General features: G+C 38.8%; 3 protein-coding genes and 1 long non-coding RNA gene across 8 annotated transcripts; 1 reads left to right on the top strand and 3 right to left on the bottom strand.

The window, feature by feature from the left end:
• The first annotated feature begins 874 nt into the window (after positions 1 to 874).
• On the top strand, positions 875 to 46035 carry prpf40a (PRP40 pre-mRNA processing factor 40 homolog A). Of its 4 annotated transcripts, XM_052148627.1 has the most exons (27): positions 875 to 915; positions 6615 to 6695; positions 6803 to 6943; positions 13612 to 13695; positions 21037 to 21064; positions 21150 to 21172; positions 21294 to 21338; positions 21752 to 21862; positions 23945 to 24065; positions 24158 to 24182; positions 25072 to 25287; positions 28624 to 28729; positions 29983 to 30047; positions 30437 to 30601; positions 32047 to 32155; positions 35171 to 35321; positions 35482 to 35615; positions 36399 to 36513; positions 38248 to 38339; positions 38414 to 38530; positions 38938 to 39075; positions 39357 to 39452; positions 42557 to 42643; positions 42723 to 42816; positions 42948 to 43009; positions 44664 to 44801; positions 45485 to 46035. In XM_052148627.1, exons 1-27 carry the CDS (start codon positions 913 to 915, stop codon positions 45572 to 45574), a joined length of 2637 nt encoding a protein of 878 aa, XP_052004587.1. In that variant the 5' UTR covers positions 875 to 912; the 3' UTR covers positions 45575 to 46035. The 4 variants fall into 4 exon arrangements, with proteins under 4 accessions (XP_052004587.1, XP_052004588.1, XP_052004589.1 ...); XM_052148628.1 differs by lacking the exon at positions 21294 to 21338; XM_052148629.1 differs by lacking the exon at positions 6615 to 6695 and having other exon boundaries at positions 876 to 915.
• LOC127659020 (uncharacterized) lies at positions 14985 to 17340 on the bottom strand. Its single transcript, XR_007972484.1, has 3 exons — positions 17218 to 17340; positions 15527 to 15756; positions 14985 to 15403 (listed from the first exon to the last, which is right to left on the bottom strand). It is a non-coding gene; the product is annotated as an uncharacterized LOC127659020 (long non-coding RNA).
• A 13302-nt stretch (positions 46036 to 59337) lies between the features above and the next one.
• On the bottom strand, positions 59338 to 70284 carry cytip (cytohesin 1 interacting protein). Its single transcript, XM_052147826.1, has 8 exons — positions 70082 to 70284; positions 67998 to 68047; positions 67835 to 67889; positions 67462 to 67564; positions 64841 to 64934; positions 64117 to 64183; positions 63379 to 63445; positions 59338 to 61187 (listed from the first exon to the last, which is right to left on the bottom strand). The coding sequence occupies exons 1-8, from the start codon at positions 70253 to 70255 to the stop codon at positions 60766 to 60768; spliced, it is 1032 nt and encodes a 343-aa protein (XP_052003786.1). The 5' UTR covers positions 70256 to 70284; the 3' UTR covers positions 59338 to 60765.
• A 9048-nt stretch (positions 70285 to 79332) lies between these two features.
• LOC127658514 (TGF-beta receptor type-1) lies at positions 79333 to 135918 on the bottom strand. 2 transcript variants are annotated; one of them, XM_052147823.1, is made up of 9 exons: positions 135706 to 135918; positions 112247 to 112477; positions 102267 to 102509; positions 91092 to 91322; positions 89202 to 89369; positions 88209 to 88365; positions 87058 to 87182; positions 83399 to 83529; positions 79333 to 82231 (listed from the first exon to the last, which is right to left on the bottom strand). In XM_052147823.1, the coding sequence occupies exons 1-9, from the start codon at positions 135767 to 135769 to the stop codon at positions 82106 to 82108; spliced, it is 1476 nt and encodes a 491-aa protein (XP_052003783.1). In that variant the 5' UTR covers positions 135770 to 135918; the 3' UTR covers positions 79333 to 82105. The 2 variants fall into 2 exon arrangements, with proteins under 2 accessions (XP_052003783.1, XP_052003784.1); XM_052147824.1 differs by lacking the exon at positions 112247 to 112477.
• Between the last annotated feature and the right edge of the window lie 5580 nt (positions 135919 to 141498).

Consider the following 141498-nt stretch of genomic DNA (forward strand, 5'->3'; position numbering starts at 1 on the left):
TATATATATATATATATATATATATATTAAAGGATGTTAGAGAAATCTTATAATCATATTGGTTGTCATGTACTCTGAAGCAGAACTAAAATATTTTCTTAAATTTCTTGTGATGCCCTATATCCCGTTGAGAACTTACAATTCTTATAGGTAACTGTTAGAAAATATTCTATTGTTGTATGTTATGTTGAAAATAATTTTCCAATAGAAACGCATTTATAAAATAAATAAATTTAATGTTTATTTACTTTATCATTCCTATGTCATTATCACATAATCAAATGTATAGCATTTAGGTTTACAAAGACTAAGGTAATAAAATGGAAAGAAAAAAATAAAGTAATGCTGTAAACAATCATTTTATAAAAAGTACTTTTATTCATTTTGTACTTTAGTTTGTAATCATAGATTTAAAATGACAATACATCTGTGCTGAAACTGTAAAAATCGCAATTAAAACAACTGCAATATGTTCTTCATTTCATATTTTCATATAAAATTATTTATTTATGCTTATTCAAAATATATAGATATGTAACCCTCTCTGTTTTTTTGTTGTTGTTTTGCCCTTTTTCTTTTTATAATCTCTATTGCATTGTGAAGCATGTGATATGTTACTCTGTTGTAATTTGTAAGTCACTCTTGTACATGACATTTGTTGATAATAAAGCATAAAAAACAAAAAACATTCAAAACTAAAAAAAATAATTCTGTGCTGAAACACAGGCCTTCAGTCTGCGCATTTCTTGCGCAGTGCAATGAACCTTTACCTGCGCTTATGACTTTGTTCTGCGTATTTCTTCCGGGCGTGGGTTCGCTAAAACATATCTGCTGTAGTTTGAAACCGGCGCGCAGCAGCCAATCAGAGCGCACGTTTTTGTCTCGCGCAGAGCCGCTGCATGTTCAGTCAACATGGTGAGTTCAACTAAACAGAGTATTTATTCTTATGAACAATGCTGTTTCATAATAACTAATATAGACTACACGTTTACGATATGACAGTTGTTTTCGCTCTGGTTATTGGCAGTCGTAGTGAAGCAATCTATGTATTATGAATGACAGAAAGGCGGGTTAGCGCACGAGCTAGTGTGAATAAGTGACTGATGCTAATGCTAAAGCTAATGTGCGGCAGAAAGAGTTTTATTCTGATTTGATTCTCTTTTTGTCTATGAATACACGTGTGTCACATTTCTGCTTTTTGTTATAAATTTGTGTTTGTAACCTGTTATGACTATCGGTTACGTTTAGCTAAGATTGAAAAAAAAAGTCACCACTCAATCAACCTGATCAACGGTTGATATTTAATTGATCCCGCACGATTTGAGAGAAACTCTTGATCGATTAACTGGTAACTTTTGATGTATTATTAACTGATTGTGAATGGGGCCAGTCTGTAAACGTTATAATACTCACGTTTCAAATGAAACAAGGCGTCAATATCAGACTATTCTAATACGTCAATGATAGGCTAGACTTATGAAATGGTATTTTAACGTTTACGTTTCACTTTGCCTTTACCATAATTATACTAACTAAAATCATGATTAAAAAAAAAAAAAAAAGTCCACAGGCACATTATATATCGTCTCAGCTACACATATATTTAGAGTCTTGTCCATTTAACTATCTGCTTATTTATTTAAACCATAAATATCACCAATAAAGTGACAGATCTACCTGCATTATTGCTTGAAATAGTCAAGATAATAGCCCGATAGTTTCAGTGAAGGACTTAAAGGAATATTTCACCCAAAAATAAAATTCTTTCATCATTTACTCACCCTCATGCCATTCCAGATGTGTATGACTTTCTTTCTTCAGCTGAACACATGAATATTTCAGCTCTGTAGGTCCTTAAAATGCAAGTGAATGGGTGGCAAATGTTTAAAGCTTCAAGAAATTACAGTGGCTACATTAATGTATTTTAAAGCAAAACACTAGGTGTGTGTAAGAAAAAGATCAATATTTAAAACTTTGTTTTACTAAAAACTCACGAGGGTCGAGGTCAAGCCCTCGTAGTCATCAAATCATGTTTATTTATATAGCAAATTTTAAAACAACCATGGTTGACCAAAGTGCTGTTCAGTGGTATCACAGGCAAGACAGTATAACAGAAATAAAACATGGGTAATAGGGCAATTTCACAGCGTAACCATGATTTAAGGTAAAATAAAAGCTAATAAAAATAAGAAAGGTTTAAGCAATGATTTAAAAACAGATAGAGAGGGTGTGGTCTTAAGGTAATACGGTAAGCTGTTCAACAGTTTGGAGCCAGTGATACAAAAAGCACGATCTTATGCTTCATCCTGGATCTAGGAACAGACAGATGTCCACGATCCCCGGATCTGAGTGATTTGGTTGGGTTATGCGGAGGAACCAAATCACAGAGATAATGGGTTGCCTGATTACTTAAGGATTTATTGACAAATGTTAAAATCTAAAAAATAAATAAAAATCTGGTAGGCAGCCAGTGCAAGGAGATCAGGATGGGAGTGATGTGTTCATGTTATAAGTCGTGCCGCAGCATTCTGGACCATCTGCAGGCAGGATTGAGCTGATTTGTGCAGGCCAGAGTACAGAGAATTACAGTAAATGAAGAAATAAAAGCATGGATCACAATTTCAAAAGTTTTCCTGTATAGAAAATGTTTTGTTGCAACGTAGTTGGAAAACACTTTGTTCATTAGTTTTTTTAACTTTAGGCTACTATCAAAGAAAAAGCCTAGGTTCTTGGCGTGATCCAAGCTTCTCACAATAAGCTTCTGGAATTTTGGCCAATTTTCCAGACAAAAATTGTGTCACTGAGTCAGATTTGTTGGCCTCTTTGCTCGCACGTGATTTTTCAGTTCTGCCCAAATATTTTCTATCAGATTGAGGTCAGGGCTTTGTGATGGCCACTCCAATACCTTGACTTTGTTGTACTTAAGCAATTTTGCCACAACATTGGAGGTATGCTTGGGGTCATTGTCCATTTGGAAGACCCATTTGTGACCAAGCTTTAACTTCCTGGCTGATGTCTTGAGATGTTGCTTCAATATACCCACATAATTTCACTTCCTCATGACGCCATCTATTCTGTGAAGTGCACCAGTCCCTCCTTCAGCAAAGCACCCCCACAACATGATGCTGCAACCCCCACGCTTCACGGTTGGTTCTTCGGCTTGCAAGCCTCATGCTTTATCCTCCAAACATAACGATGGTCATTATGGCCAAACAGTTCAATTTTTGTTTCATTAGACCAGAGGACATTTCTCCAAAAATATTTTTGTCCCCATGTGCACTTGCAAACTGTAGTCTGTCTTTTTTATGGCAGTTTTGGAGCAATGGCTTCTTCCTCGCTGAGCAGCCTTTCAGGTTATGTTGATATAGGACTCATTTTACTGTAGATATAGATACTCATCTACCTGTTTCCTCCAGCATTTTCACAAGGTCGTTTGCTGTTGTTCTGGGATTGATTTTTCTCTTTCCGCACCAAACTACGTTCATCTCAAGGATGCAGAATGCGTCTCCTTCCTGAGCGGTGTGATGGCTGAGTTGTCCCAAGTTTGTACAGATGAACGTGGTGCCTTCAGCACCCAATACTGATATACAAACGTAGATGTTCTGCATTTCTAAAGCATAAAAATTGATTAAACTAGTCTTAATCAACTCCTTTTTTCCAGAAAACTTGTTCCAGCTCATCACAACTTCACATATAAACTGCATGCACAATAATCAATTATATAATTACTTAACATCTCTCGACGGAAATGTTTCAGCCTCTCATTCAAGCCCTTGTTTCACTCATACTCATCAGCTGCTCACTGATCAGCAGTTCTCAGTATTATGTCCAAAAGAGGCGATTCTCAGTTCAGTGTACTGGTGACTTGCGAACTGCTGTGATCGACTCAGTGTACTGTTGACACCCTTTTACCCGGTATAAAATTTCACACCGGTTTTGTTCCTTTGTACCGAGTAAAACCGAACACCGTGACAACCCTACTGGCCGGAAGTGAACATGTGTAGTAAAAAAAAACGATTTAAATATTGAGCTATTTCTTACACACCTAACGTTTTGATTCAGATGACATTAAAGGGTTCGTTCACCCAAAAATGAAAATTATCCCATAATTTAATCGCCCTCAAGCCATACTATTTGTATATGATTTTCTTCTGTCAGCCAAACACAATTGGAGTTAAATAAAAAAATATATACTGGCTCTTTATCACTTTATAAACTATAATCACTGGCTTCTGGTAACTGCCATCTGTGCGTTCACTGGTTTCGTCAGTACTTATTCAATAATAATGTGATATTTCAGCTTTTTCTTTTGAATACATTTGCTAAGTATTCAGACCCTTAACTCATTACTTAGTTGAAGCACCTTTGGCAGGGTCTTTTTGAGTATGATGGGTACAAGCTTTGCACTCCTGGATTTGGGGATTCGTAATTTTTCTCTGCAGATCCTCTCCACTTCTGTCAGGTATGATGGGGACCGTCGGTGGACAGCAATTTTCAGGTCTCTCCAGAGATGTTCGATCGGGATCAAGTCCGGGCTCTGGCTTGGCCACTAAAGGACGTTCACAGAGTTGTCTTTAAGTCACACTTGCATTGTTGTGGCTGTGTGCTTGGGGTAGGGCTGCAACGGTACACACAATTCACGGTTCGGTACGTATCTCTGTTTTGGGGTCATGTTTCGGTACAGCAGGGAAAACAAAGAATCTTTAAATTATTTATTGTGAAAAAACAGTGGATGATGGGCAACAATTCTTATTGTGAAGGATCATTTATAAATGACTGCACTATGCATATTTCTTCAACGAAATTACAATACTTAAGAGCCTCTAATATGCTTAATTGTATACAAACATAAATAATAATATAAGGGAAAAGTGCATTTCTAATAATTGTAAAAAAAAAAAATAAGACATTATCAGTGCAGATTTGTGTTTTTTACCTTTCAGCTCACCACTTGAATTTATCACAATTTTTACGTTTTTGTGATAATGAATGAAGTGAGTCATCATGGTAGATGTGCTTTCTGAGCAGGGCTGCCGATAAGGGGGGACAACTGGACCTTTTGGCCCTGACAAAGTGTGTTCAGTGGGAGATGCGGATATAAACATGGAGGCAGCGCTCTTAAGACACCGGGGCATCAAGCGCGTTGATGAAAGAACTGTCTGCATAAACTTCACATGCATTTATCTGATCCGCAGTTTTTAGTGTACCATCTGCCGCTCTGTTCTTTTAAGTTTTTAACATAGGTTTTTAAGTTGCAATCTTTTTTTCAATGTTTATTTTAATATTGATTTTACGCATGCTAAGATATGTAATCATTTGTGAGACTGTGTGTACTATACCGAAGGCCCTGTATCCGTTTGTTACGCCGTGCATTCATGTACCATTGCAGCCCTAGCTTAGGGTCATTGTCCTTTTGGAAGGTGAACCTTTGGCCCAGTCTGAGGTCTTGAGCTCTCTTGACCAGGTTTTCATTAAGAATATCTGTATTTTGCTGCATTCAGCTTTCCTTCAACACTGACAGTTAACTCAGTCCCTGCCACTGAAAAACACCCCCACACCATCACACAAGCTTCTCCATTGGGCTGGTATTGCGCAGGTGATGAGCATGCCTAGTTTCCTCCAGACATGACTCTTGGAATTGAGGCCTTCAATATTTGGTTCATCAGACCAGAGAATCGTGTTTCTCACAGTCTGAGAATCCTTTGTTTTTGAAGGCTTTAATGTGTCTTGTACTGAGGAGAGGATTCCGTCTGGCCACTTTGCCATAAAACCCAGATCGGTGGAGTAGTGCAATGGTGGTTGTCCTTCTGCAAGTTTCTTCAATCTCCACACATGATCTCAGGAGCTCAACCAGAGTGTCCAACGGGTTCTTGGCCACCTCTCTTACCAAGGCCCTTTACCCCCATTTGCTCAGTTTGGCCAGGTGGCCAGCTTTAGGAAGAGTCCTGGTTTTTCCAGACTTCCATTTAAGAATTTTGGAGGCCACTGTGCTCTTAGGAACCTTCAATGCAGCCAAAAAATTTGAGTCTTCCCCAGATCTGTGCCTCGACACAATCCTCTCTCTGAGTTCTGTAGGCAGTTCCTTTGACCTCATGGCTTGGTGTTTGCTCTTATATGCATTTTCAGTAGTGAGACCTTATATAGACAGGTTTGTGCCTTTCCAAATCATGTCCAATCAATTGATTTTGCCACAGGTGTACTCCAATCAAAGTGCAGAAACATCTCATAGATGATCCAGAGAGATGGGATGCACCTGAGCTATATTTCAAGTGTCATAGCAAAGGGTCTGAATACTTATGTCAATGTGATATTTCAGTTTATTTTTATTTGAAAAGTTTTATAAGTTTGCTTTGCCATTATGAGGTATGGAGTGTAGATTGATGTGAAAAAAATAAAATAATTTAAAACATTTTAGCATAAGGCTACATCATAACATGAGAAAAAAATTTAGGGATCTGAATACTTTATGAATGCATTGTATATAAGCTGGGATGTGTTGGGTGGGTCAATGTTATTAGAGTAGACCGAGTAAAGATCACGCTATGGATGAGTGATGTGTAGCATCTTCATCAGATCTGTAGTAGTAACTGTATTGGACTTTTTGTTCGTAACAGTCCTCGACTGATGCTAATAGTGGCTCCAGTCAAGCTGCAACTTTTCCTGGTGTTCCACCTTCAGGAATCCCCCCGCCCTTTGTAAGTTGGTGATAGAAAACCTTTCCCGTCAAGCCATCATCTCTCTTTGTGGCTGCTTTGCTCTGCTCACATCCCTCACATCTGGAATTTATGTTTGTTTTCCAAAGATGGGACCACCAGGAATCCCGCCTCACTTCCCTCCAATGGGAATGCCACCCATGGGCCAGAGGCCGCCGAGTATGGCTCCTATGCCTCCAGGAATCATGCCCCCCATGATGCCCCCAATGGGAGCGCCACCTATGGGACAGGTAAGAGCTATTAGCAATTATAACAGTGAGAGTTTATGGCAGCCAGATTTCATGTTAAGTAAATTCCATTTTCTTTATTAGCAGCATTAGACTCCATTATTCACTAATGTTCTTCATAATGGCCATAAAGCCTTCCATCAGGATTGCATTAGAATATAATGTGAAGATGTAGGGTAAGAAATGTCCAGGGTCATATTTCACCCCAAAATCAAAAGAAAGTAAAAGATGAAGTTATCATTTACAGTCAAACGCTCAGCTCCGGCACTTCAGAGGTCTTTGGGCACTGCTGTCAATGGGTGCTTTGCATAAATTAAGCTGAAAGTGCACCAAAAGTGCTGTTGTGGGGTTGAAACCGCCCGTTTCTGAAATTATTATTGGAGAGTTTTGGGCCTCTTTCAATTTCCATCAGGATGGATGGATCAGGACAAACTCAGCATTTGACATAAATTGTTATCTCACAGCTCAGCCAAATTGTTATCACGTCTGCTCTAACACCTACTTGCCCCGCAGTTGCTGTAGATTTGCACACAAATTCCCAACGCAAACTAAAGCGATGATCTAACATTTATCTAATGCCACAATGTAAGATCTAACAAGATGAACCAGACACAATCTCCACCATTGCATCGCATAGACCAGTGGTCCCCAACCTGGGGTCCACCTCCTGCGCTTTGAGGCGGTCAAAGATGCATAAAATGTGCTATAGCGAGAAGACCTATCATGTCAGCATGTTCGTGTCCTCATCTACGAGATATAATCATAAGCTCAACATAAACATTAAAAAACTGTCCAGAGACCTTGACACCATGGAAACTGTAGCAAAACTTCATTAAGTGTCACTCTACCATCCAGGGTTGCGTTTCCCAAAAGCATTGCAAGCTTAAGTTGATTGTAGAGACTATTGGTGCCAATAGCTTCTACGATCAACATAGGATTAAGATGGTTGGTAGATTGACACTTAATTAAGTTTTGCTACAGTTTCCATGGTGTCAAGGTCTCTGGACAGTTTTTTAATGTTTATGTTGAGCTTTTGCTTTTATCTTGTCAAGTTAGATGAGGACACTGACATCATGACTTATCACTATAGTGCATTTTATGTATCTTTGACCTCATTAAATTGCATGTGGTGGTTACCAGGTTGGGAACCACTGGTCTACTAAGTGCTCGTAAGTTTCTTTTTCTTGGATCTTAAAAATGCTCAAATTTCTACAACTACTTGACCACTGTAGGGGAATACGGCTGTGCCCTGTAAAGTCCATTATGAACATGAACAATGATGACCAGGAGTCAAAGTTGAGTTTCAATCAGTTGAGAGAGTTTACTGAAGACAATGTTCTACACATTTCCAAATGCAAAAGACAGAAAGTGAAAATTATGTTAAGGATCTAGAGACGGAGGTAAACCCGCCCACTTCAGCACGCACTGCAAAAGCTTTTAAAACTGAAAACTTTTTTGACATGCTTTATAATGAGACCATCAAAGAGCTGCATGGGTCTGTGTCGATAATCGCCAAAATTGTAGTTCGATAAGGATCAACTGCTAGAAATTTTCAAGAATCGTTTCTGTTGTGGTTATGCAAAATCCTGCCGCATTGCAGAGAATGCTAGTTCTAAAAATAATGATTATTATCATATTTTTGTTTGAGTCGTTATACATATTTTGCATTTCTCACGAGAAGACCTATGAGCCCCGCCGTCTGCTGCTGATGCCGTCAAACTCTCTTATTGTCATAGTTTTGCCACAAAGCAGGTAGAGATAAACGATCAGGTGGATCCGTCCATCCATCTATATGTACATACAAACTGTATATACTGTACATGCATGCATGCATACATACATATACATCGATGAGCCACAACATTAAAATCACCTGCCTAATATTGTGTAGGTGCCTCTCGTGTCACCAAAACAGCACCAACCCACATCTCAGTATAGCATTCTGAGTTACCATAGACTTTGTCAGTACGAACCAGTCTGGCCATTCTCTGATGACCTCTCTCATCAATAAGACATTTCCGTCCACAGAAATGCTGCTCACTATATGTTTTTTTATTTTTGGCACCTTGCTGAATTAATTCTAGAGACTGTTGTGTGTGAAAATGGGCTAGTTTAAGTATTTCTGGTTTGAGTATTTCTGTAGCTGCTGATCTCCTGGGATTTTCACACACAACTATCTCTTGAATTTACTCAGAATGGTGCCAAAAACAACCAGTGAAGGACAGTTCCATAAATCTTGATAGCTGCAGTCTCTTTGGTGTGATGTTGATTTTAGGTATGTACAAAATGACATGTCAAAATAGAGTAGATGGTGGGTTATGTTAATGGTTAGTAGACTAGTCCAGGAGTCCGCAACCTTGTTGATATGGAGTGCCATTTTTTTTATTTTCCAAGTCAATGGCTGTGCCTGCGATTTTCTGAAGTTCAAGTTCACTTATGACATTTTTCTATTTTGCATTTTTCTATATTAATTTATTTTTCATTAAAAAAGATATGATCAGCATATCAGTTTGAGTGAAATTTCTTTGCATAACCTGAATGTGAAAAATCTTGCATGTGAATTTTCACAGAGCATCTTGAGTGCTTTAAGAAAAACTGTCCTTTTGATCAAAATGAGTTAATGCGGTTAATGTCACAAATTTGCTTTAATTAATTGATCATGAAATTGTGTGGAATCTTAAATATTTCTTATGTCATACATTTTTCAAAATCAAAGAGAGGGGTAATCACTAGCACGCAATCAACAACGAGAGAGGAGCAGTCTGTTATTTATATTAAGTTTTTCGCACCTGCATTCCAATCTACATCTTGATGTAATCCTTCCTCATGATCACGCAGCATGTTTCATCAGCTAAATGGGAGTTCGACAAGACTCGTGCTACACATACATGCCATTCGCGCATCACAAGCCAACTATTTTCATTGAATCGCACCTGCAAAATTCAAAAATTGTATTTCCAGGTTTAAATAATTTTTTAGTGGGTGGCTGTGGCTCAGTTGGTAGAGTGGGTCGGCTACCAATTGCAGGGTTGGTGGTTCGAATCCCGGCCCACACGGCTCCACACGCCGAAGTGTCCTTGGGCAAGACACTGAACCCAGAGTTGCTCCCAATGGCAGGCTAGCGCCTTGCATGTGTGATGTGTGTATGTGAGTGTGGATGGGTGATTGGGACACAGTGTAAAGCGCTTTGGTAACCTATAAGGTTAATAAAAAAGCGCTATATAAGTGCAGACCATTTACCCATTTACCATTTAAATGGATTTTTATCAGATTATGTTTTCTCTTTTAATGTACTTTGGAGTTTGACTATGGTTTAAGGATGGTGTGCCTGTATGCTGGGATGGAAATATCAAGGATTAATAGTGCTGTTTCCTTAATACAACACGTGTTGTTCTGAAAACAAAAAGAAAGAAATGAAACACGTAATGTAGGCTGTCATCCTCGAAGCCTGACCGTACTATTAACCAAAAGTAAAGCGTTGCCGGCTTGTGATGCACGAATGGTTGCATGTGCTGCACGAGTCTGTTGGGGTACTGCAGTCTCGTCACATTTGAACCTTTTGTTTAGCCTCCCATTCAGCTCATGAAAACACGCTGCGTGAGGAAGGATGTATGTAAATAAAATAGTCTACTCCTCTCTCGCTGTTGCTGGCATGCCAGTGATTACCCCTCTGCATCCCAATGCTGGCATGTGTACCATAGGTTGCCAACCCCTGGACTAGTCGGTCAATAAAGCCCTGTATAATTGAATGGATTCACACGATAGGCAAGGAGGAGGCAGGAACTGGCTGAGCAGTCAACTTAAACTTTTAATAAACAAATGAACAAAATGCAACATAAATCTGCTTTCCAGCAAAACACACACACGACTGCTGCGTGCGTCTCTCTCTCTCGAACAGGCGTCCCAGGCCCCCCTCTATCCCTCTCCCAGCTGATTGAGCTGATTCAGCACCGGACGTCTATTGTTATGGCCTGGTTACACACTCATCCTCATCACATACCCCCAAAGGCTGTCCTTTCAGCCGGACGGTCTTCCCCGCCTCCTGGGAATCTGAGTAGGACGAGGGGAGGGAGAGGGAAAGGGTGAACGGGAGATGCAGAGAGAGAGAGAAAAAACTGTCTCGCAGCTACCCAAACATGCCGTTGACTGGCCCCCAGCCAGCTGTACAGCTGTCCTCCGCGACGCTGGGTGATGGCACCGGACCTCGCCTCCAGCCAGACAGCAGTGCTCCTTTGCCCTCTGGCGGCCAACAGCGTTTGCTCTCCAGCAGCGCATCTCTCCTTCCCAGGTTTTGGCACCAATGTAACGGATTCACACAATGGGCAAGGAGGAGGTGGGAACCGGCTGAGCAGTCAACGTTAACTTTTAATAAACAATACAAACACAACATAATACTGCTTTCCAGCGTAACACATCACACACACAAGACTGCTAAGTGCATCTCTCTCTCTCAAACTGGCATCCTCGGCTCCTCTTTATCCCTCTCCCGGCTGATTGGGCTGATTCAGTGCTGGCATCAATTGTTACGTCCTGGACATGCCTCGTCACAATAATTAGGATGGAGTCATTTCCACGAGATACCTATCTGACACATTTTTTCTTTTTTTGGCCCTTTATAATTTTTTTAATGACAGAGTTAGTGGAGAGGTGACAGGAAATGACAAGGGAGAGGGAATGAGATCGAGAAAGGACCTCATGAGCCAGGACTCAAACTCAGGTCACCCGTGATGCATCCGCACCACATGTCATAAGCACAGCCTGTTAGGCCACTGCTCTGAGATAGTCAGAGTGACTATCACGTGACCCGCTGTGCGTGACACCGCTGAGTCTCGCAGCACATGGAGGCTCATGCTATTCTCTGCAATCCACGCACAATTTACCACACGCCCCATTGAGAGTGAGAACCACTAATCGCGATCACGAGGAGGTTACCCCACGTGACTCTACCCTCCCTAGTAACTGGGCCAATTTGGTTGCTTAGGAGACCAGGCTGGAGTCACTCAGCATGCCCTGGATTCGAACTCGTGACTTCAAGAGTGGTATTTGGCGTCAGTTCTTGCTGAGCTACGCAGACCCATGACGCGTTTCTTAATAATAGTCTGTAGACGCTTGGCACACCGCTTCAAACAGATATAAAAAAAATAAAAAAGCTTAACTAAAACATTTGTTCACAAAAATGTCAAAGTCATCAAAATAGATACTTGTGGATTTTGTTTTAAACAACAGGATCATTGCTCCCAGTCAAAGTCTGATAGTAAAATATAGTTGTGCTGTTTTGTTTGCTGTAGTGTTTATCACCTTAAATACATGTTTTGCCAACACCTTTTGTTATTTATGTATTCATTACATAAGTAAAATAAAGTAATAAATAAAGTAAAAACAATTTAACTAATAATAAAACACAGAATCCCTAAAACGGCGTGTATCACTGCTCAGTGATAGCGTTCGGGTGTATAAACTGAGCACAAAACAATGCCAGCTTGTAATATGCTGCGAGACGGCTGTTATGTTATTCATGAGAGAGAAAAAAGGTTTTGCCCCAAAAAACAACAACCCGCAAACAGAAAAAAATAGTCCACAGATATAAAATGGCTTAATCATTAATTCATCAACATTTTTATTCAGAATCAAAAGCTACATGTTTAAGGTGGAGACACGAGGGATCCTGTTGACACCTGACGCAGAAAACACACTCGGCTGGGACAGATGTGGAAGGGACCACAATTGGAGAGGGTTCTGGTCTGGGTCTATGCAGTGATCTTTGTCATATTCTTCCAGCTGTAGGTTGACTAAGATTATTTGAGGAGTATTCCTTGCCCAGTACCTCCGCTCCCTATAACAGACTACGCAGTCTGGGGAGGCCACCATCTTACCCTAGGAGGGCACCAGCAAGTCCACCGGCTTCCCTTACTTGCACGTTATACGTTATTCAAGGACCCGAAAGCAGTTGCAGAGCACAGATGAGCTCATATCACGCGACATTTCTATTTGTGATTAGAAAATATTTTAACTACAATAATTCCAATATTAACAACCAAGTCAACGTTTTCTATTGTTTAGAAATTACTAGTCGACATCAGTTGTTGAGCGACTAGTCGACCGTTCTTGCACATCCCTAGTTGATTTGAAGCTTGATTACACATCCTCGCGCTGATGTCAACATACACAAACAATTCCACTTTTTTTTCTTTTTGTTGGGGATATTGTGGGGAAATTGACTTGAATGTGTGGTTTCATGGCAAACCAAATACAATTTTTTTTAATTGAGGTTAAATTGTGTATAATGAAAATCACATGTTTCTGGTGCTGAGTTCTTTCTTTTGATCTTGGGGAAACATTTGACCTGGACATTTCTTCAGGGGATATATGAACATTAATATAAACACATAAGAGCATTGGTATGATTGCAATAGTGCTGTATTATTGGTCCTGATGCTGCTTTGTGTGTGTGTGTGTGTGTGTGTGTGTGTGTGTGTGTGTGTGATGAGGTGAGTAGGTGTTTGACTGTCAGGATCAGACAGTAATAATTAGGGACTGTACACTACTGAGCACACATACTGTGCTTTCACAGCCCTCTCTCAGCTCTCAGTGTGTATAAATATCACAGCCCTCCCCCTGTGCAGTGCAGGAGGGAAATTAGCATGAATCTTTCATGAATCTCATTTGTTTAGATGCCAGCCATGATACCACCAATGATGCCAGGGATGATGATGCCCCCCCGTATGCCCGCTGCATCCATTCAACCTACAGGACCGGTAAACCAGCCTGTATATGACTCGCTGTTCCTGCGGTGGTGGTTAAATATAAACCCTCACACTGTCAGCTGTGTCGGAATAAGCAGACTGAACACGCTGCACAGTGGGAAAATGTACCAATTTAGAATCAAAACCATTTTCTTATAGCACTTGTGTCACGAGCAGTAGTAGCAAGAAAGGTTGTCTTGATCTACTTGAATTTCAGTGTGCAAAACACTTTCCCTTCTTAACTATGCAAAAATCTTTGAAAAGTCATTATATAGTCTGTGCAAATGCCTTTTGCAAGAATTATTTTAAATTAATTTCTTATTTGTTATATCTGCACTGTTAAACCTGAAATTATCTCATCAAATGTAACAGTCTACAGAGGGCATTAAATGCAATAAAAACGGCATTTATTTCCAAAAATGTCTTTCTTGAAAGTACAAATCATTAATGAAAACATTTAGGAATCAAATCTTTAAGAGAAATCAAAACTGGAATTGCTAAATTTAATTCACATCCCTAGTAGGGCTGGGACAAAGTCGACGCAAAATATGCGCGTCGAGTCGTCGGACCCAAAACAAAGATGGCGGCGCCGGCGAATAGTAGTAACACGAGTGGCTCCCACTGATCTATATATATAACTGGATTGCTCATAGAATTCTAAACTGCCAGCAGTAGGTGAAGCTACCGGAAGTGCTCTGGCGGCCATCTTACTATTCCCTACCGACAGAGGGCATCGCGGCATGTGCAGCGTTTAACCGCGAAACAACACTCACTTAAGGATGAGGCTAAAGAGCCCACAGGTTGTAATTTATGACTATGTACATATTAAACACACATTAGTCGTTATCCCCATGTAGAGTGGGCATAACGATCATAATCTTTAATAATCAACAGTAAAAATACAACACCAAAGTGTATTAATACCCCTTTTAAAGCAAAGTTATCCATCTGCAGATTGTTACAGGATGCAATGTTTCTCTGCCTTCATAGTTTAAATCTGTTGATGCTCCTTGTTCATAATGTTGACAAATTATACATCTGCATAATTTGCCAACATTATTAATCATTTTTGACTAGATTATATAGTAAATGTGAACTAATTTTGGGGGGGGGGGGGGTGCATGCACATCAACACATTTTAAAGTTGTTAATAAAAACGACTAGCTTTGTGTTATATTGTAACTAGACAGTACCTCTTCAGAATAAATATAAACCAAATATAAATATGTAGTATAGTATATACACACACACAAGTTAATATACAGTGTGTGTGTGTGTGTGCATATATATACACACACACACATAAATTAATTTACTTTTACTTAATGGAATTATCCATTTGCATTCATTTCTGGAATATGTACATACCAGCTTGTGAGCATTTAATTATTTCAACAATCCCCTGATCTTTTAAATCATAATTAGAAATAAGTTTATTGACATATGCACACTCAAGGAAATCATACATATTTATTTGTTCAATAACAAAACTTCCAAGTACATACAAAAATGGACTTAAACTGAACAATACAATAAAAATTTGCAGATATGTGGGAACAAATCTGCTAATGGATTTAACAACAATCCCACATTATTCAGCTTTCAAAAGAATGGTAGCAAGACATGCCATCAGAGCTAGTGGCAACAGTTCTCCACCGGATATCACAGTGACACTGGAGGCAACATCTTCTGATATGCATTTCAGGCAGTGACGTTCAGCCTGAAACAGAAGACACAGAGAAAAACATCACTGTATTTCTTCCCAGCGTCCATGTTCAAAGAGGCTGTGGTGGGGTACATAGCATACAGTTAAAACAACTATGAAGATGATTCTGTGCACTACCTGTTTATCAGCACTCAGTGTCGAGAGCTCTTCCCAAGATGAACACACTGATCGACATGAAGTCCTGAGGTGGATTTATAAGACCGTCAGACAGCGTCCTGAAAGTCTGCAAGACAGCTGAGAGATTTCTTCAACAGCACACACTCACAAGGCCCATCTCTGTCCCCACAAAGGTTCTGGATCTCCATGGTGGTTCTGCATTCAAGGAACTTGAGGCAAATGTGTTCAACCTAGAACCATACAACAATCACATCTTCATACTCAAAGTGCATTGCAGAAAGCTGCACAAACATCAGCCTCCACTTCATTGCCAAGGAAACATGTGCTGCGTCACACTCCAAACGGCTCAAGAAAACTCTGGGCAAGCTTGTACTGCAAAATAGAAGAAAAATTAAAAGTTTGATATAACGATCAGGGGCCGGTTGCACCAGCTATACAAAAGTTTAAACTTAGCCTAGTTGTGGCGTAAATGAGCACGAAGTCACAATTTACGCACTACTAAATATTAAACTTCAGTACAATGTAACCCTACGTATAAACTAAATATTTAGGGAAGACTCCGAGCAGGTGTAACTGATGGAATAAAAAAAGCAGACTGATATTTTATGACATCAATAAGCTCATGTTTTGCATAATAGGCATCAATCAAATAATTGTGATTTTGACAATTAATTGACTGTTTTAGGTGTTTCATAAATATGATGAATAATTACCATACAAACTCACTAATTCATTTATACAGATTTTTACAAGCTTGAGTCATACAATAAAATAAGGGTATGATTTCCTTTTCAGGCTTCAAAATCATATGAATGACAGTCAAATATAAAAGTATAAAATGTTAAATAATTAAAATAATATCTTAATTATCAAAATATGTTTCTCAAGAGAGCTGCTCTTGTGACGTCCGCAGTGAAGGTTTGTACATCAACCGTAACAAAATCAAATTGAAGTTCATGGATTTTTAATACTTCTGTGTACAAATATGAACGCTGCTTAATAGATCAATGCAGGTAAACGTCATAGTATGCGACTACTCATCACTTTATGGAGAGTTTACGACTTACTAGTTAAGACTTGCCTTAAGAACAGGTGGAGCAACCAAATTAAACACAGACTTAGTTGCAAACTAACTAGTAGTTACGAAGCCTTGAACTTTATACCCCAACTTAAGACCTTACGCACAGCTATTTACTCAACCTCATGTCCTTCCAAACCTGTATGACTTTTTCTGTGAAACACAAAAGATGACATTTAAAAAAAAATTTTGTCCATATAATGAATGCCATTGGTGACCAAAACAAGCTATTTTGCTCACAATTTACTTTCCTTATATGGAATACAAAATACATTTTTGGGGGTTCTGCAAAAGAAAGTCACATGGATTTGGAAGGACATGAAGTTGAGTATATGATGACAGAATTTACATATTTGGGTCAACTTTTCTATTAATATTAAATGTTATATATGTTATACTATCTGAAACACAGTAATTTTATGAGACTTATACTGCATGTTGCAAAAGTATCTTCATTGCAAATAAAAATATTTTTTACTCTGTTAAAACAGCTCTTCAGTGAAGCCAGGCTGACAACTGTCTCCTCATACAGCTTTTCCTCCTGTTGCAAACCAATTCCAGTTTTATCTAACATTCAGTGGGATGTTTATTGAAATCCAAACGGCAAACTTACCTTGTTTAACTTCAACAATATCCATGTGCTCCTTGTCAGGGCTGGACTGGAAAGAGAAATCGGCCCGGGATTTTACATAACTGGCCCAAAAGTTGTTGGGGGAGAGTATTCGCTAACGTGGCGGCTCTTTTAGCTTATCGCGGCCGACACTGCGGCCCGCTCGGTTCTCCCGATGGCCAGTCCACACTGATCGGCCCCTAAGTGCGTCGGTCCACCGGAAAAATGTCCGGTAGGCCAGATTACCAGTCCAGCCCTGCTCCTCGTCTATTCCAATTGATCACTTTATAAATGATGCCCGTGAGCTGGACCGTATTCAGGCCTGCACTGCAAAAAGTACAAATCACACACAGAGAATTAATGAAAGCCCACATTATATTTATCATATGTAACCGATGTTGATCTGCAATTAGATATTCAACTTGACCAAAAAAGCTAACTTGGTGAGTTATACTGTTATTCATTGTGGTTATTTTCCTAAGTTAACGTTAGCTGCATAGCTAATATTCATTTATCCTAAGAAAATAACCACAATGCACGTTCAACGTAAACAAAAGCTACAAAACATAATTATGTATTCAGAATAAACACTTTAAAGCCTGCTAAAAATATGTTTGAAAATGTCTACTGATATCTTACCTCAGTTTCTTAAACTTGTTTCTATTGAAGTAACGTGCGCCGCTGAACGTAATGCTGCTGCAATAAAGAGTAACATAACACGCTCACATTTAGAATAAGCAGGGGGAAAAATTAAAGTCAAAATAAATAATGAATTACATATTTAGGAAGATTGCATTGTGATGCAGTGTATGCAGACATAAAACATTGTTTTTAATGTGACTGGATAGGTAAAAATTACTCACCAAAACAGACGATTTCCCATTGAGACCCATAGGAATACAGAACATTAGGGAATACCAAGATGGCGGCGCAGTAGCTTCACTGTTGTGACGTCATGAACTATCCAGGTATATATATATAGATCAGTGGTGGCTCCTCAGACTATCAGAAGTGCAAGGCGGCATGCACTCGTTCCTCTAAAGTATGGGAATTCTTTAATTTAAAAGGAAACAATTCCGTGATATGTCGTCTTTGCAAAATGGAGATGGCCTTCCATTCTAGCACCACGGCAATGCACCAGCATCTGAAGAGGCGCCACCCGGTTGCAGCTGCAGATGACAGAGCACCGTAATTTTTTTTTTCAACTCCCCACTTTGCACTCGATGTTGGAGTAGGCTATAATAAGTTGTCGACACCTAAAGTTTTCGCTTATAGCTATTAATAATGCGCTTATAGCGATGAATGTCGTGAAAAATACATAGAGGACACTGACAACGCGCTGACAGACAGGACCAAGCAGGTAACATTTAATAAAGTCTCAACTTTCAAATTTGGACATTCAAAGAAAATTAAACCATAAATAGGCCTACTATTTTGTGGCTCTTTAATGTGTCGTGACAGATTGCCTCAGTTAAAGCTGCTCGTGAACCGATTATCTTTTCCTTGGTTAATTTATAGCATCAAATAGGCTAAACATGAATGTAGCCTACATCAGAAGGACTGTTGTTTTAACCGCGGAAAGATGTCAGTACAGTAGCCTACAATCCATTATTCAAATTCAAATCCACCGACGTTAATCTACTCTCTCCTGACTACTTTGTCGGACAAAAATGGCGTATTATGATTGATTGATCAGATCGCCAGTCAATCAAACTCCCGGCAAATGTTTTTTTTTTTTTTACATTTTATACGCCCCCACCCCCTATGAAACCGGTATTCCCGGTGTTGTCACAAGTCGATTAATCGAAATCGAATCGGACTGAAAAAAATTAATCGTTAGATTAATCGATGCATCGAAAAAATAAATCGCTAGATTAATAGTTTAAAAAATAATCGTTTATCCCAGCCCTAATCCCTAGACTCAAAAACTAAATTGCTGCGCTTATGTTTGATTTTCAACAAAGAAGTCTCCAAATAACCGTTTTACGGCGGATAAACTACGCAATGTAATCCGAGTATTTGTTCTGTATGTATGTAACGATTATCAGCCTAGATCGTTCACCATGTTTTACACACCTGTCTTGCAAGCATTTGATAAACTTTTATTATTATTGGAACTTTGATTTTATTGGTGCATTTTTGTATATTTTTTTTACATTTATTTACTTATTGATGTATTGCTTATAATTGATTGTTTATCACTATTAACTGTGTACAAACCACTTTCTGAGTTGAAATAAATGACTCGTTCAGAAATCATCAGTTATGAGGTAAATGTTGTCAGACATATCAGTAATGCACTAGATTTGCCCTGATGAAACATGATGTGAACTACGCTTATCATAACTGCAGTCTTAACAGAGATCATTTGCATATTAATGTTGTAAGGGGACAGTAGCAAATTCCGATTGATATTGATGCAAGAAACCCTTGATCAACGTTATAAGTGGTTTTCACAGGAAAATATTTAATGTTTAAAGTGTATAATATGGCCACTTTAATGAATGGTGCACCCTAAAAGGAAATTTCTCTCATTTACTCCCCCTCATGCCATCCCAGATGTGTATGACTGACTGACTTCTGCTGAACACACAGACTTTTAGAAGAATATTTCAGCTCTGTTGCTCCATACAATGCAAGTGAATGGTGACCAAAACTTTGAAGCACCAAAAGCATATACAGGCAGCGTACAATTGTTCCATTATGACTCCAGTAGTTTAATCCATGTCTTCTGAAGCAATATGATGAGTGTGGTTGAGAAACAGACCAATATTTAAGTCCTTCTTTACCATCAGTCTCCACTTTCACATTCTTTATGCATACTGCAACTTACTGGGCAGGAAGGAGAATTTATAGTGAAGAAGAATTTAAATATTGATCTGTTTCTCACCCACACTTATCACTTCTTAAGATATGGATTTTAAACACTGTAATCATATGGATTACTTAAATGCTGCCTTTATGTGCTTTTTGGAGCTTTAAATTCCTGGTCTCCATTCACTTGCATTGTGAGGACCAACAGAGCTGAAATATTCTTCTAAAAATCTGTGTTCTGCTGAAGAAAGGCATATACATCTTAGATGGCATGAGGGTGAGTAAATTATGAGATTTGTTTGGGGTGAACTGTTCCTTTAATGTCTGGTTTGATTTGAATACCGTTTATAGCAAAAGTCTATGTGGGAGCTTACGATCACATCTGATCAATAGAACACTTGTAGGCTTCAGTTAATGTGGCTGAACTCATTTGCTTTTCAAAGAGTCACATTGCATCTCAGTTGAATGTGAATGGAAGAACACATATGGCTGTTTATGTTCAATATAGAGAAAACAAACCAAATGTGTGCTGTGGAAGACACCTCCACGGTCGGTGATGAATAAAATCTGCTTTCATTTAATCTGCTGTTTTGAGCATCAAACAGCCTGCCGTTAGTTAACCGTATTAAATATTGATAGCATCTGTAATAATTAGCATCGGCTTTGAGCTGCAGATGAAACGTCTGATCAGATGCAGAAAGCAGCTGACACTACCAGAGCTGTCAATCAAACTGCCCCATCTGTCACAATGTCATTTCCTCTTCCGGTACTTGGGGAAAGGGGGCTTTCATATCATCTGCTAATGAAGTTAACACTGATATCTTTAGATGTACATATGGACTAATTTAATCCTCCGCCATCTGGATTGAGGCGAATCACTACGCCACCACGAGGACTTAGAGCGCATTGTGAATTCCAAATTGGGGAGAAAATTGATGTCAAATGTAAATCAGCATGTCTAAGTTGCATTGTTTTGTAATGAAACTCTCTTGTCTTTGTCCGTCTCAGCCTGGCGTGGGTCCAATAGAATCTGCTGGTGAGTTGAAAGATGAATGATATTGACTCATTCATGTTGTGGATTATTCTTTCTAAATATAATCAGTGTATTTGTTTCATTTCAGCACCAGCTGCTCCTGGATCTGCAGTAAGCACATATAACCACACACATTAATATTATTGCACAGCTTATTTCAATGAGGCTCTTGTCTCATTAAGCTGTATTTAATGATTACATGTATGTCAGTACATTCTCTTGTCCCTCCCAGAGCACCACATCGACTGAGTTGTCAACTGATGAACAGACAAAAAAGGCGAGAATCAACTTGAATTTTGTTTGTTGCCCACACATGGAAATAATCACAACATGGATAATGGGCACATGCAAGGAAAACGATTAGAAACTGACATTTTATGTTTAGATACTTTTTTGGGGGCCATTGTATTAATATTTACCCATATCACCTGCAATCATGCAGTAAATGCAGTAAAATAGTGTAAACCATGTCTTTATCAGTTAGAAATTCAAACCTTGGAAATGTGAGCTGTCAAATTGTACATTACGTTGTAGGGGACCGTTGCTGGATTGAAGAATGAAAATAATTCACTGGTGTCTTGTTTTTATTTACGGGTTATATGCAACCGCATATAATGCAGGATGTGCCTGATGAAAGCAGCATGACTAGTAATGATGTGATGAGTGAAGTGTTGTTAATGTGTTCTGCAGAAGTCAATGTGGACCGAGCACAAATCACTGGATGGAAAAACGTACTACTACAACACAGAGACCAAACAATCCACCTGGGAGAAACCCGATGAGCTCAAATCTCCAGCTGAGGTAAAGCCAGGTCAACACATCCATAACACACACACACACACACACACACCTGCTTTTAACACACACACACACACACACACACACACACCTGCTTTTAAAAGTCTAATGCTATACAACTAACACCTGTAGATCATAGATACATTTAAAAAAACAGCATACATGACCAGGTTTATTGTAGTTTTTCTTTCCTGAATCTATTTTTCTTTAATTTTCAGTTTAGTGATACTTTCAGTAATTCCCATGAACATATTTCCGTTTCAACTTTCAACTTTATTTTAGTTTAGTTTGAGTTATTATAAAAGAATCGAATGAGCAACATAAGACATTTAAGATTTAGATGATGCAGGTGGGTTGTCTTGTGTCATGTGAAGGTAGCTTGACGGTTACGTAAACATTTGCATAAATTTTGCATGACAGTTTATTTCAGTTTACAGTACAATTATAACTAATGTAGAGGTAGACTGACATATCAGTTTTACCAATATTTGCTTTTAGGTCAAAAAAAATTTTTTTTTTTTCTTTGGCCGGAATTGGAAGACCCTACAATTAGAGTGGTTTGGTTCTATGGTATAATAGTGACCTCTAGAAGTGAAATAAATACAATCACTGTGACTTCATGCAGATTTGCTATATCTAAATCTTTCATCAATGATTTGTGCTGTGATTTAATCGATTATCCTCACTTCAGTGGATATTTGTATTGTTTAATTAGATAATCAAGTGTTCTAATTTGAAACGAGTGCTTCCAAAGAAAAAAAATTATATAGTACATAGTAAATGGCCTTTTTTAACCTTAGCGGTTCAAAAGTGCTTTACACTGCGACTCATTCACACTCGCACACCAATGACGGCAGAGATGCCATGCAAGGCGCTAGCCTGCCATTGGGAGCAACTTGGTGTTCAGTGTCTTGCCCAAGGACACTTCGGCATGTGGAGTCATGTGGACCGGGATTCGAACCGCCAACCCTGTGATTAGTTGCCGACCCGCTCAACCGCCTGAGCCACAGCCACCTATAAAGCATTTGCTTTATTTTGGTGACTATAAAGGCTATTAAAAGCTTAATTTGCTTAATAGTTCATATTCAGCATTGTGTGGGGCCAAGTTTCTATCATTTCAAAATAAGGGTTTGCATAATAAGACTGTGTATTTCAGGCTTGTTTATTGTTAAAAGTCCTACGTTATGCACCATTTTTTTTCCTTCTGGTTATTATTGGGATTTGTGGTAGAATAATGCACTTCACGAGGGATTTTATTCATTTTGAACTTTTGTAGCCTCTGTCTGTTCCTGGCATACTAAGGCAGTGGTTCTTAACTTGGGGGTCACGGAAAAACGTTTATTTTGAACGAGTGTAAAAAATACTTGCATCGTGGCACCACCTAATGGCGACTTGATTTAAACGAATTACTGCTTATTGCAAGACCTGACCTGGGTCTAGTAATTCATATATTTGTAGTCATCTTAGTCATGGAGTGATTTCTAATTGTTGCTGATATTAAAAAGTGTCCGAAAGAAAGCCCAAAGCAGGAAACATGACAAAGTACTTGAATATGGCTTCACTCAGTCTATGGAGATCCATGACCATAGTGTGTGATTTGTGGCGACATATCAGCAACCGAGAGCCTTTAACCGTCCAAGATGCTTAGGCACTTAAAAACTAAACATTAATCATCATAACAAACAAAGCCACTGGAGTTTTTCCAATGAAAACTACAAGAGATCCTTCAGAGAACTCCTTCGGAAAGCTGTTACGGTGAATGAGAGGGCTATTCGCACCTCGTTTATTATCTCTTGGTGAGATCTTTTTATTTTTTATTTTTTTAATATTGTCATTCTTAAAAGGGAGTTGAACTTACCAAAAGGGAAAGAGCCACTGTACTAAGGGAACATTAAGATTTTTTTTTAACAATCTCGATTTAAAAAACCCTCTGCCGATTTATCATTTATCTACCTTTACCACCACTTTAGTTATCGTATCGCAATATGCACTATCGGTCTGTCTAATTATATCTCTGATTCGAGTTTGATACAGAGTTTTCACTCATGCAGTTTGAAACAAAGTTGATGTCTTTTTTTTTTGCAGCAAATGTTGTCCAAGTGCCCTTGGAAGGAGTATAAGTCAGACACCGGGAAACCCTATTACTACAACTCACAGAGCAAAGAGTCTCGCTGGACTAAACCCAAAGAACTGGAGGATCTGGAGGGTCAGTGCATACATGCGTTATACAAGAAGAGAACATTCACCAACATAAATCTCACCAATGGTTATTAACTTCCTTTTTTTGTTTTTCTTCAGCAATGATAAAGGCAGAGGAAAATGGGTGAGTGTCACATTTATTAAGATTTGAATAAATGAGATATTATTATAGTGTTTATTTTCATGACAACAGGTCAAAGAATGAGAATTTCTTTCTGTAAAAAGCAAGTCCCAAAATTCTTTTGAAATCCTCTCAGCTCTCTTTAACACGATTTGTGCACATAAAACTGTTTAAAAGAAATAACATGCATTAACTTTGAGTTTTATTTAAATCAGTATTATTAAATACATTCAGATTACCTTATTAAAATAGTGTTTTGGCAAATCCATTGCAAACAACTGGTGAGTCTATTGCTGGGCGATATATCGGAGATTCATGATATTCAATTTATTCCAAAATTAAATATTTGAAAATCTATAATTTTGCTGGTGATTTATAAAATTAACGAAAATCGTGAATATTGTGATTTCAATGCACTTTTTTTTTGGCCTGTAAGTTTACTCAAGCTCATCAATTGAACGATTTCGCAATATTTGTAGGGGTGCACAATAATCAAAATACAGTCCATTAAATATATAATAATACATATACATGCACTTCAGACTGAACCGATGACTCTTTGATCTTATGTAAAAACAAAAAAAATCTCAGGTTCTTTTTTGCAAATATTAATAGCAACACAGGTTCAGAGAAACATTGCAACTTCTTTGTTTTCAAATGAAGTAATGGCTTCAGGAGAAAGTGAATATGACACAAACCAAAAGTTACTGAATGCACCTTTAATTAATGACAATTAATGGCAAGTTAGTTGCAGAAAAAGTCTTTGTAAAGATTGTCATAGTCTTGTGTGTTAGTTATTTGAAATGCAAAACATTTGAGTTTCTTGTACATGAAACATTACATACACCTTTTTTAAAATGTCTAACCCATGATCTTTGTGTTCATGTTCAAGGACGGCTGATGTCGTGGCTCCGGGCACCACTCCTGTCCTTATGGCTCAGAGCGAGGCTTCTGTTGCCATGGCTGCAGTTGCTGAGACAGAGGCTACCATGGTGACAGTCACCACAGAGGAGCAGCCATCTCACGTGCCCGCTCAGGTTGCTGAGGTCAGCAGTGATGTGACTGTGAACTCCACTGAGGAAACGCCCAGAGTTGAGACACAACCCAGGTAATGAACACGCACAGAACAGTATGTACACAAAAACAGCATAACCTACAATCAACACACTCTAACTTGCCCAAATGTCCCATGTGTGTCTGTGCGAGCTAGATTTCAAACTAGGTTTCAAGTTTTCCTGAAAAGTGTAAACATGGTGGCGCTTTGGTGTTATTAAAACATTTATTTGGGCAGCCTGACACCGCAACGTTGGGTCAAATTGGGGCAGGACAAGAGTGTTTGGAAACCATTGTTATTTTTTTTATTTTGTGTGTAGTATCTAGTGACACAAAGATTCATGTTTCTGGTCTTATTTTGCATTTATTCTAAGGTAAAATATAGCTGCAAGCCGCAATTATCAGGGCCAAGCAAATATAAAGCAAGGGATATGTTTCAGTAAGAACAATCTGAAGACACTAAGGTCTTCTAAACTTTCACTCCAGTCTAGGTGGGACTCGAACACCCGACTGTGGAGTGTGCAGTGTTAGCACGCTGCTTTACACATTATGACACTCAACTGACATAGCTAAAAAAATGCAGAATGTCCAAAAGAGATTAATAAAATTCCTGGGGATCAACAGCACTTCACATTTTGTATGTTGCCCTTATTAACACACCTGATTCAAATCATCAGCTTGTTAGCAGAGAGATCCATGAACTGAACTCTGTTGTGGTCCTCAGGACCAAAATTGAGAACCACTGATTTAGAGTATTCTTTTGTTGACCATGTAGACCATGAGATCAGCCTTTATTGTGCTCAGCAAGATGCAAAGTCAAGAGCAACATAAGCATTTGTGATCTTGTTCAAGACTTGATTCTAACCCATGCTCTAATAAATGATCTGATTACAAGTCAGTGCTACGACACTCAGAGCCACACCAAACACACTGGTCTCCTATAGCGAAACAGGCATACAAATATGTGAGGCAGCACACAAAAGTATTGCTAAGATAATGCTGTTGCAAGCTTGAGTGAAAATACAGCATACATTAAATTTGTCTGGCATGATTTGAGCCAAATGTAGTGAGAATTGACCAAAGCATTGCTAAGATAAAGTTTCACTTTTGATGGACATCTTCATGGTCAACAGGATAAAGGTTTGAAATATGCTAAATCTTTTGATAACTTTTTGCCAGTTTGGTCTCAAGATTATCTGACCAAAATTTGTGAAAGATTTACTGAAAGCTGTCGGACAAGCTCGAAATGATGTGACAAACGTAGCCATTTTCTATATGTCTTGACCCATAGGTGGCACTGTGACACCTTGGCATGTATCCTCAGATCATGGTGCTTATGAAGCATACCAAGTTTCGTTTCAATAGGACAAAGCGTTGGTCTCACTTCCTGTTTGGTGTCCTCTTCACTGAATTCGATGATGTGTTATAAGGAAACTGTTAGTCTATGCGAGCAGTCAAATAAGATATATATACACTGAGCAAAAACATTGACCACCTGCCTAATATGCTGTTGGTCCTCCATGTGCCATCAAAACAGCACCGATCCACCAATACATGGACTCTACAAGACCCCTGAAGATGTCCTGTGATATTTGGCACCAAAACATTAGCAGCAGATCTTTCAAGTCATGTAAGTTGCGAGGTGGAGCCACTGTTGGTCCAACACATTCCACAGATGATCAATTGGATTGAGTTCTGCAGAATTTGGAGGCCAGGGCAACACCTTGAACTCTTCATCATGTTCCTCAAACCATTCCTGAACAAGGTGTGCAGTGTCAGGGCACATTATCCTGCTGAAATGGGCCACTGCCACCAGGGAACACCATTGCCATGAAGGGGTGCATCTGATCTGCAGCAATGTTTAGGTAGGTGGCACGTGTCAAATTGACATCCACATGAATGGCTGGACCCAGTGTTTCCCAGTTGAAGAATGCCCAGAGCATCACACTCCCTCCACTGGCTTGTCGTATTCCCACAGTGCATCCTGGTGCCATCTCTTCCCCAGGTAAACAGTTCACATGTACACGGCCATCCACGAGATGTACAAGAAAATGGGACTCATCAGACCAGGCAACCTTCTTCCACTGCTCCAAGATCCAATTCTGACGCTTGTGTGCCCATTGTAGGCGCTTTTGGCGGTTCATCATGGGCACGCTGAGATTTCTGCGAATAGGGTTAGGCCCCATAAGGAGCAGGGTGCAATGTACTGCTTGTTGTGACACATTCCTGCAGTAAGCATCGTTAACATTTTCTGTGACTTGTTCAAAAGCAGACCTTCTGTCGGTTCGGACCAGACAGGATAGCCTTCATTGCCCTTGCACATAGATGAGCCTTGGGCACCAAACACACGTTTGTGGTTTGTCCCTCCTCGGACCAACGGTCAGTAGGTACTCACCACTGCTGACCAGGAGCACCCCACAAGCCTTGCCGTTTCAGAAATGCTCTGATCCAGTCATGTGGCCATAACAATTTGACCCTTGTCGAAGTCGCTCAGGTCTTTACTCCTGCCCATTTCTCCTGCATTCAACATGCTGACTATGAGAACTAATTGTTCGCTTACCATCTAATCTACCCAGACCATGACATGTGGCTTTAAGAGATGATCGATGTTATTCACTTCATGGTTATAATGTTTTGGTTCATCAGTGTATGATTTATGTGTGTTGGCCAAACTTTCAATGGTTCAAAAGTAGTGGTGTAACTTGGATCTTACAGGCCCAGTGCAAAGCACCTGTATGGCCTCTTTTTGCCTTAAGGGTGGTGGCTCCCCCTTGGTGTTTTTCACTTCCCGTCAGGCCCAAAGCTGTTTTCATCATTCGCTTTTGGCTGGCCCTCACAGGCCCCCTCTCACCCTGGGCCCTAGGGCAGCTGCCCACTCTGCCCTCGTTGTAGTTACACCACTGTTCAAAAGTTATTCACTGTGAAAAAGTCCACTTTTGAACTTGTGGTGCTATAGAGTCCTAGAGACCCCAAATTGTTGGGTGCTATTCATACCTACCCCTGTCAGTGTGCCAAATTTTAGAATTTTCCTGTGTATGGTTCTATAATCTGCCTTAGACTCCCAGCCATAAGAATGATAATAACACAAATGTAAACAATTGGGACTTGGCCGCTAACAAAAAGTACTGATTTACTTTTTTTTTTTTTTTTTCGGTGGGGGAAAATGCTAACCAAAAGTATTACAGCCTAACATGTTTCCAGCCAATCACATCCTGATGGAAGAAATCAATTCTACATTATTTCCAGCTGAATATTCTTTTTTTACTCCGTCACATTACGATAGTTAAAATCATTGCAAATGTTGTTTTCAAGATGAAACTCTCATGAATTTCTATCAAGTGATGTATTGATATACAGAAGTTGTTTCATCATTTATTTTCTGTTTTGGCAGTAATGATGTATCTAAGGAGGAGAGACCAGAGCTTGTGAAGAAAGTTTACAAATGGAACACAAAAGAGGAGGCGAAGCAGGCATTTAAAGAACTGCTGAAAGAAAAGGTAAATCTCTCTCTCTCCTCTCCCCAGTGACCGAGGGAGGTGTTGATATTCCGTCTGGGCCTTTCTAAATTTAGTGTGTTTTAATTTGGCACACAAAGTGCTCCTGTGAGTGCGGCCGCTGTTTAATTGCCATGTGTGTGATTAGACTGGAGTGAGTGAAACAGAAGACAGTGAAATCTTACGCTTCACAGACCCCTGACAGAAACAGCTTTTCACAGAAACACACTCGCACTTATCTGCACGTTTCAATGGAGACCGCATTGAGCCATTCAACAATCTCTTGAGAAATCAATCTAATTATCTATTCACTCAAATTAAAACCTCTGCTATATATTCAACTTGATGGAAAATATCCTCATTAAAATGTCTTGATTATATAGATTTGCTAATGAATAGAATTATTAAAAGTTGTGATACTTTGAAGTTCATACTTTCAAAGTTTGTAAGTCATAATTACGATATGATGCGTGTTAGAAATAAGCTGGAAGCTTTTTTTTTCACTTCCTGGCAAAGACAGGAAACCTTTTTAGCAGAAATTCATTAAAAGTGTTAATAATGTACAGGAAGGTCTTCATTCTTGGAATTTTCATAGATTTGTAAATTCTCAGTAATTTGTGTCTAAAATGGTCCTTAACGAAAACATTTCTCTGGATTCACAAATGCTTCGTTCACCCCAGTCTTTTGTGAATTGAATAGTCCAAGAGGTCAATAAAAATGGTTTGACATGAAGCTTAAAGGTGCAGTATATAATATTCAGTAACCCTTGTTATTAATGACACCTTTTGCTTGTGCTCGCGCACACACTCCATAGGGACGAGAGCGAGCCTCGACCAAAACCGTGCTGGTGGAATGGTTTTCATATGCAGTGACTCATGATTGTCAAATTCGACAAGGTTTTCTAAGTAACTGCCATGTTTGTTAATATTTGGGTGAAGTTAATTAGAGTATCTTCATGATTCTTTGATGTTATAGTACATTATTTTTATCAGCGAGGTTTATTATGCTAACTAGCACATAGCACAACTCGTATAATGAATTCATATGTCAGTCATATAATATTTAGTCAATAAATGTCCTTTTTTGCTAGTCTAGGAGCATTTTTGATGTAATATTAAAAGTTAAGGATCCAAACAGTGCTTTACCAATTAGGACATATTTCTGAAGTTGTATTTTTTTAAGTCAGTGTGTTCAGGGGAATCTCTTGTACTCTGATTGATAAATAACCTTCCTCATTTTCCTCCATGTGACTGAAGGGTGTTTCTTCCAATGCATCTTGGGAGCAGGCGATGAAGCTGATCATTAACGACCCTCGATACAGGTATACATGTTAATACTACATTGTGGGGACCAAATGTCCCTACAAGCATAGTAAAACTTGAGATCGCCTACCTTATGGGGCCCAGCCAGCGGTCCCCACAATGGAAAAGGCTTATTAAACATACTTACCTTTTTTTTTTTTTTTTTATGCAAAAAGGTTTCTGTGAGGGTTAGGGGATAGAAATTATCGTTAGATCTGTATAAAATGCATGGAAGTCTATGAAGAGTCCCCACAATGATATAAAACAAGTTTGTTTATTTGAACACGGCACTATATTATTATTTAATAGCAGTTACAGCCTGTGCACAGATAAATGTGTCCCTGCTGATGTTCACCACTGCTGTCCATTCTAAATCTTATTGTGTGTCTGTGTGTGTGTGCGCATGCAGCGCCCTGCCCAAGCTGAGTGAAAAGAAACAGGCGTTCAATGCTTATAAAGTCCAGACAGAGAAAGAGGAGAAGGAAGAAGCCAGAATCAAGTACAAGGAATCTAAAGAGACGTTCCAGCGCTTCCTGGAGAACCATGAGAAGATGACTTCAACCACCAGATACAAGTGAGTCAACGCTGCAGTTTTCCACATTGCTCACGTGCAGAGTCAAACTGAGCATGCTCAAAATTTTCACCTCTCAGTGCTCGACAATAAGGACTGCCCGAGCAGGCCAGTTCTGCACTTATAATGCTACTGCAAGCAGACGACAAGCGAGAGAGCACAAAAATGACACAGTTTTGTGAATGAGCATGATTATATTGAGCATGCGTATAATATACTGGATGTGACGAGGCACAGTTGTGTGAGCACACGATTGTACACTGAGTGCGCTCTCCAAGAACTGTCCTTGCTCTGTTCCAGCATTTATTACTAATGTGTTGAAAATTGCTGGATGAAAATAAACTTTCAGATTGGGATTGCACTTCTTAAAGCCTTTGCACATTCTCCGCTGCATCCACGCATAATTCACTATGCACCCCACCGAGACCGAGAAACACATTATAGTGACCATGAGGAGGTTAACACATGACTCTTCCCACCCTAGCAACCGGGCCAATTTAATTTCTTAGGAGACCTTGCTGGCGCACTGGATTCAAACTTGTGACTCCAGGTGTGGCTGTTAAGAGTCTTTACTCACTGAGCTACCCAAGCCCTCTTTTATTGCGGCATCTTTGCCAAATATTAATAACAAAGCTGTGACTTGCAGTGCACTTTTTGTCTTTGTATCAGAATGCCTTTTTGTACCTAAAATGTGGTGGTGTCTTCACAAAATTGTTAATCTGTGCAATTGTTAATAATCATTAACAGCTGTGCTGTTGTTGGCAAGTGTTAAATCATCTAATAATAGGTTAGAGTAAAGAGGGGAGCTCTAAGCATACAAATTGCTTGTCGATTAGCGCCACCTATTCTAAAGGCATGAATGTGCTAACGGCGTTCATAAACGTCACGTTCTATGTGCAAGTCCATTTGTCGACAATTCGCCTCACAATCATGCCTTCACTGAAAAAAATTTTTTTTCTTCCTCCATATAGAAAAAGCTGTTTTATGCTACATATGGGTGGTCCCCCCTCATCGTGGTCACATGACCAGATGAATAGTACTTAATTTCATCCTTTGCTTTACTTTTTTAATCTGTTATTGAATCAGAGCATTTGTATTTCACAGCCCCACTTATTTATATTATTAGAATCACATCAGTGTTGTCATGGTGACATGGAGCAAGGTTTTGAATTAAATAGTGTTGATATTAGTGTAAATCACACCTGTTATCAGACAAGGTCTCTGTGATGCATTGTCTTATTATTTAATGGTTACATGATGGTAATGTGGCGTAACATAAGTGCCCTCTTCTGATGAAATGCAGCAGTGCTTTTACAGTAATGCTGGCTATTTGAAGTTGTTTCCAGCACATCTCAGATATCCCCATTCACTGTCCTCTTATAAAGGCTTTGAAGAGTGCGATACAGTGTAATAATGAAAGGTTTTCTGTGTATTTGTCTGTTCTACAGGAAAGCAGAGCAGATGTTTGGTGATCAGGAGGTTTGGTCATGTGTTCCAGAGAGGGACAGACTGGAGATCTATGAGGACGTGCTCTTTTATCTGGCAAAGAAAGAGAAGGTTTGACATCAGATTGACCGTGTTTATCAGAGCTCTTGCATACAAACCTACATTGACTATACCCGACAGGTGTTGCTTAAACAGCTCAACCTGCTAATTACTTTTGCACTTTAAAGTATATAAATGTATTATATAAATAATTGTATAATATAATTTATTATAGAGCTTTTAAGGGTGTTTTTTTTAACTCTGGGTTCAATTTCAACTTTTTCAATTCAGTTTTAATGTGACATTCATATAATAAAAAGTTAAAATATGTTCATTTTAATAATAAAACATGAAAGTGCCCGATGTTAAAGAAACAAAAGGTGAATTTTTGAAGAACATATACATATACATATTTTTCCATATACAACGTGCCAAGACGGAAGTCTTCTGAAGCAGTGTTGGGAGTAATTTGATTAAAACAATTGGTTACAGTAATGTAATAACCTATAAGTCAAAGAGTATTGTATTAAATTACATTTCTAATTCTTGTAATCAGATTACAATTACAGACTTTCAGTTATGTTAATTACAAAGTACAACCTCAATTCCAAAAAATTTGGGATTGTATGAAAAATGCTAACAAAAAGATTGATTTGTAAATGATTTTCACCATTTGCTATATTATATACAACTACACATTATATGATGTTTTACCTTGTGAATTTATTGATTTATTTTATTTTGTTAATGTACAGTAATTTCAAATCAGATGATTGCAAAACACCAAATTAGTTTAGACAGTCAATTGTTTACCACTTTGAAACCACCATTTCTTCTAATAACACTTATTTAGAATTTGGGAACTGAAGACACAAGTTTAAGTTTAAAAAGTGGAATTTTCCCCTCTTCATCTATTATGCAGGTTTTCAGCTGCACTATTGTACGGGGTCTTTGTTGCCGTATTGTGCGCTTCATAATGCACCACACCTTCTCAATTGGAGACAGGTCAGGACTGCAGGAAGTCCAATCTAGCACCCGCACTCTCTGCTTTTTTTGCAGTATGTGGTTTGAAGTTGTCCTGCTGAAAATGTCGGGACATCCCTGGATAAGATGGTGCTGGATGGCAGTATATGCTGCTCCAAAATTTTTACATATCTGTCTGCATTCATGGTGCCCTCACAGATGTGAGTTACCCATGCCATGGGCACTGACTCACCCCTGGCCCATACAGACACAGGCTTTTGGACCTGATGCTGATAACAGCTTGGAACTATTTGAAATGTGGACTCATCGGACCAAAATACAAGGTTCCACTGTTCTACTTTCCATCTAAGATGAGACTGAGCCCAGAGAAGTCGGAATGCTTCTGGACAGTGTTGATGTACGGCTTCTGCTTTGCATAGTAAAGTCTTAACTTGCATCTGTGGATGCTGCGGTGAATGGCGTTGACTAACAAAGGTTTACTAATGTAATCCCAAACCCATGTTCATGATATCCATTACAGATGAATTATGTTTTTTAAGACAGTGACGTCTGAGGGATTTGACCAGATTCCTTGAAGCTTTTAATGATATTGTGCACTGCAGAGGGTAAAATGGCCAAAATCCTTCAAATTTTTCTTTGGGGACATTGTTCTCAAAGTGCTGGATTATTTGCTGAAGCATCTGTTGGCAAATTGACAAGTCTCGAATGATCCTTGCTCGTGAAGATCTTGGCTGTTTTGGCGGCTCCTTCTATAATATGACATGATTGCCTCACCTGTTTAACATCCGTTTAATCTCCTGTTTCACATCGCCTTGTTATTTTAACTCGTCAAATTGTTATTAGTCTTAAATTGCCCTATTTCAACTTTTTTGGAATGCGTTGCAATCATCTGATTTTAAATAAAATAAAAAATCTGGGAAATTCACAAAGGTGAAACATATAATGTGTAGTTGTGGTGTTTTCAATACAACAAATGGTGAATATAATTTACAAATTATTGTTTTTTTGGAATTGGGGTTGTTTATTACTTGGAATACACATTTCTGAAATAATAGCAATACAGCAAGAGTATAGTGGGATGTATAACAAATACAGTGAGCACCCAAGCAATTAATTGTAAGGGGAAAACGAGTCCATAACTTGCATGCGACAATGAACAAGGAAATATATATTTTTTTGTGTTTGTTGAGCAGAAAAACAAGTGTTTTAAAAGTAACTTGAGAGTAATTATTAATGTGATTACTTTTTCAGTAAGTAATCTGATTACAGTTTTTGTAGAGTCATTAGTAATTTGTTGGAGATTACTTTTAAATAATTTGCCCAACACTGTTCTAAAGCTGTGCATTTTCTTTGTGTGAGAAACAGACCCAAAGTTAAGTTTTTATTAATTAATCTGAACTACAAAAGTCAAATGGACTACAAAAATGCAGCATTTGACATAATTTGTTCAGACATCTTGGGGTTCATTGCATGTCTTGTGAACAAACGTCAACACTCACACAAAACCAGTCTTTAAGCTCCTCACACACATATTCATGTTTCAGACGAGAAGCATAGTTAGCGCTTATAAAATGGTAAAAGCCGCCGAAAAAATTTAATTGCAGGAAAAAACCCCTGTTCTCACAAAAGCAGAGGATTTAACAGTGGATGTAATACTTTTATAATGTACAAACTGGCATGGCAACCATCTCTCTTCACTGAGAATCTCTACTGACTCAACAGTCTATCTTAAATATCAATCAGTTGGATTGGAAGCATGCTTCAAAATGTTATGCTTAATAATATAGCTATTTTCTCTATGGACTTCACCGCCAATCCCACCGTCTCCCTGCAGTGCCCTATGAAGCATGCCTCGCAATTTGGGAACCACTGGTGTAGGGGTAGATTTTCAGTGAATAATGACTTGAATAAAAAGACTAATTGTGTGCACAAGTTTTCTTTTTTAATTATTATTATTTTTGTGCTTTGTCACCACAGTACCCATTCACTTTCTTTATATGAAAAGAGCTGCCAAGATATTCTTAAAAAATTCTAAGGAAAAGGGTTTATGAGAGGGAATTTGCATTAAATGTTCTATATACAATTTGCATATTAATGTGTCAGGAACAAGCAAAGCAGCTGAGGAAGAGGAACTGGGAGGCACTGAAGAACATACTGGACAATATGGCCAATGTGACATACAGAACCACCTGGTCTGAAGCTCAGCAGTACCTGCTGGACAACCCCACCTTCGCTGAGGACGAGGAGCTGCAGAGTACAAACACACACACACACACACACACACACACACACACACACACACACACACACACACACTGAACTGCTCTGACCTCATGGTTTTGCTCTGAACCTGTATAATGAGTGAGTGTGTTTGATGTAGAAGAAGCTTTCATCTTCCTCTTTCTGTGTGTTAGACATGGATAAGGAGGATGCCCTGATCTGTTTTGAGGAACACATCCGTGCGCTTGAGAAAGAGGAGGAGGACGAGAAGCAGAAAACTCTGCTGCGAGAGAGACGCAGGCAGCGCAAAAACAGAGAGTCCTTCCAGGTGACACACACATGCCCGTGTCCATTTAACCATTGTTACCACTCATTTGAAAAGCTCTCATCATGATGATTTGGAACTTGATTCTGGAGATCAGCTGATAAGTGTGATGACAGATACTTGACCGAGAGATATTTGACTGAGTTTATTCTGCCACGGTTCATTGAGTAGAGAGAAACCTGATGTAAGGGGTCATATATTCTTTTTCATCTCATTGAGTACAATATATGTAGGTAAACATTCATGTCTATTACTATGAATGGTTGTATTGGTGCATATAAATGAAAATAAATAGTTTTGAAAAATGTCTTTTTTTTTTCACAGTAAAAACTAGATTTTTCATTTCATGTTTTAGTACATTTGAGCCCCCTCAAAACAGATACATAAATATCATTCTATTACCAAGTAAATAAATAGAAGCAGGTGAATTGATTTGAGTGTAAATTATTTATAAGGAGAGAGAACACAAGGAGTGATACACAACACAGACATGTATCTATAGACAGACAGTGATGCAGACATGAATCTAGCAAAGCAACGTAATTTATACAGTTAATTGGTCATTAGATACAAATATCTGACAGTAGAATTATGTGATTGAACAATCAGTCCAAACAAGTTTTCCAGAGAGCGGTATAGTTACTGATAACTGGTGAATAAAGCACTGGTCTGCCATATTAACAAAGCACACTGATAAACAGAGAAGTTTACCATGGTGTGTGTGTGTGTGTGTGTGTGTGTGTGTGTGTGTGTGTGTGTGTGTGTGTGTGTGTGTGTGTGTTTCAGAAATTCCTGGATGAGCTTCATGATCACGGGCAGCTGCACTCAATGTCTGCCTGGATGGAGATGTATCCGACTGTCAGTGCTGATATCCGCTTCAACAATATGCTGGGCCAGCCAGGTATCTCTCTTACACACACACACACCGAGAGAGACAGCTCAGCAGGCATTGCTAATGAATAATTCATGTAAAAGGGTCCTGTCCTTATTTGTGTGTGTGTTCTCTCCATTTCATCAGTACAGTCTGTGAACACTACATAACTCCTATCATCAGCAATTATAAAACAATATTTAAATCTCCTGCGCTCCTCATTATTGGACCCCTCTAAAAGTAAATTAGCCATGTTTAAATGTGATGCAATGCAATGATCAGTAGTACCCTTACAGCGCCTGAATTCATCTGCACGATATACTGATTCACGACATAGGGAGCTGATTGAGGCACAGGGTAATTGAAGTAACCATCGTTTTTGGCAGAAATCATGGTTTTACTGTAGTGATATTGTAGTAATCATGACTGTAGTGGGCTAACAATGTTGTTGTCTTTGTTGTTTGTTTGATTTTGGTGGAAACATGGTGTTACTTTAGTAATATTGTTGGCTGTAGTAACCTTTAGATTTTTGGCAGAAACTATGCTTTTACTTTAGTAAAACTGTACTAATGGTAATTGTAGTAACCATCGTTTTGTGGTCCGTTCTGCATAACACGGCGGCCAATTCAGCGCATTTCGCGGCTGACCCACCGGCCCCGTCGGTTCTCCAGATGGCCAGTCCGTCCCTGATTGGCCCAAAGTGCATCAGCCCACTGGGATAATGCCCAGTATGCCAGATTAATTTGTAAAAATCTGATTGATATGTAAAAGCATCAAGGCGGTACTTAAAGCATTCATTGCTCCAATGTTAGGAGAATTCCTTTTTATGGAATTAATCCATTTGTAATTATTAAAAATACTGGTATGTTTTTCATCTTCTCAGTCCAAGAAAAACTGTTTTTTTCTGTTCCCATGCTGTCAAGCATTGTATATAATTATTACATTTATTCAAATTTGTTGATATTTGCTTATAATGGAAATGAGAATTGTCAATGGAACATTTCTCTGCCTGAGCAGCAGAGTAATAGTAGTTTGAACATCAGAAATATCATTTATTTTAAGAATTGTAGGGGGTATGGGTAGCTCAGTGAGTTTTGAAGCCGACTACCACACCTGGAGTCACAAGTTCGAATCCAGGGTGTGCTGAGTGACTCCAGCCAGGTCTCCTGAGCAACCAATTGGCCCGGTTGCTAGGGTGGGTAGAGTCACGTTGGGTTAACCTCCTCGTGGTCGCTATAATGTGGATCTCGGTGGGGTGCTTGGTGAGTTTTGTGTGGATGCCGTGGAGAATAGCTTGAAGCCTCCACAAACGCTATGTCTCAGCAGTAACTCGCTCAACAAGCCACGTAATGAGATGAGGTCTCGGACGCGGAGGTAACGGAGATCCGTCCTCCGTCACCCGGATTGAGGCGAGTCACTACGCCACCACGAGGACTTGGACCGCATTGGGAATTGGGCATTCCACATTGGGGAGAGAATTTATTTATTTATTAATTTTTTTTTTTTATCAAGATCTTGAGAATCACTGTATTAGTTAGCATTACCAAACAGGTTATTATTTGAGAATTTTGAGTTCAGAACCAGTCAATCCAGTATATATTCTGTACATTTTAAGTTAATGGACTGCTAGCTAACTTATCCAACCTTTTCTCCAAAAATGGATGACGTGGCACACCATTAAATATTCATACCATCACATATTATTCCAAAATCCACTTGAAGCTTACAAATGTTTAAATATGGTGTTATGCTGGTTTTTTTTAGGGTCCACTCCTCTGGACTTATTAAAGTTTTATGTGGAGGATCTGAAAGCTCGTTACCATGATGAGAAGAGGATCATTAAAGACATCCTGAAGGTGAGTGTGCGGTTCAGACTGTGATATGATTAGTGCTGATCAGATCTGAAAATGTTCATGTACTGTTTGTGCAGGATAAAGGCTTCCTGGTGGAGATCAACACGTGCTTTGAGGACTTCGGTTCCGTGATCAGCTCTGATAAACGTGCAACCACTCTGGATGCAGGAAACATCAAACTGGCCTTTAACAGCGTAAGACAAATTTAAATGCCTGAAAATAAATACCTGTTACTTTAACTCAATATCTCGATATTAGCTCTGTTCCTAAGCCCTAATGAGCACTATTTAGAAATTAAATCGATTTAAATCCAAGTTTGTGTGTACCGTGTGTTTTGTGCTTGTTAGAGATGTGCATCATGCTAACAGCAATTGGGATATATTGTGCATTAAGTCTTGTGTGCTTCGCAGGAGAAACACTATTTGTATGATCAGTCACTGAGAATCCATTTGGATGCTGCCTTACAAGATAGGTGCTTAGATGCAAAGGATGCTCACTAGAGTTTTTAACAGAGCTCTAGGGTTTCTTGTTCATAGTTGCAGATACATTTTGAGAAAACATGAAATATTTTCTCTTTCATCTCTTTCCGCTGACATGCCAGTTGTTAGAGAAGGCAGAAGCGCGTGAAAGAGAGAGGGAGAAAGAAGAGGCGAGGAAGATGAAGAGGAAGGAGGCGGCATTTAAGAGCATGCTGAAACAGGCCACGCCCCCTCTGGAACCTGAGACCACATGGGAGGGAGTACGACAGTTAAAATAATATTAATAATAAATGATAAAGTAATATCAATGATAATAATTAAAATATACAGTAATGGTATAAAAAATGGTTGTAATGCATATATAATACATAGTTGCATATCTATAAATATATAGTACTGTATATAATTACTAATACATTTATAAGAGTTTGAGAAATAAATTAATAAATATTTATAAAACTGTGGCCTCATGACAGATTAGTTATTAGTTCTTCTCCACTGATCCTTTACATTGTGAATTGCATTTGTCACACTCATTTAGGTGCGTGAGCGGTTCCTGAAAGAGACGGCGTTTGAGGATGTCACACTGGAGTCGGAGAGGAAGAGGATATTCAAAGACTTTATGCATGTTCTAGAGGTATGAAAGTGTTCTGTGGGAGAGATTTATGAAGGGTTTACACTAGGGCTGGTCGATACCTAATATTCACTGAATAATCACATTGATTTTGCTGATGATATAAAATTAAGCCCAATCGTGGATTATCACGATTTTAATGTTTTGTACAGTCATCAAGTTTCTTAAAGAGCCCATCAGTAGACTAATTTCACCATCCTTCAGGGCTGCACAATTAATTAGAATTACAACAAAATGTCATATGTGATTATTAAACTGCAAAAGTTTGCGATTAAAGACAGTTGAACATGGTCTCCGTGCTTGGGGGACACGCTGTTCTGTGCACATGCGGGGCTCATTGTTACACCCCTAAAAATTAGGGGTGTAACAATTTACTCTGACAATGATCCGATTACGACTCTTTACCTAATGATTATGATGCATCCTGAAATCTGGTCATGATTCATTTCAATCCGATTCTATTATTTGATGCCGTTGTAGTAATGCATTGATACATGATTAATCATATAGCCGACATCATCCAGGGAAAGAGTCACAGGTGAGCTGAAACTGCACACACTAAAGCGCTTGGGGTGTTCATTTGGGATTTCCACGTATTATTAAAATACTTGAGCCGCATTATCACAACATCCCTTCTCATGTGCATTTTAATAGCAAGGTTGAAATCTTGGAAATCTGAAATTTGGTCATAATTCGATTATTTTGGATCAGTTCATAGTTGTTTTCAGAAATATGCTGAAAAAAAGATTTAAAGTTTTACTGAACATTCCTATTTTAGACAGCACAGATGCTCCAGAGTCACAGATGCATTTAGGATCAAGGAGGTTTGGTTTACGGTATATGTGGCTGCATATATTAACATAAAAATGCATTACATGATATGCATTAAAAATGAGTGTTACATATAGACATGTGTTAAATATAGATACTATGTTGCATGCATAATATATGTATATATATGTATATATATATATATATATATATATATATATATATATATATATGTATATGTGATAGGAATAAATTATAATGTCTGATGCAACATTGACTTGATGCAAACACGGACAAACAGATGGTAAACTGCAAAATAAGCACAATAGTTTTGCATATCATGTAACGTTAACATTTATTGCACCAATAATTACAATGAAATGTCATGTGCAGGCAGATAAGATCCATCTAGCAAGGTCTGTGAAATGGTCTCTTGCTTAACTTGGATGAAGCGGGTGCCAAATAAGCAATCCAACGTAATTCTTTATTTCACACACTATTCAGTGCAACACACCCAACTATTGCTTTTCAGCAGCACACAAGAACTCTGCTGCGTGCGTCTCTCTCTCCTCCGTCAGTTTGGGTTGCACTTTTATCCCTCCTAGGTCTCACTGCAAGCACAAACAGCTGTTACAGATAATTTTTCCACAGATGTCAATCCTTACTGTGTGTGTATGTATGTGTATATATATATATATATATATATTTTTTATTTTTTTTTGCGGCTTGATGTGTATCATTGACCAATCAGCTGGTTGATTCCCTTCAGAACAGTCTGAAGACACACCATATTCCCTGTGACATTCACTATAAAGAGAATGAATGAACAAGTGAGGGTTTTTGTTTACAGCCAGATTTCTGCCTACCAATCACATTTATTTAAGCTATTAAATTAAGACTTCTCTTTGTGGTTGAACTGTTTTATGGAGAAATAATAAATTTTTTGGAGATACAAAAGCAACTTTAACATTATATATCGTAATCTAGGAAGAAGACAGCCATATTACACTTATTTTGGTCAGATGGGTGCAAACCGTTTTGAATAATGACACAAAGCCGCAGCATCCATTCATCAATTTTATCTTATGTAGCTTCACAAGGTAAACGTATTTATAATGAAGGAATTTTACACTTGCAGGACTTTTCTGGCAGTACACTCAAAGTACTTTTTACATTGACAACATTTCCTCAACCTCCACCAGTTACCAGTATATTTTAATGATTATTCACGTGTTTTATCTACTATTAATGTTTTTATTACACTACATTTATCAATTTAAGAGGTGAAACTCGTAATATGACTGATACGAGTTCAGTGGAAGACTTTATTATTGTTCTATTATATTGTACAGCCTCAGTTGATAATGCAAGTAAAACCGTATTACTATAATAGCATGTCTATGCAATGCACACAATAACACTGTAAATAAAAACATAAAATGAGGATTCAGTAATGAAGGGGATTAAATATACTTTATTAAACATAACATTTATATGCCGGAATCTGAAATTAACGACTTGTACTTTTTATATTGCATAAGTCATACATATTAATAAACATGTTACAGTAACTTCCCCGACAATGTAGATACATCGGGATCAGTTAACACACGTGTATTGTTCGATTTTATATGAGTATGACAAGCAATATAAGCTTCGGCAACCCTACCAGAAAACATAATCAAGCATTATAGCAAGCAAAGAACTTCACCAAACATTTAACAGATGAACATCTATCAGACTGCAGCGAATGCGGTCCTGAACTGAGTTGAACAGTGTAGTTTCCCCAGTTGGAACACGTGACAGCCGGTGGTACCTGACATAATGTAATGACACAAGGATTAACGACGTAAACCAGCGAGTTTGTGCCAAATCCGACTTGACTTGAAAATACAAATAATTTGAATAGGTTTACCAAAGTGAAGCGTGCTAAGGTAAGGGCATTGTTGTGAACCATGATTATGTTCTCAATCAATTATGGCAATTTGTTCATTTTTTTACTAAAACATCTTAATTTCTAGCTTTTCTCTGTTCTAAAATGTTACATGAGCTAGATATTGCTCTCTTGTAGATGAAAACTTGCTTTCAAGCCATAGTTGTGTCTGATTTGTCAGTGAATCATTCACTTGAGTCCATACTTGTTAATGAATTAGCGATAACGGTTCACAAATCGGTCTGAATGATTCACTCACTCTTCTGATATGACACGTCCACCTTTCACCATCCAACCATTTCCTGATGGATAAAATCAAGATTCACAATCAAAAAATGCTGCTTCACGTTTAATTTCAAGGCAGATTCATATGATGGTTATAATGTTTGTATTATGTTCACAGCACGAGTGTCAGCATCATCACTCCAAAACTAAAAAACACTCAAAGAAATCCAAGAAACACCACAGAAAACGTTCCAGGTCTCGATCTGTAAGTATTGCCAGTAACTGACTTGATTTACTTTCTCGCACACACTCCGCTAACCTGTGTCCTGTGTGTGTTCCGAAAGGGTTCAGAGTCTGAGGACGATGACTATCACTCGAAGAAGAAGAAATGTTCGACATCTAAATCTGCATCCGAGCACTCGTCTTCCGGAGAATCCGGTCAGTGTTGTTTCTGATCAATATCAATGCACCGCTCATCAATACTAATGATGTCATGCTGTTAAACACCAATCAGAGCCCTGCTCCACTTAATGATGACTGATTGTGTGATCTCAAATTGATCTTTGCAGAGAGAAGTTACAAGAAATCAAAGAAGCACAAGAAGAAGGGGAAGAAGAGGAGACACAAATCAGTGAGTGAAGTAACAGCAGTGTCTGCAGTTGACGCCACATGATTAAATAGTGAACAAAAATATACCTTTTGTTTGTTTTTGTTTTTTGGGGGGGCTCTGTGATGTGATTATCCACCCTAAATCATTTTGAATCTAAGTTGTATTGTAAGAAATATAGACAATTTTTCAAACATTTCTTTTTCGGGAATCCAAAATATTCATACCTTTTGTCTTAAGTTAGAAATTAAGAAGAAATGGTAGTTAAGAAGAAATTTCTTAAGAACGTTTTGTGAATCCCTGATTATCACACAAATGAGTTGGTTCTATTGAATCTTCAGCATGAAACATACAATGCAAGCAGTGTTAATTTATTCTCTAACAAATTACTGTTATGAAAATGTTCTTTTGAAACTACAGCACAAAACGTACAGCACGACCAGTGTACACTGATTCTCAAGCAAATGACTCTTATGAATCTGGTCTTTTGAATCTACAGCAGAAATCTGCTCCTGTTGAAATCTGAAATGATCTCATCATTTGGCAACAGACTGAAGAGGGCAGTAAATACAATGAATATTGTATTATATCCAAATATTTCATAGTCAAAAGTAAGAATCGTTCATAGAACTGTTAAGGAATTGGGAACAGTCATTACATTTAAGGTTCTCAACACTACTGTACTTTTAGTCTCTACACATTTATGTAAATTATTTTATCCATGTAGGTCTTTTTTTAAGATCTGAACGGCATATAAAAGCAATACAAACTGATGGTGTTACATGTCAGATAGATGGCTCTTTCTTAGTGTGCTGTTCTTGACCAGAAAAGCTGCAGTGTTAACTAGAACCATTGCCTCTTAAGCTGAAATTGGTTAGTTTGCAATAAAAAGCCTGGTTACACAAGACCATAAACTCACATACTGTTGACAAGTTTACATAGTCCTTATCCAAATACATTTAAACGCAGTTTTTCACAAGTCCTGACGTTTAATCGTAGAAAACTTTCCCTGTCTTAGGTAAGTTAGGATCACTACTTTATTTTAAGTATGTGAAATATCAGAATAACAGTAGAGTATGTCAGAATAGTATTTCTTTCATCACATTCCCAATGGGTCAGATGTTTAGTTTGTTAGTATTTGTTAGCATTGCCTTGAAATTGTTTAACTTGGGTCAAATGTTTTGGGTAGCTGTCCACAAGCTTCTCACAATAAGTTGCTGGAATTTTGGTCCATTCCTCCAGACAGAACTTGTGTAACTGAGTCAGGTTTGTAGGCCTCCTTGCTCACACACACTTTTTCAGTTCTGCCCACAAATTTTCTAGAAGACGGAGGTCAGGGCTTTGTGATGGCCACTCCAATATCTTGACTTTGTTGTCCTTAACCATTTGGCTACAACTTTGGAGGTATTCTTGGGGTCATTGTCCATTTGGAAGACCATTTGAGTACACATGTACAAGACCGGTCTGGTAATTTTAGGGGATGGACATCACAAAAAATTTTCAATATCTCTGGAAACAAACCAGCATAATGTTTGTTTTGATGGAACAAAGCAGCACAAATAAATTCTTTTTTAAGACTTCTTCTAGAGGTGATTTCAGTTTCATCATTGAGCACTTTATTAATACAAATAAAGGTCATCTGTGTGTGTGATATGACAGACATCTGTTCATCCTGCAGGCCTCTCCTGAGTCTGACGGAGAGAAAGATCGGAAGGGAAGAGAGAAAGAGAAGGAAATAGAGAATGACAAATCTAGAGGGAAAACACGTGGAGAATCCAAACAGAAATCCCCCAAAAGAAAGAGTGCTAAAGAAGAGGTGAGCGACGTTGGGTGTAATTTAGGACCGTCACGATGACTCTGTTTAATTTGATTCCTCAGTTATTAAGCTCTGTATTTGTATTCCTTTCTATGTAAAGTGCCTTGAGAAGCCTCTTTATTGGTACTATATATAATAAAGTTTATTAATTTTATTTAAAAAAATCCTCGATTACAAAGTTTCCGAATCAAGCAATCAGATATAAGAAAGGATGTGACGCAGTTCTTGGACGAGGGCTCTAACACACAATGAGAAGAGCTGTCAGCTGTGTGAAAACTTCACTTTAATTAGAAAAACACATTTTGATTTTGTCAACAAAAGCATCTTTAAGACATAAATGATGCATCCTGATGATAATCAAATGCCTTTCATTAAAGCGTACTTTGACGATAATATGACGTGAAAATAAATAATATTCTGCTGAAATTGCTGAACACCTGTACAATGAACTTTACTAGCAGGTTAATTTGCTCATTCTAACACATATATATGTGACATTGCACATTATTGTTGACTAAAATTAATGCCATTTTATTTAGAGTAACATGTTAATATGAATTAGTTAATAAATTTAGCATGAAATATTGACTTAAGGACATTCTCCTCAAAAGACAAAAATTGACAACTTTGTTTAATCTCTCTCTCTCTCTCTCTCTCTCTCTCTCTCTCTCTCCTTCTCTCAGGGTGGATGGGATACGTCTGGTAGTGAACTGAGTGAAGGAGAGTTGGAGAAGAGGAGACGCACTCTTTTAGAACAGCTTGACGCACCGTAAATCAATCTCTTCAGTCTGTCCATCTCTCTCTAACATGCATTCCTGTATTGTGTTTTCATCCCTTTGGAATGTGCTCACGAACAGTTAGTTTTGGATTTGTGGCTCTGTATTCCTTCATATTAAAGCTCTCTTTTGAGACCGTATTGTCTCAACAGCAGCTCCTTTTGGCTTAGCGGCATGTTTGTACGATTATTTTCAGAGGTTAGTCTTCTTGCAAGTGTTTTGTTTGCCTTGCAGTGCAGAATCTTCCAAACCTTTTTTTAGGTTGGCATATCTGTTATTGCAAATAGTTTCTTAAAACTTTGCTTATGAAATGGAAAAATGCACACATACCTGCATAAACCGTAATTGTTCAACCTCACATCTGTAAGATTGCCTGTAAAACCCATTTTTGGAAAGTAATGTTATCATTGTGAAGAAAAAAATGTCTGCAAGCCTGTTTTAAACTTTCATTTTGACAAATAAACTTAAAAAAATATTTTATTGTGATTTTTGTTTGTTTTACTCCTATATTTCCCTAATAAAGAACTGCAGAGTTATACAACCATTTACTCAACATTAGCAAGTATTAGCATACACTCTTTTTTAACAAAGTAACTCTGCTGACAACATCTCTAAAATAACAACATGCCATTGTTAAATGCACAAAATTAATGTGAACTAATGGCAATGTACATAATCCTATGAAGACCAAATTTCAAGGATCCCTTCTAGAGAATGAATGTTAACTGCCATGATCTCAATTTCAGATATTATCTTTCAGCAGATGTGTTCTATACAAAGGTTTTACATTTAGCTGTTTTTGCTTGTAAATTTATTTTCCTGGTTTGTTGCTCATTTTTAAACCATTGTCGAATGTACTTGGTTCTAAATTGTACAACACTGTTAAAGGGACAGTTCACCAAAAAATGGAAATTCTCTCATGTACTCGCCCTCGTGTCATCTCAGATGTGAATGACTTTCTTCTGCTGAACACGGTGATTCAACATTAACAACAATTAACATACACTCTTTTTTTAACAAAAAAAGTTATCACCTCTTGGGCAGGGAGGATAATTTATAGTCAATCAAGTCATTTTTATTTGTGTAGCACTTTTTACAACACACATTGTTTCAAAGCAGCTTTACAGAAAATCATGCTTCAACAGACAATGAAACTGTAATATCTATAATGTCTTTTCTGTAAAGTGGGAATTGGTATAAAATATAACACAAGTTTGAAGGCAGCACTAAGATCTAAAAGCACTAGATGGGAAATGCAGCCATGATCAGATGATAAAAGCAAGTAATTTGTAACTGATAAGTGCAGTCTCGGTACTGTGATGGGACCTAAATCGTTCAACCGAAATTGTTCATATATACAATTTCACTGTAGAAATTAACATAGTGAAATATTAGAAAAGGTAGTGTCCTCACAACTATCAAGAGTGCTAGAGAAGACTGTATTTATATTTTCTCTTATTACATCAAGTTCTTGTAGACTTTTTGGCTTACTGAGGTTACGAGATAAATCTGTAAGATTATTAGTGAAGCTATCTTTAGTGGTCAAAAGAATGGTTCTATTTGAACTAAAGCGTGGTGTTGAGTAACATTGAGTTGAGAATATCTATAAATGCTAATGTTCGACCCTTCAGATGAGGCTCATGTTTATAACAATAACCTGGGGGAGTAAACTCATTAAAACTAAAATATTAATCTGGTTTAAGCCAGGTTTCAATCAAACAGTGTGCATCCAAACTATGATCTGTAATAATTTCATTAACGATTAGTGCTCTGGTTGAAAGAGATGTAATTAGACGTACCTTTGTATGATGTTTATCATCATTTTGTTTTTGTTTTTTAAATAGTTTTACCTTATCAATTTTTTCTAAATGATTTTGAGAGGGGTTTGTGTTTGGGGAACAGACACAATCTCTATGTAATCTCTCTTTGTGTTGTAGTTTATGTTACCTATGTGACTTCTCAAGGCAGCTTGCAGATGTTTGGATTAGCCAGTGTGTCTGCTTCCTGACCACTTAGTCAAATACTATAACTATTAAGACTATGAGCCAAATTACTAGAGAGGAGAGTGGCACCTTCCCTGGAGGGATGAAGTCTGTCTCTCTTTAGCAGGTCAGGTCTACCCAAAAAAGTCTCAATAACTAAATAAACTAACTTAAGGAATTAATGACTAATTCCTTAAATGTATCACATGTGAATTCCTCACTGCTGATGGAAGAAGCTATAGTAAACATGTCTCATGCAATGCACAAAGTGATAATATGAGTGGATGCCATGATTTACCACAATTGTTTGTTGTTGTGGTGGTGGTTCCTTGAGATTGATTCAATAATCTGTGTAAACACGGAGGAGAAAATGAATGCACGCAGTTGAAATGCAAGGTGAGTAACATGCCATAACAACAACAATAACAGAGCAAAAATTGTCTTCTAAAAAATCTTCATTTGTCTTCAACAGAAGAAAGTCCAACACATCTGGGATGATATGAGTGTGCGTAAATGATGAGAGAATTCGAATATTTGGGTGAACTAATCCCTTCAATGATATCAACATAAATAACATCAGATCATTGCTTCATGTCATCTATCCTATCAGGTGAGGCACTGTCAATAAACATGTCATCATGACTAAGCTAAGAACAAACTGTACAAACGTAGAAAACAAGCATCCGTGATAAATCGTGGAACACTTCCATGTTCAGAAATATGTTATTCTTGCATAGCGATCAATATTAATGAAAAGGTTAAAAGATATGTTGGAATCTTTGTGAGAGATTGTTATTTCTAAGTGCAATTTTCATACCAGCAAAAATCACAAGTGGTTATAGGTGAGAGTGTTTAGGTCATTAAGCCATAAATGAGAGCTATCTGTTTGTGTATTATCTGTTAATGAAGTGGGGCAAAGCGCAATTTGTTATTTTCCAGATAAATAGGTCATTACGCCAAGACGTTTGAGAAGCAAGTCTTATTCAGTTCATTCATTTGCAGTATTGAGATTCCACCAGCAGGTGGTAATACAGTTAATTTTAAACTTTGTTAATACAGTGGAACATCAAATGATGTCCCTGACAATCACTGTTAATACTAGACATGATTTGTGTGTCTGTAGAACAATACACTGTAAAAATAAATGCTGTTAAATTGTGGTTGCCAGAAATTCACTGTGAAAAATACGGTAACCACGCTACAGGCTTTACGGGATGTAATTTTGATGCCTGTATATTTTATGGTACATTGTGATTTATATTATTAAATTATATAAACGTAATACTTTAACCTTCTGAAACTGTATAATGTATTGTTACTCACTGTAGTATTTACAGAAAGGCACATGATGACATGAAATTCACCAATAGTGGCTCTTCCAAAAGCAATGACCAATTAACACGTAGAGACGGTGCTCAGTGTCACTCACACAAACACAAAACACCATCAGAGTAACACATGTGAAATTAAAATAATGCAATACAACTAATATAACTAAACTATATCAAATATTACACAGACATTACACATGTAGTTAAGTGTTATTAAAAATATGAAGAAACAACTATTCCCATAAAACATAATGAGATGATAAAGTGATGGGTAACTCAGGGAATTCTGGGAACGCCCCATTGTTATATTTTTTAACCGTAATTTTAACAATAATTTACTGTAAAAAGTACATTTCCTCTCTTGTTAAACATAATATAAATTTTACCGTTAATTATACAGTAAATATAATTTTTACAACATTGTACTCTAAAATTACACGTATTGTCTTTTTAAATATATTATAATGTTTTACCGTATATTTTAAGGTAACAACCTGTTTACCAATTAATGTTTTTTACTGTAGTATTTTTACAGTATTTTACTGTTAAAATTCCGGACATGTTTTACAGTGTACGATGATTATACCACATGGCTGTTGAAAGCTTGATCCTGATTGGCTTACAGATGTTCTGAGGTGTGCAATTATTTTCAAGTGAACGCACAGCTATGAAGTAGTTCCAGGTCTTGACCATATAATGGTTCAATATCACTTTGCCAAAGTATTTGAGTTATTTCAGAGCCCTACAGGCTGCAATAGCAAACTAACCAAATAAAACAAAGACATTGGTTAAGTACATCAGATAAGAATGACAAACAATATCTATATATCCTTAATTTATTAAAATTTCTATTGAAAAGCATTCTTGCGCTCCCTCTTTCAATCTTTTTCGCTCTCGTCTCACCCACACTCACACAGAGGTGTATAGTAACGAAGTAAAATACTATCAATATTTGTACTGAAGTATATGTATTTCTTTGGACTTTTACTTCACTACATTTTGAAGAGAAAATTGATACTTGAAAGCTATTTGGTTTGTTACATTTGCTGCGACTGCAATAACTAGCTGTACATGGAAAAATGCATGCAGACCGGTGATAGTGATGTCTGATTCATGAAATCATCTTAGTTGAATTTTTTTACATTTGATTCCTTTGAACTGATCAAAAAGATTCAGTATCACGAATCAGAATCACAACTGAAGCGTGCGCCAGATAACGTGTGATCTGTCAGCTGTCAGCACAAGAAACTGCTCTTGTAAGTTTACATTTGTTTTTCTGACAAATTCATTTGACAAGTTTAGACCTTAAACTTTTAACATTATGAAAGCTGTGCAATAATGATGAAGTTATGTGTTATCAGTCTCCCGCCTTTCCAGGAAACCTGTTTATATGAAAGTCAATCAATTGCGTTTACCTTTTACATTTAACCAAGCGCTCATGATATGTCAACAAAATATATTTCATAGACTAGGGTGTTCTGGGTGGTTGCTTAAGTGTTCTCTTCGCTCTTTAGCACATTGATTCTACAGTATGTGGAGTCTTTTGTATTTTATGCTGTCTTTATGTCTGGCCATCATTCACTTACATTGAAAGGACCTACAGAACAGATATTCTTCTAAAAAAAAATGTGCATATATATCTGGGATGGGATTAGGGATGATGAGAGGATTTAAATTTTTGAGTGAACTATCCCTTTAATGAAGCATTCAAGTCATGCCAGAATGATCATATTTACGAGATTAGTGTACATGGACAGCAAAGTCGTAAATCCAGTGAGTCTTGGAGTGCTGATTTTCTGAGATGGGGCATGTCAATTTAAGAGGCATGGCAAGAATCAAGCAAATTGCTGACTGTGCAGTTTAGATTGAATGTATTTTTTGTCCTATTAATGAAGAATAAAGCTTGCCAGAAAGTAAGACTCATTTATCTAGTTTATAAGAGGTGACAGGCTAACAGAATAACATGTCCCATCAGTATATGTGGCCACACAAGAATTATCAAATAAAACACACCTAATATGAAGTGTGTATGTGAGTACATATAAATGTCATTGCATCGATGCTGAAAAAGATGACAAATTGCGAAGCGGGCCAACTCTGTCTAACTAAAATCACTTGAACGCTCATTACGAAATGAGATGTTTAAACCACAACCTAACTGTAAACACATAGTGATGTATATGTGTGTTAAACATATGTGGATTAGACAAATGATTGAAAAACGAAACAGTCTATAACTTATTGTAACATTGAAGGAGGTGTTTTTAGTGTCCAGAACAGACTGAACTCTTTTCATTTGGGCCATTAAGAAACCACACAGAATACCTGGCAACTGCACAGCAACGCACTAAAAACACAGTTAAAACAACTTACAAACAACATAGCAACAACCTGACATCCACCTAGACACCCAAGCAACTGCCCCCCCACCCCTTCAAAAACACTTGAAGACTCAACAAACATATATTAGCGTTGTGTTGATTTAGAATGAAAAATGTAAAAGATTGAAAAAACTGAATGATTAGGATGATCATATGTAATAATGAATGCTGATATGTAATCATGTAATCTATAAAAAGTAACTGTAATCCAATTATGAGTATTTTAAAATGTAGTTTAATAACTGTAATCTAATTATGAGTATTTTAAAATGTTATTTAATTCAATTAAATCTAAGTACTTTTTTTTTGTACTATGATTAAGTAATCCAGATTACATGTAATCGTTACTACCGGCACTGGTTTTTGATTGAGAACAGACCAAAATATTACTCCTTTTTCATTGTACATCTTGACTGCAGTCTCCTTGGCGATCATGATTTCAAGCTCGATTACACTTCCTACAGCCCCATCTAGCACTCTGCGCATACATCAAACACTAGGAAGTGTAATCGAGCTTGAAATCATGATCGTGCCTGAAGACTACAATGGCAAGATGTATAGTGAAAAGGGGGTTATTATTTTGGTCTGTTCTAACCCTTAATCAACTGGATCTCTTCAGAAGACATTGATTAAACTAATGGAGTCTTATGGATTACTTTAATGTTGCCTTTATATCCTTTTTGGAGCTTCAAAGTTCTGATCATCATTCACTTGCAGTGTATGGACCTACAGAGCTGAGATATTCATCTAAAAATCTTTGTTTGTGCTCAACAGAAGAAACAATTATAGTGAGTAAATGATGAGCACCACCAATCAAATAAGTCGCCATGAGTTTAATTAGCTGCTCTGTAATTTATACAATTTACGTGTACTTTTGATATTTAAGTACATTTAAAACTTTAACTTTAATACTTTTACTGAAGTATTTTTCTCTTGGGCTTCTTTAACTTTTACTTGAGTCATGAAGGTATCTTTACTTTAACTTAAGTAAATGACGAATGGATACTTTAAATACTGACACGCATACATAAATATGAACGCACACACACTGACACAAACTTAAAAGCATACATGCATATGAACATGGACACAAAAAAACACACATGCACACACTCACATGGTGAGCCGCCTCTGTCTCTCTCTCTCAATTTGATTGATTACCCTGTTTCAAACAAAAAAAGGCTGGGCATAGAAATGCATCAATTCTTGGACTACAAACTCATCAGCCATGTTTTGTAAGTTCTGTTCTCTGGTTTGTGTTCAACTGTGTTGTGTTCTGTTGTCACTATTGCTGTGACAGACCTGATTTTAGATAAACAAAACTAGTTATTGCTTGAACGCCCCGTCCCGTGACAGATACTGGTCTTCTGCTGTCTCACGAACCCGCACATGAGATCAACGGTCGGTCAAAAGTTTCACTAAATAATACATTCGATTTTGGTTTGTTTCTCACCAAACCTTAACAAATGCATTCAGAACAATCATGAGTCTCATGAAATAATTTATTAGACTTTTGATATACACTTGTGCGTCCTAGTGAAGCTTGAAGAGGTGGTCACCATAAACTGCCATTGAATGATAACACAAACTTTTTCTACAATTTTTCTTCCCTTTTTGTTAAGAAAAAGAAAGAAAATCACTTTGGGTTATAACAACACAGGGATGAGTAAACAATGACTGAATTTAAATGAATTTAAGTGAAATGAAAAGTGAATACCAGATTCATGACTGTCTGACACATAGCTTACAATATAAGATTTGTTCTGGACCTTTTGGACGATTTTAATCTGATAGAGGAATTGATTGTGGTTGATTTATTTTTTTTTTTTACTTTCATGAACTTTTTTCTTGAGGTTTTTTATAACAATTAAACACCAGTTTGTAATTAATGCATTGAAAACCTTTGGTTTGTGATAAATGTTTCTTTATAATTGAAATGTTTCACAGTTCTATAAATGTATACCCAAATACTAAAATGAGATGCCTTGTTCATAGAGAGGTACGTCAACGCCCATCTCCTTTTTTCTTCTTCTTATATTTCCACATTTCAGTCTTAGTGTCTTCATTTGACCAGTTGAAGTATTACTGTGTTTAGAATGACCAGATTAGCATAACTCTGCTAGCTGATGACACTGAACTTTTATTGAAAGATAAGAATGAATGAATTACCTGCAGCAATTCAGTTATACCTACATGATCTGAGGCATCTGGATTCAAGCTTAATTTGTCTAAATGTTAAACAATGTGTCTTTATGAATACGAAGAAGCTGCTTTATGGAATATTCCTGTTAAAATGAAGGTTAAATATTTGGGAATATCAATTACTAAAAATCTCTTTGAAAAACAGAATCTCAAATTTCCCCTAAATTAAGGAAAGCTCAATTCATTTTTAAAAATTGGTTGCAAAGGGATTTGACTATTATAACCAGAGTCCTCTTAAATAAAGCAGAAGGTTTGTCTAGATATGTTTATCCTGCATTGGCACTTTAAGTTCAAGAAAAATATGATTCATTTGTTAGATTTGTATAGCGGAAAAGCACCTTCATTCAAGAAAGGAAACCCTTTTACTCAAAAGTTTTTTTTGAACTTTTAGACTTTTTTTATTTGAACTACTTTTTATAAGTTATAAGACTTAAGAATTGTTTGCTTAAATCTGACACTATTTTTAATCCAAACCAAATTTTTTATACCATACCATATTTTTTAAAAGGTTGGAGGTTTGGTGTCATCTTGTTACGGTTTGGGTACTCAATTCACATTTTTATCAACAAGCCCTCATGTTTTCCCTGCATATACATATATGTACAGATTTTCCTGTTTTAGAAGGAAATTGGTACTTTAATTCACACATAGTGGAATTCTGCTGATCATAAATTATATTCAGGACATTACTGATGTAAAAAAACAGCACCATCACTATTTGAAAAAGTTTTTAATTTTTTCAAATTTCAAAAATTCTATTAAAAAGTTATTTCCAGCAGCCATCACTCCAACACCTTATCCTTGAGTAATCATGCTAAATTGGTCATTTGATACTAGAAAATCACTTGCCATTATATCAAACACAGTTTAAAGATATTTGGTTCATTAAATGAAGGTTAATGTTGTCTTTGTGTTTATTTTGGAGTTGCCACAGAATGCAAAAGTCTTAAGGTCAATATTAGGTCAAAAATGGCAAAAAATACACATTTCAATCATTTTTTTGAGGAATGAAGACAGAAATTTCCAATAAACTTCATACAAAGGTGTACACTACTTCAAAGACAAAGAACAACTGACTCTAACAAGGACAGAAAGAGATGTGGAAGGCCAGATGTACAACTAAACAAAAGGATAAGTACATCAGAGTCTCTAGTTTGAGAAATAGATGCCTCACATGTCCTCAGCTGACAGCTTCATTGAATTCTACCCGCTAAACACCAGTTTCATGTACAACAGTAAAGAGAAGACTCAGGAGGCCTTATGGGAAGAATTGCAAAGAAAAAGACACTTTTGAAACACAAAAACAAAAATAAAAGGTTAGAGTGGGAAAAGAAACAGACATTGTACAACAGATAATTGGAAAAGAGTGTTATGGATCTTAACCCCATTGAGCTTTTGTGGGATCAGATTGACTGTAAGATGCGTGAGAAGTGCCCGACAAGACAGTCACATCTATGGCAAGTGCTACAGGAAGTGTGGGGTGAAATGTCACCTGAGTATCTGGACAAACTGGCAGCTAGAATGTCAAGGATCTGCAAAGCTGGCATTACAGCATTTGGAGGATTTTTTGATGAGAATTCTTTGAAGTAGTTCTGAAATTTTTTTCAAATTGTAACAGTTATTTTTCACATTATTAATGTCCTGACTATACATTGTGATCAGTTGAATGTAACTTTGGTGAATAAAAGCACCAATTTATTCCATAAGAGCAAAATCTGTAAAGTATTCCAAACTTTTGGCCACCAGTGTGTGTGTATATATATATATACACTCCCCTAAAGGATTATTAGGAACACCTGTTCAATTTGTGGTCCTGGTCAAGACAATCTCCTGAACTCCAAACTGAATGTCAGAATGGGAAAGAAAGGTGATTCAAGCAATTTTGAGCGTGGCATGGTTGTTGGTGCCAGACGGGCCGGTCTGAGTATTTCACAATCTGCTCAGTTACTGGGATTTTCACACCCAACCATTTCTAGGGTTTACAAAGAATGGTGTGAAAAGGGAAAAACATCCAGTATGCGGCAGTCCTGTGGGCGAAAATGCCTTGTTGATGCTAGAGGTCAGAGGAGAATGGGCCGACTGATTCAAGCTGATAGAAGAGCAACTTTGACTGAAATAACCACTCGTTACAACCGAGGTATGCAGCAAAGCATTTGTGAAGCCACAACACGCACAACCTTGAGGCGGATGGGCTACAACAGAAGACCCCACCGGGTACCACTCATCTCCACTACAAATAGGAAAAAGAGGCTACAATTTGCAAGAGCTCACCAAAATTGGACAGTTGAAGACTGGAAAAATGTTGCCTGGTCTGAGGAGTCTCGATTTCTGTTGAGACATTCAGATGGTAGAGTCAGAATTTGGCGTAAACAGAATGAGAACATGGATCCATCATGCCTTGTTACCACTGTGCAGGCTGGTGGTGGTGATGTAATGGTGTGGGGGATGTTTTCTTGGCACACTTAAGGCCCCTTAGTGCCAACTGGGCATCGTTTAAATGCCACGGCCTACCTGAGCATTGTTTCTGACCATGTCCATCCCTTTATGGCCACCATGTACCCATCCTCTGATGGCTACTTACAGCAGGATAATGCACCATGTCACAAAGCTCGAATCATTTCAAATTGGTTTCTTGAACATGACAATGAGTTCACTGTACTAAAATGGCCCCCACAGTTACCAGATCTCAACCCAATAGAGCATCTTTGGGATGTGGTGGAACGGGAGCTTCGTGCCCTGGATGTGCATCCCACAAATCTCCATCAACTGCAAGATGCTATCCTATCAATATGGGCCAACATTTCTAAAGAATGCTTTCAGCACCTTGTTGAATCAATGCCACGTAGAATTAAGGCAGTTCTGAAGGCGAAAGGGGGTCAAACACAGTATTAGTATGGTGTTCCTAATAATCATTTAGGTGAGTGTAGAGTACTGTGGAAAATCCTAGGCACATAAGATGTTTCACAAAAGCATTTGTCTTAAGATAATTATTTATATCTTCAGTTTTAGTGTGTCAATAGGAAATATAAATGTTAGACTTCCAAACATTACTTTTGCAAATAGAAAAGATTAGAAAAGAAGAACAGGGAGACCTGCAACAGATGTCATGGCCACCACAATGTCCCCCACTGAACATCATGTCTGTCTGAGATTACATAAAGAGACAGAAGCAATTCTGTCAGAAGCAGCTGAAATAGACAGAAGAACTGTGGTGAATTCTCCAAGAAGCTTGAAACATCCTATCTGCCTACAACCAAGAAAAACTGTGTCCAGGTATACTTAGTAGAATTGGTGTTGTTTTAAAGGCAAAGGTGGTCACATCAAATATTGATTTAGCTTTTTGTTATGTTTACTGGACTCTTTACTGTATGATGTTAAGTGATAAATGAAAAAAATGTATGTCATTATTTTATAAGACATCCTCACTATGCAACATTTTTCACAAGTGCCTAAAACTTTTGCACAGTACTGTATGTGTGTGTGTGTGTATATATATATATATATATATATATATATATAGTCATGCAATTTCTTAATGTCTGTAAAGCTGAACCTCTACTTTTCATAAATGGTTTGAATGCAAGTAGGAACAGTTGCACAAATAAACATATTACAGTACATCTTCACAGTAAAAGTACTATGAAATGCTTTATTATAATTGTTTATTGTAATAATTCAAAATGTTAAATATTGTTATTATAGCCTCTAAGTTGGTTGGGAAGGAGGGTTAGCCTGACCTTGCAGTTCGATCATCCTCTGTCTGTGCACTAGAGGGTGATGTTCACTATGTTTTCAAAATAAACTCTTTCATACACGGTATGCTGTTATATGCACTTTATCTTGCTGCTGCTATGTCCTTAGAAAAACCTTCGTCAGAATGCAGTAAAGACAATAAATGCTTTAAGACAAGTGCATATCTGTTTCAAATGACATTGGTTTTGAAGGGAAATATAAAGTGTGTGCCTATGTATGACTTCACCAATCTTTAAACGAAACTTTATTTATGTAGTACTTTATACACACAAATTTCCAGCATACATGGGAACTCCATCAATACGTTTAAAAAGCATCACAAGTTGCTTAAGAGAATACCTAGAATGTGCAGAACTGCAATATAGACAGAGTGGCTACTCTGAAGAAGCTAAAATATAAGATGTTTTGTTGTTGTTGTTTTGGTCACTACACAGTCCCCACACAGTTCCACAACTTACCCGTATACACCTTATTCACACTAGCGCCATCTTTGATTTTTAATAGAAATGACAACGAGGCTGTGAGGGATAGGCTGTGTCTCCTTTCGAAGGCTGCGTGCTAGGTAGGACACATCCTTTGAAGGCTGCAGTATACTGAGTGCCCTCTTTTAAACAAGCCTCGTTTAAACGAAACAGCCTTTGTAGGACAGACGGAAACGGAACATAACACGGTTGCTATGACAGCATGCTACTCTTTAACATATGCGAGGGAACAATGTCCCTCTGGAAGGGAATGTATGAGGTACATTTTAGGAGAGTTATAATGATATAAAGAGAAAAGAAAATTGATTTTACAGGTGTTCTTTTAGTCTAATACTTTATTTTAATTATATATTAATATAATTATGCATATTATATACTCTGCACCCATCTACTGAGGTACTTCAACTTGGGAATTAACATTATTTGTGTTTGATCATCATATTTATAGGCAAATGGGCGTTATTCTTTTAGACATTTCCATTGAAGCAAAGACTTGTAGGTTGTGAGTGGCGAAGGTCGCATTCGACGTGTGCTACTCCCTTTTCTGAAACGAGACAGCCTCTATGATGTATGTGGCCGACAAATGCGACCTCCAGAGGACACAGCCTTACAAATGAGACACTTGACCTACAGTCTCTTCAATGGGCTATACTGGATTTTAAAGTGTTTTTGAATCGTTCCGTGGACAAAACATGGATAAAATATCTGTTCAAGAACATTCAGTGTACAAAGCACTCCAGACAACATGAGTTGTGGAAAATCAAATGTTATCTAGGAGCTTTATACAGTTGCAATTGAAGAGACTGTACATCTATACCTCACAGTCTCGTTTTCATTCCCATTAAAAATCAAAGATGGCACTAGTGTGAATAAGGTCTGTACTGTAGGAATGGAAGATACCTTAATGCTAAATATAGCAGCTGTAGTCCTAAATTAGGCATTGCCTGTTTGTTTACCTGAGAATTTGCTTGGAATAACCAGAAAATGTGTAGACAAGAAGAGGACAATTTGGACATGAGGCGTCCCTTATGGGATGTTGTCATTTTCAGCCATAATACCAGATGTTCTGCCTAATAAGATGCCAGTGGGCAACCCCACATATGATACCATATTGTTGTCAGATGTTGGTTAACATGACCAACCATTTTGGATATTTCTGTCTTGGGATGGAAGCTGTACTGACAGGACTGAAAGTAACTGCCCAAAGGCATTACAAATATGGCTGCCGAGTGACCTGACCTGCCTTAAAAGCACTTTAATATAGGTCAGTCATGATACTTGTCACTGAAACGCTTAAGAGGCCTTCCATTTACATTTGTATTGGAACATTTGCTCCATCATTCAGCGTTATTTGAAACATAAGTTGAATACATCTGAAGATACCAGTAAATGGCAGGTGGTGTGAGATATAAGTGGAGGGTTTAATCCTCTGATGGGTGTTTCCTCTATGAATTCTGTTGAGGTTGAAGGGTGTCTGTAAGGAGTTCTTGGGTGGGTTTTTGCTGGACATTGAAAAGATAATACCAGATGGCTCCGTTACATATATATATATATATATATATATATATATATATATATATATATATATATATATGCTGTATTTAATTGTGTCATGGATATGTTTGCTGTAGAGTGGGGTTTATTGAGTTGCCTATTATCCAGTGTGGATTTTATAGGGTCCAATCCATCTGTTACAAATGAAACATAAAGAGGAGGGAACCAGGAGCAGAGTCTTTCTTTGTAAACACATGCACTGTATTATGTGCAGGTGATTTGCAGCGACAGCAGGAAGACAAATCACATCTCAATGGTTTTTCTGAGAAAATCTCTCTCTTTGCATGATCATTTTTATATGCATCTATATCAACACAAATAAACAAAACCATGTATGACATCCCCGAACACGTTTTTCACATTTAAGTTGTACAGTTGCATGTATTATTTACATTCAGGTTTAAGTGAAACTATCCGTTAAAGAGATCATTCAAGAAAGCAAAAAATAGTTGGTAAAGTAGCACCTCTATCTCACCACATCCTGTTATGAAGTTTTCTGCTCTACTTCTGCGGTTTGGAGCTCTGACACACTCTCAGCTCTGACTGATCTCGGTCCTCTCATGACAACATCAGCACAACTTTCACACCACTCACTACAGTTATTTTATCAGTCCTGTTTTATAGTCAACGGTTAAACAGGTTTGATCGAAAGTAATGTGAAATCAACAGGGTTAAAGAGTTGAAATAAGAAGGTAAATTGTGTAAAGTGCCTCTGTTCTATACATGATATTATATTGCACAGCACATGATGTTTCGCTTGATGGCTGGGTCTAAGAAGGGGCTGAGGGAGCTTGAGCATTTTGGGCACTTCAATACAACGTTTCAAAGTTAGACCCCCCTGAATAATTTAGCCGCTAAAATATGGAGGCAATAAATGTCCTAATTTAAGCCAAAATACGGGATGTCCCAGCTAATAGGGGACAGTTGACAGCCCTAGGGTTTGGGGCTTTAACAGTATTGTTATCAACCTATTAATTGCCTCTGAAGTTTGCTGTCTTGCTCAAAAGCACAATGCTGATTGGACACAGCCATTCTAGGATTGCCCATACAAGGGATTAAACCTGACACTTTTGTACCCTTACAATTATGCTACAGCCACTGAAACAGCTCACCTCATTTACATGCCAGACCATGATAAGTTACATCAGAACTCGAGTGGGAACTAGAACATTTAAAAGTGTGCAGGACCGAAATGTAAACCACTGAATTAGGGCAGCGGATGCATTTTGTGTGGTTTCTTTTTGGCATACATATTCCTAAGGTTGTTAATGCATGTTGTTGATTACAGTGCTGAATCTTTCTGAAACGATAATGCTACTGGTTCAGAGAAATGTACACAAACGACTGTCTGTAATGCTCTCGTGAGTCTCTACAATCTACCGCAGGAAAGTCAAGAATGTCCCCGAGACTGTGCACCGTGCAAGTTGGCATGAACCTTGTGCTGCCCAATGTCCTTACTAAGGAATCAGTCAAACAACAGTTATTGGTGGTGTAAATTATGTTTCAACTGGCCTCCTCTTCCTCTACGGAGTGCTTCAGTCCAGGTATGAACTTCAGAAGGTGCTTGCGTACGCTTCCTTTCCTGCCTCGCCTAGGAAGCGTCCCAAACATGGATGATGATGATGATGAGATGTCCCAGCTTGGGGACAATGAACTATTACTGCTGGTAAGGCTGATGCTGCGTGTTCGGGTCAGGGTTCTTGATGGCCCTCCCTCCAGCTGGAAGAAGCCTACATTTTCTGTGGGGCTGAATGGACTCGAGTCATCGAACATAGATGACGTGAAGGCTCCGTCCTCACTGTCGTCTGTCATGATGCTGTGGTAGCTGCTGTCACTGGAGAAGCGCTGGCCAAAGCGACCCGTGGGAGATGAGAGAGATATCATAGAGTCCACAGATGATTGCAGATCCCTCTCATTCAAATTACCTGCAAGACAGAGATACCTGTAAACCTAAAGCCTCAGAGTCATTCAACATCAGCTTGTGCAATATCAGGCATTTACATTCATCAAAAATAAAAAGACATTGCTTTAATGTGTCAATTACTTCTCTTAGACAGCAATGAGATGAAATGCAGAGCAAATGGAGACTTTTCCTGAAGTCTCCTGCTTCTCAGATTAGAAAACCCCCCAAAGTAATCTCACATGTGAGAGTTTCCGAAGAGATCTCAACAGAGTCTCAGACAGGTTACAGCTCAGATTTACAAAGTCTGCAATCAAAGGTATGTCAACATTTGTCTCACTTGTTTTTGTTTCTCCTTGGAATTTTAGTAGAAACATTTGAGACAATGTTAAAACTTAAACTCAAGTCAAACACTGTTGGCTTGATTAAGTCTTGTCTGATAGTTAAAACTAGTTTTGAATGTTTGAAGTTTGATGATTATACAGATATTTCAGTAAGTCAGACTGCCAGCTAGCTGGCTAACAGAGTTTGGTGGATGTATCAAAGCTGTAGGAGGAGACAAAACAACATAGGGCCTTTTTAAGGCGCAGTGCTATGCCACAAGTCATAAGTGCAAAGTCTAGGTGCAAGAGGGTTTGTTGAAATCACGTGTGCAACGTGCTGATGAGCTGGGTCAAGAGCAATTTAATTTGGAGGTTTTTCTCCAGTTATTGCAGCATCTTTGTGCTATTATACTATATACCACAGCTGGTTCCGGTTCTTGAATCTGATTGGACGAGAGACATTCCATGAGCACTGGACACCATCAGCAATTGGACGCTTCACTGTGTGTGTATCACTCCACTTGTGTTCAAAGCTAGGAAATAGCTTTGAACAGCTTTTAACGGACAACTTCAGGATTAAGTCTCATCACAGCTGAGAGATACAACAGACTGATTTATTACAGAACTCAAGGTTTTTAGTGAATGACTCTAGTGCACCGGGAGAAATACCCCCACTTGGACGTATATTATCCACTGAGAAAGCTGACTGTCAGAAAACTGACAACATCTTTGCTTGGGTTTGCCAACAGGTGGTCACACACGCTCTCTCTCTCTCTCTCTCTCTCACACACACACACAGACAAACACACACAGACAAACACACACATCCATGATTATCCAATAACTTGTTAGAAACAGCACAAGCCATGATACTATTTCTGAAGTGACATTTTTGAATAACTAATGAAGGCTTGGACACATCATTTGTTTTGAACCTGCAACGGCAGATTCCGATACCTCACGTAAGAAAGTAGTTCCATGCACAAGTACTCGGTTTTTCCAAAATTTTTTAAATTGACTTGTTCATTGAAGAATTGGGATCTCCATCAAGTCTCCTCAACTATTAAAGAGCAACCTCTGAGAAATAACATTTTTATCTAGGAAGGTATACCTTTATCTTCATTTGCGTGTTGCCTGGGAATCAAACCCACGATCTTGGTTTGCTAGCGTCATGCTCAGCCAATTGAGATAAAGGAGCTCAAACAAGGAAATATGAGACGATCAGATCCACATTAAATGGAGAGTAGAGGCTTTGAGCATGTGTCTGAAGTCATCTGTGCACAGTTCAAGTCTTTTCAGGTTCTGTACATTTGCTTTTGAATCAGTAAAGCAACAGATCTAAGAACTGCAAGGAAAGCACGTGCCGTTTCTTTTCTCCCCAATGATAAATAGGTATTAAACAGTGTTGGGGAGTAGTGACACTACTAACTTCACTATAGTTTTCAACAGCATGACAGTAGTTATTTTCATAATAGTGTAGCTTTTCCATTAACAAGCTTGGGAAAGCTACCTTGGAAATGTTAGTCTGAATCGTTGATGTAAAATGATTTGTTCAGATGTTCGCTCATGGGTACTTGCATGGTTCACACCCAAAAAGCATAGTAGGTACTAGTACCATGGAGCATTTGACTCATTTTCTGTCAGTGTGATCTCCTTTATTCAGTGGACACATTTATGAGATCCTCCACAGTAAATTAATAAAGCTGATTTGCATTGTTAAGATCGACCAAACTGAGATAAAACACACACCTATCTCATAAAAAGTTTTTTACTGGAACTCTTTCAGATAGCGATATATATTTGATGCTTTGTGACAACTCTCAGCTCTAACTGTATAGCGTTCATTTAGGGTGGGATGTTTATGGTTTTTCTGTTTTTTTGTTTTAACCTCACCTCGTGTAAGACGCTTCTCTTGCAGTGTGAGAGATTGCAGTTCCACCCATTTCTCACGAAGAGTTTGCTGTGTGAGAGAATTGCATAATTGACATGAGTCATTCTGATACATTTCTATGGATGTTCATCAGCATTAATTAATTGTGTTGCCTCAGCACTGATGCTAACACATACTGTTCAGTACAATACAGTAGGGAATTGCCCTGTGCAACTTTCTGAGTAAGAGTGAGTTAACTTTAAGGGTTTTTCCACCATCAGGCCAAATGTTTTTGAGCACGATGAGGAACGGTTCCAGCAGAATTTTCATTTGACACAATTCGGCATGGTACAATTACACACACCAGTCTCTGCATGAAGTTAGCTAACCGTGCTCAACTGTGCTGTGGAATGGTTTTAGTAGGTGGCGATTCAGAATTGTCAGTAGCGCACTCACTCCAATGTTTACCTCTCACGCCATCCATCACCATTTTGCTATGTGCATTCCTGAATTCACAGCACCACAGTGGAAAAAGAAACCGTAACCGTGCCAACAGACCTGAATTGGCACACATCGTCACGGTTTCACAGCAAGAACCGTTTGGCCCAATGGTTTAAAAGAGGCTTATGTTTGTGCATGTACTGTCAACTATGTATAATAAATATTATTCTAACTATCCTTCACAGATGCAAAAATATACACAGTAACACATAGCAACTGCATAGACATACGGCCACAGATTAATATGTACAAATACACACCTTAAGGTAGCGCATCTTTTTCTCTAATTCTATTCTTTTCACTACACTCCCACAGACGGTCTCCAACCTACACATACACAGAGAGAGAGAGAGAGAGCGAGAGAGAGAGGTTGAATATCATACAGTACATGAAGGTCCAAATTCTGTAGAATGGATTTATATATTGTTGAATGTGGTAAACGGCACAAGAGGAGGCTAATACACATTTATTTGTATCTAGAAGCATTTTCATATCGATTTTTACATTATCTAAATAAAATGTGAGTGGTTCTTGCCAGTGAAGGTTCAATAGAAGTCTATGCAAGTCTATTATTGCATGAATATATGAAAACTTCCTTCATATTTTTACATTTGTGATAATTTTTCTGAATTTGTGGACACTGTAATTAGTTCTGAATTTGTTGAGCACCACTCAAACGATTAAACCATGCAGAATTAAGTTAAAAGTAATCCAAAAGTAATCAGATTAGATTACCCCCCAAAAATGTGAGGGGTTCTGGCCAATGAAGGTTCAATAGAAGTCTATGCAAGTCAATTATTGCTTATTTTATCGTCTTCAAGAAATGTCGATGAGACGAGTAATTGAGAGATGTGTATTTTTTCTTTTGAGTACGGAAATTCTGTGGTCATTTCATTGTACTTCAGTTATATCCTTCTCGTTTTGTCTTTTCATTGTTCAGGATGTTATTCATCTACCTATCCGGTGTCTGATTCTCATACTTACTTTAGTATGTTAGTTGATTCTTGAATCAACTCAATAATGTGCTGATGTGTAGATCCCTCAATACTGACTCCATTTACTGACAAAATAATGTCACCTGTGTGAGAGAGAGATAAATTAGACCTGTTCTCATAGAATCACGTTACTATACCAACCAACCTTTTTGTACAATGTTTTTTACATGGCTCCTTATACGTATCCAGATACACTTACAATGTTGTGTGTTGCACTTGCGTTGTAAAGGACCAGAGTATGAGTCCAGAAGAGCACATGAGTCAACATGTGAGCCGAAAGTGTCATAGAAGCACAACACCACACATTGCATTTTTCATTTCACATTTGCTTTAATGACACTTTCAGTTAGGTTTAGAGAAAAGGAGGTCTGATTTGTTGATTTATGCTAAATAGATCATTAACCTTAAAAACCTCATCTGTTTGCAGTACTGGGTTGTAATGGATTACATGTAGTATGGATTATGTAATCCGATTACAAAAATGAAGTACTTGTAATTGTATTGAATTACATTTTTAAAATGTAATCAGACTACAGTTACTTTTTTATAAATTTCATGATTACATTTTAAAAATGCAACAGCAGTAAATTGTTAATAATTTATTAATCATCCTAATCATTGTATTTTTTCAATCTTTTACATTTTTCATTCTAAATCAGCACACCTATGATATACGTTCAGTAACTCTTAGAGAGTTCTTGGAAGAGAAGGGGAGGGGGAGGGTTGTGTGTATTGCACTCAGAACTGACACTAACCAGCCAGGTGAAGTTGGAGCGGTCTACCTCAGCGTTTAACCAAGAATCAATAGAGATAATTTCATTTTTAAGAAGACACGTGGTACAAACATGCAATAAAATCTCTGCTTTCCAAAAGTTAATATCCATGTTTCATGCAAAGGATTCTGTCAAATCTATGTTTGGAATGTTTGCATGTTTTTTTTTTTTTGTATCTTTACATCACAAATCTCAACTAAAAACACATTTTGTTTTTCAATTATTATTTGAATAATCACCCTGTGCGTAATATAACCATATGTTGCAATGTATTTGGAAGGATTTTGTCCATCAAACACATCAAAATGCACAAATACACGTCATTTCATATTCAATTGGATTTGCGAAGTACGTTTTCATTAGGTTTCTTAAATTGCTTTTGTAGTTGGCTTCAAAAATGTATATGAATGCACTTTTGGTGTAGTGATAACTTTGAGATGTTTTTGTGATGCGTTTGTAAAGTGGCGAAATCGCACGACAATATTTGTGTTAACATGCCCGGGAACCAGTCCATCATTTTAGACTTTCATATTTTTACATTTGGGATATTTTTCTGAATTTGTGGACACCGCATTATGTTCTGAATTTGTTGAGTACCACTCAAACTAATAAACTGTGCAGAATTTAGTTGATCATAGTCCCAAAGTAATCCAAAAGTAATCAGATTAGTTTACCCCAAAAAGATTACATTACTGATTGCATTTCTTGTCATGTAATTTGTAATCAGTAACTGATTACAAGTAATCCACCTAGTACTGTCTTTTTGGGAGAAACTCGCTTTTAGTCCAACACAGTGGACATTTCACCTTGGAACTGCCGCGATACATGTAAATAACCATGTAATATTTAGAAAAACCTTCACCACAGTCATGTCATTTTCATTGGATCATGCTCAATAATATTCTTTACACATGTGCATATACATCATTTTATTTAGTTTATCCTTCTTAGTAGTTTAACCATTGTTACTTCTTTAATGTATTCCTTTGTGTTAAATGATTGCTACTTTCTTAGTTTACTCTGCACTTTTATTTATTTACTTCTTTATTTCAGCACTATTACGCTATAGATCATTACTTTTTAAAAATGTAATTCAATTCAATTAAAGAAAAACAACTTAAAATGTTTAATAATGTAACTTGAAGTCTACTCAAAAATGTAATTCATTACAGATTGTTAATTATTTACGAAATGCAATGAGATTACTGATTACTTCATAAAAAGTAATCACACAAATACATTTTGATTTTATAGAAATGTCTATATTGTAATGTCAAAACAAGCCTTTCAGCTGCCACAGAAACAAACAAACGTCAATATGAACATAATTCATGTTGTAAATGTATTCTACATATATTAAGTTTTTAGAAATATGTTCAACCCAAGCAATGAATTTCAAAATAATTAACTTAATTGAAAGTCTGTATCTGTAATCTGATTACAAGAATTTTAAATGTAATGTTAAAAGCAACTTTTTTGAATGCAAAAGTGGTTAGATGACTAAACTGTTACACCAACACTAATAACTTGATACTGCATTTTCACTATTCTTATTTTACTAAGAAAACAATATTGTTAGTTTACTTATTTTTGCACAATTTGAATTGAAGTAAAAGATAAAAAAATATATATGTGTTGATTTGTGACTTTGGTCATGAGAAAGCTTGCAATAGCTGACCATGTAGAGCACGCCAGCCAGACAGAGACATTGATGCACCAGCTGCTGTTTAATGTAGTTTTGGTGTAGGCAGGTAGGAAGGTGCAGTGTAAACAGGTTCAGGTCAAATGGTTGGAGTGTGTTTACACTCTCAGTAAAGGAAGTGGAAAGCCTGCTCACCGGCGGTCAAACCTGCAGCTTCTGCTGCGCTGACATCCTGCACACTGCTAACAAACGTGCACATCTCCACCATACTGCTGTTCTTGACCTTCAGACCATATGTCTGCAAACACACATCCCATAACAGTACTCAAAACATCGGCAGAAACTTTAGAAGTAAACCTATAATCTGATCAACTGCAAGTGGATGTGCATGGACTGTGTGATTACAGCTTTATATTATAGTGTGGTTATCTAAAGCAAACCAAATATATATATATATATATATATATATATATATATATATATATATATATATATAAATACATTTCAATGTGAAATTGCACCTTTGTGACATGAAATAAATTAAAACTGGTCATGAGTATCAACATACCTGAACTTCAAATCCAAAGGCTTCATTGTCCTGTTTCTCCAATATAATCATCGTTCTGTGCACCAACAAAAAAACAAGAGACATCCATCAAACATTTGTATGAGATGGCAGAAATTGACTTGAAATAAATGTTGTGGTTTTGTCACAGTGAATGTGTCTTTACCTCTGAGGATCAGTATAATCCACTAGAGACGTAGAGCGTGTTCTGCTCAGCTGCAAAGAAAACATACTCTGATTTATTTAATGACCTTGAGAAACCAAATAAAATTCATTGAAACTGCATACACAGTTCACATGTTGCAGGAATGCAGGTAAACAGTCAAATTTGGTCTGGAATAGTGTTTAATTATAACATATTGAAAGAGCAGACATTATCTTTAAATGAAAATCCCGTGACAGGAATGCATGCCTATATTTAGTAGCGAATTTAGCATATATCTTGCAATTACGTCTTTATTAATCGAAATAACAAGCTTATTTCATAAAATTACGACCTTTTCCATAATTGCAACTTTATATCTCGTAGTTGTGACTTAATTTCTCGTAATTGTGTCTTTAGCCTGTATCTCGCAATTACGAGTTTACATCTCATAATTGTGAGTTTATATCTTATCTTGATCGATAAAAGTGATTGATAAAAATTATCGATAAACGTGATCGATAAAAGTGATCGACAAAAGTGATCGACAAAAGTGATCGATAAAAGTGATCGATTAAAATTATTGATAAAAGTGATCGACAAAAGTGATCGATAAAAGTGATCGATAAAAGTGATCGATTAAAATTATTGATAAAAGTGATCGACAAAAGTGATCGACAAAAGTGATCGATAAAAGTGATCGATTAAAATTATTGATAAGTGATCGACAAAAGTGATCGACAAAAGTGATCGATAAAAGTGATCGATTAAAATTATTGATAAAAGTGATCGACAAAAGTGATCGACAAAAGTGATCGATAAAAGTGATCGATAAAAGTGATCGATTAAAATTATTGATAAAAGTGATCGATAAAAGTGATCGATAAAAGTGATCGATTAAAATTATTGACAAAAGTGATCGACAAAAGTGATCGATAAAATTGATCGACAAAAGTAATCGATAAAAGTGATCGACAAAAGTAATCGATAAAAGTGATCGAATAAAGTGATTGATAAAAGTGATTGATAAAAGTGATCTGCTGGTGGAATCCCCAAACTGAAAATGTAGGAACTGATTTTACACTTTGCGCTGAGATTAGAAGTGCTTGTCAAACATTTTAGCGCAATGACTTATAAGGAAAATGGCAAATTGCTCTTTGCTCCACTTCATTAACATGCAATACACCCACAGTTTGTGCGCTTTCACCCACAAACGAAAATTGGGCTTAGAAATTGCCCTATCACAAAAATCGGATAAGACCGCACATGCTGGTTGCGCGTTGAGCGCACAAAGGAATGAGAGCCCAGTATGTCATAATTGCAACTTTGTTTCATGCACACAACTATTTGTTCTCATAACTGCGTCTTTAGCCTATATCTCGCAGTCTTGACTTGATTTCTTGAAATCGCAAGAGCGCTAGCAAATCGCTATTGCAACTATTTATCGTAACTGCAAGTTTAGATTTTGCAGTGGTGACTTTATATCTTGCAGTTACAGCTTCACATCTTACAACTGCAGCTTTATTTTTACCAAATATTAAATTTTTCCTATCATTATTTCTACTACTTGCAAATGCACCCTCTATCTCACAATTACAACTTTATTTCTCATAATTGCAAGTTTATATCATGTGATAACAAATGTATTTCTCACAATTGCACCATTATTGCTCATAAAATACAGTCGCAATTCCAGGATAAAAATGAGCAATTACAAGAAATAAAAGTTGCAATTGTGAGATATAAAGACAGAATTACCATTTTATGTTTTGCTTTAAACAAGATTCCTGTAAGAAACATATAAGATCCTATGATTGAATGAATGAGTAAATAAATAAATGCATACATAATTCATAAACAAACTTGAATGTCACTTTATCCAATATGATCATATTTGATTGTTAGAGGATTCTTGTTTGATCTCTTTTAGGATTGATTAAAATTTTCAAAGTTTGATTGAAATTCCATTAGCATTCCTTTAGGCTAATTTGTCAAAATGGTTTATTTATATGTTTCATGATTTAGCAATATGATTATCAACTCTCAGCATCCATGTTATCATATAAACAGATATTAAGATTTTCATCACTGTATGATGTTTGTCCCACCTGACTGCGTGCCCATGGTAATGTCCCGGCTTTGGTTTCTTCATTGTTCGAATTTTTAGAATTGTTGAAAGAACGTCTTCGCCACCGCGTGCTTTTCTTATTCTGAGATCCATCTAGTTTGTCCAGGCTGCTCTGCTGCTTCAAAGGCACTTTAAAGTAATTATTGGAGGTCATGATGACTCCTTATGCAAAGAACCTCAGCATCCTACTGCAGACTTCAGTGTGACCCATCTAGACTATACACAGCGGATATATACACACACCACGTGAGCGCCAAGAACAGACATGGTGACTATCAGTGTGTGGGTATGTGTTGACCTGTGTCTTCTGTTGTTCCTGTTCTCATCTAATCTTTCATTTTCTTCACCTTCATCTGGTGCGGTATGGACAGCAATCTGTCTGTTTCCTCTTTTTGTCATTTGTCTCTTTTTGAGCATTTCTATAATACGCATGAATAACTAGTGTTGTCAGATCAAACAACTCTCTCACCTGTTTCCACAGTGTTGCATGGCTTTCAGTTCTCTCCCTGTGTGGACTATCACTTCTGTTTTGTGGTTAGCACAGAGAAGCCGTCTGAATGCTGGCATAGTACAAGAAAGATGAGCAGAGGTCCTCAACACTAGTGCAAACGAACTAATGGATCTCAAGATGTGTTTAAAGATTGAGTATTAAACTATATTTAACTTGACATAGTGACCTAAACATTTTATTTTTATGCCGCAACACACCCGAGACGCGACACGCATGTCTGACGTAGGTCGTACGGTCTTTACCTCATACATTTTTAATTATCAATGAGGTTAAAGAGGTGTCCTTTAAACTGTTACACCGTTTTTACCCAGTCAATCTTTATTAAAGAAACATGCTCCCTGAAATAGATCCACTTTGCTGCTCCTGTAATGCTGTAGATTAATCTGCCCCTCACTTTTTTTGGAAATGTGTCCACGCTGTAGTATTTTTTCTAGAAAATGTTGTTTGTTTGTACGTACCTCTATTTTAACTAGTTTTTCTTTGCTTTATAAAGACGTTTTATTTGGTTTTCACAGTTTTAATAACTTAAGTTAATATTTTCTGATTAATCTGTTTATTTTTCTTGCCAAGTTTTTTATACACAAGTATACATTTATGTCTATAAAGCCCCTATTTGCACTTTTTTGTAAAGACTTGAAATATTATTGAAATACTCTTTGTACCTCCAACAACTCCAAAGCATTGAAAACCATTAGACTATGTAATGAATATAATGTCTTGGCATCAGTGGCGGCTCGTGAAAAAGCTATGTAAGAAATTAGCATCCAGGAGCCTTCATAAGCAAAAATGACATGGCTCCACAATTAATTATTCCACTTATTCATTACTAATCCAGTGTTGTGTGATGTAAAATAGATGAACAGGACACATTTTTAAAAAGATATGTCCAGCAACAACATAAAGACAGGGGCAGCATATAAGTCAATACCAGAAGCATTTATTGACTGATCTCAAAAGTATTGGCTTACAAAAGCAACCTAAGTTATCACAGTACAAATGATCATGGGTGTGCTTTCACATTCCTCAACAATGCATAAACAATCTGCATTTCCATAAACAAATAAAATATCAGCTTAAAATTCAAGTAGACAAATTGCTGAGAGAAGTGGATCTTTAGAACTACATTTTCTGGAATGTAGGATATCACCAATGTGCTACTTAATAAAAGCAAAGTAAATTCTGAGAGGCAGGCTACATTATTTGCACTGAAACTGTGCTCTTCTCTCTTTCAATGCAGCAAAGCGGTCAATGACTTTCTCATTGAAATCAGGCATGTTGAGGACGAGTTCCCTCTCCATGGAGAGCATGGCCAGTGCATTCAGACGTTCCTGGCCCATTGAATTTCAAAGGAATGTCTTATAACTTGTGTCAAAGTTGAGAAACATCTCTCAGCTTCAGCTGTTGTCAAGGGAGTAGTTATGAGGATGTTCAACAGAGTCACAGTCTCAGAGAATGTCTCCTGGAGGTTGTAGCTCATGAGAACCTGGTACAGTGCCAGTGCACCCCAGCAGCCCTTGAATTCAGGATTCTCATAGATCAGAGAGAGTTCTGTCTTGAGCTTTGCCTTGTTCAGCATTGTGTATGCGTTCACAGTGGCATTCAGAGCCTCATCAGGAGTAAGGTAGCACTCAAAAGGTGGTCAGTTAAAGAGAACCTTGCTTTGTTGTGATCCAGGATGGTGTCGCAGACCTCTTCAGACAGCCGCTGCTTCTCCTCTACTCTCAGTAGAAACGTCCATGGTCTCGTCAGCTTGGATGGCTACGAAGTTCGCCGACTTCACCTCCTCCACAATATGTTCCCTCACGACCGCTAGCATACACTCCAGTAGCTCGTTTTGAATGGTCTTTGATGTGCCCTTGAAAACTTTAGCATTTTTAAGATGCTCATCAAACACCTCATCTAACTGTGCCACAACGTTGACCAGTCCAAGAAAAATACCCTCAGTTTCATCTTTGCCTCGCAAAGCTAACTCAAACATTCAAGCGGTGCTGTCTGCCGTGCCGCCTTCAGGGTGAAAGAGTAGGTAGGGGTAGCAGAAGATTGCATTGGCTACGTCGCAGCCTGCTAGCCAGGTTTTCCGTTCGTACCAATTTTTGGAAAATCCTCGGGTGTAGGACTTTCCCCCTTTAGTACAAATCTGTTGAATGATTAAATTTGGTCTGGGAGGTCCTAATTGTTTCGTTGACAATTTATCTTGATTCATTCGCAGACTAAAAGGAACTTCTTTCAAAGAGACAATCGAGTTGGACTGAACGCTAGCCATCTTGACAGTAGTATGTGAATTGATTGACGCTGCTACCCGCTCTTTTCTTAGTTACGCTCATGGTTACATTACGTATGACAAAAGCGCGTAAGTGCAAGCCCTCCCGGAACCCATAGAGGTTGTATTGAAAGCTCTGATATTTGAAAAAAAAAAAATCAAAAATGGTGGGGCCATTTTAAGCACGACTTTAGCCTGTTTGGAAGATCAGATGTCTAGATTAGAACACTGATAACGACTGTTGCCGTGATAGAATTGGTTACAAAAAAAATCCCTTCCTTTTCCCGTTTGGCAGTGCGTCGCCCATATCGCCCTAATGAACACAACGCCCCTGCTCGCCATTATTGTAAAATATATCTCTAGTATTGTGTACTATGTACTACCCCTGGCTTGTTTCTAAAATATATATATATATATCTGACGCAGGTGTACATTGACGGGTCCTTAAACAAGCCCTCATAATTAATTTCTAACTGGTTGACAAATTCACTTGTGAAATAGATTGCTGTGAACTTTATGTCAATGATTGACTTATGATCAATAATATGGTAGTAAACAATACATTGTATTCTAAAGCCGCTTTTTGTATTTTCTTATCAGTGATTAAGAATGTAATGTATTTTAATTATCTGAATATTTTATTATTTTATATATATACATATAATTTTTTTACATTTAAAGATAACTATGTATAATTATTTCATCAATATATATTGAATTATTGTTAAATGAGGGGCTTTCTCAGCAAATATTTGTATATGCGATTAATTAATCAGGACACCATGTAATTAATTAGATTAAAAATGTTAATCGATTGACAGCCCTAATATATATATATATATATATATATATATATATATATATATATATGGATTTCCGGGGGAGTGGCATGCAAATACCACTCGCCAATTCTCATTGGCCTTTTATCAAAGATCAGAGATGTCTCGGGCTCTCTAGAGCGCCCCCTAGTGTCACTACATCGACACAACGTCTCGTTCCCTCCATCAGGGAACGGAGGTTACAGAAGTAACCAGGATGTTTTCAGTTACAGATGCCATTGTAGAAATTCACTATTTACTATCAGCCATGATGGTCATGTGATTCTAAAATGGATCAGCTTCCATGAGGGAGCTGCCCCATGTAGAATAAAACAGCTTTTATAAGGTTATTGATACAGTATCTCTAGAGTCCTCATCTCATGTGAGTGCTCATGATTTTATACATACATTTCAAAATAACAGTTAATTTCTTAAGTAAAACATTTAATGGTGAGAAAATGAATGAGTACACCTTTAATTATGTAACAAATAAAATTCATGGCAAAAAAGATTCACACATATGATATTTGGTAAGTAAAATCCATGTAGACATGGACCTTATTCTCAATAACACCATCTTTGATTTTTGACAGGAAAGAAAATGAGGCTGTGAGGGATAGACTTACCATCTCTTCTACTGAAATTTCTCAGAAATCTATTTTTTCAATGTTTTGTCAGTGGAATTATCCAAAAACTATATAAGCAACTGTACAACCCATTGAAGATACTGTACATCTATCCCTCACAGCCTCGTTGTAATTCACGTCAAAATTAAAAAATGGCGCTTCTGTGAATAAGGTCTACCGAGATAACCCACGTACATATCCCAGATGTCTATTAGATGTATGTTCACATCTGGAAGACGTCTATTTTATGTTGTTTGCTCATCTGCAATACGTTTGTTAGACGTATTCCTCAGATGTCTATTAGACATTCAGCAGATGTCTTTGAGACGATCCTTTTAAGATGTTTAGCAGATGTTTATTATGATGCTTTCCAGATCAAAAGATCTAAAATAGACATATGTATGCTATCTGTGTATAGGATTGGGCATCTGTCACATCGCAACGGACGCTTCAGCTGTCATTTCAGTGCCTCTGACAAATGACAGACGATAGACCGGAAGTCAGTTATTTCCAACAGAGAGTCAGACTGGGGCTGCATGGATTTCCAATCCTCTGCTGATGTGAAATTTCGGATACGATTTAAGCTTTGGCTGCAATTAAATATTTCAACCTGTGCGTCTAGAGCATATGCAGACCAGATGTGAAGTATTAGTTCAAACTTTCCAGTGTAGGCAGCATCAATAGTAAGGTAAGTTTTGGTGCTATGTGTGAACAGAGTCATAAGATTAATGGTTAGAGCACATACGAGGTCAGGACGCCCTGATGTAGGAAGTTTGCTTTGGGCCAAAGTTCTGACGGAGAAGATTCAGTTACTTTGAAGTCTAAAAATGGACTCAAATGGGACAGATAGTGAAATTATTCCATTTAGTCTGAGGATTTAAACAATTGGATATTTTAGAGCCAACTATAGAGGAAATCTCGCAGTGATGCTCCACGAACCATATATGGTGAGAAGCCAATGGAAAGCTACCACAAAGAAATGGAGATGGCAAACAAGCACTTCTGATTGGATTGACTTGACAGCCGGAGGGATCCTCAGTCGTTTGGTGTGTAATTCCCAGTTTTTGTCTGTCGCCATTTACATAGTGGGCAAATTTGTTATACTGTACTGTACCTTGAATTTTTTAACCCTTATAGGGCTTCTCTTCATCCGAGGGGAAAAAGTAATATGTCTACTGATAAAATAACTAACCTCATCACTGAGTTAAATGACATTTATGCACTGATGTGTGAATTGTAAAAAAGGACAGAAAGCCGTTGCATGTGTGAATAGCAGATGTGGTACATTTAACAGTAAAGACAATCCAACAATTTTACTGGAATTTACCAGGTTTCATCTTTGAAAGTGGCTAATGATTTTAATGGGAAATATTTGCTTATGAAGCAACGCTCACGTCCGGTGTAGATAGGGTGTTTGGTTACATGAACATGGATGCTTTCACCAATTTCTTACTAAAGAAACCACTATATCTCTGTATGTAATGTGCATTTTAATACATGTGAAAGTTTAGTTACACAGAATTGTCATATACTAGAGTTTTTGCTCTTCGAATGTGTTTATTGTATTGGGAAATCACACCAAACTGATATCTTTGTGGTGCGCTGATGGTCTACATGACACATGCAACATCTTGCACTCTCATCAACTATCAGGTCACTGCTGTCAGCACGCAAACGTGAATGAAGGAAGCCACAGTCATCTCAATAGCCTCATCAGATTTTCAGATATGTGTAACCATTCATGCATCATGTCAACAGGCCTGTTTGATTCAGAGAAAAATTGGACCAAACCACAGATATCTTACTTATTTTCCGATGCATCATGAATAAGGCCAGCGTCAAGAATACAAATACTACATGAGTGCACAAATAGACAAAGCATTTAAAACAGATGTGACACATTCAACAGCCAAATATGAGAAAGCATATATGTTTAACGGTTGAATGTTCCTGAAACTGTCACATCTGCAGGTTGTTGAGGGAGAACTACCCAGTTGAGTCATCAGTTAGGAAGCTTTAGGTTAACAGCACAAGGTAACGTCAGGTCAGAGCACACATTAGCAGTGGTGTACAAATAATTTGTTACTGTCCTTAGAGGGATAGTTCATCCAAATATTTAAATTTAGTCAACTCACCCCTGTGTTGTTATTACCCAATACAACTTTCTTTCTTTTTCTTAAAACAAAGGGAAAAATTATGAAGAAATGTTGTGCTCAGTGATGTCATACAATGGCAGTTTATGGTGACCATCTCTTCAAGCTTAAAAAGGACACACAATTATAATTCAGAAGTCTAATACATTATTCTATGAGGCTTATAAATGCAAACTATAAGGTTTGGTAAGAAAACAAACCGAAATCTATTGTATTATTTAGTGAAACTGTTGATTGACTGTTGATCTCCTGTGGGCGTTCATGAGACTTAATGAGACCAACAATTTATGCAGCCCCCTCGTGACATGAACGTTCAAGCGAAAATGCGTTCTGTTTATCAAAAAACAGGTCTGCCACAGCGATAGTGACAACAGAACACAACACAGCTGAACACAAACCAGAGAACAGAACTTACAAAACGTGTCTGAAGAGTTTGTAGTTCAAGAATTGATGCATTTCTATGCCCAGCCTTTTTTGTTTGACTAAAGTACTCAATCAAACAGAGAGATAGAGGAGGTGGGAATTTCTGTAATGTATTTTCCATTCTGAACCTGTGTGTGAGTGTGGCAGACCTCCACCTGATGAGAGTTAGACCTCAGCAAAACATGGGGTAGGTGTTACATTCTTGGCCAAAATAAAATAGTTTTTATCCGGTTCATGAGATGCTGGCTTCAATATGCTTTTATGAGAACATTTTTGGACCCTGTGCCAGTTCAAAGTGGACGTGGTGTGGCTGTGACTGCCTATAGCCTCCTCTATGTTTCTGTTTGATTTCCGAGTATTCCATTTAAAAATAAATATGGCTGGCATAATGCATCAGTTCTATGACTACAAACTGTTCTGTTTTCTGGATTGTGTACATCTGTGTTGTGTTCGGTTGTCACTATCTCTGTGGTGGACCTGTTTCTAAATTAAAAAAACAACTTTTTGCTTGAATGCCCCATGTTGTGAGGGGGCTGCGTGAACTATTGCTCTGTCTCGTGAACGCACAAAGGAGATACATGGTCTGTCAACAGTTTCACTAAATAATACATCAGATTTGTATTTGTTTCTCACCAAACCTTATCATTTGCATTCATAATGGAATAATTTATTAGACTTCTGAATTAAACTTTTGCGTCCTTTTGAAGCTTGAAGAGGTGGTCACCATAAACTGCCATTAAATGATCTCACTGAGCACTTTTCTTTTTTTCACAATTTCTCCCTTTGTGTTAAGAAAAATGAAGAAATTCAAATGGGGTTATAACAACTCAGGGGTGAGTAAAAAATTACTTAATTTCCATTTTTGGGTGAACTATACCTTTAAGTATCTTTTTTCAAAATGTGTACTTTCTTGAGTATTTCAGAAAGAGAAGAATCAGAATCAGAATGAGCTTTATTGCCAAGCATGCTTATAAATACAAGGAATTTGTCTAGGTGACAGAATCTTCCAGTGCACAAACTATACAACAACAAAACAGAGATAATAATAAAAACTATTAGTATATATTGAAATACACAATAAGACAAATATATTTAATATTTATATATGGAAGTGAACAATTCTTGAAGAGATGGCAGGGGGCAACCAGTATGTCCCAACTGTCCTTTGTCCGATGTCCGATTTCCTAGCTGAACCAAACCAGACTACAGACTACTTCAGTTATTGAAGTGCAGAGGACAGACTCAATGACTGGCAGGTTGAACTTCCTCAGCTGGTGAAGGAAGTACAACCTCTACTGGGCCTTTTTCACAATGGAGTCAATGTATGTCTCCCACTTCAGGTCCTGTGAGATGGTAGTGCCCAGGAACATGAATGACTCCACTGCTGCCACTGTGCTGTTTAGAATGGTGAGCGGGATCATTGTTTGGGTGTTCCTCCTCAAGTACACAATCATCTCCACTGTTTTGTGTGTTTAGCCCAGGTTGTTTTGACTTCACCAGTGAGCCAGCCGTTCAACCTCCCTTCTGTATACAGACTCATCCTCATCTTGGATGAGGCCGATGACAGTAGTGTCATCTGCAAACTTCAGGAGCTTGACAGAGGGGTCCTTAGTGGTGCAGTCATTGGTGTAGAGGGAGAAGAGTAGTGGGGAGAGCACACATCCCTGGGGGGGCACCAGTACTGATCGTACAGGTGCTGGAAGTGAAGTCAATGCTGGTTTGTAGTTCCAGCTCTGCTTTATTGGTCCATCTATTTACAGTCCTTACTACAGGTTTAGCTGATTTAGTTCTGTCTGTAGGTTGGAAGAATATGAACCAGACAGTGATCAGATAGTCCCAAAGCTCTTTCCCAAAGGGAAGAAAGAGTGATATGCATCCTTTATTGTTGTGTAGCAGTGATCCAATGTATTTCTGTCTCTGGTGGGGCATGTAATGTGCTGTCTGTATTTAAGCAGTTCACGGGTTTGGTTAGCTTTATTCAAATCTCCCATAATAATTATAATAAGTGAGTCCGGTTGTTGTTCCTCCGTGTCTGTGATGTGATCAGCAAGCTGTTGCAGCGCTTCATTCACTTACACTTAAGGAGGAATATAAAAACTCACCAGAATAAACGAGGAAAACTCCCACGATGAGTAGAAAGGCTTACAGTTGATAAAGAGCGCTTCCAAATTAGGACAGCACATCTTATTTTACGTTGTTACATCTGTACTCCAACTTTCATTGATATAAAAGCATGTTCCACGATGAATTTACACGATCTCTTTAAGAAACACATTTATGTGGTATCTGTACGTTTACTTACAGTATGGATGGAAATTGATTACTATTCCACCATTGCAAATTAGCAATAAGAGGGAAATTTACGTTTGATAAACTTGATATTTTTGCAACTGCCAAGTAAAAAAAAAAAAAGAAACTGATTTAGATGAATCATGAAAAATTGTTTATTGTTGAATGGTTCACATTTTTAATAAAATACTCTAAAATAAAGACAAAAGCATAATGCTACTCATACAAAAGCCATGTATGTCAATGGAAATATATACAGTACACCCTCCTCATTTGAAAGTCTACTTCAAATCCAGACGGCACCTTTACGGCAACAGCTCAGGCTCCTTTTGGGTATATCTGAATACAGACACATCTTGACATTTTTACACAATTGCATTACGTGGTTCATTAAACATAACACAGGAGGTCCAGGGTGAAATGTCCACTGTGTGGCTCTAAAAGCAAGTTAAACGTTCTCCCAAACAGATGAGGTTTTTAAAGGTGCACTCAGAAATGTTTTGAAGTTTGTTGAAGTGACTTACATTTGCTTACAGTGACTCCTAGTGGCCTGGAGGCTGCACCATTTAAACACCGTAGTTTTCAGTTAAAGACGCCACTGTAGAAATTCACAATGCACAGCAAGCCAGGATTCATTTCATCTATGAATGAATGTGTCCAATTACAGGGCAGTTACTGAGATTAAGCGAGTAGTATTCATCTGGTCATGTGTAGCTAACATGTCTGCCCCCATGAGGGCGCCCCAGCCCCATGTAAAATAAAACAGCTTTTAGAGGGTTACTGATATTACTGAACACTTCATCTCACATGAGTGGTCATCATTTCATACATATGTTTCAAAAATTGTATTAATTTCATTAGAAATGAAACGTTTTAATTAAGGAAAAAAAATGGCCGAGTGCACCTTTAAGGTTAATGGACCTTATTTACAGTAGTGCCACCTTTAATTTTTGACAGCAATGACAGCAAAGCTGTCAGGGATGAATTTAAACGTTCCTCTTGCAAAACAAAACATAAAAAAATCTTTGCAAAACATTTTTGGAAAACAGTGCAAAAAATACATGTTTATTAACTGATAATCTGTCGTTTTACTCGTGATTTGTGTGAAAGTGAATACAAGTAATTGTGGTTGTAATGTATGTAGTGTTCATTTCACCATGAAACTGCGATGCGTCCAACGAGCCACGTAAAAATGATTTAGCGAAAAAGTACGTATAGTAGCTTGACTCTACCAGGTTGTTTAATACGCAATACATAATCTGGAATATTCTGTTCATCACAAAGGAAATTGGCAATGCTGCATTACAAAAAGCTTTAGCATGTCACAAAACTAGCCATCTCTCTTTATCATTTGGGCCTGTTGCAATTTTTTCTGACCTTAAACATCTCCACGAGACTTCATCTAAGACTAGAAAAAACTAGAATCATAACACTGTCTCTTTGGTTCAGACTGAATGAACATGTTTGAATCGTCATTGAATTTGCATGTTTATGACATGCACTCTATTGTCCATAGACAATCTTATTGTCTGAAACAAGAATAAAGACTAAAACTGAACATTCGGTATATGCATCATACTTCTTTTGGTTCAGATAATAAGTTATTCTCATTACATTAGGCAGAATTGGACTCATCCAAACAGGCTTTGTTAGTGTCACATCGACAGAGGCAATTTAAAGCAAATCAGACGGTTGAAGTGATGTCACATACAAGCATATGCCACATTACACTGTTCAGAAAGGAGAACTAACGCTATATGTACCGGAACATTACAATTCATATCAACATTGTAACATTGCAACAAATAACATACTCTCATGGTTAATTAACTCATGTATTTACACAAGATGTTATGTTTGGATTCAGATAGATTGATATAGTTACAATAGATCATATGTGAGGCTATTTAAATAGTTGCAAAATGCATTTCACGTTGGTTGAGTGTTAACTACCATTCACTTCAGCAGCTTGGAGCTTTTGTATAGTGCAATAGAGTACAATTTGAACTTGAGTATTAATATGCTTCAATATATCCACATTATTCACAGTCATACATTTCACATTGGCATCCTGAAGTCCTCTAGATGCAGCGTCTGGTTAAAAGGCTTTGGATGATCAGTTGTACTGTTTTCTCTCTGCATATAGCAGCCGTGAAACAGACGACAGGGTTTGTCCCAGACATCAGCACATAAGCAAAACACTATTTCCTTCACATTCAGAAATAACAAGGTTTACAGGAAATCATCCTTACGTGTTTCTACAGCTACACAGTGCAATCAAAAGCATGTAAAACAGTAGAAAAATATCCTCCAGTAACTGTAAGGAAACCACAACCTGCAGAAAGCCAGGGCTAAAAGACACCCATTTCCTTGCAGACCACATTACATTTTCTGACGTCAGAAACAGCAGCCTGTGTTCTTTTGAAATTCAACAAAAATAAATTCTGTTTTTCATTTTTGGTCCTCACTTGGGCTTCCTATATACATTTGATGTATCCTTGACCATTTATAAAAAACATATGCTTTCAAACACCATTTCATCTTTTTGATTGATGTTATTCCTAAAGTGAATCTGATTTCTTTTCAATTGTTTGAACTGGAACAGTAACACTATATAGTATATGTTATATGTACATACACACAAATATGCATTTATAAATGACACCAAACAAAACATTTATGGCACAAAGCATAATGTGCAACTCAAAGCAATTGGCACTTACAGGAAGGGCTGAGGTAGCAGTATATCTTTACACATCTATCGCCATCTACAGGCTAAGAAACTAAACACATTACTATTCTTCCATTCATTCTGTCAATGCAGTGTCATTACAGGACAGAATTGCATGACTCTTTGGCATCACAGACTTTTCGATCATATATAATGTCCCATTAACGCTGTCACCTGACATCAGGCCGTTGTGTTATTCTATAACATCCTTGACAACGGTCACCTGAGAAACGGTCTTCTTGATGCGCAGTGCCGTCAGGCGAGCAGCTGGATTGGCGTACCAGCACTCCCGCATGATCTTACCTATAACCCTTAGAGCCTGAAACAAACAGAATCATTCACTTACACACAAACAGTCCAGAAAAAACAAGTTCACTAAATCTAAATGTATTTCTTACATGAAACACTGACTGATATGTTAAGCAGAATGTTCATGCTGCTTTATTCCATACAAGGACAGGGCAGCATAAAAGTATCATTACATTTATGGTTACCATGCATCCTTTTTAACTGAACATGTCCTCTTTTTCAGACCTATAAAAAAGTATCTGGCCGGGATTTCAAAATTGTCCGAAAATGTCTGGCTTTGTCTTCATAACGATGTGCTGTCTAGAGTTGGTCTGTCCTACTTAAAGGGATAGTTCACCCAAAAATGAAAACTCTCCCATGATTTACTCACCCTCATGTCATCCCAGATGTGTATGACTTTTTTTCTTCTGCAGAACACAATTGAAAAACGACTTTTAGAAGAATATTTCAGCTCTCTAGGTCCTCTCAATGCAAATGAATGGTGGTCAGAACTCACATAAATCACATAAAGGAAACATAAAAGTAATCTATACGACTCCAGTGGTTTAATCCATGTCTTCAGAAGGGATATGATAGGTGTGGGTGAGGAAAAAGCTCAGTATTTAAGTCCTTTTTTACTACAAATCTAAATCTTTGACCAGCCCCAACCAGTAAGTGGCAATATGCACGAAAAATGGGAATCGTCAAAAAACAAAAGAAGAAGAATGTGTAAATGGAAGTAAAAGTGGAGATCTATAATAAAAAAGGACTTTTGATTTTGTTCTGTTTCTCACCCACACCTATATTATGCTTCTGAAGATATGGATTGAACCATTGGAGTAATATTGATTACTTTAATGTGCTTTTTGGACATACAAAGTTCTGGTCACCATTCACTTGCATTGTGAGGACCAACAGGGATATTCTTCTGAAAATCATAATTTGTGTTCTGCAGCAGAAAGAAATGCATACACTTCTGGGATGGCATGAGGGTGAGTAAATGATGAGAGAATTTCAATTTTTGGGTGAACTCTCACTTTAAGTGACCTCTCTCTTATGGGCCATTTCAAAACTAGAGCCATTTTCTTTTATAATGTTCTTTTAAAGGTTTTTTTTAAAGGAAAAGGAAAGTAGTTGCCTAATATCCCTCTTCTCATGTGAGTGAGTTCTATAAATGCCACACTTCTCACACACACACCTCACAGCTCTGCCACTGGTTGGGAATGTTGGGTCGCAGTTTCTGTTCACACACCACCTTCCTCATGTCCTCCACCGATGGGTCTGATGGCACCTGATCGTAATAAGGCAACTGGAAATCTTCATGAATCCCTGCAGAACACAAAGCTTCAATCACTACAGAAATGTAAAAAAGTATTGCTGGAACGTCTCAGTAACTCACTTTATTCATTTATCCAAATTTAGAAGTTCTTTTGTACATATGGATTTGGTATTTTAGGATCTTTCATTTTTATCATTTTTGAGCATTCAAGTCATTTCAGAATGACTGTATTTATGAGTTGAGCGCACATGAACAGCGCCATACAGTTGTAAATACCAGTGGGAGTTTTGGGCTTTTCTTTTGAAATTCTTCTGGAATTTTTGAGTTGGGGTGTGTCGATTAAAGAATCATGGTGAAAGCTCTATTATTGGTAATACTTGAGTTTTTACTAGTGCCTTTTGACTGTACAGTTTGATATGTATGCATTTGTCTTCGGTTAATGAAGAATAAAGATACATTTGGCAAAAAAATGAGACTCATTTAGCTGGGTTATGAAACGACAGACTTCATTTCAACTTCAGTTCCCATCACTGTATATGACAAAATGAGAATGATGAAATGGAACTGGTAAAGCACCAATTACACACCTAATGTGTGACTTTGCTCTTCAGCTTGTTGTACCGGTGCTAAAAAGCTTACTGGAAAAAAAAGCTTTCACGAAATTGCGAAATGGGAATAATCTTTCTGAATTTCCCAGGAGGATTTGAATGCAGCGATGTAATCATTTTCCCCCCACTGAAATCCACTTATAATCCTAGTCTAGTTTTTTGTCAAAAAATATTTGTCACTTCTCTGACCCAATTAAACAAGCCATTGTTTGCTGCTGTGCCTTTAAGACTTCTGGGTAAACAGCATGTTTGCATATGAAATGAGTAATAGTCTGCAACACACTCAGAAAGAATTGGGACAGGGGCAAAATAAGAGTGAAAAGTTGATAGAACATTTAATTTACACCGTTTTGAAACATTCCACAATAAGCAGGAGAATTGGGTATAAAAGGAGCATCCACCAAAGGCTCATTCTTTGCAAGCAACGATGGGTTGTGTCTTACCACTTTGTGCATAACTTTATGAGAGAATTGTCAAACATTTGTCAGTAACATTTCTCAATGTAAGATTACAACGAATTTAGGTCTTTCACCATCTACCATAAATAATATTGTGAAAAGATTCCAGGGAATCTGGAGAAATCTCAGTCTGTGTAGGGCAAGGCTGGAAACCACTGTTGAATGTGCGTGACCTTTGAGCCCTCGGTGCCTGAGAAACCGTCATGCTACTGTGTTAAATACTGTATAGCCCCATGGACTCGGGAGTACTTCGGAAAACCGTCGTCACTGAACAGAGTCTGCCGCTGCATCAAGAAATGCCACTTGAAACTCTATTACGCAAGGAGATACATCAATTCAATGCAGAAACGCCGCGAGTTCTCTGGGCCCGAGCTCATCTCAGATGGTCCGAAAGACAGTGGAAATGTGTGCTGTGGTCAGATGAGTCCAGGTTTTAGTTTGATTTTAGGAAAAACGGACGTTGAGTTCCCCGTGCCAAAAACGAAAGGGACCATCCAGACTTTTATCAGCGAAAGTTGGAAAAGCAACATCTGTCATGGTTTGGGGGTGCATTAGTGCCCACGGCATGGGTGGCTTGCATATGTGTGAAGGTGCCATTGATGCAGATGCAGATATTGGGATTTTAGAGAGACATATGCTGCCATCAAGACAACGTTGTTTCCTGGGAAGTCAATGGTTATTACAGCAAGACAATGCCAGGCCTCATTCTGCTCGTGCTACAACAGCGTGGCTTCGTAGACACACACACAGTGTGTGTGCTTGACTGGCCTGTCTGCAGTCCAGATCTGTCTCTTATTGAAAATGTATGGCACATCATGAAGAGGAGAATCACACAACGATGAGCAGCTGAAGTCTTGTATCAAGCAAGAATGGGCCAAAATTCCACTTGCAAAACTGCAACGATTAGTATTCTCAGCTCCCAAACGATTAAACTGTGTAATTAAAAGGTGATGTAACACAGTGGTAAACATGCCCCTGTCCCACATTTGTCTGAGTGTGTTGCAGGCATTTAAATTCAAAATGTGTTTATATTTACAAAATACAATTAAGTTGGTGAGTGGAAACATTGGAAATCTTTTCTTTGCACTTTTGTCAGTTAAATAAAGGTTTGAGAGAATTAACAAATCACAGATTCTTGTTTTTATTGCAAAATCTCCCAACTTTTCTGGAAATGGGGTTTAATTTGTAAATTCCTGAAATCAAATTATAGTTTCAATTAAGTACATTAAGTATATAGCTTGGGTTACATAGATTTAAAATAAATACATTATTTATGTAGGATTCATGTGCATATTTTCATTTCAGTGACAGCTACAGAATGTGTGCCCCCTAGTGAGTCATTGTAATTCAGAAATGCATGCTGATGAATGAAGGGCTGGACTGGTAATCTGTCATACCAGGCATTTTTCCGGTGGGCCGACGCACTTTTGGGCCAATCAGGGACGGGATGGCCATCGGGACAACCGAGCGGGCCAGTGGTTCGGCCTTTTCTACAAATGTGCCGAATGGGTCGCGATAAGCAACAATGAGCCGCCGCGTTATGCAGAACAGACAACAAAACGCCGCCGCGATATGTAGAAAAGGCCAAACCACTGGCCCACTCTGTTGTCCCGATGGCATTCCGCCCCTGATCAGCCCAAAAGTCATATATGTCTATGGCAGAAATAGTATGAGTTGTATGGCTGTATGCAGTTCCGAACTCGGCCTATGACTTTTGTGTGGCATTGAACAGGAAGGAAATTTAGACATTATTTTAAATTTGTTGAATGGAAAAATCTAAAAGTTTTCTGTGAAAAGTGTTTTATTAGAAAGTAATAAGAAAGTAATTAGTAATGGGATTACTTTTAAAAGAAGTAATCAGTAGAGTCAGTAATCTGGTTACAATTTTAGAGACATAGTCATTTTTAGTAAGTAGTCATTTTATTACTTTTTTGAGTAACACATTTACAAAACAATTCATGTGCTGCTCAAACTGTTAAGATCAGATTGAAATAAGGAATCTTGTTAAAAATAAATGTCAGCTACATGTTGACTTTAATACTATTTGAACATTTCATTGGTTCTTCTGCTGATTAGGTATAATAGTATGTATTTGATTTCAGATCTAAAGTGTAAATGTGGCAGGTCGTGAGTTGATGTATTCATCTGTCTGATGTCAGTTAAGTTTAAAAAAAAATCTGAACATCTCATTTTTGCAGATTAGTTTCAATAAAAGCTCTTTTTTAAACTGTAGATGAAGTATTGAGCTCTGAAATCAACAAAATGTTTTCATAGCATGCTTTCATCAAAAGATCAAGGACACTTCAGTTTCTCATTATATGACCCCTTTTCACAGATGCTAGGAAATTATATCTTTAGAATTGATATTAATGCAACTATTTGACTTTAGTGAAAACTCTTATTTCCACAAGGCATCCATGAATAGAAACAGAATAATTGTCTCATTGCTGGTGTGTATTAATTGTGATTGGATCACTCTGTTCTTAAAGTCCACTATAACACAATAAAGCACCTCGGAAGGAACATCTGCGAGCGAGTTCCCAGAACACCAGACCCTGCGAGTAGATATCAGTCCGCTTAAACGACTCGAAGCTGCTCATGTTTATAGAGTCATCCAAGATCTCAGGTGCCATGTACCTGCACATACACACATACACACATACACACACACACACACACACACACACACACACACACACACACACACACACACACACACACACACACACACACACACACACACAAACATGCATTAGAGTAATATAGTTAATGAGAATAGTTAAATGTTAACCATCCCATTTATTTAACACAGTTAAATTGCATTTACCTAATAGGACATTATCAATTCATTTCAAAAGATTACATCACTGTAGCCACAATTCAACTTTAAAATGTTGAAGGTGCATTTAGCAATTTTTTGGAGTTTGTCAAAGGGACTTGCATTGGCTTACAGTGACTCCTAGTGGCCTGGAAGCTGCATTATTTAAACAGTAGTTTTCAGTCAGATGCCACTGTAGAAATTCACTATGCACAGTAAACCAAGGATTCGTTTAATCTATGAATGAATGTGTCCAATTGCAGGACAGTTACTGAGATTAAGCGAGTAGTATTCATCTGGTCATGTGACACTAACTTGTCTGCATTACTGAGTGCAACTTTAAAATAAATAACCATTCGGTAATTGTTTAACATTCAGTAAGCATTTAATAGTTTTTTTGTTTGCAATGGGATGCAAAAGGAGTTTTCAGAATATGATGCACTTCACAAAACAAAATTCTATCAAACAATCTCAAAAAAGTAGAGTAATCCATTTTATTCATGCGCTTTAATCCAGGTCTTCATATATCTCTGTTTGAGGAACAGTCCCAAAATCAAGTTTGTTCCAACGATCTCCGTCTCCATCTGCTGTAGCACCCATAACAGCCGATAGGGTCAACTCCAACACTGATTTCAAAATTCAAAAATTGCCGCCTCAAGAAGCGCAATGACATATGTTTTACAGCATGTAAGGTCAAATGCTCATTGGCTCCACATTTCTCGTGATTGATTGCAACATGGCATATTTTGTGATGTATTCGTTTGAATGAGATATGGCAGTGCATCAGAAGATTTTCAGTGGTTAATAACTTCAACTCTTTGAAAAAATAAATAAGCTATTCTAACCTCTTGGTGCCCACTCTATGGTTGATGGGAATGTCAATGATGTTGGTGTTGGAGTCATGTTTGACGGCCAGACCAAGATCAGCGATCACAGCTGTTCCATTCTTCTTCACCAGGATGTTCTTTGATTTGATGTCTCTATGAGCGATGGCGGGTTTCCCTGTGTCATAAGTAATACACTATTCAATGACAATACACAACACACTCCTGTCAAATGCATTTCCTTGCACGACGACAGACAGATGCAGTTCAGTCATAACACTAGTAATACATTTAAGGTGTTATAATGGATATGACATTTTAGTAGGTTTGGTCTTTGCGGACAAGATCTGATTACGCTGCTGCTGCAGAGCAAATATGAAGATTTGCTGCTGCTAGAACACACATACAAGCGGTATTGAGCATGTAACACATGGTGCTTGATGCATAATAAGACATATACAATCCCCATAAAGCAGATCTAGACAGGTGGTGCTGGGGAGGAGGAGGGTTTCAGAGAGAAAACTCTCAATATATGAATTATAGATATATATACATTTTTGCAATTTAAAATGCTAATTCTTGATATCAGCAATGGAATTACTACTTGTAAAAATATGAATTCTTGATATAAAACATGACATCATTACTCCTGGGAATACCCACTTTTGATTTAAAAAAAATAAAATGAATTTTTGATAACTGCAAGTGTGCAGTGGCATTAGGTGTTTAGAAGTACAGTAGTTAAAAAGATGGAGTTAAAATTGTGTGTCCCTAGTTACAGATGACAAGTTACAAAAGTAATCTTATCTGTGCAAGCAGACTTAATTTATTTGTCCAGTATGAGCTTTAAATCTTGCGCCTAAATGGAACATAAATATATAAATTAACTATTTTTTTTTTTTCATTAAAAGTTGTGAAGCCCTTGACTGCTTTATGAATGTGATAAATCTTTAAATAAACAGAAAATCAAGACCGGATGCTGCATAAATGAAGTTTGATTGTATATTCTCACACCTTGAGTGCCTATGATCTCCATGTGCAGGTGTGCGATCCCGCTGGCAATGGACATTGCCAGAACGATCATGCCTTCCACTGATACTGTGTATCTGTTCAGATAATCGAAGAGCGACCCGTGCTCATGATACTCTGACACCAACCACAGCTGTGTCCACGAGCCATTATCTGCAGAGACATTTACATTTACAGTTAATGTACACATTAAACGTTTGGAAACTATTTTGCTTAAAGGAATAGTTCACTAAATTCTGTCATCATTTACTCACCCTCATGCCATCCCGGATTTGTATAACTTTCATTCCTCTGCTGAACACAAATTTTAAGATTTTTGGAAAAATATCTCAGCTCTTTTGGTCCATACAGTGAAAGTGAATGATGGTTAAAACGTTGAATCTTCAAAAAGCACATAAAGGCATCATAAAAGTAATCCATTCGACTCCAGTAGTTAAATCCACCTTTGACCAGCCCCGTCCAGTAGGTGGCGATATGCACAACGAATGCAAATAGCCCCAAAGAAGAAGAAGAAAGTGAAAGTGGAGATTTATAGTAAAAAGGACTTAAATATTGATATGTTTCTCACTCACACCCATCATATCACTTCTGAAGACATGGATTACTTTTATGCTGACTTTTGGACATTAAAAGTTTTGATCACCATTCACTTGCATTGTATGGATCTACAGAGCTTAAATATTCTTCTCAAAATCTTCATTTGTGTTCTGCTAAAGAAAGAAAGTCATACACAACTGGGATTGGCATGAGGGTGAGTAAATGATGAGATCATTTTTGGTTGACCTATCCCGTTAAGGTAAAAAGAAAAAATCCCACAAATATCATAGGTTATTCCATTTAAAACCTAAACAAACATTGCTATGCTCAAATTAACGTTTACTTTTTATAAAAACTGACATTCGGTTGTAGCCACTCAAGCAATGAAAAATAAAAAATCTCCACAGCCACTGATCTAGAGTCAGCCTTTCACTTCTTACCAGAAATTATGGTTTGAATTTGAGGTATGGAAACTGACCCTAGACCAGCAGTTACGAGCAGCATTAACCTAGAGTGGCAATTGGAATTCCCTATCAATAGGCTACCTATAATCATTAATACCGGGAAGAGAAATTGGCCCTGGATTTTACATAGAAATAGGCCTAAAAGTTGCTACCCTTTTCTGCACATCGTGGCCCCCTTCGGCATATTACGACGCCGTTTTGCATAATTTTGACTACTGCATTCTGAAATGCACTCCATCTAGCTGTGTTTGAATGCAAGAACTGTCAGTAAATGTGGATAGTTGCCTGTAAAGTTGGAGACACGCTTACTGCCCCCTGCTGAAAGGGACTGATGTGGTACAGTATTTCAAACTTGAATTGCTCTGAACCAGGGCTGTAACCACAATATACAGTACATTGAGGGGGACATGTCCCCCTCTCCCAATAATCAAATATGGTCAGCTTGTCCCCCACAATAATTGATTTCCTTGTTGCTGTTCTGCTGCAGTCCATTATGTCATTAAGTTACTGCAGGAATAACACAATGGTTTAAAAAAGTACAATTTGTGAATTTTGTACAGCATCTCCTAACAGTCTTTTAAAAGAGACCATTTTATTTTGAGTATGTCTTGTCAAGTCTTAAAGGAGTTAAAGGAATAATTCACCTAAACATGGAAAATGTACTTTTACTCACTTATTTAATCAAAACCAATATGCTGTTACTTTTTCCTTAGAACATGATGACATTTTAAGCAGCTCTATTCTATAGAATAACAGTTTATAGTTAGCAGGAGCTGTCAAGCTTCATAAAAAACACTATAAATCACTAGTGAAAGTTCAGTGTAAATACTTCATAACAGTCCAAATGACTTGTGCAAAACCTGTGATGTGATACCTTTGTTATCTGCGGCGATGAACCCAAGAATGTTCTCATGCCGTAACATGATGGTCTGATAAATCTCCGCCTCACGGAACCAGGAGCGTTCGTCTCGTGAGGAGAAGATCTTCACAGCGACGTCCTCCCCCCTCCATTTACCCTTCCACACCTCCCCGAAGCGCCCCTTTCCAATGCTCTCCTGCAGCACGATAGTCCGAGCAATCGTTCTCTGGACCAACAGTGGCAATCCTGAGAAAATACCCCATCACAATGTCAGCTATGGAAACAACAGCAGAAATGTCGCACATTTACGCACCCTCATGTCATAAAAAAACCAAAAACATATTGCACAAAAGACACTTTGCACTGTCATTATGAAGAAGAGCAGCCAGACATGCTAAACATATCCTTTTGTGTCACACTGAAGAAAGAAAGCCATATGGATTTGAAACAACATGAGGGTGAGTAAATGATGACAGAGGGGTTACATGAACAATTTAAGGTTTATTTAAAAGGGTTCATTAATAAGTCATTTACAAATGCATTCATTATAAATCATTGCCATGCAGTTAAAATAACATGAATGAAAATGGCTACTTTTTTAAGTACATGTTATGAATGCTTAATAGCACATTTATTCATTCCTTAATTAATAATTTATGTCTCAATACATCAAAAACAGACCCCTTAACCTCTGATGGGCTTCTACAGTACCACCTAAACACCCATTTACATTAAATGCATGTTTAAAAGTTGAATTGTAAAGTAAACTTGAAAAGCAATACATCATTTGGAAGCTCTAAATCTCATGCTTTGATGACAGAAAGTAGTTTCATGATCAAAATCAGAAACTGAATTAATGTCAATTTTCTTCCAAATTATGCAATCGGAAGCGCTACAGTATTCTAATACTCTTATATAGCGTGTGTTCTATTGAACCAGGAAGACAGAGGGCGCTGCGGGCAAGATATGATCCATATATGGAGTGTAGAAGAAGAGAATCCCTTACTTTAGTAGGATTAAAAACTCTGTAAATCTTTATAACATTTAGTCTTATGAAATATGTTGCAAATATTCTGTATACACGATTATGAAAATACATGGTTTCTGTATATGTCTGTATAATAGAGGAATTCTGTCACTGAACCTGCTTTTTGTTATAGGATACATATTCTATAAATATTTAGATTTCGGGCTTAAATTTATGAATGGAATCCACGAGTTCAATAAATAAAGCTGTTATAAACACTCAACGATAATTGAAACTAAGATATATGCAGTATGCTATGTTTAATTTGTACTGTTTACATGCTGCTGTTGTGGAGATAAGCTAATGCTAGCATGCTAACCTTCGCCATAGTAGGCACATACGAGGCTTAATAAAACTCTTTGAGTTTTAATGGGATCATAATCAGATTTGGAATATAACATCATCAGACTTCTGGCTTGAGCTACATTGTGTCTCTAGTTGCTTTTAAGGCCAGTGTAATTAATAATTTCATAAAACATTATTTATATATAAAAATAAAAAAAAATAATTCATAAAGAAAAAAACTGTTTTTCTTTACGACTTTAAAAAAGTCTTAACATTTTTTTTTTATTATTTAGTAGTTTATTTGACAGGGACAATGGACAGTCGATGACTGCCTCAGAATTAGCTACAGAGCTAAATTTCATCTGTAGTCCCTTGGCAGGAAAAGTAGCCTACATTAAAATAGTAGGCTATCATTAAAACATTAGTCAAGAGACAACAAACAAAAACATAAAACCCAAAGCAAAAATGCATAAAAAATACCAATAATATATAACATTACATGTTTAAATACATGAACTACAAAATTAAAAGGTTCTCAAAATTATGGAAATTACCGGTTTACAAGTTATTCAATGTTTGCAAGTTTGGCTTGTCTTTAACCATATTTTTTTAGATGTAGGACATTGTCTTATGTTAGTTGGTAACAAATTCCAAATATTGACAGCTCTTATAGAGAAATGAATGACCAAAGTCTGTGGCTCTGTATTGCACTTCACAGTCTCCTCTTAAACAGGCTCTAGTTTGTCATGTGTTTTCTAAGCACAGTGACACATTCTTTCAACTGTGATGGAGCAAGGTTGTACATTAGACAACAAATATTAAAATTATAAAAATTATACTTTTTAATTATGTGAAAATGATGATATGTATTTGGTTGTTTGACAAATATTTTTAATGCCCATTTGTATAAACTGTGTAGAGGACTAAGGTTGGTTTCTCCTGCTTATGACCACGATGTGATACAGTAAGAGAAATGAGAAAAAAAAATCATGAATGTAAAAATGCTTTAGCGGCATCTATTGAAAGTTGATTCCATTTAAATTCCAAATTTCTAATGTTAAATTTAACTGCACAAACTACTTTTTTAATATGCTTTTCAAATGTCAAATGTGAGTAAAATCTGGCACAATTTGTGATTTTTTTTTTTATTGTTTTCTGAAAGTTTAATTTAAGGCAGCACTGTGTAAGCCAATCAAAGGTTTTAGTCATTGCAGAACTTGAACGCTACCTGTTCAGCAGTTTTGGCATGTACATAAATCACAGTATAATCTGCATACATATGAATATGTACATTTGGACAGGCATCTGGAAGATCGTTCAAGTACAAACTGAAAAGTAGGGGCCCAAGTATAGACCCCTGTGGAACACCAGTTAATCAACCTCTTAAGGAGGAAATATATGTTTCAACCCAAGTTTTCTTGTAGTCAAATACGATTCATTTTATTGCATCAACTGGCAGATTAAAAAGTGATAGTTCAGTTAAAAGTATATTATGGGTCAGCATGCCAAATGCCTTACGTAGATCAAGGAACACCTACAACTCCACCCCTGTCTAATTTTGACCTTACTTGCTCAGTAAAATAACAAAACGCAGTTTCCGTTGAATAACTTTCTCATTCCAAAGTTATCAGACAAGCACTGAACTGAGTCAACTAAATAGTTATTAAATATGTCTGCCATTTCATCTGACTTATCAGTTATTCTTCCTTGAAAATCGAATTCTAGGCATTTATTACCTAATGTAAAATCTTTTTTTTGTCAATTGATTAATGGTTTCCCATAATATTTTACTATTACCTTTAGCTTCATTTATAATGTTAATAAAGAATTGTGCCTTAGCTTGCCTTAATGACTTAACTACCTTATTTCAGATGTTATTAAAAAACAAGATGGTCCTGTTGTAATCCAGATTTTAAAGGTGATTTTAAAGCAAAATCTTGCTTTTTCATAAGTCTCAATTTCTCAATATATGGGCAATGAGTCTTTTGTCAAAACAGACCACAATTATGACTATAAGGCAAAGAGGTGATGAACTACATCCATTACTATTGAGTTTTCCAAATTCAGGCCTGAGTTCAGAAAATGGGGCCAACAGGTAAATTGAGATTAAAATATGGAATTGTTTTATTTTTCTACAGTCTGCTTTGTGTTTATATTCATTACTGCAATGTCATGACTCACTTGTGTTGTCACTTTTCTTTGTCTCGTTGATCTCAAAACTAGTCCTAGTTACCTAAAGTCTTCTGCAAAACCACTTTTCAGGTCTTCATGCTCATTCACAGGATATATCATATAAAGCCTGATGATCATTAATGAACGTTACATTTATATAGCACTTTTCTGACACTCCACTCAAAGCGTGGTGAACAGGGTCTCATTGTGCAGCATCCACCTCGATGATTTGACGGCAGCAGTATTGTGCCACACCAGCTGTTGGTGGAGAGGAGCGAGTGGAGTGATACAGCCCAATTTATGGATGGGGATTATTAGGAGGCCATGATTGATAAGGGCTAATGGGGAAATTTGGCCAGGACACTCTTTACGAGAAGTGCACTTAGCTTTCCCCAAGAGGTCTCCCATCCAGGTACTGACCAGGCTCAACCCTGCTTAGCTTCAGTGGGTAATCAAGCAAAAGCTGCAGGGTGAAAGGGTTGCTGGCATTTTGTGCCAGTTTGGCCATTAAACAATACTGAACTTAATGTACAGGTTTCTCATTAATAAATGCTTCATGTGTGTCCACTGTACATCAAGGTACATTATCTAGGTTGTTGATATTCAAAAGGTGTTATTTAGCATTTATAACACGTGAGGTAAAATGGCTCACTATTTAGCAGGTGGGTCCTTGACTAATATGTTTGTCTTGTTATTTCCCCAAAAATAAAAATTCTCTCATCATTTACTTACCCTCATGCCATGCCAGATGTGTATGTCTTCCTTCCTTCTGCTGAACACAAATGAAGATTTTTAGAAGAATTTTTCAGCTCCTGTAGGTCCATACAATGCGAGTGAATGGTGACCAGAACTTGGTAGAACTTGGTTAAATCCAAGTCTTCCGAAGTGATCCAGTTGGTTTTGGGTGAGAAGAGTTACCAGCGAGTAACTCATTTTTCATTGTACATCTTGCCACTGCAGTGTCTAGGCACCATCGTAATTTCAAGTTTGATTGTAAAGAAAGTCATACACATCTGGGATAGCATGAGGTAAAGGGAAGTAAATGATGAGATAATTTTTCTTTTGGGTGAACTTGCCCTTTAAGTAAAAAATATCAAGAAGTTACACCAATTGACGTGAACAAAGTGAGCCTTTTCATAAAAATGTCAAAATAGTGACATTTTATGAGATGACAAAATAATGATTTTTTTAAAAGAGTCTAAATGGATCATATCTATTTTTAGGGGTAATTTTTGTCATATAACAACAGAATAGCTGCCTACATACTGTGTGTTGGTTTACCATATGACTTTGATTTGGTAGACATTTTTTTTTTCATATATTAATATATTTTATTTTTGAGCAATGCTAGTGTAGATTATGTGTGTGTAGCACAGATCCATAAATGTGTGAGGCAGGATGTTAGGAAATGGACATTGGGGGGGACAAGAAAGGCGAAGGGTTGATAAAAAAAAAGGGCCAGAGAGACAAGACAATAAATCAGTTCATCAAAGTTGATCTCTGACTCAATTACTTGTGCACATCTACATGGTGACAGAAGTGGGAACGCTGAACAAAACATGGCTCAAAATCTAAGACGCATAGAACCGCTCGTCTTTGATGATGACATCGCTAACAACTGGCTGAAATTCAAGAGGGAATGGGAAGTGTACAGCAAAGCGGGACTTTCGGACAAATCAAAAAAGGTGCAAGCTTACACTCTGCTCAATTTGATTGGTTCGGATGCACTAAATAGATATTAGTCATTTCACTTTCAAGAGGGTGAGGACAAAGAGGATCCTAATGTGTCAAGAAATATAATGAGATATGCTTACCAGAACAGAACGTTACAATGGTCAGACATGCTTTCAACATGATGGCTCAAAAACTCGATGAAGGAATTAAATCCTACGTGGCCACGTTATGACTACTGTGCTAACAGATGAACTAATATGCGACAGAATTGTCTGTGGCATCCACAATGATGCAGTTTAAGAACTAGAAAGAATGACCAGACTGGGCATCATCTTGCCAGTGGAGGAGACTACTCCTTGGTTGTCAGCCATGGCTGCTGCAGTCAAGAAGGATGGCACGGTACGCATATGCATTGACCCTGTGCATCTTAATAAGGCTCTCTTGAGGCCTCGTTACCCATTAAAGACTGTAGAGCAAGCGATCGCTGATATGCCATGGGCAAAGGTCTCCAGCATTTTAGATGCAAAGTGTGGATTCTGGCAAATCCCTCTGGATGTGGAATCATCAAAACTCACAAAATGTATGACTTTGTTCGGAAGGTTCAAGTTTTATGGAAGCAATATGGGCTTTCAACTGGAAGTTAGATATTTCAAAGATGCATGGAACGGCTCTTTACTGGACAGCCATGTGAAATTGTCATGGATGATATCTTGATCTGGAGTTCATCTGTTGAGGACCAGGACAAATGACTTAAATGCATACTCGACCATGTCAGATATATTCACCTGCAGCTCAACCCGACAAAATGTCGATTCAGGGTCTCTGAGGTGCTGTATGTGGGCCACCTTCTCACAGATAAGTTTGTCATGTCAGACCCAGAGAAAACTAAGGCCATCCGCCAAATGGCTGCCCCAGAAAACAAACATGGATTGCAAAGGTTCCTCGACATGACCAATTACCTCTCAAAGTTCATGCATCACTACATTGAGATAACATCTCCCCTTCATCAGCTCCTGCACCAAGATTCTGAATGGTGTTGGACTGAACAACAAGCTGTTGCCGTGGACACACTCAAAGCACATCTGACAAGCCCACCAGTCCTACAGTATTTTGATGCGCACAAGCCGGTGATATTGTCTGCTGATGCTTTGCAGCATGGTCTTGGTGCAGTATGTCTTCAAGATTGCAGGCCTGTGGCATTCGCATCAATAGCCCTCACAGAGACTGAATGTGAACTATAAACAAGGCCATGCACTGTATGTTGCAGATGCTCTATCACGTGCACACCTCCCCAGACAATCCTGGAGATATTGAGGACTATGATGTCTTAGCTATGAAAGGAGTGTTGTCATCCAGAAGGATTGACGAACTTAAGCAAAGCACACAGGCAGATGCCTTCTGCAAGCGTCTCATGGACACCATTTTCAATGGATCTAAGGAAGTACCGCATGACATCCGACAGTTATACACTATGAGGGGTGAATTGACAGTGGATGATGCATTCATTCTGCATGGTCAAAGGTATGTAATCCCACACTCTCTCCAGAAATACTACCTGACACAGCTCCATCAAGGTTACCCTGGTATTCAGTCCACTAAGCAAAGAGCACATGAAACCATGTTCTGGACTTCTATGTACAGTGACATTGAAAGAGACATTTCCAGATGTGCCCCGTGCAATGCTCTAAGAGAGCACCAAATGAGAGAACCCTTACAACTTACAACACCAGATACTTGACAAACCATGGTCCATCGCAGCAGCTGACATATTTAAGTAGGCAGGCAAGAGTTACCTGGTCTTGGTGGACTCAAACTTTGGCTGGTGGGAGTTTGATGCTCTCCCAAACCTCTCCATTAACATTGATCAGCAAGATAAAGTGGCAGTTCTCTGTACATGGGATTCCCTGCCAACTGATGACATACAATGCAACATCCTTTTCAAGTAGAGAATTTAAGAACTTTTCTTACCAGTGGGATTTCCAGCATGTAACGAGCAGTCCCAATTACACTAGATCCAATGGTCTGGTGGAGCATGGTGTCAGGTCAGCCAAGCATCTTCTAGAGAAATGTGCACGTGATGATTCTGACATTTATGTGGCTTTGCTCAACACACTCAGGAATGGCATGCCTTCTCCAGTGCAACGTTTACTGTCACAATGCAGGAATCTGATCCCCATGGAAGAATCCCAGCTCATGCCAAGAGTTGAGAATGATGTTCAGGCTACTTTATTTATCCTCAGACAAAAAGGAATGGTAAGCCATGACAAATCTGCCAGACAGCTTTCACCTCTGGAGCCTGGGCAGGCAGTAAGGATGGAGACATTCCGTGGTGTCATGATCTCCTGTTGTCTGCCCTGTGTTTCACCTGTCACCTGTCATAAACTACATTTCCCAGAGTTCCCTGCCCTCATCACTGCCAGCAATCATTCATTGTTCTCACCTGTTTGTCGTTTGATCATCACTCTCCCTGTGTATTTAAACCCTGTTTGTTCTCCAGTCCTTGTCGATCGTTACTTGTTTGTAGATGTTGGATGTTGATGTGTCAGCCTGGTTTACCCTGTTCATGTACCCTTTGATGTTTTCATGTTTTTGTTTCATTTTTCCCATCGTGGATGTTTCCTTTGTTCCTGTCTGTCTTGTTTTCACCTTTATAAATAAAACCCGCACTTAGATCCTCACTCCTCGTCTGCCTCCTCCTGCAACCATTACAGAACGATCAACCACAATGGATCTAGCGGTTCTTCGGGCAAGCTGCCGCCTCCTAGATTTGAGGCAAGGAAGCCGCCCGGTGGAGGATCACGTTAGGGACTTCCTGGACATAGCGAGTGCCACAGACTTCCCTGACTCCTCCCTGGTGGTGTTCTTCCGGGCCGGCCTGGTTGCCACCGGCGATGCGCGGCTGGACGCTCCGCGATTTTGTGGAGGAGACGCTGCTGGCTCGTCATACACTGTGGGTGTAGTGGAGGAGGATCCTGCCTCTCCTCCCACAGTGGTGACCCTCCAGTCGTCCATGGCTCGTCCTGTTTTGCCTGCTCCACCTGCCAGCAAACCAACCCCCACGCCTGCCTTGAGCAATGAGCCAGCGCTGCCAACTTCGTCCGCCCGGAGGAGGAGGAGAAGAAAGGCCTCTGCTCTCCAGCCTCCGCCAACCACGGCCAACCAGCCAATGCCTGCAGCCCCGAACGTCAGTGAGCCAGCACCTGTAGCCTCGAACATCAGTGAGCCAGCGCCTGTAGCCTCGAACGTCAGTGAGCCAGTGCCTGTAGCCCCGAACGTCAGTGAGCCAGTGCCTGTAGCCTCGAACGTCAGTGAGCCAGCGCCTGTAGCCCCGACCGTCCCAGAGCCAGCGCCTGTAGCCCCGACCGTCCCAGAGCCAGCGCCTGTAGCCCCGACCGTCCCAGAGCCAGCGCCTGTAGCCTCGACCGTCCTAGAGCCAGCACCTGTAGCCATGACCGTCGAGGCTCCGCCTCTCGAGCCTCCCAGGGCTCCGCCTCTCGAGCCTCCCAGGGCTCCGCCTCTCGAGCCTCCCAGGGCTCCGCCTCCCGAGCCTCCCAGGGCTCCGCTTCCCGAGCCTCCTACGGCTCCGCCTCCCGAGCCTCCCAGGGCTCCGCCCACAGGGCATCCTACGGCTCTGCCTCCCGAGCCTCCCAGGGCTCCGCCCACAGGGCATCCTACGGTTCCGCCTCCCGAGTCTCCGTCTCCAGAGCCTTCCAGGTCTCCGCCTCTAAAGTCTCCTATGGCGCCGCCTTCCTCAGCTCCGCCTCCTGAGCCTTCCTCGGCCCAGCCTCCAGAGCCTCCCTCGGCTCCGCCTCCAGAGCCCCCAGGGCTTTCCATGGTTCCGCCTCCCTTGGCTCCGCCTCCTGAGTCTCCCTCAGCTCCGCTTCCTAGGCCTTCCTCAGCTCCGCCTCCTGAGCCTCCAGGGCCTCCCTCAGCTCCGCCTCCTGAGCCTCCAGGGCCTCCCTCAGCTCCGCCACCTGAGCCTCCAGGGCCTCCCTCAGCTCCGCCTACTGAGCCTCCAGAACCTCCCTCAGCTCCGCCTCCTGAGTCTCCAGAACCTCCCTCAGCTCCGCCTCCTGAGCCTTCTACGACGTGCAGTCCACAGCTCTTGAGCAGTCCACAGCTCCGCTACCAGAAACTTCCATGGCTCCGCCTACCTCGGCTCCGCCCTCGGAGTTCCCCATGGCTGTGGTCCTGAGGCCGACTCCCAGACCTCCCAAACCTCCCAAACCTGTCCTGTGGCTGACTCCCAGGCCTCCAGACCCTGTCCCTGTCCTGTGGCCGCCTCCCAGGCCTCCTGAACCTGTCCCTGTCCTGTGGCCGCCTGCCAGGCCTCCTGAACCTGTCCTGTGGCCAGCTTCCAGACCACCTGACCCAGTCCCTGTCTTGTGCTCCCCATGGACTGCCTTCTTGCCCCCTGTGCCCCCTTAGACTTCCTGTCTGCCCCCTGTGCCCCCTTGGACTACCTGTTTGCCCCTTGTGTCCTCCTTGGTCTGCCTGCTGCCTGCCCCCCTTCTTGGACGATTTTTGTTTTTTTTGGGTATTCTTTTTTTTGTTGTTTTCTTAGGAGCGTCTGGAAGCCGCTCCTTTGAGGGGGGGTTATGTCATGATCCCCTGTTGTCTGCCCTGTGTTTCACCTGTCACCTGTCATAAACTACATTTCCCAGAGTTCCCTGCCCTCATCACTGCCAGCAATCATTCATTGTTCTCACCTGTTTGTCGTTTGATCATCACTCTTCCTGTGTATTTAAACCCTGTTTGTTCTCCAGTCCTTGTCGATCGTTACTTGTTTGTAGATGTTGGATGTTGATGTGTCAGCCTGGTTTACCCTGTTCATGTAACCTTTGATGTTTTCATGTTTTTGTTTCATTTTTCCCATCGTGGATGTTTCCTTTGTTCCTGTCTGTCTTGTTTTCACCTTTAGAAATAAAACCCGCACTTAGATCCTCACTCCTCGTCTGCCTCCTCCTGCAACCATTACACGTGGGTTTGACAAATAGGCTACGATTTATGGGAAGGCCCGCCAATGTCATCCAGTCAAGTGGTAAGACCTATGTAAGGAACCGTCGTCACCTCCTAAAGGTAGCTGAGTCATACTGTCCTACCATTACCTCATTAGTGCCCATGATCTCATCAGAACCCCAAGAACGGCCGGTGGCTGCGGTGCCAAATGAAAATTCTGAAAATGGATGTAATCCACCACTACCACAAAACACTGACAGTTGCAGGCAAAAGGTTTCAGACTCACAAGTCCCACTAGTTGTTACTCGATCTGTGAGAGTGTGCAAACCTAATGCAAAGTTCAAAGCCTTTATCACAAACTGATATCTTACACATAATCTTGTGTTTACAATAGGAGGGGGCATAATGTTACATGTTGTTACTGTTCACTGCTATGTAAATCGGTTCATCAAAATTGATCTGTGACTCCTTTATTACTTGTGCACATCTATAGCTAGTAAAAGTTTATTCTGCACTAATCATGACATCATATAATTTTTTGTTGTTCAGAATAACAGAGTTTATATTTGTTTGTGGTCTCCAGACAGTTACACCATGTGACATTTTTTACTTAAGCCTCAAAATTAAATGTGGTTACTATATTAACACCATATTACTGTAGTAACACCATACTTAAAACTATAGGTTCCTTCCATAAAAAACACAAAAAAAAAATGGTTACCACAATATTACTATAGTCAAAACATAGTTAATTTTACCCAGCTCAAGTAGTATTGAAGGAAATATTAATAGTGAAGACAGAAAAAGGATGGGAAAAATTGGGACAACCCGAGTCGTCAACACGGAAAAAGCACATCTACATAGTCACATCGCCCCTTGCCACTGCAGCGAAATTTGGGGTGCAGTTTGTCCTACATTTCTTTATTTCTACTAGATTATTGGAGTACAATTAACCATGCTGTGTGGAAGGTGCTAATTAATCCTAGTGCAAATAGTCACATGGCATAAAACATGTGGAAACTAACATGTTTTATGTTCATATTGTTGTTGAAATGAGGAGAGTTGGCACTCACCTGATCCTGAGCCAGAGGTGCTCATGTCATAGATGAGTTCTTTCAGGCATTTTTCAGCTGATACTAGAGTCTGGTCATCCAACACTTCTTCTGGATCCTGTTTCTGAGCTTTTATGTGTGTGCAGCGCAGGTTCTGAACCGCACACACTCCCAGAACCACACACACACACAGTAGGCACGACGGCACGAGAATTACTGCTGCCAACTCCAGCTGAGTCCAACCAGAGCCCTCAGATGACCGCCCTACGCACACACACACAAACACATTATTATGTAAAGATATTATTCATGTAAAACAAACACATTAAAATATCCTGAGGAAAGTTCATTTAAGTGAATCAAAACCAACTGAATACTGTTCATTTAAAGGTTAAACTTTTAGCGCACCGCGTCACATGACGTGGATATCCGTGAAGCGCTTCTATGGGTGCAGAACCAACACAAGTGCCTCTGGTAAGAAACTTCTTTATATTTTTTTTTTATTGAAATCTGTGTTTATTTTGGTTGTAAAGACTAAAGTCTCTAATTTCGTTTGATATGCCGCTTTAAAAAAATGCATTGATTTTTCGCATGTCAGCGCTCTAAAAAACATGATGCCCACATATGTGGAAATTGGGACCTTATTCCTTCAAATGTTTAAAAAACAAGTTAGTTATTTTGAATAGCTCTCATCATTAACACGTCTATGGGTCATTTCGCTTCATTTTAAATTAAATGATGTTATATTGTATTTTGTTATCATTGTAAAATATGGTTCTATTCATTAATATTAATAAATGCCTTCCTATATATACTGTGCATTTTTAGAATCAATGGGTTCATCCAAAAGCTGAAATATGTTGCTTTCAATGTCTTTATATGGAGTTGTAATGAAAATAAGGTGCTTTTCGAACTGTTCTGAGACCAGTGCAGACAGACAGCACACTGGAGGTTAAGTCATTCGCTAAATAGGGAGCAAGGGAGCATCCAATAACTTTGTTTGTTGCTGAGTGCATTCACTCCTAAAATCAGACCAAAAGTTTAGTTTCAGTCTGCAAATGATGTTTGAACAACTCAACATGTTTGACAGAGATGGGGAAATGATAATCAGTACATAGATTCAAAATCTATCATGCTAAATTCTACTTTATCATGGATGGCAGTGATTGAATGATGCTGGCCATTGTTTTGAAAAATAATAATTTATTCAGCTTCATAGAAAATCAGCTGTAATGTCTGTAATATTGCAAACACATGAACAACACTCCTGGAAACATATCGTCACCTTCCTAAAATAATGTCCTACGTCATTTTTTTCAGGTTTTTCAGACATTTACAATTTTAGCAATTGACTTTCGGTTCATATGTCGACTTGTGTGCCCTTCAGGACTTGTGTCCTGGTCCTTTCCATCACAAGTGCCATGCTCAGTTGAGCTAACGTGCAACTTGAATGCAATAGAATAACCTTGTAAATGTAGTTGCTATGTTAAGCAAACAATAAAATAGATGAAGGTTGTGGAGGCGGGCATGGTCGAGCGTTCCTCTGGAAAGAGAGTAAGCAGTAAGGGTTCTCACTTGAGATGAATTGCTGTAATTTCTTGTTTCTGTGTTCACAGTGAGGGATGGGGGAAATAAAAGAGACAGTCCTCAGAGTGTGAGAGGGAGAGAGCCCAACTGTGAAGCTGTTTGTCTGTTGGCTGCTGCCTTAGAATTAAAGATGCATCGTTACATGCGCGAACGTGTTTTATTTTGTGTATCAATAAAAGTGACATTCCTGAGTTTGAATTGTAGTCTCCCAATACCTCATTTCATTGAACCAGTTACAAAGATATTACACTAGATGTAATATATAAAAATAATAATAAAAAACAGCTGTATTTACAATAAAACATCCAAAGAACCATCATGTCTACACACATGTAACATACAAGTGTAAGCCATGCCTGGACTGAAGAGGTCTCATGAAATATTAAACAGCCCTCTCAGGGGCTCAAATGTGCAGGCCTGAACATATCAGCACTTATTTCTCCCTTTAAATACTAAGTATTGACAGCTTTACCGGCCCACGAGGAAAAGTCCCAGTGCTCTCTATAACTGGCCATTGTGACCCCCAGTGATCACGTTCTCATCTGGCCAGTGTAAGTGTCAGAGGCTCAGAAAAAGTTACACAGCTGATTGTGAAACAGAGTATATCTCAACTCATGAGTTTTTTTGAAACAACAAGGTCTGACTCTGTGCAGTTTAATACGTTAAATCTACAAGACTTTTATCCCAAAGAGATGTTTTTACCTTCAATGAAAGTGTGGATTACAACAGCTCTATATTTATTGCCATTTACACTGTTTCTAAACTCAACCCGGATTATCGGTTCATTAACTTTTTCCCCCTGTTCCACACACAATGCTATCTTATAGCATCAAAACACTTTTACTACAGCGCATACATTTTACTGCTTGCATTACATAATCAACTACATTTACAAGCCATTTCAAGTGTGATCAAAAAGCACAGTTTTTCCAACTGATAGAGCGATGCACTTGTGATGCGAATAAATGAACTACGAGTCTTGAAGTATGTCTCGAGTCTACACATGAGCCGAAAGCGCCATAGAAGCACCACACAAGGACGTGGTTGCTTCAGAAATCACCTCGAATTTGCTTTTATGACACTATCCGTTAGGTTTAGGTTTAAGATTTAGGGTAGGGATGTCGGTTTTGTTGATTTTAAACTTGTTAATATTTGCGAGAATATTTAACTCGCTTTTAGCGCCACACAGTGGACATTTTACATCGGAACTGCCGCGATACGTGTCATGAACCATGTAATAACATTTTGATAAAATATCACCACAGTCACGTAATTTTCTTGAGATCAGGCTGGTTAGTGATTTGAACAACCCCCTAATATTGAGTATTACAATTCTGCATGTAACTTGTCCAAAACAAACTGTCCTACAGACATGAATGATGTCTCAAATCATGCAGCTTGTTGTGGAGAAATATGCTGTTACTTTTCTAAGTGATCAGACTTCATTTTCACCTGCCAGGAGACAAAATACTGTAGGTGAAATATCCCACAGACTTACATTGTACAAGGGATTTGAGCCACATACAGACCAGAATATTATGAGACTTGAGGCTGGACTCATTTTAATTTGGGCCAGTAAGCAACCACTCAGAACACCCTGGCAACGTAGAAGAAATCTTGCATGGGCAAACACCACTAAAAATCTAGCTTTACTGCAACCCAAGCCTTTCATTTACTTTTGTGTACATCAATCACTTAACATTCACAGAAAGAATGATGTATTGATATAAACATCTGTATTTGTATTAAGTGCACTATGTACCATAAGAATGAATCCAGCCTTTGAAAAAGTAAGTGCGTTTTTGCCTAGTGGGCCCTGAGCTGACAACATCTGTACAGGGTCACTAGTGACAACAGCCAAAGCTGAGGATTTCAAAATAAATGTTCCCCTTTGCCTCATTTGTCTGCAACAACAGACTGTAAGTAAGTGCACTTTGGACATTAGAGGGTTGTTAACCAATGCGGGACGCTTTATAAAGTACGTGCAGTGATAAGCGGTCAGCACAGAGCCTTGCTGTAAGCACATATTTCTAAAAGGCGTGTTTAATAGATGCACTTGAGACTGATAAAAAAAAAAAAAAGACAAAATATTAAAGAATTTATGGATTCATAATCAAAACATTGGTCATTAATGGAGTTTGCTAGGGCAAGCATCACTGTATGATTATGGTTATTTTAATCATACTAAAGGAAAGGGTTTATACTGCTATAAATGTACAATGGTCAGAAATAAAATGGAAATAAAGTTATTGAACGTCTGCTGCTTTTCTGTGGAATTACCTGTGGGGAAAAGTGTTGCAGATAACTGAGTTCATTTTAAAATAAGATCCATCAGATAATGCACTGTCTGGCTTTTTTTTAATAGTCGTTCTTATCAACAGAATTGAATAGGCAATCGTTATTAAATGTGCCTCATGTAGGCCCTTCCTGCTTCAGAAACATGCCGGGTTGCAGTAACCACATTATAATGTCATGTTCAGAACTGGGCCTTCATTTCACAATGCTTGACCAACAGCTTAATGAACTCCAGCACATTTTCACAACAATAAGACAGGCCATCAGCCAAGACTGAGAGAACTGCAATACAGATAGAGGAGATCAGGGCTAGGTGTCACAATTTTAACTAGAGGGAATATTTAGATCGATTTTTGAAAGTCGTATGGTCCTAAACGTTGAAGTCTTGACTACCAAAATAGCTATATTGAATATTTCCAGCATTATTGCCTAGGTAAGCAATAACAGTATGTATACATTATAACAATATTATACATTAAAATGACATCATCTAAAACATGTGATAATCATAATATAAATCTGACAACTTGTCCAACTGGACATTTATGATAAATACCCTTGTGACAACCTTCCCATAAACATACAGTATATGGAAAATCATATTTCATCCAATTTCTGACTTTGATTACGCAAAACACGTGCAATGTCAAATAAACGATTATAAAGCTTTATCTTCATGACACTGAATATGGCCTAGTCAATAACGGTCAAAAATGGAGGAAAGCAATAAGGATTCCTTATTTAGTTTCTACCATAATCTGGACCATGGGCTTCACTTCTATCGGGAAGACACGCAGGCTTGAGTGAAGTTTAAGATGCCATTTATTTGATGAATGTAAAACAGAAAAGTAATGTCTCTGTTTGGCGTAGGCCCCGTCTGCGGTCCGAGGGATTTGTACTCGGAACCATCATATCCTGCCGGAGATAGGAGGCAGGGGCGAGGAGCCTACCCCCATGCAGGACGGGACACGACTGGTGGTGGTGGGGTGGTGGAGGTTGCTGGTTAGCACACTGAAACAGTTGAGTAAGGGTGATAGATTGTGATGCAATGGCTTACATGCGATTGGCTAGGAGTTACCCAGCTAATGATGTGATGATGTACAGCTGCTAGTCTTCCCGCTAGAACTACACTGCGCTTCCATTTCCAGGCTCTAATCTTCTGTAATATAACTTTTTTATAGATAATATCTGTATGTCAGTGGATGTAGAGTGCCGACACATTTGTTTGAATTTTACATTGCAGATTCACTAGAAAGGAGCACAAGCTGCGGAACAGAGCGAGAGGTGCACATCTGTGTGCATGAGAGAATACAGCCACTGTCACTTAACAGCAGCAATGAGCGCTCATCATAACATTAAAAAAACACATTGTAGTGCCAGATAGTGTGGGGGCAAAAAATACCCTAATAAAAATTATATTGTTTTTATTTAACATCTGATATATTTCTTAATATTATTGTTGTACATACAGTATATGGCATTAAATATGACTTAGTGTTCATTTTATTCTTATAGGGTAAGTGCTAATACGTTTTGAATCTTGAAAAAATTTAAATGATTAATTTATTAAATTGTCGTATTTTACAAACAGATGAGACACATTTTGAAAAAATGCCCAGTGGCAAATTTTGCCCCTTAATGTAAAAGTCAAACTTACACTAGCTGGAAGATTTTGATATTTTGAGAGATGCTGAACTCCTCTGATATCAAGACACTACATACAATATGAATCAGTGTTTTATCATCATAATCTACTAAAAATTACAGAGACTTTCTGATTGATGTTCACAATGAATTAAGAATGTAGAATATGCTGATATAACATTCTGTAAATTGTCCTTTTAGGATCATGAGAATCACTCATTTTTTAAATCAGAATTTCAGCCAATTGTCCCATTCAGTACCGTTGTATTTTAATGAGTTATATTGAGTTTAATAAATTCTACCCAAGTTTTACCTTTACTGAAAAGAACATATAATAGCTTCACTTTCTTCATACCCTCAATGATTCATACTTTTTCAGACAAAATGTGTAAAAAATATGCAGATTTTCCCCCTTTAAAATAATGGCTTGATTTTTCTGACATCATATTGCAGGGAGTGACATCATCAAAGTCTTTTTGACCAAATTATTTAAACAAGGGCTGGGTAAAGACACAGATTTATCCATTTAGTTTGATTCCGATTCTGATTCACAAGCTCTTGATTAAATTTGATTCCGATTCTTGTGGTTATATTCAAGTTTTCATGTCAGGGGGACAGGATTCAGTTTAAATTATGGTTATGTATGAAGGATATTACATTTTAACTAACACTGTTAATTATACAGGGGACCTTGGTACATTTCAAAAATAGTAGCTTTTCATCATTTTGGTCACATTTTAGCATTTAAAAATGAACAAATTCCATGTATCCATCAATTAACATGTTTTTAAGTTAATACGTTTTTAAAATGTATATCGCAAATACACTTTAGGGGCTTTTCCACTGCATGGTACAGCTCAACTCAATTCGGGGTTTTCAGATGTGGATAGTACCTGGTACCTGATATTTTTTTTTAGTATCTCAGGAAGTGTCTCAGCTGTTGGCCACACACAGCTACCACGGACCTACCAACAGTGTAGGGAAAAGTAAAAAAAAAACTTAAGTGACTACAGAACCATCAAGGAAAAGTGGAAGTGGTTCGACCAAATGGACGCTATCTAAACTGGCGAGCAATGGGAGGGAGAGTGCCCTGGACTGGCGTTGATCCACGATGGAGGATGGTATGTTTTGTTTTGTTAACTCTATATTCTGCTTGAAAGCTTCACTTTATTTAGTTGAACAGCTACTGGAAGCTTGCATCTAAAACAACCAGGCTAATTTAACTGTTACACTTGTGTAAAATCACCATGCAACAACTGCTTTATACAGTACAATGAGCTAGTAGCTAACAGCTAGCGGTCGTGTTATTGTTTTGGTCCGTTTGTGTCAGGTTTATAATGATGTCACGGCAGTAGAGGTTGCTGACTATCTGTGATTTTTAGATCTTCAAAAGTCAAATCACCACCCACTTGCATTTTAAAGACCAACTGAGCTGAGATATTTGTCTATTTTTTCTTTAAATGTGTTCTGGTGAAGAAAGAAAGTCATTTTTGGGTGAACTTTCCCTTTAAGGCCATTTTCTGCATTGAACTTTACTCTACCCTTTTAAAGTATACTCCATTTGACCTTGCAGAAGGAAACAAGCAGTGGACACACACACACACACTATGCTTTATTCTACACAGCCAGACCTGCAGAGGGCTATAAGTGTCTGGGTTATTTCTCTCATGGAGTTATAAAGATGTCTTTGTAATCTTTCAGACTTGAGTACAAATGCAGGTATCTCCTAACATCCTTGCACAAGTGCTTGTCAACATTGTTGTTGTGGTCTAAAATAGTTAACTGGTGTTTCCCTCTCTTCCAATACTTCTTTGAATACCACGTGAAAGCAACTGCCCAGAGGCGTGGTGTTGACACCTAGTGCACTGACCAAGTAATGCAAATAATTCCAGGCACATATGCAGATTATGTGTAAGCAAGCACGGTTAGAAAAGTACCCTCGAGTACCCTGCTGATGATGAAATTTACGCCACTCGCCCTGTGACATTTCCCAGTAATGGCACTACTTTGGGCCTAATGGGCAAATATGTCTTGAAAGTTCAGCAAGAACCCTGTTCAAATGAAATTTGAGTTGATATGTTCTGGCACAGAGGGCAGTCTGTCAGAGCTTACAGACAGGGGACAGACATCCATTCAAAGCTTTTCAAATATCCTGCTAGAAAACACGTACAGTATTAATAACCCTCATTTCTGGTTACACAGTCAGCCCTGTTACATCACACACCTGGAAGAAGAGGATCAATGCTTCCCTTGTGCACAAACAAACACACACACACACACACACACACACACACACACACACACACACACACACACACACACACACACACACACACACACACACACACACACACAGAAATCCTGTTTTAAAGATGTTTGTGGTTTCCATTGACTGAGCTGAGAAAGATCAGAGCAATTCAGCACACAAGAACCTTCTAATCATAAACAAAACACATGTTATGACTATTGATGGAAGTAAATCACCAGTTTTACAACCAATAATATTTTTTGTCAAATAAAAGCTATTAATCAAACAATAATAACAAGGAAACGAGAAAATCACTCACTACTTTTGGCTGAATAACTGGAGTAGCTTTAAAAATATTCATGTAATAGAATAAAACAGTGACATTTTAAATAATAATATATTTTTAAATATTGTTCGTTTTTTATTAATACCGACCCCTGAGGTAGAGAGTGTGTTAACTGGTATAATAAATTACCAGGAAAGTAGAGATGATAAAATAATTTATAATTATGCTTAACATTTATAAAGATCAATATTTGTAGAGCAATACTACAGCAGAACATTCCACCAGTCACAAACTTCAGAAAATTGTGCATGATGAGAACACAACTCTTTCTGGGCTTAAAAGATACAAGAAATAAATCAATGTGGAACATTGAATCTCAAAAGGAGGTCATTGTGGCCCCCCCATGTGCTAAAGAAATAATTCACACAAAAATGAAACTCATCATTTACTCACCCTCATGCCATCTGTCTATGACTTTCTTTCTTCAGAACACAAATTAAGATTTTTAGAAGAATATTTCAGCTCTTTGGGTTCATTCAATTTAAGTGAAGGGGTGCCAAAACATTGATGCTCCAAAAAGCACAGAAAAGCAGAATTAAAGTAATACAAACAACTCCAGTGGTTTAATCCATGACTTCAGAATTGATATGAGAGTTGTGGGTGAGAAACAGATCAATATTTAAGTCCAGTTTTGCTAGAAATTCTTCTCTCTGCCCAGTAGGTGGTGATATGCATGAAGAATGCGAATCACCAAAAACACAAGAAGAAGAAAGTGAAAGTTAAAGTGGAGATTGACTGAGCAGGGAGGAGAATTAGTAAAAAATAAATTAAATATTGATCTGTTTCTCACCATCATATCTCTTCTGAAGACATGGATTAAACCACTGGAGGCGCATGGATTAGACTACTTTTATGCTGATTTATGTGATTTGTGGAGCTTCAATATTTTAGCACCAGTTCACTTTCATTGTATGGACCAAAAGAGCTGAAATATTCTTCTAAATATCTTAATTTGTGTTCTGCTTAAGAAAGAAAGTCATAAACATACAGGATGGCATGAGGGTGAGTAAATGATGAGAATTTTCATTTTGGGGTAAATTATTCCTTTTTAAGTGTGATGTAGACCCTGTACCAAACAACTTCTCCCATGCCTGCTCTACCTCCTCTATTGTGCAGGACATGACGTGCCAAGTGATCCTGCTAATTTAGCATTTTTTGCATGTTTGAACATGTTTTAAGCACAACAATAACACTCTGTCAGCATTAAGGGAAATTTAAACCCTACACATAAACTGATTTTAATGTAATTGTTTCATACATTATGATTTAGAATGGTGATCAGTGTATTGAAAATAACATTTTAATCTTTTCATTTCTGTTATCATGTCTCCCTTTTATTTTTTGGAATCAGATTCATGTAGTGTTTATCATAGATAAGTGACGTATTTTAAAAGTTGGCATACAGTGTTCATTATAATGGGGCAAAGGTTCTTGGTACTCAATACTCACTACTCATGGTTACTTTTAAATGAGCTACTCTTTTACTCTTACTTGAGCAGTTTTTATAACAGCTACTTTTACTCTACTCACACTACATTTTTGGGAAGTAACAATACTTCTACATGAGTATGATTTTTCAGTACTCTTTCCACCCCTGCTTATTGGTCATTAATTAACCAGTTTATGAACCCTTAAAAGAAAACATTAGGGTCAAGTGTTACCTATATTTCTTTCAAATAAATGCTAGTTGTGTTGATATTATGCATAATGCCAAAACATAAGAGACATTCGTAAACATTTATTTCCCAGATACTTTTCAGCTCCAGTGTATTTGTACTTCCATGGCTTCTAACTGACATGGAAGTACATCTAAAGTTTTTTCCAGTTTCAGTAGAAGTGGACAGGTTCAGAATGGGAGCTGGTCACAGTTGTGTGTGGTACCTGTATAGAGGTGCAGCGTCTCATTGTTGCAGAAGTCCGTGAAGCAGCAGTTGCGTTTTGAAACATTTTTGGAGCTGTAGCAGAACACCTGTCCCTTCAGCTCGGACGCAGACACGCAGGACTTCACCGCTTCCTCCCTTCCATTTATTAACATCACAGAGTTCCAGCATGCGCCGTCGGCCTCCGTCTCACAGGTGTGATTCACACACAGCTGGCACACGCACTTTAAGGCTGAGAGAAAACACACAGGCCTACAATTCATTTTCAGCATGATTTCACCATTCACATCTTAGTGAGTTGCCTCGTTAATTACCCACTGCAGTGTCTCCCAAACTTTTTTGCCTTAAGTACCTTTACAGCACCATCTGTAAAGCTTAAACACCCCTTCATTGACACAAAACCAGAGATGTCTACAACAGGATAAACATCATTTATATATAGAAATATAGAAATATAATGTATGATCAATTTGGTCAGTTTGGTAGACAGTACTTTAACAATAAACATGTAGGCCAAACGGTAAATTTGTGTAAATGTACTTGGGGTTCGATATATTTTTCTTTTTTCACATTAATTTCACACATGTCTATTACACATATGAGGTCTTGTTTCATGAATAAAGCACATACTTCATATACTATACTTTTTTCACAATCTAACTTGAAAAAAGTAAGTGAAATGTTACAACGTGGGGCACATTGTAATAAGACCATATAACAGCTTAAAAGTCCCACTCTAACAACTAATTCAATCTAAATTAAAAAGCCTAGAAGATAAACATGTCATGTCAATAAAAGCCATTTATTAACTTCTGTATATATAATATAGCAATAATTTTAACACTTGACCATAAATACACACCAAAGCCACAGTATTGGCCGAAATAATGCATAGATTGATGGCAAAACACACACACACACACACACACACACACTCTCAGCACACACGCATTAAGGGGAATTATGTAAATGACATATCTTACTGCATGGAATTGCATATAGTTTTTTGTAATTGGGGCACACTGAAACTCAGTTGTAACGCAGAGCAACTGGGATTTAAACCTGGCTGGTTATCTGATAATTAAAAGACTATGTAAGATGCTAGCTAAAAGATTGGAGATTACAATTTTAAATAAACTGTAAAAACAGGGATGAAATTTTACTATCATGTGAATTTTTACTTTTGCTACTCTAAAAGGAACTTTTGACGGTATCTTCCAAAGTTTTTTGAATTTTTGAGCAATGTTTTATATCTACACAGTGTTGATATGGCAACAAGTAAACAAGTTTCGTCTTAGCAGCCTGTGTGGAAAAGTTTAAACCATGTGTTACAACTAGCCCTGCGTTAGTTTGCATGCCGCACTCTCCTGCAAGGTTATCCTGGATGAAAAAATGCTTCCTTATGCGCTGACAATGAGCCCAGACAATGAGCCCAACTCTGTGGATTGGTTTTTCCAGAAGGGCAATGCTCCACACCACACAGGCAGGTCAATCAAGATGCGGATGGAGGAGCACCGGATCAAGACCCTGTCATGGCCAGCCCAATATACAGACCTAAACCCCATTGAAAACCTCTGGAATGTGATCAAGAGGAAGATGGATGGTCACAAGCCATCAAACAACGCCAAGCTGCTTGAATTTCTGTGCCAGGAGTGGCATAAAGACACCCAACAGCAATTTGAAAGACTGGTAGAGAGCATGCCAAGAAACCAAATATTGATTTCTGAACTCTACCTAAGTTAAAAACATTAGTATTGTGTCATTTAAAAATTCATATGAACTTGTTTTCTTTGCATTATTTGGGGTCTGAAAACACAATCTTTTTTGTTATTTTGACCAGTTGTCATTTTCTACAAATAAATGCTCTAAATGACAATATTTTATTTGGAATTTTGGAGAAATGTTGTCAGTTCTTTATAGAACATAACACAAATTTTCATTTTACTCAAACACATACCTGTAAATAGTAAATCCAGAGATAATTTTGCAGTGGTCTCTTAATTTTGTTCAGAGCTGTATATATATATATATACACACACACAATCACTGACACTGTATGATCAACAACTGACTTTAAAGAACAGAAACAAATATTAAAAGAGACATTATCAATGACAAATGGATTGCATCTATCCTGTCTTTGGACAAACATTGCATGGAACGAGTCAAACCAAACTCAACATGTGTTAGTTAGGCTAAGGGAACCTACACACTAGCGTCAACGCTGCATCAGATGACTCAATGGGGATGGTGTGTCGAAAGGACGGAGAGGTAAAACATAAGGGTTTGCGATTGTGATGCACATTCTCAAAAATATACATTTTAAATAGTTATCTCTGTCCGTGACCACCTCTTCCCTGTGTGGTACATGCTTCCAAACTGAACTTTCACAAGTCCCATGTGTCAAATGCTCCATCTGAGACTTCCCTAGTATGTAAGGGCTCTAAGGATGTTGCCTTAGAAGGCAGCTGCGGGTCTATTCATTAGGCCAATAATTCCCAACCGGGGGTACTTAGACTTTTCATGCAGCCACAGGTGTTGTACGATGAGTTCGGCTGAAACTGCACAAACTGAATTCAAAACAACATAATACAGGGACTTACATTAGCACAAGAAAGATGTGCCTTTCCAAGGTTTTGAATGTCCGTTTGACATGCAAGTGTGATCTGCATTCTGAGATGCTGTTCTACTACAGAGGGGTTATCTGAAATACCGTTGCCATTGTGTTAGGCCATTCTTCATTCTCCACTAATTTCATTTCATGAGTAAATTATTATTATTTAGCAATTATTATCACCTTAAGCACCATCTTGGATCTTGTAGGCTGTCGTAATGCATTTTGAGTTTGCCTTCTCTGTAAAGTACACATGATGCTGCCCTTGAATTTTGGCAAAAGAACGTATCTTAGAAAGGCAGCAAAATAAAGATGACTACCTTTTGGACAGCCTCCACATCAGGAGTGCTGCATTAAAATGCTGTCTGCGTAGGCAGCTCACTACGCTTTGAAACAGGGCATATAGCCACATTGGAGCATTCAAAGCTAAAATGCTTCCCAAATATAGTAAAGCAATTACATTTCACCATTGTTGAATACAATCTTTTAATCCTGTTTTGTTTCCATCAATGACACAACAAGGCATAAATAAACTTTACAGATTCCTGAATACTGTAACAAAAAGGGTTACAGAATTATCAAGGAATTCTTTTTGGATTAATTTGTTCAACATGTTCAGAGGTCTTTACACAAGTTTGGGTACAATCTCCTGCTTTGTCAATGTCCTCGCAAAATGGGCGTTTTCCTTGTCTGTAACTCCTGTATATGGGTCAACAGTGTCAGATAGAGAAAATTTGTGTACTGTCGCGTCAAATATTTATTATGAATGTTATGTAGCCTGTGATGAAGAAGTTGAACATTTTGATTGTACATGTACATTATGGGAAGAAATGTCATATTGGACAGACGTTGAAATGAAAGTTCTCTCCTTATGAGCAAATGAAGAAATTATTCGACAAATTGCAGGAACAGATTTAGGAAAAGATTCCTTTTCTCATACCCTTATGGCCCTTCCACTGACCACAACATGAAAAGGTGAGACGAACTGCTGACAAATGGCCCACTCACACCAAAAGCAATGCAAATACTCTCTATTAGCACATTAATTCTTTTACAATAGGGCTATTTACTCCAGTACAGTAATGGTGCTGTTCCACTGCATGGTACAGCTCGACTCGACTCAACTCTGCTCGCTTTATGGGGGTATTCCACTGTGGATAGAACCTGGATAGAACCTTTTTTAAGTACCCCCTCGGTTGAGGTTCCAAGCGAGCCGAGCCGATACTAAATGTGACGTCAAAACCCTGCAGATCACTGATTGGTGAATTGAATCGTCACTACCAGCGTCACTGGATTTGCGACACAGGACATCAACCTGCTAGATTTAAAGTTAGCAACAGTGATAGCGGTATCTTTTTTCAAATGACTTTCGAATTGTAAAAAGAAATGGCTGTGCGCAAAACCACGCTGTGGTCAATAAACTAGGTGCAGACGGTCCTCTCGTTAGCGACGAACAAAATGGTGTGAAACGAAAAAGTCTTTCAGGAAGTGTCTCAGCTGTTGGCCGCACAAGTATTTTTAGTATTTTGTCATGAAAGCATGTCATAATTGTTGAAAAGTAAATAGTTAAAATAAAGAAATGGTATAGTTGTGTCTAGAGTATTCTTGTGATCATCTCAAATTAAAAGTGAAATGTTGCTGTTTTCTAAAATAATGTTTGGTTCCATGTATCATGAATCAGTAAGTCAATTTACATGCACACTAATATGCGATTACTCCCAAAAATCTGCTTATTTACAAAATCATGCAAAGTAAGAAATCCGTATTTACATGAGATTTAAAATAGTTCCGCTATTCTCTGCTTTTTCTGTCAAAATGTGAAGAGGCATTCACACAACTAGTGAGTACATTGGATAAGCCGGGAAAAGTGTTTACATGCTATGTGAAATCAGGGTAATAGACAAAAATCTACCTGTTTCTTTCCGTTTATTCTTACACTGTATATAACCTTACACCAGTTAACAAATGCGTTTAATGCGTTTACGTGACCACACATGTTACATTTACATTTCATTTACATTTATACATTTGGCAGATGCTTTTATCCAAAGCGACTTACAGTGCACTTATTACAGGGACAATCCCCCCGGAGCAATTTGGAGTTAAGTGCCTTGCTCAAGGGCCCAACAGTGGCATCTTGGTGGTGCTGGGGCTTGAACCCCCAACCTTCTGGTCAGTAACCCTGAGCCTCAATCACTGCCCCCAATTGTTGTCTGCTTATTAATCATAATTGGTATAAGAATGTGCATGCAAGAGTGAATTGTCTTCGCGCATTATGGATAAGCTTATAAAATTGACTTGAACTTGATTCAATGTCCTAAAACATCTCGCCACTAAGAACCTAATCTTATTCAATACATTTTTCCAAAACAATAAATTCTAATATTTTGTTCCCAGCATCTGGTCAGTGGATAAAAATTCATTCTTATCCGTCATTGTTTTCCATATTTGTCTTATATTATCTAACAACAATAGTCCTTAATTTAACTTGTGGAAGACAGCAGTAATCTTGTTACCCTATATTTTCAGAACGCATGGCCAGTTGCTATTTGTGTCGTGTGAGAGGAGGTTTTCAGGTTATGTAAGCAGGTTCATGATCTCAGACTACAGTGGAAAGCTCTGTAATGCTGCTTAGTCTAATCTGAGGTGCTGTAGCACACCTGCGTGACTGTACATGCGCTCACTGCCACCCTATGCCTGTCTTCCCAAACACACACCACTGATGTGACCCAACCCCCAACAAACAACACTGTGGCCAAAGCCTGGGTTATACTGTATACTTCCAATATAAATACACACACAAAATGATCTAGAAAATAAAAATACAATAATCAATTCCAAATTCCTCAAAGGAAACAATTTAAAATGTAGTCCATAATTGCATTTCTTTCCACATGTTCTTCACTCAGAGCCTTCCTGAAAGGACAGGTATTTGCCCCATTTCTTAACATAAACATCTAATCCACCAAGTTGTTTCTATGACATCTTTTCAAATGCCGCCTCCCTACACAATTGGTGAACCATTCTTGAAATGAGGGAGCACCATTTGACTTCCATCCTCTAAAACATTATATGTCTGCCAATCATTCCACTTCGGAGGGTGTCTGCAGCTTTAGGAGGCAGTATACCAGGGCCGTTTCTAGGCATAGGCAAACTAGGCACCACCTGCTAGGGGGCCGCCAAAGAGGAGGCCGCCGCAATGCACCCCAAAACATTTACTCACCCTCATGCCATCCCAGATGTGTATGACTTTCTTTCTTCTGCAGAACAAAAATTGCATGAGGGCATGAGGGTGAGTAAATGATGAGAGAATTTCATTTTTGTATGAACTATACCTTTAAACTGTTGATACACACCCCCATTTTGAGCACAAACCATGAAAATGGCATACCTGAACATAAATGTTGTATTTACTGGACCATTTGGAGTATGGACACATGTAGCATCTTTTGATAGACAACACTTTGGGCTTTATTTCCCAAGTTTCAGAATGAATATATGTTGTTAATTTTTAAAGTTAGAGATGCTGAAGTTTATAGTAATGGAAATATTTTGTGCTGAACATGTTTTTATAATCTAAAAGACTATAATAAAAGTGCCAAGACAACCCAGAAATAAAATTTTCTCAAAGTCACAAGTCTAAAGAAGTTACGTTTCAAATTTGAAGACGAACTAACAAAAACTTCCACTGATAATCGCTGCCAGTGTACAGAGTAAAATGAAGGCTCCGCCTTTCAAGATGACACAAAATCTGACTGCACTGCTTGGCTATTATGAATAAAACAATGCATTTTTAAAAATAGACTTTGGAGATGGGCTCATTTTGTTTACAGGAATATATCAGATAATATACAGTTTTACAACATGAATGCTGCTCAGATTGCATAGTTTGTTGAAGAATGGCGATGAAGGGTAATTCTTTCAGGCGAGATCTCATGTAAACAATGGAGAATTATCAATATTTCTCAGACTGATCACTTGTATGGACAAAAAGTGCTATTGGTTGTTTTTCAATGAACGCTTGACATGGACAATTGACCCAAGTGTGGTGAACTGGATTCATCTGGCGATCACATTTTCATAACAAAGGTATGAAGTCCAGTTTTGATATTGCATGTTTTCATTTATACTCCTGGCACAAATATCTAAATTGCTGTTTCTGGAGCATTGCTATCATGAAACAGAGATCGGATATCAATGTTGAACCCTTAGACCTTTGAAAAGATGTATAATTTGTGAACATTAATAACATTTATAGACGGTATATATTAAATGTAAACAGAGTGACGTCACCACCGCATGCGGGGGAATTGTGTATCAACAGGTTAAGCAGTATGCTATAATCAGCATGTACAGGTCTTTTAAATGGTCACCATTTCCTTTAAGATTCTTTTAAGAATATTTAAGCACATTTTTAAATTCACAGGTTCTTTTTAAATGGTTACATTTTAAATATATGCATCTTTCTAAATTATTATGAGTTTAAAAAAGTTGCATGCTTCGTAATTATATGTGACCAATAAGATGGTTTTAATGTATTTTTTAACCATTATTATGTCTATCAGTGTCTGCGCATTCCTTATTGGTGTGCACCTCTTGTTAGAGAATGCAGCTGCTAATATTTAGCTCAATTCTCCATTATTGAGCACATGTGTGCCTCTCCCTGTGATTAGTGTGCCACGCGTTAAGTATTTGATTGATATATGGTGTTCATTAAGAGGATGATGTTGTAACAAGTTTGTGGAATGAGGAAGCGGGAGACGGCGAATCCAACTCAAAGGTAATTTTGTTCTTTACACATTAAACACGTTCGCTTGACTGCGTAATGGTAAAGCTGCACACAACAGTCAATACGCTCAATACAGTGGGGCTGGCAATGGCCAACACACTCAGAGCTCTGAGGTCTGGCCCCTTTTATTTCCCCCATCTCTCACTATGACCAAAGAAACAGCAATAATGAAAAGTTTATCTCAGGATAAAACCCTTTACCTGTGTTTGTTATCTTCCCTGTAAACTATTTAGTGCTTCTATTGCATTTTGCATGCAAGAGAAACAAGAGGATGAACCCTGTAGCTTTGTTCTCTCTCCCTCTCCCAGTGAGTTGTTGTTGCGTGTTTGCTTTATACTCTTGCGCCTGTACCCAACAGTGCCAATATTAATCTGTGTATATTATTAGGTGGGAGTGCATTGATGTGGTGAGCATCGTATATAAAAGCTTTTCTCACTGAAGGTAAGGCATTATTTGGGCTTTAGTGGGGTGGTTTATAAAGGGTTCCAGTTTAATGTTTTTAAGTGTATTTAATTCTTAATAAATGTGCTATTGCAGGTGTGGTGTGACCCGGTATAATGTTAGCTGCTGTTTCTTAATACCTGTTTCTTCACATCTGTTTCAGTGTGCTGTTCCATAAGAGTCGCTTATTTGTTTTGCCAAACTTGTTGCTCTACATTTGTCTTGTTTCTGCATTGTACAGTGCAAAACAATAAATTAAAGATGGTGTTTATACCTCATTATAAATAACATTACTAACTTCAAGACATCATCCCCCAACACTGTAGGGAACCAACAACTGGCTGATGACTTCAATGTGTTTTACTGTAGATTTGAAAAGCTCAGTCTCACACCCAACTCCCGCTCTGACCTTCACCTCACACAAACACCAACTCCTCCAGATCTTTAACAGATCACTGGAGCAGTGTGAAGTTCCCTGCTGCTTCAAATGCTCCACTATCATCCCTGTCCCAAAGAAACCCAAGATCAAAGGACTTAATGACTGCAGACCCTTCGCTCTGATGTCTGTGGTCATGACGTCATTTGAGAGACTGGTGTTGGCCCACCTGAAGGACATCACTGGACCCTTTCTAGATCCCATTTAATTTGCTTGTAGATCAAACAGGTCTGTGGATGATGCAGTCAACATAGGATTGCATCATATCCTCCAACATCTGGACAGACCACCGACATATGCAAGGATCCTTTTGTGAGCATTAGTTGGCTTTCAACTTCATAATCCCAGCTCTCCTATGGAATAAATTAACCCAGCTCTCTGTTCCCACGTCTATCTGCCAGTGGATCACCAGCTTTCTGACAGACAGGCACCAGCTAGTGAGACTGGGGAAATTAACGTGCAGCACATGTTTGATCAGCACTGGTGCCCCCTAGGGATGTTTGCTCTCCCCACTACTCTTCTCCCTGTCTACCAACGACTGCACTGCCAAGGACCCCTCTGTCAAGCCCCTGAAGTTTGTGAAAAAGGCCCAGCAGAGGTTGTACTTCATCAGTTGAGGAAGTTCAACCTGCCATAGGTGCTGCTAATCCAGTTCTACTCAGCAGTCATTGAATTACTCTGGACCCCACTCACCCTGCCCACTACCTTTTTGAACTGTTGTCTTCTGGCCGATGCTACAGAGCACTGAGCACAAGAACCGTCAGGCCCAAGAAAAGTTTTTTTCCCTTAGGCTATCCATCTCACGAACAGTTTAAACTATACAATAATTACATGCTGTTAGGAATTCCTTGTCTTGTTTCACTGTTGCCCTCTGTCTGCCATTTTTGTCACCTTTGCATTCCATAGTTTTGTCCCTTTTTTAGCTCCAATGTCTCACTTGTCATTGTTTAGAACTACACTTCCCAGAATCCACCTGCCATCATCACTGCCATTTTGTTCATTGTTTTCACCTGTGTCTCATTCTGTCATCACTCACTGTGTATTTAAGCCCTGATTTTTGTTCACTCCTTGTCGTTCGTTGAATGTTGTTAGCCTGGTGTGTGTTCCCTGCCCGTGTTTTCTATGTAATGTTTATTTCCCCATTGAGGGTTTTCCTTTGTGTTTTGCCTGTTTGTTTATGTAATAAAGTTGAACTGCAACTGGATCTGCATCTCCTCGTCTGCCTTCGCTGCTCGTTCATAACAGAACGAACGACCACACTATGGATCCAGCGGTTCAACGAGCAAACTTCCACCTGCTCTGCTTGAAGCAAGAGGACCGCCCTATAGAGGACCACATCCGCGACTTCCTTAAGCTGGCGGGTATCTCGGATTTCCCGGACTCCTCTCTGGTGGTCTTCTTCAGGCGCAATCTGCACCCCGCACTTAAGGAGCGGTTGCCACAGGCAACGCGCAGCTGGACGCTCCACGCGTTCGTGGAGGAGACTCTGCTGGCCTGCGGTTCACCGTTAACTGTGGGCGCCATCGAGGAGAACTCTGCCACTCCTCCCACAGTAATAACCCTCCACTCGCCCGTGGTTCGTACCTTCACGCCTGCCTTGGTCAGTGAGCCTGCACGGTCCACTTCGTCTGCCCGGCAGAGGAGGAGAAGAGGAAAGGCTTCTGCTCCCCAGTCTCCGCCTGCCACGGCCAGCGAGCCAGAGCCCACGCCTGCCACGGCCAGCGAGCCAGAGCCCACGCCTGCCACGGTCTGCGAGCCAGAGCCCTCGTCAGCTACGGTCAGCGAGCCAGAGCCCTCGTTTGCCCCGGTCTGCGAGCCAGAGCCTTCGTCAGCCACGGTCAGCGAACCCAAGCCAGCGCATACCACAGTCAGTGAGCCAGTGCCTGTCGCCTCAGAGGTCAGTGAGCCAGCGCCTGTAGCCTCGACCGTCCCTGAGCCAGCGCCTGTAGCCTCGACCGTCCCTGAGCCAGCGCCTGTAGCCTCAACCGTTCCCGGGCCAACGCCAATAGCCAGGACTGACCAAAAGCCAGCGCCAATGGTCATGCCCATCCTAGAGCCTGCGCCCCTCGAGCCTCCCGAGCTTCCCAGAGCTCCGCCTTCCGAGCTTCCCAGAGCTCCGCCTTCCGAGCTTCCCAGAGCTCCACCTTCCGAGCTTTCCAGAGCTCCGCCTCCCGAGCTTTCCAGAGCTCCGCCTCCCGAGCTTTCCAGAGCTCCGCCTTCCGAGCTTCCTGAGCTTTCCAGAGCTCCGCCTTCCGAGCTTCCTGAGCTTTCCAGAGCTCCGCCTTCCGAGCTTCCTGAGCTTTCCAGAGCTCCGCCTCCCAAGCTTTCCAGAGCTCCGCCTCCCAAGCTTTCCAGAGCTCCGCCTCCCGAGCTTTCCAGAGCTCCGCCTCCCGAGCTTCCTAGAGCTCCGCCTTCTGAGCCTCCCGAGCTTTCCAGAGCTCCGCCTTCCGAGCCTCCCGAGCTTTCCAGAGATCCGCCTCCCGAGCTTTCCAGAGCTCCGCCTCCCGAGCTTCCTAGAGCTTCGCCTCTCGAGCCTCCCAGGGCTTCGCCTCTCGAGCCTCCCAGGGCTTCGCCTCTCCAGCCTCCCAGGGCTCCGCCTCTCGAGCCTCTCGAGCCTCCCAGGGCTCCGCCTCTCGAGTCTTCCAGGGCTCCTCTTGAGCCTTCCAGGGCTCCGCCTCTCAAGTCTCCCGAGCCTCCCAGGGCTCCGCCTCTCAAGTCTCCCGAGCCTCCCAGGGCTCCTCTCGAACCTCCCAGTGCTCCGCCTCTCAAGCCTCTCGAGCCTCCCAGGGCTCCACCCCTCAAGTCTCTTGAGCCTCCCAGGGCTCCACCCCTCAAGTCTCTTGAGCCTCCCAGGGCTCCGCCCCTCAAGTCTCTTGAGCCTCCCAGGGCTCCGCCTCTCAAGCCTCTCGAGCCTTCCAGGGCTCTGCCTCTCAAGTCTCCTGAGCCACCCAGGGCTCCTCCTCCCAGGGCTCCATCTCTCAAGTCTCTCGAGTCTGCCAGGGCTCCTCCTCCCGATATTCCCAGGGCTCCGCCTCTCGAGCCTCCCTCTGCTCTGCCCCCTGAGCCTCCCACGGCTCCGCCCCCTGAGCCTCCTGAGCTTTCCATGGTTCCTCCTCCCTCGGCTCTGCCTCCTGAGCCTCCCACGGCTCCGCCCCCTGAGGCCTCTGAGCCTCCAGAGCCTCCCTCAGCTCTGCCTCCCGAGCCTCCCTCAGCTGAGCCTCCCGAGCCTCCTACGGCTCCACCTCCTGAGCCTCCTGCGGCTCCGCCCCTGAGCCTCCCGAGCTTTCCATGGTTCCTCCTCCCTCGGCTCTGCCTCCAGAGCCCCCCACAGCTCCGCCCCCTGAGGCCTCTGAGCCTCCAGAGCCTCCCTCATCTCCGCCTCCAGAGCCTCCCTCAGCTGAGCCTCCCTCGGCTCCGCCTCCTGAGCCTCCTACGGCTCCGCCCTCAAAGCCTCCTGAGCCTCCTACGGCTCCGCCTCCCGAGCCTCCTGCGGCTCCGCCTCCCAAGCCTCCTGCGGCTCCGCCTCCCGAGCCTCCTGCGGCTCCGCCTTCTGAACCTCCTGCGGCTCTGCCTCCAGAGCCTTCCAGGTCACCGCCTTTAGGGCCTCCTCCCAGGGGTCCTGACCCAGTCCCTGACCTGTGGCCTCCTCCCAGACTTTCTGACCCTGTTCCCGTCCTGTGGCCTCCTCCCAGGCCTCCTGACCCAGTCCCTGTCCTGTGGCCTCCTCCCAGGCCTCCTGACCCGGTCCCTGTCCTATGGCCTCCTCCCAGGCCTCCTGACCCAGTTCTTGTCCTGTGGCCTCTTCCCTGGCCTCCTGACCCAGTCCCTGTCCTGTGGCCTCCTCCCAGGCCTCCTGACCCAGTCCCTGTCCTGTGGCCTCCTCCCAGGCCTCCTGACCCAGTCCTTGTCCTGTGGCCTCCTCCCAGGCCTCCTGACCCTGTCCCTTTCCTGTGGCCTCTTCCCAGGCCTCCTGACCCAGTCCCTGTCCTGTGGCCTCCTCCCAGGCCTCCTGACCCTGTTCCCGTCCTGTGGCCTCCCCCCAGGCCTCCTGACCCGGTCCTTTCCCGGTGGCCAGCTCCCAGACCACCTGAACCTGTCCTTGCCATCTGTGCCCCCTTGAACTTCCTGCCTGCCATCTGTGCCCCCTTGGACTTCCTGCCTGCCCTTTGTGCCCCCTTGGACTTCCTGCCTGCCCTTTGTGCCCCCTTGGACTTCCTGTCTACCCTTCGTTGCCCCCCTTGGTCTGTCTGCCCACCACAAGCTCCCCCCCCCAGTCAATGGACATTTTTTGTTTTGTTTTATGTTGATCGTCTGGAATCCGATCCTTGAGGGGGGGCTATGTTAGGAATTCCTTGTCTTGTTTCACTGTTGCCCTCTGTCTGCCATTTTTGTCACCTTTGCATTCCATAGTTTTGTCCCTTGTTTAGCTCCACTGTCTCACTTGCCATTGTTTAGAACTACACTTCCCAGAATCCACCTGCCATCATCACTGCCATTTTGTTCATTGTTTTCACCTGTGTCTCATTTTGTCATCACTCACTGTGTATTTAAGCCCTGCTTTTTGTTCACTCCTTGTCGTTCGTTGAATGTTGTTAGCCTGGTGTGTGTTCCCTGCCTGTGTTTTCTATGTAATGTTTATTTCCCCATTGAGGGTTTTCCTTTGTGTTTTGCCTGTTTGTTTATGTAATAAAGTTGAACTGCAACTGGATCTGCATCTCCTCGTCTGCCTTCGCTGCTCGTTCATAACACATGCAATAAACAGCCTAGTCAATTATATTATTTAAAATATACTACCTCTTCTGCATTACATTCCCTTGCACAGTATATAACAGATTTGTATTTGTACATTTTGTGTGTATATTTTTGTCTTCTTGAGTACTTCTATTTATATGTATATTTCTAGTCCCTTTATTATTATTATTATTATTATTAATAATAATATTATTATCTCTGTCTTGTTGTTGTACTGTTTATGCACTGAAAGCTTCTGTCACCAAGACTAATTGTATGTGGAAGCATACTTGGCAATAAAGCTCTTTCTGATTCTGATGTGTGTGTACCTTATGTTGTTCAAATAATAAATATCTGACTCAATTAAATATATTTTATAATGAATGCTTGCTAATTAAGAGCGATCTATAAAGAGTTGGGCTCAGGTGCATTCAATAAGGCAGGGTTTTATGATAATAATGTGGGAACTTGAGCAATAAAAGAAACTTAACTTACACTTACATTTATACCAGCAAGTATAATCCACTTTTAGATAGAACTGAAACTGGAGCTGGCTCATCCAAAGATTTGAAACTAATGCTGAACTTCTACCTTATCTCCAGAAGTTAGTTCCCCTTCTGTCACTCACTCGACGCTGTGTCGAATGAAGTGACACAAGGGGTCTTCCTGGGATGCCAAACGTACCTCTGAACTTGAGAAAAGGCCAATGTCAAGTTGACAGACAGAATTTGCATGCCCCGCCCCGGACATACGGGTATAAAAGGAGGCGGGCAGCGACTGTCAGTCAGAATTTTTCTTCGGAGCCGAACGGTTGTGCAACAGCAAAGGAGTTCACCGCTGTTCCACTCACCTCAGTTGGCAAGAAGCACTGCTGTTGGATCTACGGCGCGTTTTCAGCTGGCTTTCTCTCTTTCGCTGCACGCTGTGCAGTCCACACCCCTGGGCGCTTCGACAGCGCTTTCAATGCCTGAAAGAAGTGTCTCCTCCTAAAAAGAGTTTATTTCCTCTAAAAGAGTTTGAGTTCCCACTCATAAAAGAGCAATACACAACAGGCATTGAACGTCCTTTTCAGGACGCGTCTTTTTAAAGATGTCTTTCTGCCTCTGTGTAGTTCTTGGATGGGGTTGATTTCTCTCCACTTCTGATGGTCATAAAAGCTGCTTCGCGTGCCTGGGCTGCGATCAAACGCAGGCAGCGTTTTATGAATGTTCATGTTGCCATGGCAACATTGCGGTCACGGCTTTCTTTTCTCACTAGAGAAAGCCCCTTCAGCCCCTCCGCATCGTTCCTTCTTCCCACAGGATTGAGGATGACCCGGCTGGCGATGAAGGCGATTTGGGGATGAAGACGGGCTCGGTTTCACCGGGTAAATCTCCACGAACCACCCAACCCCCGGCACGCTTGCTTGTCTGTCCGAGCTCGGGATGAGTGCGGCCAGTCGGTCTCGTCCCGTGTTTTGTCAGGTCTGAGCCAGTTGAACTCGGTAACGCGGCACATCCGACCGGGTGTTCCGCTTGCACACTGCGCCCTTCACCAAGTTGATCCGGTGTGCCTTTCATCCCAGGTTAGCCACTACGCGTTGCTCCCTGGATGTTCGCCTCCCTAGCCTTCTGGCCTGCAAATTCAGTGGAGCAATTCACGTCCAGACCTATGAGTCACAGGTGCTCTGTACTGGGGTCGGGCTCCACGGGCTTAGTTCCCTTCTCAGTAAACTCCCCGTGATTTATTTCCCACGGTACGGTCCCCCTGTCGGCAGACCGGCGTTTCCCTTGGGCAGCCTTGCTGCCCCGGTCACCGTGCTTGTAGAGTCCCCCCTCATTAGGCTGGACCTACCACCGCGCCACTCCCACGTACGGCTTCACAACCCTCATGGTGTATTTGCCACATGTAACCTCCCACTAGATTGGGCAGGATATGGCCTCCGCAGGGTCTTTTCCCCCTGAAAGAATAGGACCGGGGAAGACCACCTTCCCCGACGCATCTGATAGCGTTAAGATAGTCCCAGCCGCTCACACCCTATGTGAGAGACATAGTGAGAGAAAAGGCAGCGGCTGCCGGGCTTTCTCCCATTAAGCACCTATTCCCCCCCTCAGGGGTGCAGGGAACCTAAGGTCTGTATGTGACATCTCTTTGGGGGCGTTGGGGAGGGCTACGTGCAGCCGACACAGTTGCCTCTAGCAAGCAGTAGCCTGCTTGCACCTGTCTCGACAGTTCACGTAACACGGTCAGTGCGTGGCGTTTTTAGATGGGACCCCCTTGTGTGACTTAATTCGACACAACGTCGAGTGAGTAACAGAAGGGGAACGTCATGGTTACTGACGTAACTTCCGTTCCCTTAGGGAGGGAATGAGACTTGTGTCCCTCCTTCCACAGCACTAGACCTACCACTGTAAACGGCCGTACCTTATTCTCGGCTCCTCAGTGCAAAATTCTTACTGACAGTCGCTGCCCCGCTTCCCTTTATACCCGTATGTCCAGGGCGGGCATGCAAATTCTGCCTGCCAACTTGACATTGGCCTTTTCTCAAGTTCAGAGGCACGTTTGGCGTCCCAGGAAGACCCCTTGTGTCACTTCATTCGACACAACGTCTCGTTCCCTCCCTCGGGCAACGGAGGTTACGACAGTAACCATGACATTTTTGGCTCTTTAGTTATTTGACATTCAGTTTCTCCTACCCGACAATTTTACAACAATATTATTAGCACAATTAGGTTAAAGAATATATGACTATATCATACAGGCATAAAACATTGAACTCAAACTGTCAACGCTTGTTGTAGCAGAAGAAGTATGCCTAAAAATGCTCCTATGGGCTTTCATTCATCCTCCCAGATGGATTCAGAAGTCTCCAAATGTATGTAAGACCAAGATTTTTACACATACTCTGTACTGTCAATGTTGCTCTAAAGGGTCTACATACTTTTGCATCACTACAATCAAGGACCGGATCCATTAACAGGTTGAAAAAAAAGATTTTGCCCCTGTATTCAACAAAACATGTATAAGACAAAACAATAATGACTCTGAAATTATGAATAAATGAAATTATCTTTGATCTGCTTGAGACATTTAAATTGTAAATGCTTACTTATCAATGTGATGACTCCCCTGCTCTTACTCGAACCAGCACTGCAAAACATACGCCCACCCCATGCACTGCCAAGTTTTTAAGCTTCCTGTGGAGAAAGTTGTTTTTCTTTATAACATATTTTTTATGCTTGAGGAAAGGTACAACCTTCCTTCTTTTTATAAGGTGTCCCAGCTCATTATCATTCCACATGGAGAGAAAAATTTTACCTATATTAAAGTGTGACATATTGACTTCCCAGCATTGATGTAACCCTCAAATCCTGAACAACACTGAAAAAACACTTTAGTTTTTTTACGTAAACCACACAAAAATGTATTCCATAGGATAAGCCCCAGTAAATAATCACATCAAAAAGAGTAAAGTGAGTCAGTGGGCAGCCAACAGAATAACATACCCTCTCAGGCTGCATTAGTAAAACTCTCGATGTGTAGTCTGTATTGTTGAGAGAGTGCAGGCAAAACTACTCACCTACACCATTAATTTTGTGAAGGCCATAGCTTTTCTTGGGCATGTGAATGTCTTGCAACCATCCTTAACAGGAAAAAGCAGTGCGAAGCTTACCTTCTGTTGGTGAAGCAATTTTTTACACTCTTTAAATCTGTCCTGCTTCGTTTGTGTTGCACTAGTAAAGTATGAAAAGACCATGATGTTGTGGTCCTCCCAACACAACTTGCCTTTATTCCTCTCCGCTCGCAGAACAAAGTCTCTGTCAGCCGACCACAAGAATCTTTCCAGGATAGATTGGGGTCTGTCACCCGCCCCGGGAAGCTGACCAAATATTCTGTAGGCCTTGGTAGCAGGCGGGTTTGCCTGTAGCTCTCTTTTGGCAGACTCCAGAAACTCGACCTGTTTTTCAACATTGTCCATTCTTATGATCAGGGTGGAAAGTTTAGCCTCCATAGATGTGATCGTTCAATGTATTTCTAGGAGGGCCTCCAAGTCGGTCGAGATTTATGCACTGCATAAATGTTTGAGATCTCCCGACCTACTTCACGAAGCTTGCTGCCGTTATCGACTGGACCTCCGTCATCCTGATCCAGCAAGACATCCAATGTGTAAGATTTTAATGTCCCCACAGGCTGACGATTTCAAATTTTTCATACATCCTGCCCTCCCAGCACAGTTTAGCAAACAAAACTGTTACAGTTCTCACCGGTTAATATTGCTTAATAGTTGTAGCAAAGATTAAGCGGAGCTTGCCTCCAAGCGAACAACCCTCGCATAGCATCATGTGACTCAACAAAGGTATTTCTTTAAGTCCAGGGGTTTTCAATCGGGGTCCACAAACCCCCGGCTGCAGTTCATTCTGAGCAGAAACACTACTTTCATTTCGGTCCAGCGTTTTGCGGCCTCCTTTCCAAAATTAGTTCTACAACCTGACCTGAGCCCGACAGGATCTGAAGAAACTGCTAGGCCAGGTTTGGGACAGTTATTCAAGTACTTCGAGTTCAGGTTTGCAATTAATGAAAAAATAAACAGGCCTACCTAAATCGTATCTCACAAGCGCTCTAACTAACAGGCACACGTGAATGCGTTTGACCATTTTTGACTGTTGCACATTGTCTTGCTTGCTGTCTCACACAGAACTAAAATACAGCCTGTTGCAACAATACTTGCTTGGAGAAGAAATTATAAAAGAGAGTGAGCAATTTAAGGGTCGGGTTCGAGTTTAAAATCAGATGGTAACGTTCAGCCGAGTTGTGGTCGAGACCAGCTCATCTGAGTACGAGTCCAGGCTGAGACCAGAGAGGCTCGAGTCCAAGTCAAGACGGAGGCCAAATAGGGTTAAGTCACAGTCAAGATAAGACAGGGGAGGGCCTAGTCCATGACGAGACCAAAGAGGTTTGAGTCAGAGTCAAAACCGTGAACAGAAGAGGCTCAGTGTGAATCAAGACTCATGTAGGCCTAATGCAATCTTAATGAATGTGTGAAATGTAGGCTTAAAGGATCACAAAACACATGTTTTGAGATCTTAACAATTATACAGTATATGTCTTGCACACAAGGGAAGAGATTTTTTTTTTATTCAAGAGGAAAAGTGTTAATTTAGGGATTTTTTTGGCAATTTTCATCTTCCGGGTTTGAAATGAATATTGAGTCAACATCACAGGACGTGACGAACAGCATTTATCTTTCCATTTAATTTCAGAGCCTCTACGTTTCTGGTGTTCTCTATATTATTCATGAGAAAGGCATGGCCTTTACCCTTTGACAAGTGACCACCGCAGGTTTGTCAGTGTGTCATTGCTATGCACATGACCAGCGCTTCAAACTCAGCACCTCAGTTGAGAGGGTTGGTAGTACCGTGACGCAAGTCCCTCCCGTGCTGCTGACAGATTAACAGGACAGGCTTTCAGTCAAAGGCAACACTTTTTTAATTTATTAACGTGAGTGTTTCGAGATATGCAGTGAGGCTAACGCTATCGATTGATCTATCCATCCTTATTGTGAGTGTGTATACTGATCTAAGCACTTATATTTGTGAATCCACATCTTGAAACAAGTCTCAAAATGTATTAAAGTGTAAATTGTTACAAGTAATTGTGAGAATCTTTGATGCTGTTAACTGCATTAGTGAAATAAAATTGAGTGACTTGAATCAGACAGTTGTTGATTTTCCTCCCCCTTCTCCCCTCAGTCCACTGCTGATCACGCCCACTTGGGCTGCATCTTTTGAAATTTGGCGAGAACTCAACTGTGCTGAAACAGGGGGTATTGTGAACCTTTAAATCTAAACCTTTAAAGAAATAGTAAGAATGGTAGTATACATTCTGAATTAGGCCTAAGATTGTTTTCAGTGCATGGCCAATATAATCATTATATAAATGCATGGTTACATTTCAGCAAGATGCAAAGTTGATTTCCGAATACCCTAGTATAAAAACATGTTGATTTAATGTACTTTCGTTACTTTCGTCAATATTGTCATAATGAATGTGTGCAGTCTTCACTTGTCGTGTCTGTTTGAAGTCTGATTTCAACATAATGATGTGATTAAAGCAACGAATCCGTCAGAAACTTCAGCATTGCAGCGAAAAGTATTTCGGTAGTTCTTCAACAGATGAAAAATAAGTTATTAAGATAGTTATGAATTGATGTATCAGTACAATCAGAAAAATCAAAGAGTAGCTTACAAATAATGACTTTGTACTGTTTTGTGTAATGCAGTTAATTTGACATAGTCCAATCCTAAAGAAACAGAAAGACATCAGTTTGATGAATAATAGTCAGAGGAACACAGAATTTGTCTGTTCTGTTGAAACTATTATTCAAAAATGAATAAACCATTTTCCATGGTAACATCCATTAAAAGAAGTGTGTTTTTGTGCTTGTGCTTGTGCAGTGCGTAACAACTTTAGTCCCAGCAGTTGGGACATTTGGAAAGTGCACATATTTTTAGCAGACACAACATTCAACCTGCTGTCACCGATTTTCCATGAGATCCCTTTGTTAAAAACAGGCATTATTTTTGCAGTTCCACTATAGTGGCACAGACATGACACACTTTACCTTTAAACAAATGTAAATCTCTGTCTGTCGAACAATACTGTAGCACAATGAATCCAGGAAATGCAAAGATTGCAAAGGCAGTAAGTTGAAAAACGAGGTCAACGCTGGTTTATCATAGTGTTATGACATTTGATAATGTTATTAATACCTGTTATTACAGTTACCATGAAAATCTAGCTTGTTATATTAGGTGATGATTTGATTGGTGGATCTAAAATATTTCTTTAAAAACACATTAGGGTGTGTACAAAATGTGTGTGGTAAAATGGACATGTTAACAATGTGTTTAAAACAAATTTCTGTGGTGGGGCAGCATATTAAACTGCATCACATGCTTTTCTGTGGTATAAACGGTCACCTCCATACTGCCTTTGAAAATGAAAACGAATCATTTGTTTAATCCTAGTAAAAGCAGGGAAACTCAAACACCTGTCCACCGCTATATCCATCACAGAAATGTACTGTATAGTTCAAACACTAGCACTACATCTGGCTGAAATTGCTTTCTCTCCAAAGAGCTCAGATGGACTCTAGAAAACAAGCTCATAAATTTTATGATGCTATCTGAAATATGCTGCCCTGACCAAGAAGGGAGTTTGAATCTTACACAGCCAGAAGAACATTTGTACATTTCATATCAATATATTGTTAAGTATGTGCCATTTTAGTCCCTAAAATGTCAATGATAATTTTAGCTTTTTTTTTTACAGCTAACTTTTCATTTGTTCTATGAAAGAATAAAAAAGTGTGCTGATTTACCACATTTTTAAACTCTCTTCTACTGATCTGAGCTGCAACGTATTCAGCTTTATAAACTGCTCTCACACAATGCCAGTTGTCGACAACTTGAATCTTTTACTTAACAGACTCTAATGACTCTGCATTAGTAGAGAAGAAATACAAGTGTGTAATTGACCCAATGTTGTAATCTCTACTTCACAAGCACCTCTCAGAGACTAAACACCAGCAAGAAAATAATAAAAATGGTCCTTATAATTAGTTTGAGACTACTAACCCAGTCTGCTTTAATCCATTTCATGTCTAAGTTCTCCAATATGGCACACTGCTATTGCTACACAACTATAGAAATGGAGCAAATATCTCCATATGATATAGTGCAGTCTAAATACCATATCTGAAGTTAGAAAAGAAAACAATTAAGAAGCACTCTGATAGACCCCGTCTAACAGGTTAGTTCAGATGTGCTCAACTTTTATGTCCAAATAGTAAGTGCATTTACATATACCATCTTACACCAATTATGCTTAGTAAGCCGACATGTTTACATGTAAACACATTACAGTTTTTTTTTTTATTGACGTTAGGTTATAAACGGCTTAAACAAAAAGTTGTCGATTGTTTTTCCCTTTACCCCAATTTTGCAATTTCATGTAAACACTTTAACTGCTGTTCTTACCAGCTTATCCAATGTTCACAAGTGTAATGCCAATGATTGTTTATTGTTTTGACATCAAAAGTAGTGAATTACCTGCTCATTTCGAAACTCTTGTTAACACGGTTTTCTTGCGTTATCTGATTTTTTTGGTCATTATCTGCACATTAGTGTGCATGTAAAGACACTCATTATCAGATTTGGGTGTAACCTGATTACAAAGTAATTAATTACTGTAATCTAATTTCTTTTTAAGTTAAAAGTAGTGTAACAGTACATTATAAATTATTGTAATCAGATTACTTTTAACTACCTTACTTTAGTTACACATTTATAAAATATCATTATTTATGTAGAACACATTTCAAATTCTGAAGTTTGTTTATGTCTGTTTTCATTTATGTGACAGCTAAAGGGTGTGCTACACTTAACCTGGGAGAAATGTGTGCTGCTGAATGTATGACTTTCATGCATCATTGAACAAAGAAATGTATTAATAGGCATTATTTTCAATTGGTTTAGCGGAAAAACAAAAACTTTACTGTGAATAGTGTTTCTGAAAGTAACTTCAATGTAAATTAATAACTTTTTTGCTAAAGTAATCAGGAAAGTAATCTGATTGCAGTTTTTACAGAAGTAATTAGAAGTGGATAACATTTTAAGAAGCTTACACAACACTCCTCATTACATTGATAACAGATTTATCTTTTGTTAAAGGTGACATTAAGTAAAGCTCTGCAGTGACGTCACAGCCTTTGAACTGAACTCTTTGGACTCAGCTACAGCTACGATCACAAACAGCCACTAAATTACAAACTCAGTCAAAAGCAACCGCAGCCTGTAAGACTTGTATCAGCACAAGAAGCATAAATCCATGTGAGTGGAGGAATAACAGTGAAACATGAGGCTGAATTTAATGCTGACAGTCTGAGTGCTGTCAACCGTTAGACATTAGTCTCTTATTCACGTTTATTTCAATGTTCTGTCAACATTCTAATAAGGTCTTGCTTTGAAAATAAAATAAACAAATGCTAAACTAGAGGGGAAACAAATATAATATATTTTTTTAATGATTTCTAAAAACCTTTTTGCCATCAATAGTTTATGTAAACGTTAATAACATTGATTTATTCCTTCAAATTAATTCACAAATATTCCATGTAGTCTCAATAAATAAGAGCTCAAAAACATCACCAAAATCTGATATATGGCCAATATATGGTTCATCATATATTTGAGCATACATATTCAAATTCCATTAGTTTTTGGGGGAACATACAGTATGTTAAATATTTATATTTATAAAGTATTTATAAATATATGTTCCATATATGAAGAAGTCATTTTTTATTTCAGTGAAAACCATATATAAATATATACCATATTTCATAAGTGTTTTAAATATATTAACATATATCTTATTTACTTGTATGGGGCTAGCATGATGTTATAAACTAATTAGAAATGCTGTTATAAACAGTTTTGGAATGTAGCATGTTACACTAAAGCATATGTCATCTATACACTTTATAAACATTATGAGCTGAAGTTGGGAATTTATTGTAACTGTAAATAAGGGTTAGTAGTTAGGTATATTATAATCTATGTATTTGTTGGAAAGCGCATCAAGGAAGAGATATGATTTCCCTATATATATTGATATAAATATGTATAATCTTTATATATTGAATTACTGTTATATGAGTGGCTTTCTCGGCAAATATGTGAAATCCAAAATAAATCAAAACTGTGTTATATTTTTATTATCTTCACTCACAACATAATAGTTTTGATGACTTTACTATTATTCTAAAATGTGAAGAAAAATATATATAATAAAGAATGAGTGTTTCAAAACTTTTGACCAGTAGTGTGTGTGTGTATATATATATATATATATATATATATATATATATATATATACATACAATTTATTTTTAAGATTTATATATTTTAATTACATAAAATGATATAAATTTGAATTGAGAAACCTTTAACTTAATTACTCAATACTATTTAATTGAGTTATGTTATGAAATTGAAACGCATACATCTTAAAAACAGGCTAATATATATATATATATATTAATTTTTTTTGTGTAGAAACATGTTTACATGGCAAAATACCCAATATATGCTGTCAAGTGAACAGACATTCACCTGTGAACACCTGTATCTCCACACACTTTGACGATCTCCTGTTATCTTTTGGCTTTAACCATATCATTACATAATGGTCATAGTCCATCTATAACAACTAGTTAACCATAATCACAGCAGAATGAGACGGTCATTAAATTCACATCTGTGTAAGCGCATTTCAGCACTATAAGACGATTATGCATCATGTTATTATCACTATGAACTCAACTTTACTTACATAGGTTGCAGTGTATTGCAAATACACTTTCAGTTTGGAAATGTACAAAGTGAGCTGGCAGTGCTGAAACTGTACCTGCATTGAGATGCGCAAATGTGAAGAGTAAAAGCGTTGCTTCTGAACACCTGAGATGATGCATGACCTCCGTCACTCTCCACACACCATCACGTCCACCTTTACAAACAAAATCATCACAACTCTATTCTGCTGTATGTCCACAGCCACTCAAGCATCCAAGCATTGCTCCACTCTAAATAAACCCCACGGCTACTGAATACGCAGAGAGAGACTCACTCCGCCCCTTCATGGCTCAATGTAAGAGGATTACTGAGACAAAGAGGGAGAGAGAGAGACGGAGAAAGAGACGGAGCGAGAGAGTGAACAAGAAAGGGAGGGTGCACCAGTGAAGCCAAACAGCACGACCAGGAAACTCCATAAACCCTCATGCGTAGAAAGTAAACACATCCAGGATTCTGTGATGCACGCATGTTTACGCGCTGAATGTATTATTTCTTTATCTTATATGTTTGTCAAATATTTATTAGGAAGGTTTCTAAGCTCAGAACCTGCAGTGATCGGATTTTTGTCACGTTTATGGCTTTTAAGTGATGCAATAACAATAACAAAATGAAATCTAGACTTGTCTAGACTCTGCCAAATGCATAAATGTAAATCTAGACTTGTATGGGATGTCCTTAATTTCACTGTATAAAAAAAGACCAAAAAAGTTGCATGAAGAATATGGAGCATTTTTAGGACCATTAAGATTTGGTTGCATTGTGGAATTACTTTCATGTAATAAGCACATGGATAAAAATTGTCTACTGCATATTCTGTATATTTCTTTAAATCATTATCGAGTGAATAAAACAGCTTCTTTTACTGATCTCATGTGTACTTTACTTATTAATGACTACATGCCTCATTCTATAACACATTGTAGTGTCACATTGGTGACAATGTTTTACATGTAGTCTGATGACAGGCAAGGCTCTTCTAAACGCCGGCCCCAGCGGTGCGGGCCATGTCTGAACATTGGTAAACAGTATACTTTTGCTCAGCTGTTTCAACCTTCTTTCTGGCAATAAGTGAAGAACGAAGAACATTGCCATGACTGCATCAGATACTTTTTCTCCTGCCATTTCTACTTCTGGCTTGGAGTCTTTGGCAGCTCACAGAGCTGAATGGTAAAGAGCTCAACACCTACTAATAAACCATCTAGCACGACCAGCAGTCCAATTTTCACAATTTTAACTTTTGAACCACATGGCCTGGAAATATTATTTTTTTTCAGAGTGACTATTTGAACTAGGTGTAAGTAACACCTGTCATACAGAACAGCTATTTGCACTCCAAATTTCTGGTGGAAACGCCTTAGTATTGCTGCAGTGGCGTGGGGTATTACGATGGTGTGACTGTTTCTTTCGTACGGATGACCCGGGTTCAATTCCACATTTTGTCTCACTTTTTCCAATCCTGTTTCCTGTCACCCCTATTAATATTTACTTCAATACTACTTATAATAATAATAAATAAAAATGAATATAAATGTTGATTTCTTTGCAGTGTTTTGATCACAGTGAATGTCGAGAAGTTGAGAGAAAGGTTTGACCTGGATAAAATTAGTCATGTTTTTACTATAGTCATTTTGTGTTTTTATTGGTAAGAAGCCATAGTTTTAACGCATTCAACCATGATGTTATATGGTTTTAATATAGTAAACATATTTAATTGAGTTGTTACGATGATTTTACTAGAAAATACCATGGTGATACTATGGTTACTGTAGTAAAACCAGGTTTATTGATTGTAAGGTAAGGTTAGGGTCAGGTTTAGAGGTAGCAGTTGGTGTAGGGTATCTGTGGGACGCTACATAAACACAATAAACATGATTTTATATATATATATATATATATATATATATATATATATATATATATATATATATATTATAAGTATAAACCCTATACATTTTATGTCAAATCTAGAGTTGATGTAAACTTGCAGCAAATTCACCACTCATTATTTTCACATGCAAATGAGCTTTGCAGCAAAACCTTCATTGTTACCAAAGGTTTGCTGCAGGTTCAACACTACCTGTGAAGAGCTGCAAACTTCTGACAAAAATTTGTGGTGAATGGACTCAAATCTTATGTCACAGAAGGTCTAGACATGATTTTCAGGTATTTTTAAGGGAATGGATATGCAATCCAAACTTCATATGTGCAGGGTTGGGGAGTAACAGAATACATGGGGATTACGTATTTACGTAGGATTACATATTTAAAATACAAAATGTTAGTAACTGTATTCCACTACAGTTACAATTTAAATCATTGGTAATTAGAATACAGTTACATTCAAAAAAGTATTTTGATTACTGATGAGATTACTTTGCATTTTACACTCATTTGTTCCATTTAATATTTAGTCCTTTCAGATGGAAAACATTTATACATATAAATGATGCGATCCAAAGTGCATTTGAACAGCGGTGAAACACTTTCTTATGATGTGTTACATTCATACGAGCAGACAGAGAAGTGAGTTTGAAGTTAGTTTAAAGTAAGTTTAAAGTAAGTTTGGAGCAGAAGAAATAGAAATAAACCTTGTATAAGTTGTCAGCTTTACGCTAAGCTAAAATGCTATTTCTAGCCATTTTACATGCACATGTTACCAGACACCATCATATTTATGCACATACGTGCAACTTTGCCCTTTAGAAGTGAAGTGTCCTATCAATATTATATATTTCTACAGGTTCACTTGGCACGTCATTTTAATCCCCTCATTTCATGCTCCATATTCTAACCAGTTCGATTTACAGTTTGGTAGGATATCTGACATTTACAGGCACAAAGTAATTCATGGCATTATTTATAAGGGCTCAAAGGAGTGCATTGAGCTTACACAATACTAGGATACTCTGCATATTTCTGTTTCAGTGATTAAGAGTTCATTGTGAAACAGCTACAAGGACAGACAAATGCAACCAGACAGACCCAGCAGAGTTCAATTCTCCAATTATCCATTAGTATATTTACAAGACATGAGTCTCTGGTGAACCATATAGGAATGCTCTCAATGTCCAATGGATGACCTGAATGTTAATTATCATACAGATCTATTGAACTTTCCACGAATATGGTACACTTTGGTGGAACTCGAGGATAATATCCTGAACCCATAGTGAGGACGTGCATTTCATTTGCATTAAATGTTTAAAATTTTAAAAACATGTTCGTAATTTATGTCTTTATAATATATATTGTGCCGTCTTTGCCTTTTTATCACAATTTTAATAAGCAACTTTACGGATCTTAAGGAATTTTTTTTTCGCTAAATATTGATAATATGAATATTGCAGTGCACTGAATGTCTTTGTATCAAAGTGCCTTTATATACTAAAAACGTGGTGGTGTCTCTGCAAAATGATGTAATTGTTATTGCTGTGCTATCATTTACAGTCATTATCAGCTGTGCTTTCATTTTGTTTTGAAGTATCTAATATTGGGTCTGTCTGAAGATGGGTTTTGTTGGTTGTGAAGATGTGGATTTACCCGTCTCTTCAGCCTATTGATGAGTTGAATACATTAACTAGCAATTGTTAGAATCAAAAGGTAATCAAAACGACTCCACATGCCAAAGTGTCCTGGGTCAAGACACTAAACCCCAAGTTGCTCCCAATGGCAGGCTAGCGCCTTGCATGGCAGCTCTGCCGCCATTGGTGTATGAGTATGAGTTTGTGTGTGTGAGAATGGGTGATTGGGACACAGTGTAAAGTGCTTTGGTAACCTCTAAAGTTAAAAAAAAGTGCTATATAAGTGCAGACCATTTACTATTTATAATTATGAATGTTACAGGTCATTTGTGCATTTGACCTCTGAGGAGTGACTGAGGGGCTGACCCATGTCAGGAATGCTTTTCCATTCATTCCAGCTCCCAGAGAACAGATATACATGTTGTAACTATTTCGTTTATCACGTATTCAGTTTAGGTAAGAGTTTTATTGTGTTTAAGTTTTCGGTCATTAATTCCTGACACAAATACATTTTAAGTATTCATCACTAAAAGTATATTTCTGCCTAACTTAGCATTGTTGCATTTGGACATATTGTTCTATTGTCATGTTTGTTCAAAGCTGAATAAGGCCTGTGTCCCAGTGAGTGTGTCCCAAACTTGAGAGGAGTGTTGTGTTCTGCCTAATGATGTCATTGCAGGGATTGTTTGTAGTTTTGAGAATCATGTGACTAATTCAGAGGAACTGGAAGCCAATATATCTAAAGAGAAGACTCACCTCTGACCCATTTCTGCTTGCCAACTCAAGTGTCTTAAAAATAGAATTTTTGAATGATTGCGTTCACGTAGTTAAACAGAACATCATGCAAGATTTCTAGAATTGTCTGTCCTGTTCACCTATCAGATCTCTGCACTTGCAAGAGATGATGTCAATTTATTAGAATATGCCTATAATAACTGTTGTTTCTGTAATCCAATTTAGTTTGAGGTTAGATCCTCAACTCATTTTCTCTTTCTGTCTTTTGCCTTTGGAAATGTGGAGAACTTTGTCTTCAGTAAACTCTCTCCATTGATTGAAACATCATCACATTTAATTCACCAACTCTTGTAAAATTGTGTATGTGATAAAGTGTGAAAGGGACATTAGTCAGCGATTTGTTTCGCATTACTGTGTTGCCTTTGGTGTGCAAAGGCCTTAACGTCACCCTTTCCAATGTTTTGAGGTTAAAGAAACCATTTTTGAAGTCAAACGCTGCCTCCAAATATCTACTTTCTTACTATATAGTATGCCAAAAATAGTATGCCAATGGAGCACTATATCTAAATCCTCAGTGTTCATAACACAGTAAGCGAGAAATACCCGGATGACCTTCTACTTCCGGCGAGATTCTGAAGTGCAAATTTACTGGACACTTTACAATCCCAAAATCCCTCAGGAGCTGAGGCACCATCACATTCAAAACGCTGGATTTAAAAAAAGCGTCTATGGACCGTGATTTGGGCGGCTCTTTTCAACTGTAGGAGATACACTCACCTAAAGGATTATTAGGAACACCATACTAATACTGTGTTTGACCCCCTTTCGCCTTCAGAACTGCCTTAATTCTACGTGGCATTGATTCAACAAGGTGCTGAAAGCATTCTTTAGAAATGTTGGCCCATATTGATAGGATAGCATCTTGCAGTTGATGGAGATTTGTGGGATGCACATCCAGGGCACGAAGCTCCCGTTCCACCACATCCCAAAGATGCTCTATTGGGTTGAGATCTGGTGACTGAGGGGGCCATTTTAGTACAGTGAACTCATTGTCATGTTCAAGAAACCAATTTGAAATGATTCGAGCTTTGTGACATGGTGCATTATCCTGCTGGAAATAGCCATCAGAGGATGGGTACATGGTGGCCATAAAGGGATGGACATGGTCAGAAACAATGCTCAGGTAGACCGTGGCATTTAAACGATGCCCAATTGGCACTAAGGGGCCTAAAGTGTGCCAAGAAAACATCCCCCACACCATTACACCACCACCACCAGCCTGCACAGTGGTAACAAGGCATGATGGATCCATGTTCTCATTCTGTTTACGCCAAATTCTGACTCTACCATCTGAATGTCTCAACAGAAATCGAGACTCATCAGACCAGGCAACATTTTTCCAGTCTTCAATTGTCCAATTTTGGTGAGCTCTTGCAAATTGTAGCCTCTTTTTCCTATTTGTAGTGGAGATGAGTGGTACCCGGTGGGGTCTTCTGCTGTTGTAGCCCATCCACCTCAAGGTTGTACGTGTTGTGGCTTCACAAATGCTTTGCTGCATACCTCGGTTGTAACGAGTGGTTATTTCAGACAAA

Source organism: Xyrauchen texanus, chromosome 18 (genome assembly GCF_025860055.1).
Source record: "Xyrauchen texanus isolate HMW12.3.18 chromosome 18, RBS_HiC_50CHRs, whole genome shotgun sequence".
NCBI lineage: Eukaryota > Metazoa > Chordata > Actinopteri > Cypriniformes > Catostomidae > Xyrauchen > Xyrauchen texanus.

Coding starts and splice junctions, on each gene's coding strand:
- prpf40a (XM_052148627.1), top strand. Junction 6,696..6,802: donor CAGGAATCCCCCCGCCCTTT/GTAAGTTGGTGA, acceptor TGTTTTCCAAAG/ATGGGACCACCAGGAATCCC. Junction 38,531..38,937: donor TCAAACTGGCCTTTAACAGC/GTAAGACAAATT, acceptor CTGACATGCCAG/TTGTTAGAGAAGGCAGAAGC.
- cytip (XM_052147826.1), bottom strand. CDS start 70,255: ATGACCTCCAATAATTACTTTAAAGTGCCTTTGAAGCAGCAGAGCAGC. Junction 67,565..67,834: donor CCTTTGGATTTGAAGTTCAG/GTATGTTGATAC, acceptor GTGTGTTTGCAG/ACATATGGTCTGAAGGTCAA. Junction 64,184..64,840: donor GAATCAACTAACATACTAAA/GTAAGTATGAGA, acceptor GTGTATGTGTAG/GTTGGAGACCGTCTGTGGGA.
- LOC127658514 (XM_052147823.1), bottom strand. CDS start 135,769: ATGCATCATCTCAGGTGTTCAGAAGCAACGCTTTTACTCTTCACATTT. Junction 91,323..102,266: donor CACCTCTGGCTCAGGATCAG/GTGAGTGCCAAC, acceptor GTATTTTCTCAG/GATTGCCACTGTTGGTCCAG. Junction 88,366..89,201: donor GGAGATCATAGGCACTCAAG/GTGTGAGAATAT, acceptor CTTATGACACAG/GGAAACCCGCCATCGCTCAT.